The 144,179-nt window shown below is 44.7% G+C and overlaps 1 protein-coding gene across 1 annotated transcript; it reads left to right on the top strand.

The window, feature by feature from the left end:
* Positions 1-36,257: 36,257 nt before the first annotated feature.
* Positions 36,258-125,631, top strand: LOC138527977 (zinc finger protein 154-like). Its single transcript, XM_069639384.1, has 2 exons — positions 36,258-36,329; positions 123,851-125,631. Exon 2 carries the CDS (start codon positions 123,872-123,874, stop codon positions 125,513-125,515), a length of 1,644 nt encoding a protein of 547 aa, XP_069495485.1. The 5' UTR covers positions 36,258-36,329; positions 123,851-123,871; the 3' UTR covers positions 125,516-125,631.
* The last annotated feature ends 18,548 nt before the right edge of the window (positions 125,632-144,179 follow it).

Here is a 144,179-nt window from a genome sequence, read left to right as displayed (position 1 = left end):
TCATAAACCTCAGTTAAACCAAGAGATGCGCTACAGCGTGTTATGTCTGATACGTATGTCAACACTGCACAAACACACGTCCACGCGAAGTCTTTCTTAACTTAGGTGTGTTTATTCTTTCATGGAGAGTTCCCTCCGTGTGTCAGTCCCCATGCCGCCTTCCAGCTGTGTCTCCTAGAATGTGGAATCTCACAGCCAGAAGAACATCATCGGGAACAGAGGGTTATGAAGGTTCTAATAACCTTCAACATTATAACATCTCCCTCCCTTAATATTACATATGCACAATAACTATATACAGTAAAATTAAGAAGAAAAGAAAACAAAAAAAAAACACAAGAACAGGAAACTCAAAAAAAACATAAAACACATCAGGTTTAGTTCAGGCAAAGGATCCGCGTTGTAACTTCTTCTTTAGACTCATAATGAATCTAATGCCATGCTGATTGTTCACTAATAATAATATATGAAATCCTTTTTCACACGTGGCACCCTTTTCCTGGGTTCCAACACAGAAGCATCATTGTTCATCATGTTTTCATGGCACGTAGATTTATGTGATGTGGACACATCCTTCTTAGGCATATCTCTCCACTCCATCCCATTGGGGTCATCAATTATCTGCTTGACTTTTCCATCAGCCATAACAATGTCATCACATGACCACCTGCTTCCATCCTCTAATGTCACAGATTTATTTGAACAGCTCACAACCTTTTGTGGAGAGCGATATCTGGACTCTCCTTTCGTGACTCTTCTGGGCTCCTTCACTCTGATCCAATCTCCTACCTTTGCTTTGCTTTCTTTCACATGTTTCTGGCTATCATAATATGGTTTATATTTCTCTTGTTTATCCTTTACTCTCCTTATAACTGCTTTCATGGCTACAGTCTTGTTCTTCGTCAGCATTAACCAAGCTGGCCTCAGTCTATTAGTGGCTATTCTTCCCCTCATTAACATGAATGGTTCTTCTTCCGTTGTAGAATGTGGTGTGACTTTATAAGTGATCAATGCCTCCTTGAGAGTCTCTCTCCAGGGTAAATTGTTTGCCACAGCTAATTGAATGGTATCCTTTATAAAGCGATTCATTCTTTCCACCAATCCATTGCCCATGGGATGATATAAAGCTGTGGTCCTGTGTTTAATAGCTCTCTCTTTGAGAAACCTTTGCACATCTATTGACATAAATTGTGCTCCATTATCTGATATTAACTCTTGAGGCTCACCTTCCCTATTAAAGATTTCTTCCAGAAATTTCTTTACTTTCATGGCCGACACTGACTCCTCCATAATGCCACATTCTACCCACTTTGAGGTATAATCAACCAACACAATGATGTAAACTTTGTGGGGTTCCAGTATCTCATATGGACCTGATATGTCAATGGCCAACTTTGTCCAAACAGAATCCGGTATCATTATGGGTTGTAATGGTGTGGCTCTGGTGATTTTTCCTTTGTCACTTACTGCACACGCTGAGCATCCTCTTACAATGTTTTCCAGCTCACTCCACATATTCGGCCACCAAAATGTCTCTCTTACTCTCCTTTTTGTTAGGTTTCTCCCAATATGCCCCTCATGTGCTATCTCCATAATCTTCTCCCTTAAACTTGAGGGCGGGACAATGCGATCACCACGGTATATACAGACTTCATCACAAGACATTTCATCCTTCTTACTCTCCCAAGATGAAACTACTTCAGCAACATCTTTCCAAGCACTCCTTATTGCTTTCCTTAGCTGTTCCTGTTCTATATCCGTCTCCATAGCTTCAACCCAATCTTCCTTGGTGAAACCAGGATGTATTTGTGCTATCACACTGTCCATTTCTACTTCCTCTTCATTGGTCTCTTCCTTCATTGAGGAACATGGCAAGCGAGAAAAGCAATCAGCAACTCTGTTTGTTCTGCCTGGTGTAAAACTAACGGTAAGATTGTATTGCATTATAATTAAAATCCACCTTCTGATTCGAGGAGACATTAAATGGGAATTCTTTGGATTCAAGATATGTATAAGAGGTTTATGATCTTGATTTCAATGGGGCTTCCCCATATCAACCCTTTGAAATGTTCCAAAATCCACATCACCGCCAAAGCTTCTTTTACTATCGTGGAATAATTTTTCTCTGCATCCTTTAGTGTCCTAGAAGCAAAGGCAATCGTAACCACAATTCCATTTTGAATCTGTTCTAATACACCTGCCAGTTCCACGTTGCTTGCATCAACCGATATAATAGACCTAGCTCTGCAGTCAAACATCTTCAAAACAGGAGCTTTGTTTATCAGAATTTTGATTGCTTCTAACTCATTTCTGCATTCAGCTGACCATTCAAACATTACACCTTTCTTCATTAAACTTCTCATGTGGTTTGTTCTGTCAGCATAGTGATCAATAAACTTGAAGTAATACTCAGTTAAACCTAACAAGCTCCTCAATTGATCTTTGTTGGACGGTTCAGGCAGTTTGAGTATCGTGTCCACCAAGACTTCTTTAGGCTTTATTCCATTGGCGTCAATACAGTGGCCCAGGTATGTTACCTCACTTTTTTTTATTTGACATTTTTCAATTTTTAAAGTAAGTCCTTTTTGTTGTAAAATCTGTAAAACTCCAAGAAGTTTGGCATCATGATCTTCTTCTGACATAGCTGATATTAAAATATCATCTTGGAAAAAATATACTCTGCGTAAACCTTCAAAAAGATGTTGCATCAGTCTTTGAAAAACTGCAGCTGCCGATGCCAATCCGAATGGCATTTTCTTGAAACGGAAAGCACCCAATGGCGTTATAAACAATGTGAGATGCTTAGATTCTTCCTCCAAAACAACTTGATGATATGCAGAGGATAAATCGAGTGTGGTAAAGTATTTAGCAGGTTCCATGGTGGTGAGCATCTCTCCTATGTTTGGCAGGGGATGGCGATCCACCCATATGTTGTTGTTTAGATCTCTTAAGTCGACACACATTCGGATTTCTCCCTCTGGTTTTCTCACTATCACAATGGGGGACAACCATTCAGAGCTTTCTATAGGCTCGATAATGTCTTGAGAACACCATTTTTCCAATTCCTTCTTTAAAGGCTCCCGGGTGCCAACCGGTATATTTCTCAATTTATGTACAATCGGTTTCGCTCCCTTTTTCAGAATAATACGATGCTTAAAACCTCTGAGCATGCCTATTTTGTTGTTGAATATCTCTGGAAAACATCGTACCAAACTGGCAGCTGAATCACAACACTTGTCCATGACACTCAAAATGGGAATACTTTCTCCTGGATGAATTCTGATCTTCAAGGCTGCTTGCTCCCACCAGCCAACTATGGCAAACCCTTCACGTGCCACATACAACTTGCAATAAGTTTGCCTCCCTTCAAAAGTCAACTGGACCCAAACGTAACCCACAATATCAATAGGAGATTTGCCATATCCTGTCGCTCTGACTTTGGTCAGGTGTAAATCCTCAAGTTTTTGCAGCATACAGTCTTTCAAGTTTTTATAACTATATTAACCTTTTTTTGGGCCTCATTACACGGTAGGCGGTAGGAGTTTACCGGTACCGTTAAGGGCACCGGTACCAGTAAACCCCTACCGCCTTACTACGAGTTCCCTTTGCGGGACCCGACTTTAACGGCTGGTTTTACCAGTCGGGACTTTTTAAAGTCGGGTGCCGCAAAGGGACCTCGGAGCTAATTAACACCTTCCCCATTCCCATTATGCCCTATGGGGGCAAAAATGGGAATGGGGAAGAGCCTTGGTGAATGGGGAATTACCGCCCCCGCTCACCTTGGAGTAGGGCGGTAATTCCGCCATCCACCAAGGCGGACATGGTAAAATACCGGCAGCAACCATAGCGCTAATAGCGCCATGGTTACCGCCTTTGACTCCAACAGCTCACGGAGTACAGTTAATCTCATTCTCTGTTTCTCTAATACGCCCACTCGAACCAGACGTTATTTTCCTCCTCAGCTGATTCCTGTCAAAACAATTCAAGGCATTAGAATAAAGCACCTTTTCCACAGAACTCAGCTTTTCTATTTGTCATATTAGCTGTCCATCATTCACCTAGAACCACCTTCCTGAGCTCAGCCGTTTACCCTGTTTATGACGTGATGCCTGGTATTGCAGGATACCCTCTCCTGGTGCAGCTTCCTCTCATTAACCCTTTCACAGGGTCTCAATACAAGTATGAAGGTATCCCGCCAGTAATTCCAGCCCAGCGGGATACCACCAGACGGTACCACCGTTATCGACACCTGATCTGCCTGAATTACTGGCAGAGTACATGTGCCAGTAGGGGCAAGTAAATCCCCATTCCATGGAGTCTCATAGGACTCCATGGAGGAATTGCTGATATTATTGGCACCGGTGATACTGGTGCTGGTAATGCCGGTTGTTTTTTGCCGGTGGAGTGCCTGACTTACCTCTAGCTCTTGGCTGGAGGTAAAGCAGGCCAGTCAGGAAACATGCTGGTAAACAGAATTACTAGCACGTTACTTCCAGGCCGGTGAATTTATAATGACCCCCAAGGTCTTGAAGAGAAGATTGGTTTGCAACCTCTATATGACCGAACTCAAATCCTCAATTACAAGTAGCTCTTGCAAACTCACATCTGTGCTTGACAGCTGGGTTCTTGTTATCAGTTCTGTGTATTTGTCTAGGTATCCCGGCCTACAAGAATAGACTTGGCCCTTATAGATATTCCACAGAATTAATGCCACGGAAAATCCACCCTTCCAAGTCTCTTTTCATTCCGTTATCCAATATATCCTTCTGTTGAGCTAGACAGACGAAGCTCCTGCAGAACAGTTTGGAAAGCAAGACTTTATGTAGAAATGTGCAAATGTACACAATGCCTAAAGTGGCATTCAACAGCATCCACCTGTCTGGCAAAGTCTTTTCTTCAGATAACAATGAATACCAGAGCTTTTGTTGCGCAATAATTGTGGGATTCCTCAAATGATCAGTTCTTGGGCTGTGGCAAAGCTCATGTTAAAGTAATGAACAGAGTGCATAGGCGATTGGGGACAGTTCCAAGCAAGAAAGATTTGGAGTTTCCTTACACATCTTTTCCACTGTGCTTTAATTCTGTATTAAAGTGTGAGTCTTTAGCACGCATCCCCGTGCTTTTCATCCTCAGAAACAAACAACCTTATTTCAATCATGGTTTATATTTCTTTCCAAATGAAACACGACACCTTTTGTGGTAACCTCATCATATATATCTGTTGTTGTCATTCTTGCAGTTCTATTAGATGCCTACTAAATTATTCATTGACGTAGCTTTCTTCGTTTTGTAAAATACAGTTGAGTTGGACTATAAGTGGACAGCTCTGGTGTGAAGGACTATGCCACACATATCCTTTTATCTGGGGAGTGGCAGGAGGGGCAGTAGTTGGGGCTGGAGCCAATTTTCTAGAAGCTTCTGATGCTTTTGGTCTTCGTTTAGAAAGAGTGCTGTGAGAGGTCAGATATGAGAGGCAGACCCAACAGTTGTAATGTTTTCAACATTAGCCATTTTTATTAAAGTAAAAAGGGGTTGGGCTAAAGGCCTATATGTCCCTATCCTAACAAGAGTGTCCCAGCTTGTGAAAGTAAAACTAAAGCAAGCTGACCTTGTGTCCAAAAGATATCTGAGCCTCACACAAACATATAGGTATGAGCACTGTGCACTCCACTTTGACAGACACCTTAAATCAGTCTGTATTTCACATAAAGCAGATCGCCAATTTAACAGTAAAAAACTATTTTATTTGTCATCATATTACTAAAAAAAACTATTTTCAGGCTCAACACTATAACATGAACAACATTTGTTATACGTATTCGGTTGTTTTATCTGGGCTGTTGTATAAACAACATATTAATAATCATATGATGCTCAACAGTAGACATTTGAACCATGCCGTGACGTTGCGAGGGGTTAGTGAACAGGGAATTTATGTGTTGTTGTTTTTTTCAATACATATTACAAGTCGACACTGTTAGTGTTTCCAGCATAAGATGAGAGTGAACAGCTGTTGGTGTGGCTCTTCTTATGCTTTCCTCAGGACTGGATTTTATTAGGGTGGGGGTTGTCTTACTATTCAGATTTGAAAGAAGGACCCCTAGATGTGTTTATGCTACAAATTATAAAAAATGAAGACATTCAATAAAACACAGTGCACTGCTCCCATTTCTTAGGTAGCCAGTTCGCTTGACACTCAAGGGCACCTGGCTATTTGTACAAGGAGCCACCTCCTGAAACAGTCCCTAATATCCAGTACATCATTCCAAGAGGCAGTTCCACAGGTGCCCCTTCGCCAAAAATCGCAATTGTCCTGAGCCTCCACCAAGAAAAATGTTTAATCTCTGTGGTGTTAACAGTTTTCAGTTCCCTACATTTCTTATCAAAATATCCCTTATAATCTACATTCACAGTCTCTTGTAAAAGGCTTGCTTCATCTGAGCACATGACAGTCAATAGTACAATGAACCCACTAACTTAAAAGAAAAGATATGGCATCCTCATCCTGGTGGTTCTACTTCCTTACAATGGCTGATTTGAGTCCACACTGGCACATCTCAGTATTTGGCAGCAATGTCCCCAATCCCATCAAGACATCTCAGGCCTGTTGGAGTCTATAATGTGCCTTTTCCTGGGTGCGAGGGGCCATATATATACTAGTTGATATTGCAACTCACAGGGATTAATGCACCCCAGTGTAGAGTACATGGAGAAGTACACCTTCCCTCATTCCTCTCCTGTGGCTTCCCTTCCCTGCTCCTTTGACCATTTGCTTTCATGTGTGCAGCACCTTGAGCGATCACCCATTACCAGGATTCTATAAATGGCAGAGATCAATCCTTTTGATGAGATTGTGTTAGAAACGTCAAGTCTCTTTATCCCCTGTGAGGTACCTGAGGGTGTCCTCACTTCTTGTCCCATGGTATCCTCTTCTCAGGTGACAAGGGAAAGGCCATCTCTTTTGAATCCCGATCCTGTGGGTGGATATGCGAGGGAGGATCACCTGGATAAAGGAGACTTGGGGAGTGGGGAGATGACATTAGGTGAGACATGGGATCCCCCATTTCCCTTTCACCACAAACCTTCCATCCCTCAAGACTTCATAGGCTTTTGTCAGGCCTTTCCCTGTGATTCCCCTAAAGTATTCCCAAAATTGCATCGATATGGTCCTGGGACGAAGAAGAGGAGAACTAGATCAACACATCCTCATTTTGTGAAAGCGAACAATTATCAGCCCCAACCAAGTACTGGAACGAGGAGGAGAAGGACAACAAAGCAAAGCAGGACTAACGCTTTTCTGGTGAGCGGGCTAGTACTTTTTGTAATGAAAATGTAGTCGGGAGCTTTAAAAACTGGAAGCTCCCAACAAATGCAGTTAGCTGTGGGAGAACAGTCAGCTGTGGGCAGGAAGATCTCTCCGATGTGGCGGCATGGCAGCAGGAGCGCTGGAGACCCGTGAAGCAGTGCAGAGTGTATGCAGCCATAAGCAGAGACACAAGAGCTGGAGACTGGTGGCAAGCCATGAGACGGAGACCGGCAGGACTGAGGAAAGCGGTCGTATGTATTCTGCTTTGCCGTGGAAGCACTGCTGGGTGTGCACGAGCCGCAAGAAGACCGCTGGGAGAAGACACAAGCGAAGGCAGTAGAAGGGTTTGCGAGTAGCCGTAAGACCGACCGCTGAGTGAAACCAGAAAGGGGTAACACCGGGCTGGCAGGCAGTGACAGAAATGAACTGAAAGCAAGGCAACCTGAATACCGAACACAAGTTAAAGCAGATAACAAGTATTTTGAATACCGAATGAAACGGAAGAAAGGCATTTTGAATACCAAACGCAAGTTAAAGCAGATGACAAGTATTTTGAATATAATGAAAGCAAGTTGGAAACACTCTGGCATTTTGAAAGGAGTGAAAGAAAAGATTGTGATTTTTACTCGAAGGAAAGTTGTGAACTACATTGAAATGATGTACTGCATTAATTGAAACAAGTGCTAGCAAAGCCAAACACCTATACATAAGCTTGTGTTATGCAAAGACCTTGTTATGATATGGAATTCAAGTGTTGTTTGAATGCAGAACTCTTGGGGGAAGGGAACCCCTATATTTGATGAACTACTTTGAAATTAGAATTGGACTCAGCGGAAATAAACCCCCTCTATTTTTTCTGTATGAAGGCTTGAAGATTTGAACTCTTGTGCTCACCTTAATACACCGGGCATTGTGCTTCCAGGAAGAAAAAAGGAGCATTGACCCATAGGGTCGCTTTGTGATTGTATGGGGGAGGCTCTGAGGCACAATAGTGGTATTGGTTAGCACATACGGGCCAAATATAGATGACCCTGGATTCTATGAGGACCTGGCCGAGATACTTACAGAAAGGGACAGCCACCTCAATAATATAGGGAGGGGACTTCAACATGGTTCTGGACAGCGTACTGGACCAATCTAGAACCGCTCAGCAAGGTCTGACCGGGGCAGCATGCATGGTCACCCAGCTTATGTCTTAGATTGAGCTAGTATATGTCTGGAGAGACCGAAATCCAGGGGTGGCTGAGTACACTTATTGCTTGGTCCATGACGCGCAGTCCAGGATAGACTATTGGTTATTGTCCACTACATGGGCGACACGGGTGCGTGATTGTAATTGTAATTGTTTATTTGTACAGTGCTTATACACAAGTGAAGTGCTTCAAAGTGCTTCAAGGCGTGAAGGAAGCAAGGGAATACAGCAGTCATTCTTAGGCCTTGAAGTTTCCGAATGATCTAACCAAAAAGTAGATAATCTTTGTTATACACCCAAGATCCCTCTTTGATCATTCACCAGTTGAGCTATCGATAATGTGGGAGGGTTTCACAGTGCCTCGACCGTTGTGGAGTATAGCCACCGCAATAATGCTGGATGCCAATCTGCGGCTCTCATTGCAAGACAAAATTGAGGGTTTCGTTGGGAGGAACGAGGGATTTGTACTCCACTATGCCACGGTGTGGGAAGCATTTAAGGTATGGTTGCGGGGGGAAATGATGTCCATGACAACCGGGGTACTAAGGGAGGTCCGGTGGGAATTTCCATGAGGTTGAAACATGCTTGAGACAACTGGAGAATGAATATGGCACCACAAACGATAGGACACTGTTGGGTCTGATCAAAGGAAATGTATTGAAGTTCCGGGATCTGGCAGACAAGGAGGTCCGGTGAATGGCTAGACCCTCACAGGCATGCAGATATGAGGAAGCCAACAGGCCAGGACGTTTCCTGGCTGGTGTGGTCTGGGGCGAGAAGGGGACACAGCATATTACTGGGATCAAGGGATGGATGGGGAACATGCTGACTACAGACGAGGGAATCAATGGGGAATTCTGAGACTGTTACGAGACCTTGTATGCTACCACAGACAGGTGTCCGGAGGACGAGCTTACTGAGAATATCGAGGATGTTGTTCTACCGAGTCTATCCGCTGAGCCACATGCTGTCCTAGATTTGCCAGTCAAGCTGGATGAGGCGGCAGGGGAAAGCCCCAGGTTCCGACTGCCTGGGCATTAAACTGTATTAAACTGTATAAAAGATTTTGGTTGATACTTGGACCAAGATTGCTAAATCTGTGGACGGAATCCCCAGAATCAGGCAGACTCCCACCAACGCTTTCCGAGGCTATCATTTCAGTATTTTTGAAGCCGAATAGACCACTGCAGGACATGGCCTCATATAGGCCACTGTTGTTGATGAATACAGATGCAAAGATATTTGTGAGGGTCCTGGCCACTCGGCTGTTGCCTTACATGTCAATGCTAGTGCATCCAGACCAGTTGGGATTTATTCCGGACCGTTCGACCACGCTTAACCTTGGAAGCTCTTTGGCATCATATCACAGATCACGGGCCAGGACAGTTGCTGCTTCCCTGGACGAGGAAAAAGCCTTCAACTCAGTGTCTTGGATTTTTCTGTTGGGGGTCCTGCGACACATGGGGATAGGTGAATACTTTATTGGCTGTGTGAGGCTTTTGTATGCTGACCCTGTAGCTAGGGTCTGGACCAATGGCAGATTGTCAACAGCCTTTCAGCTGGGGTACAGGATATGACAGGAGTGCCCTCTGTGCCTGTTATTATTTGCGCTAACAATAGAGCCCCTTGCACGACTGATGCAGGAACGGCATGGCCACAGAGGGATCCAAATAGCAGGTCCATCACAAATCATATCATTGTACGCTGACAATACCCTACTATATATCCATGATTCGGAGCAGAATATGGGACAAATGATGGAGGAGGTCAATACATTTACATAATGCTCAGCAGAAGTGGGAGACCAACATAAACATTGAAATGCAGGATGATCAATGGCAGAGATGGTGTCAGGTGACGAGGGATGTCTTGCTTAATGTAAGGTTCTGTCTGATACAATTCAAGGTGTTGAACCAGCTACACCAGTGCGTATTTCCGAATTCGCCTCAAATGTCAGTGATGAATGTGTAGTGTGGAAGGGCACAGGCAGACTCTTTTCACGTGTACTGGGGCTGCCCACTGGTTGCACAGTTTTGGCAGGAAATGCCTACATAGTGCAGATAACCCCTGTGCTTTCTCCTCCTAAGTACCTCCTGGGGGACATTGGGAAGGTCTCTGTACTGGTATGCAGATTCTTCAATTTGAGCTATGCAATAGCCAAAAAAATGTATATTGAAATATTGGAATCCCAAGTTAGCTCCGACGGAGGCAGAATGGCTTGAGGCACTAACCTTTGTCAATGATAGGGTGGAGGGATATATCGCAATCTGGTATGAGATGCAGGCCAACAGACATATGGGGACCCTTCCAGGACTATCTGGCACAGACAAAGTGGGGTGCGGGGAGAGGCGATTAAGTAGATCACTAATTTACTACAATATTTATGTGTACAGGTCACTCAGATCAGATATACTATGTTGGGCACTGATAGGCAATGTCAATCTCATGTGTGTTTTATCAAGAACCTGATGTGGCCTAATTGCTGTGCGATGTAACCTGTCTGCCTACTGTTAAATAAAAATGTCCTCTGCAGTCACTGAAGATTCTATCCTCTCCCTTGTTAAAGAGCGTAATAGCCAGGGTCAGCGACGCTCCCCCTTGGTGACTTCATCGCACATTATGATGATATGTGTGGTCAGAAGATTATGTTTTAAGGTTAAGCCCTCATTCCCCTGATTTAGCAAGGGTTGTTTACATAGTTGTGCACCTGCCACTGCTTCCTCAATACCCACCCATTGTTTCTCACTGTCAGGGGATTTCCACTGCCAATACTCTATTCTGCGCCGCCTGTAGAATCTTGAGATGTTTGGGCATCCTAACCCTCCCAATTCATAGTGCTGTATTTGTATTTTCTTAGAGATTCAGGAATCACCACCACCCCCCGAAGAAATCCTGAAGTCATAGAAATGACAGCTTCCGCCCGAGAGCACAGCACATCGAATCTCTCTCCCAAGCTGCAAACAATAAGCAACATATTAGAGAGAGAGCACCAAGGAGACCACTTTCAAAACACCTCACATTTATTGCTCCTACCTCAACCTGTATACGTAGAGTCAATGAATGCTTCCAGCAAACTCTGAGGGGTCAGAAGAGACAGTCATGAGAGGAGGCAATGGCTGTTGCGGAAATGGGCAGGAAGAGGAAGAGTGACGAGAGGAAAATAAGTTGTCCTGAGCGGCACAAGGGCATAACTAAGGAAAAGAGAGGAAAGGCACAAAAAGGAGACTAAAGGTGGGCGCTATCCCAGGTGGCATTAGGATGAAGCTAAGGGGAGCAGAGCACAAGTTAATCCAGGGACAGGTATCCACAAGGTTCGCAGCAGAAGGCATAGGTCTTAATGTAGAGTACAACAGAACTCAGTACATCAAGGAATCGTCCATAGTTCCATACAAACAATTCAAAAGGAAATTCCAAATAGCCAGCCAAGAGACAGGCCAGGGGAACAGATACCAAATGAGCAAGGAAGCAGTCCAACTAAGCCAATCAGCAAGAAACAGGCAAAAAGGAATCCTGGTACACAGGTCAGCGCACAAGAAAACAGACAGAAACAAACCAGTATCAAATACACTACTCATGGTCGACATTCAGGATCGTCGGTTTGTCTGATGTCATGTCCTGTTTCACATGATGTGGATGCCTATCACCATACTTTTGTGGCATCCACCAGGTGCAGAGACACTGTACGTGTCCATGACATGAGGGTAACCTTATACTGGGTCTGTCTAAGGACCTTTCTGGGTACTGGAATTGGGAGAGCTTGGAAAGGCAAAGTAACCTCAGCAAAATATTTGTTTTTATGATAGCCACCTATCACCCTCAAGATGTATAGAGAGCTTCCGCTTCCGTCTACACAGATCCTTCTCTATTTGGTCTAATAGCTTGAGGTACTTGGAGTAATAGAGCTGCCCAATTGTTGATGTGATATTAATCCCAAGGTATTTAAATGACTTGGTTGCCCACTGGTAGGGGAACTGACCCTTAATCATTCTAACCATTGTTGCTAGAACTGTTAAAGGCATAGAAAGACCAAGAGACTTTCAAGTATTTGTGTAGCTCAGTCATTATATTTTCCAGGGAGTGGAGTGGCTCGGTGACTATAATAATCATGTCATCTGCAAAAAGGGATACCTTGTGTTGGTCCTTAGCCCAAATAAATATTTTGGACAAGTGGTTGCCTCTGACCATTCCTGCAAATGGCTCCATGAATAGCTCAAAGAGCAATGGGTACAATGGGCACACCTGCTTGGTAGCTCTTTGAATTTTGAAGCAAACCATTAGAGTCCCATTCACCTTGCCCTTGCCTTGAGCTCAACATAGTTCACTCCAATCCTCCTCATTACCATTAGTCCAAATCACAATTTCTGAAGACCGTAAAACAGAAGGGACCAGTTGACCCAGTCAAATGCCTTTTTTCGGCATTGAGTGTAAGAATCAGGGGAGGCTTGCAAGTTTTTGATGGCTTAGCTAATATATGAAGGGTTCTCCCAATGTTGTCAAATACATTTAATGCTTGATAATTCTGATTGATCGGGGTTCACCAAACCAGGCAGTACTCCATCAATCGTAGAAGCCAGGAATTTAGTGTATAACTTTGCATCTGCTTTAATCAGGGCTATGGGATTGTAGGAGGAGCTAACATTTGGGTCCTTCAGTTGTTTGTAAATTAGTGGTATTTAGGGATGTCTATGGATTTTGCCTCCCTCCCTGTGGTTCCAATGGTATTAAATAACTTGGTTTGTACAGGTGAAAATAACCCAGCAAGGGTTTTGCAGAATGTAGTTGTGTACTCATCAGGACCCAGATTGCCATTTGGTTTCAAGTTGGCTATGGCTTTCTCAACCTCTTTGATTGAAATGCAATAAGACCTCGCTCTGCCTACTCTACTATAGGCACAGGACCATCCCATTCTTCAAACAATCTATTCTGAGCCTCTCTGCCCCATCCCTCTTCTTTATAGAGGTTTTTGAAAATCTATAAATGAGACTTCTTTTACTTTTATCCTTTTCTGAAGTTGCCAATTACTTACCATGTAGCTCCCTCAACTTCTCAATGAACACTTTTTCTCTCTCACTTTCAGCTATCAGCCAGCAGCAAAAAAGAGTTGCTGCTGTGCTTGTACAAAAAGTACAGTTTATTCTCTGCATTTTTTTTTAGGATCGTCAGATCCCTTGCACTCACCAGTTTATTCATAATCGCGTTGTGACCTTGATACCTTATGCTGTTTCATCAGGATAGCCATTTCCCTAGTCACTTCGTGCTCTACCAACCTATTCAAGATAGATTTTTAAATTATTCTGCCAATCCCAGTCCTTCATCATGCCCGTCTGCTGCCAGGTTATCGAGAATCTTAGATGCAATCATTTCTACATTTCGCTTTGCTCTCAGGATATAATTTTCCAAACGCTGCTCTCCCCTTCTCTGAGTTTCCTGTCCACGTGAGCCACGTTCATTGACTTCACTACTCTTGCAGAGGCAAATATTAAATTAATTTGGGAGTATGATTTATGTACATGGGAGTAGAAAGAGAAGTCTCGGTCAGGTGTCACTGTCTTCTGTGTCATTCAATCCACCCTCCTCAATAATTTTCCACATGCAACTGGATATAACCACCCAGCGTTAACCGATCTCTGGTGAGATCCATCTTTCTCAGGACCGTAAACTAAATTGAAGTGCCATTCATAAGAATCTCTCCCTCACCAATACTGTCTAGTTCACCTAAGACTGCCATTAAATGATCTCTCCTGATCCTGTTTAGAGGCATAAATGGAGGCTGTTGCCAACACCGGTTAACAAAAATGTATCTGCCTCCTGTATCTTTTTTTTATGTGTACCTCCCTGAGGTCCATCCCTTTTGGTTCTCTGCATGTTCATTAGAGTAAGTGGCAATGCATCGGGCCAGTTTTAGAACAGATTTATTAAATGTTATTCCTAAGGACCTGTGATGAGCCAGGAATGAGACATAGACACAGAGGACTCGTGGGTCTGGCTAGAAACTTGTATTTGAAATAATAAAATGGGTAGAAAATGTCTCACTATCCCTAATCTAGGAGGCATTTCCCTGCCTCAACCAAAACTAATGGGTCTGTCCTTCGTCAAGATGTCCAAAGCAAAAACACATCCTGTGACCGAAATCCTGTTCTGGCCTAACATTCTAAAACAAACTCTAAGGTGATGAGGATACTGTTTCTGGATCTCAAGGTGCACAAATGTTCAAATTCAACACAAAGATGTAAATATAAACAAAAAGTTCCAAGTGGACAAATGTTCATAGTTCCAGGGAAATGCTCCCTTCCCCAGATACCACAACAACAAAAGTTCCGACAAAGAATAATAAAGCTCCTTCTCCATTCTGGGGAATTACTCCCTTTCCCAGGTTTTTTCTTCAGGTTTCAGTTAGTGTAAAATCCTAAGGTCTCTCTTCTTTACTATATCACAATTTGGGTGCAGGTCTCAGGCTCACAGGTTGCCTGATATACTCTCCTGCCAGGCTCTCTTTCACTCTTATAGCACTTCACAATCTCAAAGGCATGTGTCTTCTCTGAGATTCTCTTTCCTTCTGTACACACTTCACACTTTAGCCCTTACACACACTTGACTCTGCCTGGTATACTTTCCTGCCAGGACTTTCACAAATGTGCTTGTTAACACTTATCTTTTCCTGCTATACTCTCCTGCCAGGGCGTTCACACAATTACTTTTAAACACTGCTCTTCACCTAGTGCACTCTCCTGCCAGGACTTTCACACCATTATTTTTCTCTTTTATCCTTGAAACGATATTAGCCCAATGCTGCTGTATCGTTACTTACTTAACAATGTTTGTTTCAATAATTACACCTTTTTTCATACAATGGGCTTTTGCCCATCTGTCAAGTCCATTAGTTTTTATTTGACTTCCTTTCTCAATCTGTCCCTTTTGGGATATGGGCTCAGTGACCGTTCCTGGCACGGCTACAGGTATGTAAAACTCATCATGCTGTTCGCATGTTGTTTCTATGAACCTGTGCACACATTTAGGCAACCCAGCAACAATTCCACCTTCCTTGGGCTTAGCGGGTGCTTGTAGTGTGCCTCGTGCTTCTCAGCTTCATTTTGCTAGCTTGGAGTGCGCCTGTCAGCTGCTATATCTTCGCTGTGTCCTTTTCTGCTATATGCGGTTCCCGCTGCCTTGCACTCTCGGGTGGGGAGCCGACTGCATTCCGGTTTCATCTTCTGCTGTTTGGTTCAGCCTCAACACCATTTCCCACGGCATCCTCTTCCCCAGCGTACTGGTCGGTATCCATGCAAGTCGCTGTGCAACCCAGCATCTGCAGGTCTCTCTGCTTGCTGTCAGCTGCACTGGCTTTATTCTTCCCGGCATGAATGAAAAATCTCCAAAGACTAGACCACTGTGTGGGTCCACTGGTTTTAGGGATCTTTATCATTCTGTCCCTCTTCCTCATCTCAGTGGTTACCATTTCATTCTTTATATGATGTTGAGGAAGCTGGCATGAGATCTCATTGGGAGTGATCCGTACTGCTCCCTGCCTCTTCCTCATCTCAGTAATTGATATACTGGCCGTTGTGTCAGGTTGGGGAATACTAAGAGTGGTCTGGTAAGTGATTGATGGAGAGTGATACAGTATGCCATTAAGGCATGAGGAATGGAGGAAACACCTGACCAAGGGAATGGGGGCATGTGATGTCATTCCCCCGATGATCGCCTCCTCCAGGTGGTCCTCCCTCATATAGCTGCCCCCAGGGTCAGGATCAGGTAGCGGCTGCCGTCCCCTGGCCACATAGAGAGAGACTACCTCAGGTAAAGGAGTGATGATACCATCTGATTAATCAGAGACCCCATTTTGTCTCTCCACCAAACTACCCCACTGAATATAGGTGATAGGGACAATGGAGTATCTTCTGAATCGGCAGAATGATGCAGAGGTCCTAAACAGAACTGACACTCTAGGCATCTGGGCAAAGTCTGTTTGGCTATTTACAAACTAGCCCCATAGTAGCACATGCACACTCTGACTCGCTTAAGCAATTTTGCCACTGCTGTTTTTCTGGCACACCAAACACTGTCTGCAATGCTGTTCAACCACCATGTGGAAATTGGGTGCAAACCTATCATGCTGAACTGCACCATGATCCCCCTCACTCATGAATGCAATGCTGTGGTGCATGTGGGCAAAATAGTGCAGTTATAATCAGGGCCCTACCAATCAATCAGTTGCTGCGTACCACAATGTTTCACTATAAAAAAAGCATAAAAGTGCAACACCTTGCAAAAGTTTGCAGGCCCTTGTTAATGCAATTATTTCAGCAACTTGAGCTTATAAAACTTCACAAATACCACTTCTGTTGTACAAACCACATACCCAGCAGTCAGCTTACCTTGCTCATCTCTCAAACATGAACTATCAATAAAATAAAAAGGATGAACATTTTGAAGAGGTACATCAAAAAGATAAATTTGGTGATTGTAAGGACAATTGTGTCTTTCGCCATTTGCTGGGCTCATTATGTGGGAAACTGGATTAAGAACAGGGCAATTGGTCTGCAGGCTCTTGTTACCTAATTAATTCACGAGTGGCAGGGATCTTGAAAATACCAAAGCCTACCATCATTGAATAAATTAGATTTACTAGGCTCTGCAGGGTACTGTCTTAAAGGTAACATTGGAAGAGTTTAACAGTATATACTTTGTGATACGAAAAGTAGATAAAAGATGGGTTTTGGTTTTTTAACAGTAAGACCATTACATCATGAGGCATTTGCACAACATGGGGTGATCTTTGGACTAGGCTTCCACAAGATTGGACTGCCAATGCAGCAGCTGGGACAGACCATCAGCAAAGCATCAAACCAGCTGAAATAGGATCAAGCTATGATAGGCTATTGGGCAGTACATTTTGGTATGTTTTTGTGTGAGTCCTTTTTCATGGCAAAACAGAGTAAATTGTTTTAAATTCATTAAGACACGTCGCATGTGCATTAGCAAGGGCATGTTTAACATTGGTGAATGCCTGCTCCGCTTCACTGGACAACTGCAATGGCTCATATGTACCCACATGTGATATTCCATGTAACGGTCTTACTAAGGCAACCTATCCCAGAATCTATTGAAGACTGTACTCTGAAGCATCTACAAAATATCTCATTTATTTAATGATGGTAGGCTTTGGTATTTTCAAGATCACTGCCACTCTTGAATTAGTTGGGTAACAATGGCCAGCAGAAATGTAATGTCCTAAGCAATTGACTCTTTGTTGACACAATTGCAGCTTGAGCAGAACAAAAGTATCCGGTTTGCATGTTTTGTAAGAGGAATATGCAACAAAGAAGCCATCAACATAGTGAACTAGCAAAGAATTGCTTGGAAACACAATATCCTTTGGGACAAAATCTGAGAAAAGAGTGTCAGGCTTTCAGTGTACACCTGTGGAAGCGTAGTCCATCTTTACTATAAACAAGATATGTAAAGGCAAATAAATACTGGGGATCATGATGTATAAGGATTGAGAAGAAAGTGGAACATAAATCATCAACAGTGAAACATGGAGAAGTAGAAGGAATGCAAGAGAAGATTGGTGCAGTGTTTGGAACCACTGGGAAGGTGGCTAAAACCACTCAATTCACAGCTTCAAAGTCCTGAACAAAGTGATATGTGTTCCTATCTGGTTTCATGACTGGAATAATTGTTGTGTTACATAGACTAGTCATCTAGACAATTATAAGTTGTTTCAACAGTGACTTAGTGACAACACCAATATCTTTTACTGCTTCAATTCGTAAAGGATACCTTTCCTTGTGAGTGGTTTGGAAGTATCAACATGAATACAAACAGGTTCAATGTTTCTATTCAGCCTACTTCATTTACATGTCATGGCTATAAACATTCAGGGTTCTTAGATTGCAGTTCAAAAATATCCTTTTGGCAGGCGTTCCACTGGCACCTCTTGTAACATGGGCAATAAAACATGTGCGTTTACATGGGGAATATCTGGGGAACAGGATAAGGAACACTTCAATTTCCACGATAAATCTCACCCTAGTAAATGAATGGAAAAAGATGGACTTGTTAAGTACAGGTGCTGGTCTCATAGAGGGCCACTGGTCAGAAAGAGAGGTGCAGTAACATGGTGTAACCAGTAATTAGAACTACCAACAGCTTTCACAGCAGTAGTAGTGAGAGGCAAACTTGGAAAATCTTGGCATTGAAGAGCTGAGTGATATGCTCCAGTATCCTCTAAGCAAGATATATTTTCCCCTTCAATCATACATTCACCATATGGACCCCTTTGGTCAACATTTATTTTTATTATTATTATTTAATTTCTTAGTAGGTGCTACATGCCCATGGGCCTCAGAGTGCATGGAAGAGACAAGAAGGAAACAGAAGAAGAATACAGAGAGGTTAAAGAGAGGGAGGCAAAAGGAAGGAGCCATTCAGCTCAGTCAGTGGAATTAAAAAGGTCAGTTTTGATAGTCCTCTTAAAGATTGTTAGAGTCGGTAAAGATCTGACAGTAGCTGGCAAAGCATTCCATTCCTGTGGGGCATGTATATCAAAACTTGTAACGCCAAATTTCTTCAACCGAAAACAAGGTTGGTTCAGAAGATGCGTTTCAGTGGACCGCAGCATCCGACCAGGCTGTCTTAACCTAAGCCTTTTAAGAAGTTATTGGGGAGCAGCTGCATTCTGACATTTGTAAGCTAGAGATAGGATCTTGTGCCTAATTCTTTGTTTTATAGGCAGCCAGTGTACCTTTTGCCTGTAGGCCGAAATCTGATCACACTTGGAGAGTTCAAAAACAGCCCTTACAGCTCCATTCTCAGTGATCTGAAGGCAATGGAGATTTGCCTCTAATGTACCCGTAACAAGGGTATTGCAATAGTTCAGCCATGACATTACCAATGCAGTGGCTAACATTGATCTGTTCTTTAAGGAGAGATAAAGCCTGATCTGATGGAGTAATTTAACAACATGTCCACATGAAGAACGAACCTGTGAGACGTCTAGTTTCATGGAGAGTGCAGCATCAAAAATGACACCCAATGTTTCACTGATTTGCTCACGGGGGTCAGGTTACCAGAGATCAGCAGCTTGGCATACTGAGTATCAAGTTTCTTTAAAGGTGGGCCAGAGGCCACGATAAGCAGCTCTGTCTTCTCATTATTAAGGGCCAACAAATTTAGTGCCATCCACATTCATTTTGTTGAAGACTTTGTTGACCACCAGCACATCATCCAAATATATACCAGTCAACTCGAATAGGACCTGGGCGTCATCAGCATAATTTGCGTATTGGACACCCAGTTCACCCAGGAGATCGAGCAAAGGCTTGGATAAATACTGAAGAGCAGGGGGAACAAACATTAGCCCTGTGGGACTCCAAAGCTCAGGGAGATGGATGAGGCTTCAGTGTTCTCTGTGGCCACTGTGGTGGTTCTAGGGCTCAAGCATGATGTGATCCATAAAGAGGCCTTCTCGGAGCAGTTGGTGATGGATTTTAGTCTCTCACAGGACAGATTATGATCCACAAGATTACACGCTGAGGAGAGGTCCAGCAGCATAAGTAATGAGGGATGACCATTCTCGATTACCCCTGCGATGTAGGATTTAAGGTCCAGAAGGGCCGTCTCTGTTCCGTGATTTGTTCTAAAGCCCGATTGACAGGTTTGAGAATGTGATTTTCTTCCACACATTTCTGTAACTGTAAATATGCTACTCTATCTTTAATCTTTAGCAGGTAAGGCACATTGGTGATTGGTTGACAGTTCTTTGCTACTGCTGGATAAAGGGTGATATTGTCACGCTCACCTGGTCTCCACGGGGGCGTGCTCGTGTGCGTAGGGTGTTGTCTGTCCTGATGCTGCTCTGCTTGGCTGGTGATGCTAGCTTGCATCTCCCCTTAGTCCTTGCTTCAGGAGATATAGGCCTGCAAGTCGAAACAAGATATTAGCTACCGAAGGGAGCTGGTCAGTGGTTTCACCTCCTTCCGGTCTATGCTTCACTTCTTCTGGCTCACCTCTGTTTTTTAGTGGGCGAGCTCTCCGTCCTGCACACACTGGCAGGGGCGCGGTTCACAGTCTTTCCTGGATCGAGTTACGTCACTGATCCGAAGAAAGTTGCTGAAGTAGAAGGCCCGGGAGTAAGCAGGTAAGTCTCTATTCCAATAACTGCTTGGAAAGACTTCCTTTAAGTCTTTCTGTTCAAGATAACTAATGTCTGTTATTGCCTTACAGGTGCAGCGTTAAGCGACCTTCGGATGATGGATGACCCTCCTGAAAATGATGCTCAGGATTCCTGCCGGTAAGTATAGCGCAGTGCAGGGCGCGCAAATGTTCACCTCTGTAGCTTTCCTTTGCTACGTGCGACTGACCTGTTTGTCCTTTTCTGTTCATCAGGTACGGCGCAAGTCCAGGAAGAAGAATAGAAGATCCGTGTGGCGGTGTCGAGCTGCGGCGCGCTGCTGAGTGAAGAACTGTCCGATGAAGTTCCTGGAGTGGGCCGATCAGGTGAGTAGCTACCCGATGCTTAAATAACTCCTGTTATTCTCTGTTCGCAGGTGCCGATGGATGGAGACTCTGAACGGGCGTGGCAAAAGGAAGCAAGAACTGATCTGACACGGTGAGTGTTACGCTGAAGGAGTGCAGAATAACACAAGAGGTGCCAGTGGAACGCCTGCCAAAAGGATATTTTTGAACTGCAATCTAAGAACCCTGAATGTTTATAGCCATGACATGTAAATGAAGTAGGCTGAATAGAAAACATTGAACCTGTTTGTATTCATGTTGATACTTCCAAACCACTCACAAGGAAAGGTATCCTTTACGAATTGAAGCAGTAAAAGATATTGGTGTTGTCACTAAGTCACTGTTGAAACAACTTATAATTGTCTAGATGACTAGTCTATGTAACACAACAATTATTCCAGTCATGAAACCAGATAGGGACACATATCACTTTGTTCAGGACTTTGAAGCTGTGAATTGAGTGGTTTTAGCCACCTTCCCAGTGGTTCCAAACACTGCACCAATCTTCTCTTGCATTCCTTCTACTTCTCCATGTTTCACTGTTGTTGATTTATGTTCCACTTTCTTCTCAATCCTTATACATCATGATCCCCAATATTTATTTGCCTTTACATATCTTGTTTATAGTAAAGATGGACTACGCTTCCACAGGTGTACACTGAAAGCCTGACACTCTTTTCTCAGATTTTGTCCCAAAGGATATTGTGTTTTCAAGCAATTCTTTGCTAGTTCACTATGTTGATGGCTTCTTTGTTGCATCTTCCTCTTACAAAACATGCAAACCGGATACTTTTGTTCTGCTCAAGCTGCAATTGTGTCAACAAAGAGTCAATTGCTTAGGACATTACATTTCTGCCGGCCATTGTTACCCAACTAATTCAAGAGTGGCAGTGATCTTGAAAATACCAAAGCCTACCATCATTAAATAAATGAGATATTTTGTAGATGCTTCAGAGTACAGTCTTCAATAGATTCTGGGATAGGTTGCCTTAGTAAGACCGTTACATGGAATATCACATGTGGGTACATATGAGCCATTGCAGTTGTCCAGTGAAGCGGAGCAGGCATTCACCGATGTTAAACATGCCCTTGCTAATGCACATGCGACGTGTCTTAATGAATTTAAAACAATTTACTCTGTTTTGCCATGAAAAAGGACTCACATAAAAACATACAAAAGTGTTCAGATTATTGGGTGCGGTTTAAATAGCCTTGCAAGTAGTTCCAAGAAAATAGTCCTCTTCCCCGTATCCCTTCTCTCAGGTAAAGTAGTTCCAGGCCACACCCTGAACTGAATGGCTCAGCCTCTCTGAGCCAAGTTAATGGACCATGTCACTAACACCTCCATGAGCCTGGCGCCAGCGGTGCCAGGACTGAGTCCAGGTGAGCCTGGCTGGGGCCTGATAAGCCCCCAAGGGGGCCAAAGTTCAGGATGGCCCCACCAGTTTCAGGGTTTTGGGTGCCTGCACCATGACAGCACTCCCCCCCAACCCTCCCCTAATGGCTGATCCACTCATTGGTCCTGGTTTGTTTGGGTTATTACAGTGGAACCTTTTCAATAACTGTGGATCATGTACATTCTCGCTAGGTTCCCATGATCTTTCATGCAGTCCGTAACCTTTCCAGTCTATCAAGTAAAAGAGTTTTGATTTGGTGATTTTTGAGTCCAGAATCTCTTTAACCTCGAACTCGGGTTCTCCGTTCACTGTCAACGGTTTCGGTGGTTTCACAACTCGTGTTCCAGGTTGCACCAGTTTCAAAAGTGAGACGTGGAACACTGGATGAATTTTCAGGTGCGGGGGTAAGTCCAATTTCATAGCCACTGGATTGATTATGGCCTTGATGGTATACAGACCCAAATATCTGGAATTGAAGGTACGAGGCCCTTTAACGGGTATGTGTTTTGACGCCAACCAGAGTTCATCCGAAACCAGATAACTTGGAGCTTCACTTCTATGTGCGTCAGCTGATTTCTTGTACCTTTCCTTAGACTGCCGTAGATGCTCTGTTGCTTGTTTGAAGGCTTGGGAGATGGTAGAGTGCAAACATTTCACAGCCGGCCTTTCCAGAAGTTGTGGCGGGTCAAGGTTGGAAGTACGTGGATGTAACCCGTAGATTGTATAGGAGGGACGTTGACCTGTGCTAGAATGGAGTGAGTTTTTATAGGCATACTCAGTGATCCATAAAACATCCTTCCAGCTGCCTTCAGTTTGATGTAACATCCACCTGATATATTGCTCCAAGGTCTGGTTTGTTCTCTCTGTTTGACCATCAGTTTGGGAATGGTGACTGGTGGAACGTCTTATGTCGATTTGAGCTAACTCGCAACACTTCTTCCAGAAGCGTGAGATAAACTGGCTGCCACGGTCTGAGATCAGAATGGAAGGGAATCCATGAATTCGGACAATCTGTTCCAGAAATTCTTTAGGCAGAATTGAAGCTGAGGGTAGTCCTTTTAACGGGATGAAGTGGGCCATTTTTTAAAACAAATCCACCACTACTAAAATTGTGTTGAATCCGTTACTCGGAGAAAGGTCTGTTATAAAATCAAGAGATAGTGTATGCCAAGGCGTTGGTGGAATGTCTAATGGCTGAAGCAGGCCTGGTGATTTTTTCTTTTGGGCCTTGTTTTGAGCGAAAACTCCACAGGATAGCACAAACTGCTTGATGTCCTTACGCCATGTTGGCCACCAAAATTGTCGTTTGACCTTGGCCTCAGTTTTTGTAATTCCAGGACGACCTTCTACTAATGAGTCATGGTAATGTGAGATTACTTTTTCCTGAAGTTCTCTGCTGGGTAGATAGAAACGTCCTCGAAAATAGGGTAGTTGGTTAGTGACCGAATGGTGAGGACTTTTGGTTGGCCAATCCTTTAGGGTGTTGGAATCCATGAGATGAGAGATACTCTCTTGAACGTCTTCTAATGTTAGAGATGTAGTAATCCCAAGAATCTTCTCACCAGGAATGATAGGCACTGGGTCAGGATTGGCGTTTTCCTTGTCTACTCCTATACAGGACAGTGCGTCTGCCTTGCCATTTTGACAGCCAGGTCGGTAGGTAATTACAAAGTCAAACTCCGCAAAAAATAATGCCCATCAGAGTTGACGAGATAATTGGGCCTTTGCCACCTTCAAGTACTGTAAATTGCGATGATCGGTAATTACTGTGATGGTGTGTCTAGCTCCGAGGAGATAATGTCGCCAGGTTTTGAAGGCCGCCTTGATGGCTAACAGTTCCTTGTCCATAATCACATATTTCAGCTCGGGAGCAGTACATTTCTGTGACCAAAAGGCTACCGGGGGCAGTTGACCTGTTTCGGGATCCCTTTTTGAAAGGACTGCGCCCATTGCCAAACTGGAAGCATCCGTTTCGACCACGTACGGTAGATCTGGACGAGGGTGTTTCAAGATCGGGGCTGAGATGAATCTTTGTTTTAGTTCCTGGAAGGCTTTCTCAGCTTCTTCGGACCATTGAAAACGCTTGTTTTTGCGCAACAGAGTGGTTATGGGGTGCACTAGTTGCGAGAATCCTGGAATGAAGCGCCGATAGAAGTTTGCAAATCCGAGCATACTCTGAACTCCTTTAATCGAGGTTGGCGACGGCCAGTTGAGAATGGCATCCACCTTTCGCGAATCCATGCACACACCATGAGGGGTTAGAACAAATCCGAGGAACTCAACCTCAGTAACATGGAAAAAACATTTCTCCAACTTTGCATATAGCTTGTGTTGTCGAAGTTTGTCCAACACTGCTCAGACATGTTTCACATGTTCTTGCTCTGAACGGGAGTATATCAGAATGTCGTCGATGCATACTACGACATACACATCAATCATTTCTCGCAAAACATCATTCATGAAATATTGGAACGCCTCTGTGGCGTTGCAAAGTCCAAAAGGCATCACCTGATATTCAAATAGCCCGTATTTGGTGCGGAAAGCGGTCTTCCATTCGTCCCCTTTCCTGATCCGCACCAGGTGGTAAGCTCCGCGGAGGTCTAACTTGTTGTAAATCCGGGCATCTTTAACTTGATCCAATAAGTCAGGAATCAGAGGCAACGGGTAACGGTTTTTAACAGCGACCTGATTCAATGCGCGGTAGTCGATGCAAGTCCTAAGGTCATCTTCCTTTTTAGGCACGAAGAACAACGGTGAAGCTGCCGGGGACTTGGATGGGCGGATGAAACCGTTAGCCAGATACTGGTCTAATTATTTTCTCAAATGCAGGTTCTCGGGTTCTGTGAGAGCATAGATTCGACCGCATGGAATCGGTGCTCCTGGTACTAGGTCGATCTGGCAGTCATACGACCTGTGAGGGGGCAGTGTGTTGGCTTGATCCTTTTGGAATACATCCTGATAGTCTTGATATACCAGACGTAGCGAGTTGGTTGGTTTCATGATTGTTGTCGCTCCAGTGACCAAAGGTCCTTTAGTTGGATAACAAGTCTGAACACAGTCGACTAAGAAGGTCAGCCTCTTGGCACGCCAGTCTATGCAAGGATTGTGTGATTCCAACCATGGCATACCCAGAATTATCTGAAATTGTGGGGCCTTGATTATATCAAACACTATGGTTTCCCGATGAGCGTCTTGGCACAAAAGAGTCATCTCAGCCGTAGAGTGTGTTACCGGACCTGAAGCTATTTCAGTTCCGTCGACTGTGGTGACTAAGTCTGTTGTTGCCTTTTCGCAAAGGGAAAGGTTCATCCTTGAAGCCAATTCTTGATCCATATAATTTCCAATGGCTCCACTGTCGATGTATGCTCTGACTGCATGCATTCGAGACGGATGCTGGTGGTTTATAAGGACCATAGGCAAAACTAGGTGTGAGGTCTGGGAGTCCTTCTTTTCGCTCGGCAAGCGGACCTCTACGGCTGCCGGGCGGAGAAGTTTTCCGGCTCAGACTCTGTTTAAACCTTACCAGCGACTCCTACTGCCTTTTTGGGTGGCTTCACTGAGCATTCTCTGAGAAAAGAGTGCGTGGCTGTGAGCAGGGACGTCATTTCACCAAAATGCCAGGGGTAGCGGAAGTGACATCACACGACCCTTGACCTCCTGATGACATCACAGGAAGTCACAGGAAGTGATGTCATTTGACCCCACCCTGAAGTGATATCGCGAGAAGCGATGGAACACGACCTTTCACCCGTTGACAAAACAGGAAGTGACATCACATAGCATTGTATACTACAAAAAATTAGGTTACGATATCACTATAATGTGATGTACATTTCATGCAAGAATGGATCGCCATATGTAGCGTTAAGATCAGTGTGTATAAGCTCATATTATCAAATTACTGTGAATGCAAGCAGACGTCCATGACCAAATGATAATGATGTGTTATTATATAGCACGTACACATAAGAGCTTTATATAAAAAAAAATATACACCCGATATCATCCAACCTTTGTCGGTACTCATTTATCAACCTCAGAAGGATGAAAGCTGAGTTGAGGCGTTTAAGAACAGACTAAATCAGTGACTCACCCCCTGAAGTGTGCCTGAAATAAACCTTTAATGAGTCTAGCAATTATTGTACAGAATTCCAGAAAGACACATTATTTCGTTTCCTATTCTTTCTTATTTAGGTTCAGTGCTGAAAGTGTTAGACTTGTGGCACTCCTGTTCTTATTTTTCTTTTTTTTTTTAAAGGGCCTGAACATGGAAGCCAGCCACTCCAGGATCTTGCATTACAAAAAATGAAGAAAAAAAATAGAAACCTTTTTTTCTGTTTTTTTGTTTGTTTTTTTTTAGTTTTTTTTTTTACAGAGGTTGCAAGGGAGACCACAGAGGTCGCAAGGGAGACCTCAGAGGTCGCGGTTGCGACCTCTGGTGACCCCCAAAGGACCTCCCTGGCTGTGAGTCATTGCGTCTCTCTACCTTCAAAGTATTTGCTCTGTAATTGCATTGGTGATTTATGTTTGTTCCGTGCACTTTGGGGAGAGCAATACAATATCCAATTGGAATCTTTGGAAGTCTCGCAAAATGGGATCATCCCGACTGACCAGCGGTACAGACCAATCAGCAGCACTGCCGCTAAGATATGAAAGTACAAAAGCCACTTTGGACTGGTCGTTTGGAAAGGCTCCTGGCCTGCATAGAAAATGTAGACGGCACTAGTTCATAAACACTGCATACCTTTTCGGATCCCCAGCGAATCGTTCTGGGGGTGCCAAGGGTACGGCTCCTGGAAGGACCACCTGAACCGGATTGCTTGATGCGGGGGGTACCGCTGACCCCACCCCAGGTAGTGGCGTCTGCCCCGCCTGTGACTGGAGCAGCTGTCTGGCGAGATCATCAGTACGCTCCTTGGCTACAATCAGTTCTCTTCGTAAGGCATTGGTTTCCTGTCTAGCTGAATGGACCTTGGCCCTTAGTTCCCCCAAAATCTGAACTAGCTGATCAGTTTCCGAGGTTTCCATGATGCCCAGGTAGAGAATTTTGTGTAGGCTTCGCATTCTGTCACGCTCACCTGGTCTCCACGGGGGCGTGCTCGTGTGCGTAGGGTGTTGTCTGTCCTGATGCTGCTCTGCTTGGCTGGTGATGCTAGCTTGCGTCTCCCCTTAGTCCTTGCTTCAGGAGATTTTGGCCTGCAAGTCGAAACAAGATACTAGCTACCGAAGGGAGCTGGTCAGTGGTTTCACCTCCTTCCGGTCTATCCTTCACTTCTTCTGGCTCACCTCTGTTTTTTAGTGGGCGAGCTCTCCGTCCTGCACACACTGGCAGGGGCGCGGTTCACAGTCTTTCCTGGATCGAGTTACGTCACTGATCCGAAGGAAGTTGCTGAAGTAGAAGGCCCGGGAGTAAGCAGGTAAGTTTCTATTCCAATAACTGCTTGGAATGACTGCCTTTAAGTCTTTCTGTTCAAGATAACTAATGCCGTTATTGCCTTACAGGTGCGGCGTTAAGCGACCTTCGGATGATGGATGACCCTCCTGACAATGACGCTCAGGATTCCTGCCGGTAAGTATAGCGCTGTGCAGGGCGCGCAAATGTTCGCCTCTGTAGCTTTCCTTTGCTACGTGCGACTGACCTGTTTGTCCTTTTCTGTTCAGCAGGTACGGCGCAAGTCCAGGAAGAAGAATAGAAGATCCGTGTGGCGGTGTCGAGCTTCTGAGTGAAGAACTGTCCGATGAAGTTCCTGGAGCGGGCCGATCAGGTGAGTAGCTACCCGAGAGGGTGCTTTTCGTTCTGTTCGGCAGATGCGGCGGTTCGTGGGAAAGCAGGAGATGAGATCTGGATGCACTGCAGGTAAGGCCTTCGATGCTTAAATAACTCCTGTTATTCTCTGTTCGCAGGTGCCGATGGATGGAAGACTCTGGACGGGCGTGGCAGAAGGAAGCAAGAACTGATCTGACACAGTGAGCGTTACGCTGCAGGAGTGCAGAATAATGCGAAGCGTGTTCAGATTGTTGGGTGCGGTTTAAATAGCCTTGCAAGTAGTTCCAAGAAAATAGTCCTCTTCTCCGTATCCCTTCTCTCAGGTAAAGTAGTTCCAGGCCAAACCCTGAACTGAATGGCTCAGCCTCTCTGAGCCAAGTTAATGGACCATGTCACTAACACCTCCATGAGCCTGGCGCCGGCGGCACCAGGACTGAGTCCAGGTGAGCCTGGCTGAGGCCTGTTAAGCCCCCAAGGGGGACAAAGTTCGGGATGGCCCCACCAGTTTCAGGGTTTTGGGTGCCTGCACCATGACAGATATTTTTTTAAGAGCGGAGTTGCCCAAACATCCTTCAAGGAGGTGGGAACAATGCCTTCCTCAAAGGAGGCATTGACCAATTTAGTGATCCAAGGGATCAGAGTAGCCAGAGAGCCTTTCAGAATGTCAGCAGGACATGAATCTCCTAAACAGGAAGTGGACTTTAGTTTCATAACAATCTCGAGAACCTCTTTTTCTGCGCAGCTGAGAAAATCGAACTTGGGGTGTGTCGCACGATTATCCAGGATAGTGGTGTTAGGATTATCTTGACCTGAATTAGTAGCATGGCGGGCTTGATGGTTTGCATTGGTCATCTGGTGCCCAATGATTGTGTTCTGGAATTCATCTTGTATAGACTGATACCACAAAGAGTCTTTAATAATAGGTGCAAATGGTGATGTGTGGCTCTCAAAGTCTTCGAGAATTTTGAAGAGTTCATTGGAACTAGATTTGGCGTTCTCAATGCGTGAGTTATATGTTTTTGTTTTTGCTTCAGTAATTGCATGTTTGTAGGCATGCACAGATTGTTTTTATATTTCTCTAAAGTGAGAGGACAGGGGTTCTTTCGCCAATCTCGTTCCAAGGCTCTGTTTACTTTCCTAGCTTCCAGGATATTAACATCAAACTATAATTTATTGACGGTTTCAGATTTAACTTTCTTGTGCTTCTCGGGGGCTAGGGTGTCGATAGTGGCCTTGATGGCTGACGAAAGATGAGATGCTAAATCAGAGGTCTTCTTCAAAATATCTATAGTGCCCAACTTATTTGAGAATAGAGTGGAGAAAACATCTGATTAGATATTCTTGGTGTTACTGCATATATTCAGTTCTTATATTGCTGTCCAATCTAGCATGGGGAATATGTAGCAGGACAACAAGTTTGACCAAGTAGTGATCGGACAAGGGACAGGCATGAATATCTATTGCTTTGCTTTGCAGATTATGGGATAGAATCCAGTCTAGAATGTGCCCACTTTTATGTGTTTGACCCTTTACTAACTGGGAGTAACCTACAGGAAGAGAGCAAGTTTGCTGCCTGTAAATCGGCAGGGTCATCAGCCCATAGGTTAAAGTCTCCCAGAACCAGTATGGGCGAATTGGGCTTAGTAATGCTATTTAGCAGCTCCAGAGGTTGTTTCTCAAAAGTGTGTAGGCTTTGAGGCGGTTTATATAGAGTAAGAATTGTGAGTGAAACATTTGAGTTTAGTTTCATTTTTACAAGCAAGTGTTCAAAGCCATCTAGGTTTATGATATCAAAGGTATGACAATCATATTGTTTTTTCACTATCAGGGCTACCCCCCCACTTGCTGTTCCTTTTGGTCTGTTCTAAACATTTTGTACCCCACTGGCACAGCCTCATCTGCAGCAAATTGAGGGGTATCGTGCAGCCATGTCTCGGTAACTGCCAGTATATCTGGGCTATACATGGATCTGTAATCAGCAACTTGTGCCCCATGTTTAACCAGTGAGCGAATGTTAAGCAAGGATATGTTTAACACACTGTCAGGGCGTGTTATCTTCTTATCTACTTTAGTGCCTTTGATAACATTAGGTGGCTGGGTACAATCCCCAGGATGTTCCTCTTGGCTGAGTGAGGGGGTCTGTTTTCTGGCTGATAGCGAGGTTTGTAACCTCTCCTTTTTGTTTAATTTCAGATACCATAGCACTAGTCTGATTCCCATATAACGGGAGTGGGTCAGCTAAGGAGGCGGTATTAGCGTTCACTACATTTTTAGTGACACATATCGTAGGGGACGGAAGGCAGATCGATTTGGCTTTTGTCGTCCAGTTACAGTGTCTCCAACTGGCAGTAGTGCTAGCACTAGATATTTCTCCAGGATTTCATCTCTCTTAGTTTGGGAACGAGTTGTCATGGAGGATGTCATGATGGATGTGAAATAAGATTATGCTGCAAATAGGGCGTCTTACCTAATATTTTCTATGGTTGCAGGAGATGAAGTAGGCAGTAAGATTTGCAGTGGATCCTACACCAGCCCTTCCACCAACCTTAACCGGCACTAACCGGCTCCTTGCTGGTGCTGTCACTTGCCGGCTAAGAAAAGGACTGGCAAACTACAATACTGCTGGGAATTGTAGTTCAGCAGGAAGTCAGAGCATGCAGAGTCCTAACAAACAACTACTGTTTTAAAGCGCTCATCACAAAATACACAATTCTAGACACAGGTTTAAACACAGGCAAGGTCACAAGGGAGCAATTTAACATAAGAATTTGCCAATTATATAAAAATAGTTCAAATAACAGCATGCTCGTGCACAAAGTAGTTCAATGCAATGTAGCTCAGTTCAATCTGCTAAAAGGGAAAAGAGGCTATTGTTTCCCTTTATATCAGCACTAACCAGAAAAGGACCGGCAAACTACAATCCTGCTGGGAACTGTAGTTCAACAGGAAGTCACAGCGTGCAGAGCTCTAACAAAGAACTACTGCTTTAAAGCACTCGACATAAAATACACAGTACTAGACACAGGTTTAAACACGGGCAGGGTGATGAGTTTACCTTTACACAGGCTGTCCTATCTTTCAATTTGTGCTACTGCTACTGATGCCGCTTACGGTTGAAATACCTGCGAGTTTGCATATGGGAAAGGGGGTGCTACATAGGAAAAGGGTTAATCACCTATTTTGGTCAAAATAAAGTAAATACATATAAAAGGTTAATTGTGGTCTATTCAGGCAATCAAATTTCCGATGCCCTACCCGTTTCAGTAATGGCAAGCTATATATACATCTCCCTGCGGGCACATTTTGAAACCCATCGGTAATACCATGTCCACTGCCCTAGCTCGTTCAGCAGCAGGTTCCCCAAGTTGTGCTTTTGCAGATACGCCTATGGCACTTCCTTGGATACTCTGCAATTGGAAAGTCATCAATTTAGATTCATTTATTTCACACTTTTGTTCATGGCATGACACACAATGATTTGCCACCATCACTAATTTCACTAAAAGGCTTTGTTTGCCATCCAACACATATCACCTTTAATCGTTGTTGCAACTTGGGCAAACGCCCCTGAATAAACGCTGCAGCCATGGTCTCGGCAGGCTTGCTAATGCCTGAATTCTGAGCAAATACGATCTTCAACTGATTCAATTAATGAGTTGGAGAGTCAATCTTATTCTGTTTAAAATTGTAAATGTTAGCCCAATAATTATTTCTCTGGAATGACACAAGTATACTTGTTGTCACATTTTCCCTCACCTGCAGCAATTTAGAATCCCTTCCTGGATTTTGAGAAGGCTAACCACTTTCTTGAATCAGGTACTGGCATGACACTGCTGGCATGATCACACGCATTAATTCCTGTCTGCCTATAATGGATTCTAACATTGTACAACTGCGCATGATTCTTCAATGCACTTTTACGTTTAGTCCCTTAGATTTGGGAAGGCTTTTGACACATTTCTAAGATCCCCTGGTGTCCACGGATCGTGTACTGTTACCAAATTACCTGCTACATGATAGTTGAATTGGAAGTGCTTGCTTGGCCACTAACGGCACATGCTGAAAAACTGTGCTTCTGCCGAGATGCTAGTGTGGTCCGGAATTTGGAGGTGGGGCTTGTAAGCATGCTACTAATGTTGCAAGGGTTTGTGCTAGAGACTAGATAGAAATTGATATGCTACTAAAGAAATCAATTTCATCTATCTCCTGTTCTTGATTATCATGTTTTAGTTAATTGAGGAAAAATTGAGGTGTTACGCAATGGTGGAGTATTAATTAATTGCCTTGAAAAAGACCGGATAAGTCAAAACACGTGTTGGCAACATATGAGGGCTAATAACTACAAATATGCCCATTAAATCAGACTAAAACCACAAATATTTCATGCTCATTGATTTATTTCATGTGACAAGAACTGGATATCTAACCATTAGGGCATGCGCATTGGTACCGGCACAACTCAAGATCTATCTTCTCTATGATTGGTTGTACTTGTGATGACCTCATTTGCTTTAACTAGCTCTCTACTGATTGGCTCTTGGTGTTCCAGAATGGGTGTATTAATATACTCCCCTGATCCTGCAACTGAGAGGTTTCTGAGGCACCTGCCGCCATCTTGAAAGTCCCTGGACAGTGCTTGGCAGCTATGCGTGTTAGGGAGAATTCTCCAAAATTACTAATTTCCCTTACCTACTGAGTCTCTCAGCAGCTTTGCTGGATTACTGGGATTTATTTTTTTCACCTGGTAAGAGTGTGAGCCTTTTTTCCCACTCTTACTTGTGTTTTGCTGTGTGTGTTTAACATTTTTGTGTTCATAGACTGTGGAACCTCACCTACTCCATAGGCATCATCTTTTTACTGTGTGTTACACAGCACCTTCAGTGCAGTGACACAGGGTTGTCTTTTTAGACTTCCCAACTCAGACTCCATTTTCTGGGACTGACTACTGTCTCCCAGAACATGTAAAGTTACCATTGACTTTATTAGTCTATTTAAAACCACAGACCCAGTACAAACTATCTTACATAGAGTACTGGAAAGGGTTAATAGTTATCCCTTTTTGTCTGTCTCTCATGGAACATTGTTTCTTTCCCTTTTCATTAAGATTTGGCTGGTGGCAGTGGAATCTACCCTATTTTTCCTACCGCGGTTATTTTAAATAGCCTTGGTATTGTTTTAGGCTACCATAGTGGCCTCGGACTTAAACCCGCTGGACCATATTTACTTTTATTTGGTTCCGGCTGGGTTAATTCACCATTTCTTTTTGTAAAGGTATTTCTCGTGTTTTACTCTGCGCGCCAAACCAGGTTTGGTTCCTTTGTTCGCCGACCTTTGGAAGCTTCTACACAGAAGCCCTCCTTAGGCGTATGAAAGTCTGGGCAGGCAGGAGGTGAGGGAGGGGTTTTAGGACCCCTTCATGGGTTCCCTTGGTAACCCAAGTCGCACTCCTGTTTGATTGGCTAGGTGACTGTCCCAACAGGACAGCCACCCTGCTGTGTGATTGACTGCCTGGCTGTGTGAATGGGGGAAAACTGCATAAAAAGCAGGTCTCTGGGACTGAGAAGGCAGAGTTGCCACCGGATCGAGAGAACCGAAGAGAAGCTGACAGAAGAGGACCTCTACCACGACTGAACCTCCCGGTGAAGCCCTGGTGCGGGTCCGAATCTCCAAACTTCGACGACAGGAAGATCTGCAAGGAATCTTCTCCCCTTGAGCTGGTGGAAACAACTAGTTTGCCAAACTGCAAGCCACGCCTCCCTGCTCTGGTCGAATTTGCTGAGCACAGCTACAGTGAACCGGATAGCCAGGAGGATCAGACCCTGCTTGGGTTTTAAAGAGCGCTTGTCCTTCTCTATTCTTTAAAGTAACTTTTCATCTGACGAACTTCGTTCTGAACTCTTGGCAAAGACTTAACCGTGAACTACCCTGAACTGTGTGATCCTCTGCAAACACTTTAGTCCATTGACTTTGGGCCAGGCCCCTTGATTTGATTTCCTCACTGTAGTTCCTTTTTTTAGATTGCCCTGCTTAGTTACTTGTTGGTGCTGGTCAGCTTTTGTCTAACTTTGTCTTTTCCTCCCTTTTAAATTACTGGAGTGCCATTTTGCTCACACTTCATTTTGAGCTTAACTTGGCCAGAATCTATTGGGTGTATTAAGATTGTGATTTTTCAACTGCTTGATAATAGTGACATGTTTTATAACTGATGTGTAAATAAATGTATATACTTTTACTCAGAAACCTTCAGTCACTGTTAGTTTGAATCATAGTCATTGCTGTCCTTTGTGTAACTATTGATACTGCTCACTTTACTCTTGAGATAAGTCTGGCTGCTCAGCCCTCACTACCACTTTACTATGTAGTACAGGCTTGTACCAAAGGTAAATTTGTACTGTCACTTGTAGTCTTAATTGTGTGTGGTGTTCCCAAAGGGTACTGCATATAATTATGCCTAACAATGCGGCATTCTGATGTCTTCCTATCATAGGGGGTCTGCTGTTTTGGTCAATGGCACACTTTGTTCCCATAGGAGGTGTTCTGGGAATTAATGTCCTGCTGTTGAGTGGCTAGCTGGTTTACCCTATGAAGAAAGTTAGTGCCTCTCTCGCTGGGATCTGTGTTGTATGTACACTATCCTTAACCATAAGTGTGAGGCGAGCATACCTCTTCGCCCCAGTCAGTGGGGATTGTAGTTCACCGTAGCAGCAGCTGCTGAATGCAGCAACACTAATGTAGGCTCAGGCAACTAATCAAGCATCCACTCCCCCAGCAGGGAGCTTGGCTCCTGCAAGGCCCTCTCCAATCACTCCCTGCGCTCCTACCCGGCAGTGGTCGGGTCAACTCCATCCTCTGTATCCCACTCGCCTCATGCTGGAGTTTGGGGAGTACTGCTAACTCACCACAGTGGACAATATACACTATACATTCTATAGGCATCCATTTTACTAGGTGAATACAGTGATTACTATGTTAGATGCATGTAAGGGTTATCAACTTTATCTAAACTGAAGCTGTGGGGAAAAAAGGGAGAGTGAGTCTTCTAACATCAGAATAATGGCTCATCTTCACCGCTGGTTAGTTCACAACTATCAGATTTTTATAGGATTCAAGTCGGTGGTCTAGATCGCCCTCTGGTTAGAGTGGGGAGAGGGATCCATGTCATAATGGCTTTTCCTGGCAACATTATGTATGGGGACATTATGAATGGGGACATTATGTATGGGGACATTATGAATGGGGACATTATGTATGGGGACATTATGTATGGGGACATTTTTACCTGATACCGGGGAGAGCAGGACTAGGTGTGCACACTCCTGCTACCTTGGGTGCCACCTGCCTAACTGCCTCCCACTGTCTTCAAACTGCTTTCCTGCATTCCTACCCTCTTACTTCACCCTAGGGCATGTCATTCTGTCAGTGGAATTTCATCTGGTGATCTCAGGTGGGGTCACAATGCACCATGATAACGATTTGATGCTTTCAAAGTAGTATAGTGGGGATTTGGCACAGTACAAAAGAATAGTAACACACCACAGCACAAATGAAGTTAGCACAATGTAGGTAAACACTTGTATAGTGTGGGTGACTTGCAGTCATGAACAAAATCCAGAATCCAAATTTCCCAACCCCATTCTGATGACTTTCCGCACTGAATGGAAAGTTCAGTAAAGGGGGTGAGACGAGGGTGGAAGGTGTAAAGGAAGGGGGAACGGAGGTTGAGGCCTGGGTAGGGAGAGGGGAAAATGGGGCATAGGGGAAGGACCACCCAATGTGAAAATACGAAACAGTTTGGCAAAAAGAAATATTAATGCATTGTGCTGACTTTTCAGGGAGTAGCAAAAATGAACAATTTGCACTAGACAACCACAGTGTGGTTGTCTAGAAACCCTATACTTTATTACGAGACCCCAAACCTATTACAAGTGGTTATCATATTTCTATTACTTTGCTCAGAGGGGAAACGCTATACCCAAGCAATTCAAACATAATGGGCCAGGCAGTGAAGCCATGGTAACTAAGTGGATTAGGGCAACAATGTTCTGACTGTTGCCTAGAAACAAGAATCTTTATGATGGAGAATTCTGATCTCCCACAAGGGAGAGCACCTGTGGAGCATCAAGCATGGTGACAAGATAGCAGTTGCAGGTAAGGGATTCTGCAATGTTGGATGTGGGCCTGATGTAGTCTGAGGAAATGACTTAACTGGACTGCAATGCTCTCACAGGCCTCAGGAGAGGGAACCTTGAGCTGCACACACAGACCCTGACCAGCCACAGACTGCTGTGACTGTGTAGAGAGATCTGCAAAGAATTGCTCTCACAAACCAGGCGGGGAGAATTGCTAGGGACCACTTTCACACACCATACGGAGAACTCACCAAAGAATACTCTCTTTCACATACCTGTAGGCAGACTCAACAAGGACTGCTGTCACAGACCTTGAGAGACATTCTTGAAGGATGTTCACAAAGACCTCTGATAGAGAACTTCCAAGATCTGCTCAGATGGATCTCATATCATTCCTGAGGAAAGTTCTTCCAAGGCCTACCCAGACAGTCCGTGGGGCATGGTCATACAATGATTTCTCTGATGGTCCCTGAGGGAGGCACTACCAAGGATCAGTGAAAGCGTCCCTGAGGGATGATCATTCAGTTATTGCTCATATGGTCCCTGAGGGATGTTCTTCCAAGGATTACTCACACTGATACTGAGTTAGATCTGCTACGCATGTGCGCCTACCAACTCTGAGGTGAACTCTTCTAAGCTCTGCTCAAACTAATCCTGAGAGAAGATCATTAAGAACTGCTCAGGCTGAAAATGAGTGCAGATATGCAGAGAACGTCACCCACAGACCCTTGCTGAGCTCAGCCCAAACCTATTCTGAATAATCCGTGAATTGCTCTGTCAAAGACGTCCCTTACTGACTATGAGGGTTTTAACACAGATAGACCTACTAACACCAATAAGGTTCCCCCCGTTACATGACCGCTCTGTCTAAGGAGGTTACAACACTGAAAGGGCATGTTTTCTGACTGTAACTATGCAAAGAATGTGTTCATTTGTGAGTAAGCTTTATTGGTTTGACCTTATTCTTAAAACAAGGAGATGCTACAGAAACAGTGGAAATAAATTATGAAGAAGAAGAAAATAAAATGAATAATTCTACCTAGTAGCTGTAACACCAAATATTTTCTTTTGCAAAGGGAGGAGAGGAAGGTCCTCCAAACTGGTGGTTCTCCCCGCCAAGCCTGTACCATAGCACAGTGAAATGGAGATACACAATAACACAAATAGATCCCCAGTTTAAAAAAGAGGATACTTTTTGACTTGGCTTATAAATAGCCACAATGAGTCAATGTATTTGAGGGTTGATTTCTGGGGTAAAAGATTGGTAGATCCTGCATTTCCTGGTCACCAAACTAGTAAAAGACTCAAAGGAGGGCTGGAGTTTACTTGTTTGAAGTCTTCTTGCTCCTGTACCTGGTTGTGTAACGATCTCACATGACACCAAATTATCTGCAGGTGCTAGCTGATCTGGTCCTCCTAAATCTCACCAAGATTTCTTGTGGGGATTGTATGCGTGCATGCTGAGGGTAGCTGTGTAGAATTGTGTAGAATTGACATTCTTACATTGCATTTTTGCTGTGACATTTGTAAACCGCCTTCTGCTTCCCATCAGACACACTAGTTAATTGCAGAATCAGGGCGATAGAACTTAGTCCCCTCCCTTCCTTCTGCTCATCTTTTACAACGTTAACGTTGTAACTGGTTTATTTGGTTATATGTGATTTTACCAACCACTATTACAGAGTGGTACCATTTCCTTGCAGGCAAAACACAGAAAAACACTTTTAAGAAAACAGGCGTCAGTTTGTGCCGGCATAAATACAGTACTTTTGCCTGGCCACATTCAGCCCAGTATTAATTTTTTTGTGGGGATTGTATGCGTGCATGCTGAGAGTAAATGTGTACAATTGTTCAGAATTGACATTCTTAAATTGAAAATTTGAAAATTGTCCTTACATTTTTGCTGTGACATTTGTAAACGGCCTTCTGCTTCCCATCAGGCACGTTAGTTCATTGAAGAAGCAGGGAGATAGAAAGAACTTAGTCCCTCCCTTCATTCTGATTATCTTTTACAACTTTCACGCTGTAACTGTTTTTTCTTGTTCACCCGTGCTGTAGTTCTTTTGAACTACTGCTACCAACAGTCTCCAGGGCATTAAAGGCCCTCAGTGACATGTCAGCATGTTGGTTGAGGCGCCGGTTTGTGCCAGAGGGTGTCCGTAGAGTGTAGGGGTTTGGGGTATATATTGACCCACTCTGCTGTGCTTTACCACATCCCTAAGCTGCATTTGCACAAGAAACAGCAAAATGGCTGTGCTGGCTCCTGTGCGCGCCAGTACCTCAAAACTGCGATTTTGCAACAACCAAAAAGATGGCTGCATCATCCTGCCACACACACTTCAGGCAGGATGAAACAGGGGACACAGTGCAGGAGTGTGCCAGTGTGCCCTGAAACACACAAAGAGAATTAAGTCAAGAGGCAGCATTGCTTTGCTGAAAACCCAATATTCCCCTTCAAAATGAAACCTTTTTCACCCTTTAAAATGCTGTTTGATGCCAATTCCATCCATTCACCTGAATCTACTGTGACTGAAAAGACCCTGCCGTGCCCAGGAGAATTCATTGTGCCTCAGCAAAACCGGGCATAATTCCTGAATGAAAGGCCCAGTTAAATTAGCTTTGAAAAAAATCAACAAGGATCTTAATTTTCACTTGCACGGGAACACGCGTTTATTTTCTTCACAATGTAGCAAACACCAGCTGTTTTCAAAGGCACTCCACTATCTGAGCCTGGTCAGTTTCATATACCAGTGTTCAGATAAAACTCAGGCTTAAAGAAAAATGACTTTAGCTGAAAAGAAATAGTGGAAATCTGAGGCAAAACCAAAATTAAAGAAAGAAATGCTAGCAGTTTTAACACATGTGGAAAAATGGGCTCTTGCTGACTGAAGAAAACTTGGCGTGTTTAAAAATAAATTGCTGCATAAAAAACTGCTTACTTAGCAATGTAAAGGGTTTATGTTAGTGGTGATAATAGACACATAGGCTATCTTCTTTCACAGGTTTATTTAATTCAAGACCTAAAATAAGAAATTAAAGAGTTTCAAACACATGGGCTGGATTTGCAAGCTCTCAGAAAAACCAGTCATTCCAGTTGCCAGCCATGAAACCTCCCCCAAGGGAAAGGGGACTATCATAAAAACTCTCAGCAGATACTGACAACCTCCTGCTAATTACAGGGTTGAACAGACTTTTGTCTCTGCTGGGACCCAGGACAATGACTTTCCCAGGAAAGGAATCTGGAGATGTGAGAGCCAATAATAAAACTTCAATCAGGCTGAGGAACCCCCATCCTGCTTGGAAGGAACTGCCAGTTGGTGTCAGCAGGAAAGAAAATAAAATTATCCAGTTACGCCCATTTGTTTCTAAAATCTATTTCATTAGGAAACTTTGTATCTCTGCAGCAAGAATTAGTCAAATGTAAAACGTTTGCAATTTCAAATCTAATTTTATGGGCTTTATTTTAAAACTTGGTAGGCTGTATTGACACCTTGTGGACAGAAATGATGCTATATGTTGGATTACAAGAAAAGCATCTGCGTTGCAAATGTAAAATTTTGTATATACATCCCTAATGATAATCCCCACCTCTGTATAAAGTTGAAGAATTTTGAGTGATAAAAATCCAATTGAAAAGCGTGAAAAACTGGTAGAGGAGCGAAACCAGGCCTCACGGAATGGAGGTTTGTACTGAAAGGTGATGCACAAAATATATAACCTGTGTATCTGATTTGCTAAGAGGTTGTAATTGGGTAAATATATGTTTGTGGCAAAATTAGATTTTAGTTCCAGTAACTATGGGAGGTTTCTGGACACTGTAACACTCACCCCATAAACCTGACATCATTTTTCTAAAATCCAACCAGCAAAAAGCTAGGCGGAGACAATACCCCTGCCCAATCCGGTTGATAGAGGTGGGTGTAGTAAAGCCTGTCCCAGTCATACACTGTTATGATGTCACTAGGCATTATAAATAAGAGCCCCTGACAACACACAGGTAAGACGCTGATTCCTGATTTCCTACGCCGGCATCCTGTTCCTGTCTGTTCCTGTCTTCATCTTGCATTTATCCATCTAAACTCCAGATCCCAACCACAAGGCCAAGCATTGCTAATCCTGCTTCAGCTAGGCCTCAATTCTAAAATAATCCCAATAACCAAAGGAAACGCTGTGTGGGAAGCATCCTGAATTAACCTGGCTTGCTGCTCACTAAATGCATGCCTGCTGCAAACCTGCCATCCAGCTGATCTGTAGTATCTGGTGACCAGTCCAGTGCCAGTCCAGTGCCATCCGGTGACCAGTCCATACCCAGCTGCTCCTGTCCACGTGATTTTGTCCGCCTGTCCTTTCTTTGACCAGATCCGTGTTTTGACCAGAACGCTGACTGTCCAAAATCCTAACTAAAGTGGACTGTGAGGATCAGTAGGAACCATAGAAAACCATAGTATACCTTGCCTCGCCTTGTCCTTAGTTCACCTCTCTAAGGCATCCCATCCTTACCCTGATAACTTGTAATACTGTCAGAATCATTCTTGCAACCCTGTCTTTGATTCCTAGTGTTAGTGCTGATTTTCTCTTCATGTTTGTTTTGCTAGAACATAAGCCATTAGCGATTTTGATTAAATAAATTAATTTTCAGTAAAGGAAACGGGGGACACCACTTGAAGAGTTACAATGGCCGCGTAACTGTGGAGATTCACTGGTGACATTCTCTTTTCCTTAGTCGTTAAATCCAGTTCAAGTCAAGTTTGCAATCCATTTTAAAGCCGCTTTTCTGTTTTTCACTACCCGTTTTTCCAAAAACAAACCTCATTAGATCTTCACTTCCAGATCTATAGCTACACCCCAACTAAAAAAACGCACTCCAAACCAGTGAATTTTACCCGTTTTTATCAAAACCGTTCGGTCAATTCCATGCGGGAATCAAAATACTCACAAAAGTTCTCACGTGTCATTTTGATTATAAACTGTTTTAATCTTCCAATCAATTTCGAATTGTATGCTTTTGCTCAGTCAGTTGCTGCTGATTGCTAGTATCTTTCCAGTGTTGCTCCAGTAAAGAATTGTTTTAGTTTCAAGATTTTTATATACATTCATTGTTTTATTCAGCCATTCCAGAGTGTCATTTTTAGCATTTCAACGGTTTCAAACGTGTTTTTCACTCTCATTTGAGGAGGGAAAGTTAGATTTGAATTCCGTTTCCAGATTCATATTCCTAACTGCGCGCTGCTTCCTTATATCCATTCTGAAGTGATTATTTGTGGGTTGAGGGAACATTGCAGGGGGAAATCCTAACTTGAATGCTATCTTTCCAAAAATCCAAAAGTGCTTCTATTCCCTGGTGTTTTCTATCTGTGTTACTAAAGGGTTGAATTAAGTGCATTGCCTACATTCCTATTGTTATCATCACATTGGTGATTGCTGCCCCAGTTATTAAAACATGTATGATTTCTTTTGAATTTTTAAATAAATATTACCTTTACCCACCAGCCTGGTTCCTGGTCCATCGTGACCCGGGGTATTTGAAAACAGGGTGTGATATGAGTTGTGTATCTCTCAAATATTGAATCTATATATAAAGAAATAAGCATTTCAGTTGTGCGCTGCATACTAGGCTGAGACCAGGGTGTGTCGCCTGATTGAAATCCTTAACAGGGAGTGAGGCTCCTCTGGGCACCGTGAAACCCCACACATTTCAGGTATTGGATTCAAATTATCTTAAACCATTCCAGCTAGTCATTTACTATGCCACATCTCCATAGTTTGTTTGAGGAATTACGCAGGCAAACGAGGGGCACTACCCCACATGACATTGAGCCATATCACGCAAAACAACTAGATATTGTAGCAGGCTATCACTCTCTATCATACTTGCCTACATTCCCAAAAGGAAAACTCGGAGAATGACGTCACCAATGCCCCACCCTCTTCCCGAAAACCTTGCACACCCGACTCGACTACTTAAAAAAACATTTAAAAAAAGAAAAACGAGAGACACGACCACAAAAACAAAAGAAAAAGAGCAGTCTTTTTTTTTTGCAGATGCAAGGGTGTTATTTCTCTTCACATTAGTGGAGGAGATGCTGCTAACTGGGCAGCCGCCTTCATATCTGTCGCAGATCCTTAGTTTCCGCCCACACCTCGATGCGATTGTCCACAAATGGTGTGTGTGTAGTTAATCATATTAAAGCATGGGTGGATTTCCTTAGATTGCAGGGAACCCCGGATACTCTACGCTCTTGCCTGGAGACCAAGAGAAGAGCTTGAAAACCTGGAGTCGGCAGGTATGCTCTCTATCCAATGCCCCTCCCAATATGTTAGCACCATCACGTGTACGTTCCAAGGAAACAGAACCTGTTGTCATTAATAACATGTGCATACAGGCAGAGAATTCAGGGGCCGTTGAAAATATGATCCCCTTGACACTCAGAAGACCCAAATTGGTAGAAACTCCTGAAATTGTTATCAAAACACATGTTTTCTACTTTCACCGACACAGGCACTAATACTATACCTTCTCAAGCGCCATCCCTCAACATGTCGGTCCTGAACACATGCTCCCTCGTACAACATGGAGCGGAGGTTGAGGACTATCTTATCACATCCAACTTGGATATACTGGCTATCACGGAGACATGGCTGAATGAAACCACACAGATGGCAGCATCACTAGCCCTCCCACGGGATTACAAAATCCTTAGAGTGGACTGTACTAACCAAAGGGGGGCAAGGGGTCGCCCTCATGGTCAGGGAAATCTGGACTGCCATATAGTTAATCATCCCAGTCTAGAGGGCTGGAAGCCTACTAATAAAACTTAAAGTAAATCCTAATATCAAAGTATAAGTATCCTGTGATTGTCCAAGGTGATTTTAACTACCTGGTTGAAACTAGCCTCATTATTACTAGCAGCTCTTGATGCCACCGGCTATATCTAAAGGATTAACGAACACAACCATGGAGATGGGCACACTCTGGACTGCGTTCTTACACACCAATTACGTATCACAAATATTTCCACATCCAAATGCCCCTGGTTTTACCACCTGCTGGTTAACTCCACAGCCTGTCTCCCAGCGCTGACAGCTCACCTAGACAAACAGCTCAGAATTCTTAAAAAGAGCAGAATTTTAGGAATATCACACCAATTCTCAGCACTCCTGCATTCTAAAGTTCGCCCCCCTGACTCTCTAGAGAATGTCACTGACCTGACATCTCATCTTTCTTTCATCATATGCACCTCCATACAGGTCCTGGCACCAGAAGAAATCAAAAAAATAAAGCTCAAGAACCTAAAGAACGCTTGGTTTGATGACAATTGCCCTCATTATAAGTATGGAAGTCCGGAAATAAGGGTGCCAGTAGTAACGTACTTTACGGACCACCATACTACAACAAGGCCTGGCCTGCCGAAAATTGGATTCAGCTTATGAAAGCTATAACATTACAGGTAGCACGATCAATGTGACTAGAAGTATTAAGACCCTGGGTGTACACCTGGACGCAGAATTGACCATGAAGGTCCAGGTGGCCCATACACAATCATCTTGTGGCTGTATTTAATTAAGCTCTTAAGTCAAATTAGGCCCTACATCTCCCTCAGCAACAGGCTTCCGGCTACGCCCTTAGTAAATTCTTGACTCCGTTACTGCAAGTCTTCTAACCGGGACGTCTAAGGCTAATCTCTACTCCCTTCCAACCACTCAGAACAGTGCTGTAAGAGTGGTCTTTGGCCTATCAAAACCGTTCTAGGTGAAAAGACCTTTTTATAAAAAACGATTTAGAAAGACTGCTCTGACAACAATCAGAGCGGTCTTCCTAAATTGGAACTGTCATGCCCCTGCTGCACACGAGTGCACGCATGGGCTGACAGGTGGATCGAGATGGGCAGGGGTAGACGGGTTACAGGTAAGAATGTGTTTGTGTGAGTATGAAAGGGGACAGTGTTCGTGGTGGGCAGGGGGGGAAAGAGTGTGTCTGCGTGTGTCTGTTTCTGAGAGTTTTGGTATGGCAGGGGGTGCAGGGAAAAAAGGTGTGTGTGAGTATGAGGCAGGGTTGGGGTGGGGTAAAGGTTTGTAGGGGGGGCTGTAAAAAACAGTCTTTTATTTGCGCTGCATTTAATATTTGAAATAAAGACATAGAACTATCAAAACGTGACTGTACAACAAACTCCCGAAGGCACAGGACTTCCCACAAGCTCCTAGCTCTCTCCTATAAATGCTGGACCTCCACTGCCCCCCAATATCTCTTGGACCGTCGGACCATAAATCCTTCAGCTCTGCATTTGCGTTCTAATGACAGCTATAGACTAAAGCAACTGCATTTCAGGCTGGCTAAATATGGAGGATCCCGTTTAGATGTGCAGAGAACCCTAAGAATTGAATGTGCTTACCTTAGCGCTGAGAGCCTCTCAATCCCTGGCAGAATTTAAGAAAGCAGTGAAAATCCACTTGTTTGACCCCAAACCAGGTTAATGCCAATTGGACCCCACAGCTTCCCCCATTGACACACTGATTCTGATTTTCATGTTGTGTCTGTCTTTTTACAGTTAATTGTGCACCCTGAGGCCCATGGCCATACAGCACTATATAATATATATATCAGAGGTCTGCTCTGCCCACTCGTTCCCTCCAGTCTTGAGGACCACACTCAAGTCTACTCAAATTTAGATACAGTGCAGCAAGGTACACTAGACCCCCTCCACTCCTGCATCCGCAGTCTATCATGATCTTTCTATCCTGGCCTGGAAATATTTTAACTTCTTTTTCACCTCCTCCCTTTTGAGACCTTTCTGCTAGGGTGATTACAGGAGAACACATCTAAATAATAATAATAATACGAGGTACAAGTATTGGGGCAATGTCCCATCTTGGATCTGGTTAGTGCTGCATCAGGCAGAACTGGGGAGGTTTAGTGTTTGTGATGTACCCTTGTTGAAATATAGATACATAAGCATTAAAATCAAACCTACATTGGTTAATGTCACACAGGTTATGATTATGATGGAATGGGAAGTTTGTATTAAGTGTGCATTTCAAAGCATGTATTTTAAATATGTTGGCATTAAAATGATATTAGTTGCACAATGGTTCGAGAATGTTCATCAGGAAGGGAACAGCTTAAGCTTTGAGCTCCTGTTCATCCCCAGGATTCAGATCTGAAAACAGATGTGTTAAATAACAACAAAATCATAAGGAGAAAAGAGAGGTGATGGATGAAACCATCCCCAAAAAGGGTAGACATGTGCCCCCCCCAAACCTGAGGTAGAGAGGCAGAGAGGCAGAAAGGAATCCCTAACTAGAGATGCGAGTGAGATGAAGGTCTCCACAGCAGACGCCCATGTTAAAGTGTCCCACCTGGAGGAAAATAGGATGAGGTGAAGAGGAGGACTTAGTGCCTCTCAGAGGCAGAGGCGTAGACACGGTAGGGCCTGAGTGGGCAAGGCCCACCCAAAATCTGTAAATGCCCACTCAGCAGCACTGTGTGGGCATTTAAAGATGTTAATGTCACTGTGATGGGTCCAACTACATTAGCTACAAGCCCTACTTGTTAGACAATCCTGGCAGGCGTCTGCTCAGAGGAGAAGGCAGGCAGATTCAGGGCATACAATTTAATGCAAGTGGAAGTCTCAAAGTTATTGAGATGCAACTCTAATCTGGAAGATAAAGCAAGGCATGTAAAATAAGGATCATAGGGTTGACAAAATTAAACGAATGGGAAACAGAAGGATGCAGCAGAGGCAGGATATAGGAGGGACAGGTATGTTTATTCACAAATGTAGGTCTCCTTCAGCCCACCGGCACAGACACACCCTGCAGGTCCTTTCTACTCTCTTTCTCATCTCTCTCTCTGCCTTCTCATTCCAGAACCCTCGCTCAAACACACGTATGCCACCACGGGAACAAGCCCAAGCACACTACACACCTTCCCTTCTTCAAACACAGCAAAAGAAAAACAAACAAAATAACCCAACAAACACAATGTAGTGTGAACAGTTTCACACATCTTCTAAAGGTTTCACACATCTTCCACACAAAGATTAGCAAAAAAGTCCTTGAGCCTCTCTGGTCCCTAGCTTGCCTGACAGGTCTCCTACTAGACAGCTCACAACCACCCTCCTTTACTATTTCGGAATCAGGGAGAACCTCACGGTCACAACCACTTTATCTCACTTTAGCATTCTATTCAAGTTCCAGGTTTTGCCATCATCCACCATACCAGAATTGTGAAAACGCGTTTGAACCTTGCCAGGTGCCGACCATATCAGTGGTCCCTGCTTCAAAGGCACTGACAGTTTGACCCTCACAAAATCCCCGTTGTGCACACTGCACTCTTTCACAGCTTTCCTCTCATCAGACCTGGCTTTATTATCTGCAATGTGCCTCTCCCGGACATGTGTCCTGGCTTGTTCCACACCTTGCCACGTCCATCCTTAACTCCTCATCCAGGGAGGACACAACTTGCATTTGGGCTTTCTACCCCTGCTCAATTCAAAGGGAGAAATCCCTCTTGACACATGCAGAGAGAATCTATGGGCCTCAATCCTGATCATCACAACACTCTCACAGTATTCGCCATTGCTCCACCCCCACTTTATACAGTCCTTCATCACTTTGGTAAACTTTTCAACAACCCCATTGGCCTGTGGATAATATATTGCCGTAAACTAGTGATCGATTCCATTTTGAGATATGTACTCACACATTTCCTTGGACCTAAACTGCACTCCGTTGTCCGTTTCACACAGATACCCTTCTCGCTTGAATACTTGTTTCATGAAAGCAATCCCATTCCTTGTAGTAATGCTCTGAGTGATCCTCACCTCTACCCATTTTGACAAAATATCCACCAAAACAATGCAGTACTTGTGCACTCCCTTATTCATAATTAGCCCCACGATGTCCATGGCCACCTTCTCCCAAGGCATCTGTGGCATGGGCACCAAAGTCAATGGCTTTCTTTCTATGCTAGGCTCTTCTCACTCAGAAGACATGACACACAATTTCGTACCACTCTTTCTACTTTCCAAGTCACATCCTGGCCACCAATGCTCTGCACACACTGCCTGTTTAGTCTTGGCAATGCCCTGATGCCCTTCATGAGATAATTCCACAACCCTTTTCCTCACCCCCATCACATATTCTCCATTCACCTATAACTCATCCCTCACTAACCACAACCCTTTTAATTCTGTTCCAACAACACTCTTCCTAATTATTGTCCCATTCTCCCTCAACGCATTTCTCACTCCTCTGAGCACAATATCCAAGCTCATGCTGTCAAGCCATTCTTCTTTCTAAACAATTTTTTGTTTGATTTTCTGTTCGATAACAAGTACATATTCCTCCTCTTTCTCTTCATCCTCCTCCTCATCACATGTGACTAATCGTGAAAGTCGATCGGCAGAAATATTCCTCTTCCCAGGCACGTATTCCACATCAAAACGATACTCTTGAAGTGCCATCGCCCATCTTCCTATCTTTGATGAAACACCATCTAAACCCTTCTTTTGCAAAGTTTCTTTGAGCACTTATGATCCGTTCATATAATGAAACACGAACCCCAAAAGAAAATCCTACATTTTCCCACAGACCATTTGATGGCTAATAACTCTTTTTTAATAGTGGAATAGTAAAGCACTGCCTCCTTAGTCAGTCGAGATGCAAATGCTACCACATGTTCCTCATTCTCTTCTATCTGAGCGAAAACAGCTCCTAGTCCAGTGTTACTGGCATCTGTGGAAATGATGGTCCTCCTGCCCACTTTAAAGTTCTTTAGAGATGGTGTAAATTCCACCCTTAACTAGCAGCCTCAGGTTCACTGTTTTGTCGGCAGAATTTGGTATGAATTTCAAGTAGTACTCGCCCATAACGAGAACGTTTTTCTTTGTCACATGGTCCCATTACACTTCTGATGTTGTCTACCAATCTCTCCTTCACGTTTACTCCTTTTTCAGACACTGCCTGTCCTTAGTACTCAATCACCTTTTTATCAAATTTACATTCATCCTTACTCAGTGCAAGTTTCTTTTCAGAAGCATACTCATCACTCTATTTAATCTCTGATCATTTGTTTGTTGATCAGGACCAAAGACCAGTATGTCGTCCTGGAAACATATCATCCCTTCTTCATCTCTTTGAAGCAATTTTGTGCATGAACCTCTGAAAAACAGATGCCGCGGACACCAGCCCAAATGGCATTCTCACAAACTGGAATAAACCTTTTGGTGATATAAGGGCTGATGGTTGTTTCGACTCTTGATGGAACTTTATCTGGTAATACGCTGATGTGAGATCAAGTGATGAAAACACACACACATCCCCTACGGTGGACACCTTTTCTGTTATATTAGGAACGGGATGACGATCTGGTATGACACATGTATAGAGAGCACGAAGGTCCACACAGAGTCAAAGTTGGCCATTTGGCTTAGCCACTATAAAAATGTGTGTAGCTCCTCCTTCACCTGGTTCCCTATGGCCATGGGGACTGATCTCACTTTATGCACAACTGATCTCGATCCTCGCACCAGAAGACATATTTTGTGCACAAAGCCATTTTCCATTGAACAATTACGACTGGATCTTGCTCCCATCACAAAGGAGCACACATTCTTCAACATTAGGATTCAACCTAATCTTTAACCTTTTCTACTGTAGCCAATTTAGCAAAGGAACTGATCCCTTCGCTGAAACACAGACTTTGCCTGTGTCTTTCCGACTTTTGAACTGGAACTCTCCCTCAAACCAGTTCAAGACATTGATGTTAGCGCAACCATATGCATGTGGTTTTATATCAGCTTCCATTAACATTAACTTTCCAATATGATGCTGAGTTTGGTCTCCTAATGTTTGTCTAATTTGGCAAAAATGTTTCCATATTCATTAAGATTAAATGCCTCCTCGTTCAGTAGTTCAAGTAAGTCATTGAATTTCTCCTGATTGGGAGTGCCCAGGCAGTGCATAAGAAGTGATATCTTTCTTTCTGCACCGAAATGTACTCGACAGACTGTCAGAAAGATTTCTTACATTGCTTCTGTGGCACTGGAGGTTCCCCTGGACTGCGAAGGAAAGTAACTGGAGGGCATATATTTTGCTTCATGTTCGTCTCACAGTGGTCACCAGAAGCAATTCTGAGTTTTATTACAGTTTTCATTTTCTTTAATTAAACTGGATAAAGTATTTTACAAGGCTGTACTCTTTGGCGGTAGAAATGTTAATTTCCCATTTCTTTTATGTTAATCTTTCTGTAATGGTCTCATATGGTTGCACAGAGACCGCACATATCGTAGCAGTGGGCCCTAACACAGACCTCCTTGTTTATTGATGGTTGCCAGGCAACCCTGAGAGCATGGGGAGGGAGCATCCAACGTTACAAGGTTATTTCCTCTAAAGCGTTCTTGAGCGCTGAGAACACAAAGGGTCAGCTTTCTGCTTAATTGGATTCCTCTTTCTTTGAAAAGTGTGATCTGCAGCAGTATGCAATATCCACACACCATGTCATGACCAGACTTCCAATCGACGCAGGAGCTGCCTAGCCCACATATCCACCAAGGTATAGCGCACTCAACTAACCAATATTCCAGCTGAGCTTGTGACACCCCAGGGGCAAAGGGGAAGTGGACAAAATAACAAACTCAGACACTGGACCTCCAACCTCCTTCTGGTATCTCCATGGATGAGAGATTCATTCAAAATTAATTAAGTTCTTAACTTCTCTTTCATGGGGAAAAACTATAGTCACCCATACAAGTTACACAATGCAACTTTACCTGAAATCTCCTCAGCAAAAGCCTAGAGGATTATATTCCTGAATAACCTAGACTCCCTCATGACACCTTTCATTTCCTGCTGAATTATTGAGATGAACTAGTGCTAAACCAAACTTTACTCTTCCGCTAAATTCAGGAAAAAATATGCTCCCTTAAATGTTTTCAGCAGAGGAAGAAGTACTGGTCATCAATTGAAGCAAAGATATTAATTGAATTGTTTCCTAAGGAAAGAGTCTCTTTCTTTTCACTTCAGGCACACTGTCGATTTTGACTGCACAAGGAAATTGTGCTCAATGAGGACAGAGGTAACACATCAAAACACTGCTGTTAAGAAAGTTGAACTCTCCAAATGTACACAAATGATTCAGCTGGCACTAGAAAGAAGTGTCCCAGTTTATCTCTGGCAGATACACGTTAGTTCTCAGGTTGCCACAGCTTTGAGAGTCTCACTTATTCTAACGTTCTGTGAAATAGTGAGCACTAGAAGCAATGTCCTCACTTCCACGTGTGGTTTTAGAAGTACTAAATGTTCTTTTAAAAAGTAAACCTTTTGTAGTTCTGGTTGGGGTGGTGCGCACTTTGCGCTATAAAAGGAAATGAATATCAAAATTTACACAATGAAGCAACAGCAACTGACTGCTGCTCCTCTCAGTCGCCGCGCTTACCGCGCCTTCAATATAAACTTAACTTTAATTTAAAACAACTGCAGAGTCAGTCTCTTAACGCTGTTGCAGCGCAACATGAAATCCACATGTCAGCGCCGAGCCAAGAGTACGAAAAAAATAAACGCTTCCCTTGCCGAAGGGAAGAGGCCCAAGGAAATCTCACCCTCACCTCGGATAAGACGCAGCCTTGGAGTATACACGATCAGGGATCCTCATCTCTGTAGTTCTTGAAAGAACGCGCCACAGCAGCAGCTACAGCAGCTGGCTCCCCATGTGACCGGAGCATCTGGCAAGGTATACAAACAAACATTAGAGAACATTGAGCGATTCTCTTTAACTCACACAACGCGCGCACAGAAAGGTCGATAATATTAACTCATTAGGTACCAGGAAACCACTTTAGTAGATTTCACCCGGACTGAAGAAAGCCTGTTACATAACAGATCAGATTGAGTTTCCGACTGAAAAGTACTTTTCTTGCAACAAATGTTCATAGGAAAACAGTTGATCTTCCCATCTTCATGGAGGACTCCTCTTTCCAGGATACAGCTTGAATATTCTCTTGTCTCTTCTAGTTTCTGATGATTCTTCTTGAGAAACTAGGGCCTAACTCAAGAGCAAATAAAAAACATGACCTGCTAACACAAATTCTCAAAGGTAATTTAGAATGTTTGCCCCAGTCCTTTGTTTTCCCTTACATCAATCATGACTCCTGTTCCTTTCCTCCATTTTGGCTTGGGATCCCACCAGCATTCTGAAAACTAAAGTTAAGGCCCAAACACCTCCAAGGAAACTTATTCATAATTGCAAGTAATGAAACAATGTTAACTCACTAAAAAAGAAAGTAAAGCACCATGCAAATAGGAATGTATTAATACATGTTGTTAATTCCCTGAGAACCTGAGTTAAAACTGGTTATTTTGCCAGGGGCCTGACAGTACCCCCTCTTCAAGAAGTCTCCCCGGGGGCAGGTTTGAAAGTATTTTTCCTGTGAAACTTGGACACCAAAACAGGAGCATGTTCATCACTAGCAACCTCCCAGGAACGTTCTTCGGGTCCAAAGCCCTTCCAATTGATTAAGTTTTGTAACCTCCCACTACTCCTCCTAGAATCTAGAATTGCTCTAACCTCAAACTCCTCAAATCGGCCTTCAATAATTACTGGACCGGAAGGAATACTTAATCTTGTCCCCGCAGGTAAAGGTTTCAATTGACTAACATGAAAGGTAGGATGTACCTTAAGGTTTGTGGGTAACTTTAGCCTAACAGCAACTAGATTTATCACAGTTTCCACCTCAAAAGGACCAGCAAAACGTGGGCTAAACTTGTTCTTTCCCTTAATTCTCAGGTTTTTAGCGGACAACCAGACCCTATCCCCAACTTGGAAGGTGGGACCCCTCCTACGCTTCAAATCAGCAAATCGCTTGTAATTAGCCTTATTCACTTGAAGCGCCTTAACAGCCCTTTCCAGATTTTCTTTCATATCTTGTAATCCAATCTCAACCGTTGGACTGTCAACTTCTTAACCAAGCTGTTCTCTTAGAAAACGAGGATGAAACCCTCATCTGCAAAAGAATGGAGACATGGAGATAGAATCCTTCATAGAACTGTTATAAGCAAACTCTGCTACCCAAGTGAGATCAACCCAACAGTCCCCAGCCTGCAGATAGCACCTCAAATACTTTTCCAGCTCTTGGTTTACTCGTTCTACCTGAACATTAGTCTCAGGATGATATCCAGATGTTAACCTCACCTCCACTCCCAAACTCTTGCAGAAAGCCCTCCAAAATCTGGACACCAACTGGGAACCTCTATCGGAAATCACCTGACTAGTTAAACCATGCAAGCAGACAATACCTTGGGAGAAACCTTGTGGCAACTTTTCAGCTGATACCTCCCCATTGATCGGAATGAAATGTCCCTCTTTTGTAAGTAAATCCACTACCACTAGGATAGCAGAACACCCCTGGTCCTTTGGAAGGTCTACAATAAAGTCCATGGAAATCGTATGCCAGGGACGTGGTGGAATGGGGAGAGGCTCCAAAAGATCTAACGGTTTACCCGCTTAACCCAAGCACAGACCTCGCAAGTCTTTACAAAATTCAACATATCTACCCTCATGGTATCCCACCAAAAATCCCTCCTAACCAATTGTAGAGTCTTCCTAAAACCTGGATGCCCAGACAACACTGAATCATGACAGTCTTTTAATACTCTTCACAAAGCTTCTCTAAGCGTAGGTAAAGTCTGTTGTCCAAAAAGGGCAATCCATTCTTAATCCTCCTAACAGGATACTGTCACATCCACCCATCCATTTGTTATGGAGTCATGTAATCTTGTATCTCCTTTGAAAGGTTCCCTTCATTGAAGGCTCCAGCCACAATGAAACGCTCAGAAGGAATCAAAGGCTGTTGATCAATCTCCTTATCTTGTTCACTACTGGGAAATTGCTGAGATAAGGCATCAGCCTTGCCGTTCAATCTTCCAGGGTTAAAAGTTACCACAAAATCAAAGTCGGCAAAAAAATTAGACCATCTCAACTGTCTTGGTGTTAATGTTTTTACCGACTTCAAAAAGAGAAGATTGCGATGGTCCGTCAAGACTGTCACTGTGTGTCTCGCTCATTTAAGGTAATGGCGCCATTCCTCAAAAGCAGACTTAATAGCCAAGAGTTCCCGGTCCATGATAGTATAATTTACTGAGGCCGAAGAATTTTTGTTGGAGAAAAATGCAACCGGATGCAATTGTCCGGTGGTCTCCTGTCTTTGCGATAACACTGCTCGCATGGCTAGACTTGAAGCATCAGCCTCTACAAAAAATGGCTTGGAAGGATCTGGATGAAGCAATACAGGTCCAGAAGTGAAACGATCCTTGAGAGATTGAAATGCACCTTCAGCCTCTGTACTTCAAATGAATCTTTCACCTTTCCTGAGAAGTTTAGTAATCAGAGTTATGATCTGTGAGAACCCATCAATACATCTTCTATAGAAATTGGCAAAGCCAAGACAACTCTGCACCTCCTTCACCCTGCTTGATGATGGCCAATCCTTAACTGCCTGAATCATCTTTGAATCCATCTCCAAACCCCTAGGTGAAATTACAAATCCAAGAAACTCCACTGTCCTTGTATGGAACTGGCTCTTTTCCAATTTAGTGAACAAATGATTCTCCCTCAACTTCGTGAGTACTAACCTTACAGGATTCTGATGTTGCTCCAAGTTCTGGAAATAAATCAGACTGTCATCAATGTAGACAACAACAAAGATGTCTAAAGATTCACGGATAACTTCATTTATAAAATACTGGAACGCTGTTGGGGCGTTACAAAGGCCAAAGGGCAATGCCAGATATTCATACAATCTGTATCGAGTCTTGAAGACAGTCTTCCATTCATCACCTTCCCTTACTCGAACAAGATGATACGCCCCATGGAGATCCAATTTGGAGAAGATTTCTGCCCCCTGTATTTGGTCCAACATAACTGAAATTAATAGGAGTGGGTATCGATTCTTGATGGTCACGTTATTGAGAGCGCGGTAGTCTATACAGGTTCTGAGAGTGCCCTCTTTCTTACGGATGAAGAATAAGGGGGATCTTACCGGGGATTGTGAATTCCTAATAAATCCCTTAGCTAGATTTTCAGATAGATACTCCTTTAAATAATCATTTTATTTTTAAGTAAGAGTGTAAACCCTACCACAGGGTAAATAAGAACCTGGTTACAACTCGATCTTGCAATCAAAAGGGCTATGCGGAGGAAGCCCTCAAGCCACTGATTCGTCAAAAACATCACTCAATTCCTTATAGAACTCAGGCAACTCCCCCACTAGTGCCCCAATAGTGTGTGACTAAAAAAGAGCACCTACCTCCCCTAACCTTTTAACTACAGAATCTTCTTGAATCCGAAGGCTGTCCACAGGTTCAGATTTTGAACAATGTTATTTACAAAATTCTGAATTTAAATCAATCACTCGTCTTCCCCAATCAATCAACTGATTATGAAAGGTGAGGCAAGGCACACCCAGGATAATCTTTAATTGTGGTGGTCTACTTAAAAAATGTTATTCACATTGAGTGAAAAATGTCTGAAAACTTCTTGACTCCCCAGAAAAGCGTTCTGGAGGGGCTACAGGCACTGGCATAATAAAAAATCCCAATCCTGCTCCCAAGACTCGATACGGATTGTATGAATATCTAGTGAAGCCCTTTGGCCTTTAAGGGGTGAGGACAGGTGCAATGAAGGCAAACTTACCCGTGTATACCAGTCGTGAAGCTGTTGCTCTGCTGGATGATCGATTAATAGATTCAGACCTGTGGGCGGTCGCCGCCACAATTGAAGGATGCAGCAGTGGGAGGGAATAGGAGGGACAGGCACATTTATTCACAACTTATGTCTCCTTCAGCACACAAGCACAGACACTGCTTCCAGGTCAATCCTACTCTCTTTCTCACTGCTCTCTCTGCCTCCTCATTCCAGAACCCTCACTCAAACACACACACAAACACATGCCACCATGGCAACAAGCACGAGCACACTACAGAAACCCAGATGAATAACGTTATCTCTCTGAGACACTAGGAAGCTACATCATTAGCATGACTTACAATATAAGGGAGAGTGCGGGGGCACACAGCATTTAAGGGAGATGAATGTTCAACTACATGACTATTATTTACATGTGCCTCGATGCATGTATGATCGTAGCACATTAGTTTGTGCACCATCATATGGAGCCATAATGTATAATGTCAACACTTCACTCAAGCTAGTCGAGATAGTCCAATGCTAGGGATATTCTCTACATGTTGCACACTCTTAACTGCCTTGTTATTTACCTTAACATGGATTTATTTACACTATATTGCTGTGGTGCATTCACCACATTATTGCATAGGGATCCTGGTTTGAAGGGGTATGATTTGAAAAGAGGTTCAGTCTCTGGTCACTGGCTGGCCACATAAGATGACTCGGAAGTGAAGGAGATGGGCATTGGGTTGCTAATGAGTGAAGTTTCGGGGAATCATACGAGCCATCACAATTCAATTGATCATAGCTAACCTTACCGAGTATGGATGATGAAGCCTTTGAAACATTCTGCATTGCAAATGTCTACTAAAAAAGGCACCCAGGTGGAACGGCGGTGAGAACGATGTTATTTTAGCAGGTGAAGGCCAAGCGGGTTCCAAGACATATGCCCAGTCTCATCATCAATTTGTTTGACTGCTTGTTGGGAGGCAGGGCCAAACAGGGCCTGCCTGAATTGGTGGGGGTCTAATGGTGTGCTGACTTTAGTAGAGGAACCCACTGTGGTTCAATACAGCATATGTGGGGGTCAGCGGAAGACCCTTATGGCCTAGATCCGAGCAGTATACAGTGCTCACATCTGTTGTAGTGTGGGAAGTGGTCCACTGGGTGTTGGAGAGAGGAAGAAATAATGCAAGTGGCAGGTTACTGTTTTGAGGCCGTGCATCTGAAAGGAGCTGAGACATTCACCAGGTGAGTCTCTTTCTTTATGTTCTCTCTCCCTCGTGAGCCTGAGGCCTTGGTCGCTCACCAGCAGTCCTCCCGGACCAACAGTCACTCTTGACCTTCCACATTCTAAATTCCACCATAGAACCCTTACAGTAACCAAACGATAACACATACTCTTCCATAACGAGCAAACAACAAAACTAACATAAAAAAACTACAAAGTAAACCAACATTTGGAAAACAAAACATTTTTAGGATACTCAGCATAAAAACATTTAACCATTCCTCCACTGAAGAACACACTAATAACCAACTGTTTTCTCTACTCCTAACCCATCACAGAATCCTTGGACTACGCAGGTGCTTTTCTAATTCTCTTTGCTGAACCCCATCCTTCACACATTCTTTCAGCACCACCTCTAAACACACCCATCAGCCTGACCAAATCCCCTTTCCAACCAGCCCTTCCTCTTCGTCCAACCATCATACTTCCATTTACTCAACCTATCAAAATTCCATATTGAACCATTTTCAACTCTGAACGAATTAGTGAACACCTCCCTGACCATCACAGGATCAGAATATTTCCTTGTGGAGCCTGATTACTTTCTTAGTCCTCACATAATCTCTCAGGCTAAATACTAGTTATCCACATGCCTTACCTGGCTCTTTAGGTATAGAATATCTTGCTTGACTCTCTTTAATATGTTGTCTAATTTGTTTCATTAAGCTAGAGCCAGTTTTCTTTAAAGTGTTTAACCACGCCTGGTTCAACAATGTACAGGGATTTCTACCTCTCATGAACTTAAATGGCGATTCTCCAGTAGAACAGTTTACTGATGTCCTCATGCTCCATACCCTCTCAGCCACTGCTTCAATCACTTTCAAACCAAACCATTCCTAATTGCTTGTTCAATCGTTTGGGCAATGACCCTGTTATACCTTCGCACTAATCCATTAGTTTGTGGATTATAATACACCGAAAAACTTCCAGTCTATTCCCACCTTCCTAGCATACTCCATCATCTGTTTCCACCTAAATTGTACTCAATTGTTGCTTATCATTACCTTTGGAAAGTCTTCACTAGTGCGCACATTCTTCACAAAATTAGCTTCTATCCATTTTCAAATAAAAGTCAATCATGACTATTACAAATCTCATACAAGATCTCAGCACATGATATGTTCCACAATATCAATTCCAATTTGTTCCCACTCTTCAGCCGGAGATGAAATTCAGAACAATCTCTTGTTTTTGTACCTTACAACTTTTATTAGAATTCTGACAGGGCCAACAACTTCTTACAAACTTCTCAATGTTCACATACAATCTCTCTCTCCGACTTTCTGTTTAGTTCTGTCACAACAGGATGCCATTGATGTGTCATCTTCACCAACTCACCTTTCAAAGTCTTTTCAAAGTCTCGGGAGATATCAACTTCTCCCCCGACCAATGATTCGAACTATATTGAAAGTTGTTCCTTGACTTCCCAATATAGCAACAATGCGACAACTCTTGCCCTATTTCTGACTTCGTGGGACCAACCCAAATTTGTATTTTACATCACCTGTTGCAAAATATTATCCCAATTCAACTAATCGTTCTCGCAACACCACATCCAACAGTACTGCGACTACTTCTTCTTCCTCACTACCCTTAATTAAGTTTCCACTTCCTGACACTGGCAAACGTGACAGAAAATCTGCTAATCTATTATTAGCCTCTAGCACATACTTGACTACATGATCATAATCCTGTAATTTTAAACTCAATCTAGACAACCTTTGTGTTGCCCTACACTTTTCACTGTCAACAGCTCTACTAATGGTTTGTGATCTGTATGAATTAAAAATCTGCTACTTGTGGAAAGTAGTTCACACCCCAGACACATGCTAACAATTCCAACACAATCACAGAGTAACTTTCATCAGTTTCTGAACCCGCTCTGGATGCGTGGTACACTATTTTGTTTCCACGAGTTTTCACCACAACCACTTTATGCATTCGCATTTTAAATGTGCAATTTTCACCAGTGTCGTTTTTGCTGATTTGTTTTTTAAATGGGGAGTCATCCCCAACTTCACTTCTAACCCAACCACCACCTCACCCTGCCACCTACCATCCCCTATCCTCTTCCCCAAACACACAACACATATATATTTTTTAAAAGAAATTGGCAAAAATGACTGCGGTGAAAGCTGCATGTTTAAAATGTAAACATGTAAAGTGGCCACAGTGAAAACACGGCATACAACTTTCTTCTCTATTCCATACTTGATTTAAGAGATCACTGCCCCCAATTCAGTTCCGCTAGCATCTACAGAACATTCATCATTCTTAATGAATTTATTATCATACTCAGCCAGTCCCCAAAGGATCGGACTGTATCTTTATTTGACGGCGTTGGTGCATCTCTTACTGTTGCCATTGCATCTTCATTTGGTCTATATCCTTTTCTACTCATAAAATGGCTGAGGTACTTAACCTCTCTTTCTCGGAATTTGCAATTCAACCCTTTTCCTTTCAATTTTTCCAAAACTGCCTTCAGTCTACATTCATGTTCCTTTTTTCCTCTACCAAAATAATAATATCATCTTGATAAACCATCATGCCAAATACACCCTTCTAAACTGATGTCATAACTCAATGAAAAAAACAGTTGCCGCTGATGCTAAGCCAGAAGGCATCCTGTGATAACGATACATTCCAAACAGTGGAAGGCTGGGGATCTCTACAATCGTCTGTTAACATAATTTGATGATAAGCAGCTGATAAATCCAAAGTTGTATATAAGTCAGCCAATTGAATATAATTTACCATTTCCAAAATTATCGGCAATGGAATCTTGCCAACTTGTATGTTCTTGTTGACATCTCTCGGGTCCACACAAATCTTCTTCACTGCCACCACAATGGTACTCGCCCATTCTGCAGACTCAACTTATTTGATTATTTCCTCCCGTTCTTGTCTCTCCAATTCATCTTGCACTTATTTCCTCAAGGCAATGGGTGCTACCTTCGACTGAACCACTGGCATTGCATCAGGTTTCAATATTATCCTGCAGGCATATCCCCTCAAAAGTCCCATTCCAGAACAAAATACTTCCATGTATTCCTCACATTCTGATCACCACAGAAGGTTATGCATATCACAGGTTCTGTCTTACGAGGGTCCAGACTTATTTTCAAGGCTGCTTGATCCTTCCATCTCAGCACATGTATTCCCTTCCTTGACGCGTATATTTGTGCACCTGCTATTCTGTCTCTGAATTTGACAGCAAATTAAACCAACCCATTATCTCAATTCCGAGCCTTCAAAACCTCCTGGATTGCATATGTCTGATTCATGCAATCTTGTTTTGAGACCATCACTCTTCAATACTTCCTACTTATTCTTCGTTATGTTATTTTATATGGCATTTGTATAGTGATAATACATACCTCAAAGTGCTGTGGGGTCAGCGCCTTTGGTGGACCGAGGTCAGAGATGTGAGATGTGAAGGAGGATTCTAGAATGAGTGTGAGAATTTTATGCCAGCACAAAGGTAGGTAGGGATGGCCAAGTCCCTGATAGTGACCCATGGAGATCCTGATAGTGGATGGGTGCTTTGATAGACTATGCTAGGATGCAAATGAGTATATCCCAACCCCTAACGCACTTTAAGGTGGGGCGAATCCCCTATGAAATAGTGTAGTGTACAAGGGGGGAGCGAACCGCAATATCAAACCCGCTGCGGATATTATATAGCACAAACAGAAAATGCATAACCTTAGAAGACACATAGAAAAGAATGCCATTTTGTAATAATGGCAGAGGCACAAGCTTCCATGGCCGTGCTGCAGCAGTCGAGCTCCATGGAAAGATTTGACTAGGCCCAAAATCATTAAGGCAGAATGAGTTCGCACCACCAGTTGTCACGGATGTTCACTTCCCTCTTGTACCTTCACTGTTGCAAACATTTAGTATCATTAGGAGGAATGCATCCTGCAAGGCTGTGAGACAACTCCAGGCTCCTCGTCGTGCCCATTCTTCACACCCAAGATGTGCCCCGTGGACATCAGCGAGGACACTGTACAATGTTTCACCCTAAGGACACCAAAACCTCTCTCTGCTGATTGGTTACACGTCCCGTAACACCGAGCCCCAATCCCAATGCTCTTAACCCACAGCTGCCTTCTCACACCCTGCTGCCAAGTGTGGTCTGAAAAGACTATACCACACTGTGGCTGGAGTTTAATTAACAGTATTTTATTTCTATTTCTCTGCCAATTCTCCTCGTGCATCCCGGCGCCTAGCTTGGTAGCCTCAAAAGTATATTTTAACCTAGCTTCGCTGTGGCTGCGTTCTCCTGGGAACCTTCAGCCGGCCAACATTTCAGCACACTGTTTCTGCTGAATGTTAAAGAAAATACATTCTGCTTGTCACACACGGGCATGCAGCTCTATTATTTTGAGCTGTCTGCAAGAACTGCTTTCTTAACGTGGGCCTAAAACCAAAATGGATTCTCTACTGTTCAAAGATTGCTCAAAGAAGATCCCCATACTATAAGCCCCAACAACCTCTTAGCCCCCACCCTGTGCCTGCTCTGTGCAACTACGCACAATGCCCCAAAGCACCCGTCCCTCCCTAAATTCCACCCTGGGACCACTCGATTTGCGCCTGCTTCACAAATGTGTATGTAGACAGCGCAGCGTACAATGATGTACTCACCCCTGATGTCACCCACCATGTTATTCATGACATCACCACGTTACTTGCGCAGTTGGTACATGTGTCCCCCCTTGTCAGTGTTCGACCTGGACCTTTACAACATTCCCTCCTTCGATTGATCTATCCATTGGTACATTTTGGGCTAGCAGTTCTTTGCTCCTTTCCTTCGGTATCCACATCCTGGTCACACTCCGCAAATGTTCCACTTGAGCCTCGTACTCTTCTGGTGAACAACCCATTATTTCACACGCTTCCTCATCAGTTAAACAGTCTACACAAAAGGCTTCATAGTTGTCTTTATCCAGCGGTGGCAGTGTAAGCATTCCCGGTGGACCATAGTCAGGCATTTATGTTTATGTTTGTGTGTGGTGTATGCAGTGTGTACTTTTTCTCACCCGTCAAGATTCATGGGCATCATATATTTACCCCATCCCCGTTAAAGTTCAATTAGCTGCATCATTTGCAGGTATGAATGTATAGCTGCTGCTTCTGATTTTCTTGCAGATTCCCCCCTCCATTGCTGGTAATGGGTCCAAGACATACCTATTCTTGAGGGCAAATAACCTGACTGCCCTCAGTTCTTCCCACAAACCGTTGAAACGTTTCTCTATCAAGTTTCCAATTGTAGTACCTCATACCTTGTGATCTGCAGCCATTTTGCATTGGCTGCAATTTGAACACCTAGCAGCAATAGAGATGCAAAGAACGTTGATGCTTTTGAAAACAATCTAAACTCCAGTGCAATAGCAGCCAGCCTGTCCGATGACTTTTCTGACCAGTAATTACTGTCCCTGCAATTTCTCTTCAAGTTCAAGGATTGGGCTGGTCATGTGTGCGCCCACTGCTCAATACTTTATTAATTTATACATCTTTATTCAATAGTGCAGGATGATTGTTGAACAGAATGAGTTCTGAGCAGGGCACCACCAGGGCAGTGCAGTGCAGGGTGATGAGCGAACACGTGCGTCCCCAATGCGGAGGGAGCTGGGGCGAATGCCTGGGTTTCCGCAGGTCCATCATTGGTCCATGATAACTGCAGTCCCGCTTCTCAGCACCCCGATGCTCATCACCTTAGTACATCCTGTATTTGTCCCCAAATATATCGACCCTCTGGATCTAAAACACAAAGACAAGCGTGTGAATTCCTTTATGTGCAAAGGTTGTTTTTTCTCATCTATCCAGGTTAAAGAGTGAACATGTTTGCGCCAAACTGTACGACAACTAGTATTCATTTTGCTTACTATATCTTCTTCGAACCCTACTAGCCCTTCCACCCTACATAGTAATATTCTCCTCTCCCATGACCCCTCATGGAAGACCGACAAGGCTGCAGTGTTGTGCGATACAGGACCGCAGGAGACGCTGCCTGTTGTTCCACGCATCTGATCCTTTAAGAACCGAGGATCGGACCCTCTGCTGCAAAGGTACATTTTTTGGCCTCCTAAGCTAGGTGAATGTATTGGCCCCTATCATTGTTCTCTGAATTTCTCCTGCATTCTTTGCATTTCTCATCTTGTCAAGTGTTCCTGGGTGTGCTTACACATGGCTTTCTGTGTCCACTAGGCCTTTCTCCTCTTTGCTAGGTTCCCACTTACTCTGTGATCAAAACTGTTGCACTGGCTTGCTGTGTCCACTAGGCCTTTCTCCCCTCTCTAGGTTCCCGCTTCTCTGTGATCACTTCTGTTGCCCTCCAGGCCTTTTTCCTTTTAGGTTGATCTGAGCCTGGTCAGCTCCACCGCTGTTCCGCTCACTGCCTGTGCTGCCCTTATTTATTTATTTATTTTATTTATTTATTTGTTTATAAAGTGCTGAAAGCCCGCGGGCATCAGGGCGCTAATAAAGAGACAGGACAACAAGTAGTGAGAACAGGACACAAGTGAATTGACCGATTTCCTCAGGAGAGACTAACCTGTTTCGCAAATTTAGTTGAAAAGAAATGTGTACTTGTCTCCGTCTGCGCTCTGTTGTTGCCTCTGTATACCTCCCCTTTTCCCAATCCCCTCTTTGTGCACCCTATGTGGCGTGGCTCTGTGCAGTGTTTCCTGCTCTTCTCCTCTCGCCTGCCCTTGTTCTTTCCCCTATTACACCCACTATGGTACTCTCAATTTCCCATTCCCAATACTCCTCTTCTCTAACTGCTTTTCTATCTTCTATCCTACCCTTCTCATGAAGAATGGAAAGAAGAAGCTCAAGCAGGACACCCTGGTCTCCAATCCAGGCCTTCCCGTTGCCGACACATGTCAGTGCCTCCTCCAGACAGACTCCCACCGTCATCCTCTTTGTCATTCGTTCTCCGGACCAATGGGCCATTCATATGGTCGCACTTCACTCTCCTTCCTGCTCTTCTCCTATTAATGGTGGCATCAGGTGGGAGGTCCTCTTGGCCTCCTTTGAGTCCTCCAGAGTCATCATTAATGTCTATCTAAACAGCCCCGTAATGGTCCAGCGTCATTAGCCCAATATTCTACTATTTGATAGGCGCCGCCCTTGCCTCATCAACTTCCTTCCTCCTCCTGCTACTCCTTCTATCACTTCTCTGGATTCTCGGCCACATCCATCCTTCACCTCTCCGGCTGCCTTGCTAGCTACCAATCCACTGGCTCCATTGATACCTCCCTCCTCCACCTCTCTGACTCCCTTGCCATCCACTACCTCTCTGGCCCCTCTCCCACCTCCTCCTACCACCTGTCTGGCTCCACTTTCAATGAGTACTCCTCTCTCCTTTGCCCCTCCCTGGAAGTCTTTCAAAAGTGGCAACCTGCTCCACGTGGCTACTCTCAGCTCTTGATCTGCTGTCAAACACTCCTCTGACATCTGACACCTCCTTGAACTCCTGGACCCGGATATTTTCGCTCTTAGTGAGCTATGGTTCAAGACCAGCTCTGTCATGAGGTTTGACACACTCCTACCTGAGGGATAAAAGACCCTCTCCGAGCCTAGGCCCAGACCCAAAAAGCCCGGGGGCAGAGTGGCCCTGATCTTTCCTGAGTGGATCCCTGCTTCCAACATCCCCAGTCAGACCTATTCCACCTTTGAATGCTTGGTCTACAGGCTCTCTATCTCTCCTTGCCTCTCTCTGACCTTGGCCACCATCTACAGAGCACCTGGCCAGGTCACCCTCTTCCTCTATGAATGGGTTGACCTCACTTCCTCTCTCATTTCCTCTACCTCCCAACTTCTCCTCCTTGGGGATCTCAACATCCACCTAGACTCCAGAGACTCTTCTGGCCTTTTCCGCAACATATGCGACTCTCTTTCCCTCTCCATTCTACCCTCACTCCCGACTCACTCTGCTGGACTCACCTTGGATGTTCTCATCTCTTCAGACATCCCCTTCTCTAATCCTCTCACTACTCCTCTATCCTGGACTGACTGTTTTCTTCTTCCTTCTTACTTGCAGCTTCCTATCCCCTTGGCAAAGGCCCACCCAGCACTGGTTTGTCTCTGATCTGGCCGCTCTGATATGCAAGTGCAGAGTAGCTGAACGGAAGTGGGGAGTTTTGGGTGCGCCCTCTGACAAATTGACCTGCCGCCTGCTTCAAAGGCAATACAGACTCTCCATCTTCTCCAAGAAGAGGGTCCACATTCAAGCCTGCATCTCTGCGGCCTCTAACAACACGGCCAAACTGTTCAAAATCTGCAAGGAGCTGGCCAATCCTACTACAGTATCTACTTTTTCTACTCCTTCCCAGGCCCTCTGCATGGCTCTGGCTTCTCATTTCACCAATAAAACCCAGGACATCCTGTCCGCACTCTGCTCCTCTTTTCTTCTCTTCTCTCTCCCTCTACCTCTCTCAGGACCTCTTGGGCCACCCCACCTCCTCTTCTTCTCTCCTCCCTCTCTCCTGTAGCACTTGATGATGTTTCTAAACAAGTCCAGTCTATGAAAGTCTCATCCAAACAGGTGACCCCCTGGTCCTCCAGAACCATTAAGGACATCATTTGTTTTTCTTCTCTCCAGCCTTGGCCAATTTCTGTAATCACTCGTTCGCCACCAGATCTTTTCCCTCTCTTCTCAAGCACTCCCTGGTGCACCCCCTACTAAAAAAGCCTTCTGCTGACCCCTCCATTCTTTCATACTTTCACCTGATCTTCATCACTCCTTTCCTGAGCAAACACCTGGAAAAGTTGGCTATCGCCCAGCTAGCCCTCCACACTGAATCTGTTGGTTGTATCCATGAACATCAGTCTGGCTTCAGATCAGCCAGAGGCACGGAAACTGCACTCTTGGACACACATGAAGATCTGCTCTCTAATCATGACTCTAAGATTAGCATCTGGCACGGTCAACCACAACATCCTGATTCCTCATCTCTGCGAGACCCTGGGCATCATGGATCAGGCTCTGGCGTGGCTGATCTCCATCCTCCTGGACCGACCTTCCCAGGTTCAGCTTGGGTCCTTTCTCTCCACCAACTCTCTCTCCACATGTGGTGTTCCCCCAGGCTCTATCCTGTCCCCCTGGCTCTTCAATGTCTATCTGGCCCCTTTGGCCCTCCTGATCGCTATCTTTTCCTCTAACTGTCAGTGTTATGCTGATGACACGCAGATCTCCTTCAGGATTCCCTCTGCCTCCTCGCTCATCCCTGACTGTCTTTCCGCTATTCAGGCATGGTGCACCTCAAACGCTCTCTGCCTTAATGCCAGAAAGACTGAAATCCTTCTCTTTGGGACCCCTGTTTCCGCTTTTCCGTTCTCACTCTGGCTACCCTCCTTGGACACTCTGCCCTCACCCTCTTGTGAGGCAAAAAACCTTGTGGTCATCTTCAACTCCACTCTCTCCTTCTCTCTACACGTCACAGACCTTGCAAGAAGGCCTATTTCCAGTTGCACCTCCTTAGAGGTATTCTCCCTTTTCTCACCTTCCCCCAGAAGCTCACTGTCTCCAGAGTCCTGGTTCTCTCTAGGCTAGACTACTGCAACAGCCTCTTTCTCAACCTGCCTAACTCTACTCTTCACCCCATCCAGAACAGGACCCCAAGACTTATCCTTGGCCTCAAACCCAGGGACTGCATCACTCCGGCCCTGAAATCCCTCCACTGGTTCCCTGTGGCTGCAATGATCAAGTTTAAGGCCCTCCGCATCATCCACAGGGCTTTCAGGGGTCGTGGCCCTTACTACCTTCAACTCTTTCTTCCAAAGTACCTTCCTCTTAGAGACCTCCGCTCATCTACTTCTAATTCTCTGTGGGTGAATCGCTTCTCTAAGCAGAGAATGGGTGTAGATCTCTCTCCTCTGCAGGTGCCTCCTGTCAGGTCAAGGTTTTCAAACGATGTCCTCAGGAGCTGTTGAACCCCACAGTCCATCCAAGGTGTTGAGGCCTCAACCTGTATTTGAACAGCTGAGCCATGAACACCGCCAAGGAAAAGGGGAAGTGGATAAAATAAAAAATGCTTCAGTATCCTGGTCTTGGCTCTGAATGATATCTACAGGGGGCATGGGGCGAGAAAGTATACCAAATTAAATCTTACATGCTAAAGTATCTAACCCTCTCTCCTCTTCCCCTTGTTTAAGCACTAGTACCTACAGCTTAGCTACAGCTAAGAGGGATTTTGGTTGAGAAGTTGCTTCTTGGAAGAATCTCTGCTTTCAATGATCCTCCGGAATCACTTGTTGCTGAACGAAGTCTTCCTGAAATTTACCTTCACTCTGACTGAAATTAACTTTCTGTTTTAGTTTATTTTGAATCACGTTCTGAAAGTGCTGCTGTTCTTCCTGTAGTCTCTGTCTAGTCGCTGTCTACTTGTATCTTTACTTGGCTTCCTTAAAAACTCAGCATCTGAGTCCATGAACAGGATCTGTCTTGTTTTCTTTACCACAGCGACTGTCCAACAAATGCTTATTTAAAATGTCAAGAAACTAAAAGATCTTTCTTCTGCTGAATGCAGTTTGTAATGCCCCTGCTAAAGGGCCCTATTGTCTCATTTGTTTCCAGAGGAAACTCTGTCACCACGAAATGATATCTTATTTAATCATTACACAGAGCTGAATCACAGCATTTGTGTACTGTCTCCGGGCCTACTAAGAACAACTATTTACTAATATAAACATATGCAAAAGAACTCCTGGCTCGGAGTGGATTGCAGCACAGGTATTGAACTGCAATCCTCACGCGTTCCCTCTCTGATGAATGCGTCATGCTGATCATTGCTTGCTGGATTTCAACTTCACTCGCACCTGCTCATAAACATTGCCACATTTTAACTGTAAAAACAGTATTAACTTTTCCCAGCCCACTTGCAAAAAAATGTTTTAGCATTTCTGTTATCAGATAAAAAAATGTAGCTGTCATCAGTAGCTGCAGTCTTTCTTTTCTTCAGACTCCTGATTCTCACTCTCTGATTCTTCCTGACACCTAACTGCCAAAACGTGTTGATGATGTACATGGGCCTAAATTTAGAGAGTTTCTAAAAACATGTGATAGTGACAAATGAAAGGCAGTTTAGAATGTTGGACAAGAACCTTTGTTGATGTTGAAGCCAAATAATGCGCAGGGTCTCGTCCTCCATCTTGGCAAGGGATACTCTACTTACTACTCTAGACACAAAAGTTAAGGCCCAGACCAAAGTGACAAAGGAAAAATAGAAAAAGAAAGGCATTTCCCCTCCAAGAAGCCCCGCAAACCCAAAGGAGGTCTATGTCCTTCTGACCCTGGACCTGACACGTCCCTCTGGAATGGCCTCCATGCCTCTCTCCGCCTTCAGCCGGATCTCTTTTTCTCCTCTTCCTTCTCGCTCCCTCTTCCCTACTAACCTACCTTTGCTCCTGCTCCATCTGTTGACTGGCTGACTGACTGCTCTGTGTCCTCTGAGTGTTACAGGTCACCAGGACGCCCCTGACCAGTCCCCCTGCACTTGCTGCCTGGCCCACCTTGCACTGCCACCTGGTTTAGTTTGCACTACTGGGCTGGGATTGCCCCCTTTAGTCCCAGCCTTCCTTGCACTTAACTCAGGAATCTGCTGCTCTGGGTGCACTTCTCCCTGTTCCCTCTCCCCTCCACTTCTTGTTGCGTACTTGCACCATCTAATTGATACTAGGCCTAGTAAGATCGTTTGTCTTGTCCTCCCTTTGTTTTCCCCTCTCTGCCTGGTTGCACCTTGATAGGCGCATAAATAACAAATCAATCAATCAGCATTAATGGTCTTGTATGGCACCACAAGATGCTGTGCCTTGTTTCATTGTGATACTTCAATCTACTATGGGTTGTGAACAATTGCTCCCCCCTTCTCTCACATATTCTAATATAATGTGTTTGGTGGCTTCTTTTTTCACGATTCTCGTAAGTTGCATATAATTGTGGACACATACCTCCTCCCCCTCAAGTACCCATTGGAAAGTAACTGATTTCCCCTGAAACAAGGCCCTAGTCTAACACAATGCATGTGCATCAGACACCCTCCTTGATTGTGACACTTTTTTGGGGAGTAGGGGGGGAGCTTGAGCGCCCCTGTAATATGTGGAATGAGAGAGCAGACATTACATGTGTCATTGACCCTCTCATGCTGATTCCATGTGTTAATATCCCCACAAAAATAAGGCGATCCAAAAATACTACCATATTTTTGTGGCGATATTGACCCATGGACCCTGTGGGGGACACCCCTGCAACCCTTGCATTATTATTTAAACAAGTGCGGGGGACACCCCCGCAACCCCAGCTCCCACAAATTATCCCCCCCAAAAATATTGCCTATGGCTAGACAAACTGCCATATGCACGGCAATATTTTTGGTGGGGATAGTTTGTAGGGATACCCTCTTGCCCCACCTGTTTCATTTCATCATACCATATATTGCCACACACAGTACTGTGACTGCTTTTGATGGCATCTTCAAGCATTTTGGAATTAAATACATTTCGTTTAGTGCATACTCCTTCATTATTACTCCTAACAGGGGCAAACAGCCCCCTTTGTGCTAAAACACTACACTACAACAACATAACTCATCCTCCTCCCGCCACCTCTGTCTGCTTCAACTGCCTCGGCCCACTCACAGCTTTTCTATATAGATGAAAGTAAGAGAACCAAGTCATAAACAACTGCCAAATATTTTCCATCAGTTGGCCCCCCTCTCTTCTGTGACGGGAGCAGCGGTCTTGTTCCGGTGGACATGTGAGAGGTGGATCCAGAGGTGCCTCTCAGCTACTTCCAGCACTCTAAGGGTGCATTAGGTGACAGTGAAGGGGCTGGTGAAACGTGGTTCTTTCCAAGATCTTGTAAAGTTCCTGATGAGGACTTTGTCGCCTGGATAGAGGGGTGGCTCGGCTGCGAATGTCTCTTCTTCTTGTGCTGATACAGTGTATGTGTTTGATGCATAATTCAAACAAAGCGAACGGAAGACTGTGTAGCCAATTCTTGCCAAGTGTCGCTGACAGCTTGGCGGTGTGCTCTTTAAGCAGGCCATTGTGGTGCTCAACAAGTTTGTTGGCTTGAGGATGGTACACTGAGCACAGCTTGTTCATAATGCTGAGGAAGGATGTTACCTCCGTAAATAGATCATTGGCAAAGTGTTGTCCATTGTCGGACCTCAACACATCACATACCAGCCACCGTGGGAATACTTCACGGACCAAATATTTGGCAGCAGATTTTGTATCATTGTGAGCGCATGGGCCAGCCTCACGCCAACATGAAAATGGACATGCAATGACAATCATGTACCTATAAGAGCTACATCAATCATGCATATTGACATTGTCAATATGCAAATGCCGTAAGGACCCCTCTGGACATGATAAAGTTGCCTTAACAGCTTTAAGGGTGTGCAATGCTATTAATTGTTGGCATGTGACACAGTTGTTTACAAACTCAGTTACCAATTCTTGTAAGCTGGGCACATACCACATTTTGTTAATCTCTGCAGCTACAGGCTCTTTTGACATGTGCTGGGTAATGCAACTGATCCAGGGCTGTGTGGAGCTGCCTCTGGGGCATTACTGGTTTCCCTGTATTGTTCTGCCTCCACACCTGGTCTTTAAGTGACAGTGAGCAGTCCCTCTTTTTCCATAACTCCTGTTCTTGTTGACGTGCACCTCCCTGCAACTCCATCACTTGGACAATGGGCTGTGCCTTGAATGGTTCCATGTCGGGTGCTGCCGCTACAGAAATGCAATCAAAGGCAAGTTATTTCTTTTACACAGCATGAACCGTGTTTAATGGTAAATTTGGTGCTTCTTGGGCTGCAGAGTCGCCCCCATCATTGACTTGTGAAATTAAATCTGTGCTGCTAGTATGGGTGGCACATTATATTACTGCCAGTTCCGCTGGGAGGGGCAGTACCTCTATTAATTGAAGCAATAACTCTGCATGTTGTACAGGGGAGGCATCGCTCCTCCTGTACCCCCTCCTTTCCCAGCGGGCCAATCCCGTATGCACCATGGATGTGATGTAGGCTGAATCTGAATAAATGTTTACTGCATGCCCCTCTGACATGGTTGGCACAGACTAACCGTTCTCACCCATGTGACTGTTCAATTGACAGCTAGTATTGCAACTTCTATTTGAAAGCATGTTACCCATTGCGTTCGCTTCTCATGATGTGTCTGCATGACTTCATGGGGCGTTCTTCTTGGCCTCTTGCTCTGGGACCATGTGCACATCTAAATAGTGTATTTGTATATGCATGAAGGTGAATGGCCCTATTACTTATGAATACCTATAATTCAGGGGTTGGCTGGAATCAATATGACATCTTTAATATATTCCCTACTATGTACAAAGACCTCTTGGCTTCTCTTGGTTCTGAATACTGATATCTTTCTTGGTTGGGGTGCTCACGTTGTTCTGTATTTGTAATTCCACGCCTAGGTAGGATGACTAACTACAGGGGGCAGCATGTGTCTTCTCCCTGATCAGCTTGTCTTGTGCAACCTTCTGCTCACTTTCTTATTTTCTGCAGCTGTAACCTTTGTCTTGTTAGTTTCTAAAGCACTGATTAGGCATATTACTTGTTACAGGTTTCATTTACTTCAGGCCTGGGAACCTGCTGCCCTTCTGATCCGAGCCGATCCCCTGTGAATCTCTAACAACTTTGCTAAGGGCACATGAGAAAGGGTGTAACACCTAATTGAGTCACTGCTCCTTATCCAGAGCCTGGGAATGAGCTTTGCCTCTCTGTTCTGACCAATCGCAGCGAGACTTTACACCCTGTCCGTGGCTGCTGACCTTGTGTATGCGTCTCTCTAGTGTAAGCTGAAACTGGATGCATTTTACTATGTGGAATAATCCAGATATTTTGAAGGCCTATTAAACCTAAACGCCTTATGAAACTACCTTTATTCTGAGGCCTACTCTATGGGGCTCATTACGAGTGTGTCAGTCTGGTAAAAATGGCAGAAAGAATTCAGGTTATACTGGCTCCGGCATTTTTATCAGACAGGCACCAACCGAGTTTGCTGATGGGGGTTTTGATTTGGGGCCTGACCTCCCCGTAGTTCAGGCCGCTAACAGCAAAGAATTGTAGCACTGTTGCTAGTGATTGCAGCAAACTCATTCCATGGAGTCATATTGGACTCCATGGAATGGGAACGTACCACCATTGCCAGCTCCCGTAATATCCTGGTAATGCTGTGATATCAGGCACTGGTACCGATAATGCAGTTTTGCCGGTAACCCGCCAGAATTGCCAGCGTGTTACCAGCAAACCCATAGTAAGCCCCTATGTGTTGTACACCTAAAGGATTTTGGATATGTTTATGTAGTGTTTTATATTTGCTACCTTTTAGTGTTTCGAAGGGGTGCTTATATTGCTGCCTGAAGTACTCCTTGTGTCTTTGTCCTGCTCACTTGTGTGTGTGTGTGGGTGGGTGTGTGTGTCTGGTTAAACGTAATGTTTGCTCACACATCATCTGTCTTTGCCATCATCCTACATGAACTAAATTCCAAGTGTGTGCATGTGAGTATTGCTGGCTACTGTCTATCTTACGTCAAGGAGGGGGTCTCAGAAATGAGTCTATTCCCTTGCCGACTTGACCTAAGGCTTGTGCGTTATGCATTTTCTTTGGGCCTCTGGCCTACAGTGTTGATTCAGCCCTGTGTTTTACAGGCTTCCTTAGTTTGTATTTTCTCCCGTATTGTGGACGTTGGACCTCATCCCAACAAGATGGTAGTCTCAACTTGACATTTTGAAGCAACAACTGTTCAGTATGCCTGTGTATCAAGTAGAAGTGTATTAGAGGAAGGAGATACTTGAGATATAAAGACTACACACCACACCATCTGTTGCTTGTGACACTCACGGATTATGCTGAATATGAAACTTACTATGAAAACCAAAATGGAAGGAAAGCTCTAGGCCGGATGTAGATTATGCCACGCTCACTACTGAGATCTCTGTCAGAGACCAAAGAAGAGTCAGATGAAAGTGACTTCCTACTAAATGTGCAACAAGAAGATGATGCTGTGGTGAACACTTTCAGGGAGAAAGCAAACTTGGAAACCGATTTTGGAGTAAGCTTAGTCTGTGACCATTCTTTAATACACAGCTTTGCAGGAAACGAAAACAAAAACACGGAGAGGAACCCCGTGTAGTTGAGACCAACAATCACGATTTGGAGTGCAATGTTCCAGACAGTGGAATATTACCATGAAGTCACAGCCTCTCCAATTAACACAATACTTTACACAGTGAAGCGAGACAGTCCCAGGTGCCTCGAGGTCACAACAAGGAAGATATACTTGCAGCTGCGAACAGTGAACACAATTCAGCGCTGACATTTATTTGGCAATGGTAGCAACGATGGAACTTATCAGTGTGCAATCAATATCATTTGCCAGTGAAAACATTTTCTAAACTCATTGTGCTGGCATAGTAGGGTTCAGATGTGCGAAGACATTTATCTTCACTTTCCTTTTTGCCATGTTAAACGTGCACCAGTCAAGATGGGTTCCATTTTCTGTTCATTTTGTGTCTAGCGTCCCAACAACAACAGTTTTTCTCTTATATTCTCTTCCCAGGTTACATTATTTTTTTCTCTTTTCAGGTTACATTCTAGTCATCATTTTTCCGCCACAATGCTGACACCCGTAAACAGGAGGACATCCCTCCTCTGACAGATGTTGAAGAAATCTCAAAGCTTAGCTGAAATGTCCCTACAGTCCAGTGTGAGGTGGCCCTAGCCACGAAGCCACAAACTTTAACCCTAAAGGTTTAATCTCTGAACAGTGTTGCATGTCACCCCTCCTGGGAGCATGGTAGCTCCCAGGACTTGTGCAGGGTCACATGGTGCTAACCATGTGACCTAGTCAACAAAATAGACAAACCGGTTCCGGCTTGTCAGTCGACCACGAACTCCTGCATGCTTATTGCCAGCACCATGCTGGTTCCACGCAGCATGCAGAGGGCCTACTAGCATGGCCCTGCACCCGGGCGGTGCCCCTGCTGGGGAACACCGCCCGACTATCACTGTTTTGCTGTGTGATCACGGTTATGGTTGCAGCCCCGGCCTGGGTGTCCTTAGGACCGAGGCTGCTGTGTTCTGGGTACCCCCAGCCACAATGTCCTATTCTGGTGATCTGGAATACGCAGGGAGCTGTTGTCTGCCTGGTGACCTAGGCACTCGGTGCGGCCTGCCCAGAAGCCAATGGACAGACCGCCATAAACGTGTCACAACCTTGATGGGGGAAGCCTGAGCTAATATTGGAAGAGTGAAAGGTAGTTTCACCAACTGCAGACAGCTTTGGTGCGACCTCGAGGGCAAGAGTTCCCCTGAAGGGGCAGGACGAAACACTGCACAGAAAGGTAGGAAGTGTCAGTATTGAGGAGACATCCCCATTCACTGAATACAAATCCATTCCAGATCTAGTTAAAAATCAACTGAAAAAGCTGGGAAGTTATAACGTTTTAGAGGTACCGCGTTTGAAATATAGATGGATACAAGAATTAAAACTTGATCTACACTCATTAAATGTCTAGAAGATTTTTTTTGTGTGCAAAATCTATGATTGAGCAATTAAAGCAACACACAGAGTTAAAAACGTCAATGTAGTGCCTCTAACAATGTGTGTGTTCACCTAGTTTTAGCTGGTTTCCCATTTCTTTTTCATTATGCACACATCACAACATTAATAACAAACTCCAAGTAACATACAAACACAAGACGCCTGTCGAGCCAGTGGTAGTCAATGGGTCCAGAATATGGAATCAAGTGAAAAACAGCCCCTATAGAGTAACTACAACATAAAACTCCCCCCCTCACTTCCAAACCAACCCTCATTGGTACAGGAATTCCTGTAATTGGCATCAACAATCCAATATCAATAAGCGACAGCATATTAAACTAATTCCATCAGCCCACCTCATTTGTTTACCTAGATATCTCAGAATGTAGACTTTCAGGAAAATACTGTACTGCTGTCACTTGCTTATATAGCCCTACTTTCCCCTCCTGCACCACCCTCAGTTTAGCTGGGTATCACAATGCTACTTCTAATCCCAATTGCTTAAAATGTCATTTAATGAAGGACATTTATTTTGGCTTAGACTGGGACTCCCTAGATAAATCATAAAGCAACAAGAGCTTGGGCCCTCCAAATGTCACCATTTTGTGTTCATGTCACCACGCCAAGAACCAGTTCTCTCTAGCATAGGTGCTGCTGGTCTACCCGGATACTGCCCATTTCTGTCTTCCCATCCTGGCCTCTGGTTGGAAGGCACACGCCTTATCCGCTGCCTGTGTGGGGGGTCAGAAATGAGAGGCAGACACAAAGTTGCCATCTTTTCATTATCAGACATCTTTATTAAAATAAAATGGCGGAATAAAGGCCTCTGTGTCCCTATCCTAAAGAGAGTTTCCCTACCTAGGAAACCTAAAATGAAAGATAAGTCTGTGTCTTGTCGCCAAAATGGTATAAAATGTCCTTGTGTCCAAAACATACTAATCTGACCCTCACACTAGAAATGAACAACTAAGGGTGTAAGGTAAATGTCTCTGACTTAGGTTTGGAAAAACGTCTTCACAATTAAAGCAAGTAGATAACTCAAACAAAAAATAATAGTCTTTTCCAAGGAGAAATCCTTGGATCCAGAGGGTGGTTCCTTTCCCCTGGATTTCTCAGGTAGCATGACAAAACGTGTCTTTTTCAAATAACAGTTCCTTAAGGGTGGCAAAAAGTGTCTTTTTCAAATAACAGTTTCTTAAGGATGACCTGGTATACTCCCCTGCCAGGAATCCTTTAGTAGGTTCTTTAGATTCCCTGGTATACTCTCCTGCCAGGTATGTTCATACAATGTCTTATTCTTTTGTATATTTCGAATGGATTGCCTGGTGCACTCCCTTACCAGCAATCCCCTTCTGGGGTCTTGCAGATCCCCTGGTATGCTTCTCTGTCAGGTATCTTTGCCCGAAAATGCTCACTGCCTGATGTGCTTCTTTCACCAGGACTTCTTCTCTAAGTTCACTGTATTTTTGTACAGAACAGTTGTAATCCTTCACTGTGTCTATATTTCATTAGCTTGAGGTCCTACTTGTTCCAACTTTCCCCACACTGATATCTGTTATGTTATGTTACTTTGCATTTATGTAGCGCATTATATACCATTGGTATGGTCTGAAGGCGCTGGTAGGTTGAACGCCCTTGGGAACCGAAGTTCAAGTCAGTAGACAGAGTCAAAGGTGCGTGTGAGCACCGGATATGTGCGCAGCTGGTGTGGAACTCGTGTAATAGCTGCTTCTTAGCAGTAGGTGTGGTGGTTGAGAGATCAAGAGTATGTGTTCGTTCTGGCAGGATTTATCCAGACCTATTGCGGCTGCGTTAGGCCTGAGGAGAACGCCTGGCTGGGGGGTGTGCAACCAGCAGTCTTTAGTTACAGTGATGGGGAGTATGAGGCAGATGTTGGTATGAGAACAGTTATACCGAATGGTGTCATACTCTCTTCTTTACACCACCATTCAACTAGAACACAGATACTAAGCGTGGTGATGTGATATGGTGGGTTACATGCTCTTAAAACGTTCCATGCATTCCAACCATTCCATGTAAATCTCGCAATTCTATGCGCTCCAGTCCGCTTCATGCAGTCCGTTCCACTTCATGCAGTCCGGTCCGCTCCATGCAGTCCGGTCCGCTCCACGCACTCCAATCCGTTCCATGCACTCCGATCCGTTCCACACACTCCGATCCGATCAGTGTACTTCTAAGTTGTTTTACGCACTTAATCCACGTATTTCAACCGTACCATCCACTTACTTCCCGGTACTTTTCACATATTACACCAGTACCTTCCACATAATTCATCCGTTTCATCCACATATTTCACCCATTCCATCCACATATTTCACCCGTTTCATCCACATACGTCATCCGTTCCATCCGCATAAGTCACCCGTTCCATGCACATACATCACCCATTCCATCAACATACGTCACCCGTTCCATCAACATACGTCACCCGTTCCATCAACATACGTCACCCGTTCCATCAACATACGTCACCCGTTCCATCCACATCCATCACTCATTCTATCTACATACGTCACCCATTCCATCCACATACTTCACCCGTTCCATGTAGCGAATCCTGTTCAAGTTCTGTCTTAACTTTTTCCTTAGTATTCATTTGCTTGTGGTAATACTTGCTCCAACTTCCACCATATTGACATCTCATACATGAGGATTCGGGCAAGCCCTGTTTTTGCATTTTACTTGTTGGTATTTAAAACAGTTTCTAAATTGCTTACATGCCTGTCAGTATGCCCCGGGTTCGCCAATATCTCTGGGCAGACTCACCAGTGTCTGGTAGCGTTTCCAACCCATGACACGTTTTTGCGGTGAAGCTTCCTCTGGCACAGTGTTTCTCACACTGCAGACCATCTCCCAGCTCTGCATTCACCCGCCGGTAAGACTGCCGCTTCTTGGCACGACCGCGTCCCCGGTAGCTCTGCTGTTGCTGTCGGCCCCTTGACGGTTCTCCCAAAGTGCCTGCTGTGTCTCTTTTGGCCTCACGCCATGATGGTAGGTACTGCTTGCGAGCAGCAGTTTGAAAGTGCTTGCCTTCTGCAGAATGGTTCATCCCCATGCTGCTGCCTTCTCCCTTGGTTCTGCTTCCTTCTGCGTTGCTGCTTCTCTCTTCTCTGGTTCTCTTAGTGCAGACACCATTTTAAAATGTCCTGCGCAGTCTCTATCTCTACTGGTACCCCTGGACACAGGTAATTGCCACATGCTCCATGAGTGAGTCTTGGTAAGTCCCACCCACCATGCAGACAGCATCATCTTGGGCACTCTCTGATGCAAGAGAGACAAGGAGTTCTTTCTCAATGACAGGTGGCAGCGAACACTGCAATAGGTGCTTCAAGGTGAGGAGCTCCACTATCCTCAATCTCCAGAATACCCACTGAGTAAACAATGGCAGCCCCAAGAATAGAGCCAATCAGCAGAATTCTCTCAGAACACATCCAGAATGATCTCCATCTGGCTGCATCCCCCTAAAGTCTCTGTCTGACACTAGCAAAGACAGGCGTATATATTTACAAAATGCGTCATAAGAACCTACACACTATAGGGGGCACATGTTCGTGGGGGTTGGGTGGCGACGACTAACTATAGGTGCAGCTGTGATGTGGTGCGCCGTGGTTGGTGGACGTCACTGGTTGCCAACGTGGGCCGGGCAGGTCAGCTGGGCTCATCCGGGCGGTGCTGTTGTGCCAGGCGTGGCCAGTGTCATTGATGAACGTCTTCCTTGGCTTTCTGCCCTAAGGCCGCACACACCGCATTCATTCAATACCGCAATATTATCTTTCCCTGTAAATCCTACAATAGGTTATTCTACAGGTTAATGCAACACAGGAGGAATGCACCTAGAGTGGGATCCTTTGGTAATACATCAATATATGGTTACCATCATTCTGTTGGCCGGGTATCATAGGTCACGAGGTCGGGTCTCGGGGCAAGGGGTGAGCTGTCCAAGTTATCATGTCTCGTTAGAAGTCATTATGAATGTGTTCCTATAATATTGGGTGTCCTAATTTTACAGGGGCCATTAACCTGGGGTGAGCTGGTGGGTCGTGGACCCTAAGAAGGGGCACCTTTTGGCCTGCATTTATGGCCGGGGTTTACTGCTGGGTTGTAAATAATTCAGGTGGCTGGTCGTGGCCATGGGAGCTGCGGGGGAACGTGAATGCTTGAAACGGCTCCAGCCGAATTGGGGGAGGTGAGGCAGAGCAGCCTGGGCCTCTGCCTTTCATCTGGCAGGCCTCACTGGGGAAGGAGGGGAAGTGGCCTTGGATATGCCCACAATGGTATTTTCCTCGTGTGTTTGCAGGTTATACAAAAAGACATAATAATTCATATACATTACAATACTCATTGAGCTTTTTCTTCAAAGCTTACATGTCTACTTTGTTAGTGCCTTTACATGGCCATTTCAAAATGTGTTACCTATACCAATGTTGCTATTGTTAACTATATGTTAAGTGTTTAACAACCACAACATTTTGTTACATTCTATGCATGTACGATAAAACGAGGTAGTATTAAGGTTGGTGGAGCACGGAGGAACAACTGACCAATGGGACTGATGGTAGTGACACATGGTGAGCTTGAACATTCAAATACATTCTATTCGTTTTCTTACACAAGTTACATGAGCTCCCAATGCAGTTGCACTTGTTTTCCGTTGCACTCTAGCAGCATTAGTTCAGTTATGGCAGAGGGCCCTGGAGTACATCCTTCTCGTAGAAACATATAACATAAAACCCGGGACACTTCTACCATTTGCGCATAGCTACGGGGATATGGGTATTTCAACCAGAATTCCACATTAACACACATTCTGCCATCTTCATGGAGTTTACATGTTTTATCAAAAGGTCGTGGAGAAAAGGGTTTTATCACAGGCAGTTTACATATTGGTATTTAGGGTCTCTACTTTTGTCAGGGGACCATTTTACAGTTCTTATCCACCCCAGCCCTGCTGGCCGGGTCATACTGTGGACAGTGATACACTGCGGAAGGTGAATGTTACGGTGTTTGTTTCTAGCACTAGCTCATGTCCGCCTGTTCGTGGGAACGGGCTCTCAGCGGATCTGCCAGGGAGCTGCGGCCGCAGGGACAAGTGAGAACTCTCCAAGGGTGGGGGCCGCGCTGCGGCGCACAGGGGCTCGTGTCATTCTGGTTTCACAAAATGGTTTCCAGGGCCTAGCTTAATAAAGCACGTTTGGTCAATGTTTCAGCAAGTGGTTCACCCGCCACCTGGGCCCTGGTGGCAGGGGGGACCCCCGACGAGCCATGGACTCCACAAGGGGGGTCTGCAGGGGAGGGGGTCTCTTGGACCTATCCTCCCATACATTTCCCCCCTTTCATTACTTAAGTAACGAATACTGTAACTCTCTCAAACTCTTGCGTTCCTATTCTTCAGCTACTGCCTCATCCCATGCGGGGGTGCCTTTTATGGGCATCCATGCCCTACATACCCCTCGCAGGCTTTCCCCCCTTCCAGCATACTCGTCTGGTGTACAAGTCATATATATACAATCCCTGTCTCCTTTCAGATCCACCCACACCTCCTTATACCACTCAAGCTCATGGGGCTCTTTAATTGTAGTGTGCCATAGTCTGTCTACTACATCCCCACTGTGGTATATGGGCAACAACTGGAATCTTGGTGTGTTTTCTTCTCCTGTTTGTACCTCCATCTCCTGCATATTTTGTATTATATCGCGAGCGTTGCCCATTGTCACCATCATCATCGCACCATTTGGTACTGCGTTTGCACAACATCGAAGACCCACCTGGCACATACAAAAAATAAAAAGGAGGAGCACCACCGTGGGCATCAGCAATTTGACAGCCATTCCCAACCATGACGGGACCCAGGAGAAGAGGTTGTCGAACCATGTGCTTGCTGCGGCCCCACCTTCCATTTTCATTCTTTCTCTTAGGTTATGTACAGCTTCGATCACGTGGGATAAGGTACCATTATCTGCATCTTCAGAAGGTACGAAAGTGCAGCAGGCACTTCCAATTTTTCGGCAAACACCTCCGTCTATCGCAGTTAAGACATACCAATTTTGCATGGTCATTAGCCGCAGTGCTCTCAGTTCCACTTTTATTACGTTAAATCCTTCTTCAGTGTCATTTGCCAGCTGGATCAGCTCCCAGCGTGTGATTTGGAGCCATTTTGCATTTGCCCGTGCCTGGATGCTGGGGAGGAGTGAGGCGAAGAAAGTCTCTGCAGAGCTGAATAATCGATATCTGTCTGGGATCTGTGCCAGTAGTTCTGAGGATGCTTTGGATATGTAGTTTGACAATCGTCTGCTCCGAGACAGCATCTCCCCCTTATTGCCAGAAGACAGGACATATAATTGCGATTCTGCTGTTGGTTGGGCTTCATTCTTCTGAGGAGTCTCTCGCATTTTCTTGCTCCCATCAATGTGGCTCTCTGGTATCACCATTAGTGCAGAATGTAGGGTGGCCAATGAGCAGCTGCCGCTCGAGGATTGTGGGAGGTGCAGGTATGCCTTGTTGCCACATACCCAATAAGTGTCCATGATGGCCACTGTCCCTTTTTTCATATCCGGGATTGTGAGGGTCTTGTTGCAGTTTTTGTTTACCCCCATGATAGTTTTCCTGTCTCCCTTGAAACACAGTTCATAGTTTATTTCTTTCTGTAGTTTGAAGGGCTTTTTAAATGGCAGTCACCCAGGTCAATTTTGAGATGTGCTCCTTCCATACTGGTGTGCATGTTTTGTCTATCCACTGCAGTTTTTCCAGGGTCACACCTCGCAGCGCCTCAGCTTTGCACGTTATTTCTTCATCTTTCTGTTAAGACGGATTTCTGAACTCTGTCCTGGTGGCGCAATAGTTCAGAAGGCCAACCTAATTACTTGGAACAGGGTAACCTCTGGACGAGCCAGACCAATCAAGGTAGCGAACGCGGCGGTCAAGACTAGGTCTCAAGAGGGGTGAGGGTGACTGAAAGCCCGCAATGAGCACACAAAGCAAGGACACTTACAAACTACTCCAAACAGGTGTTATATTAAAAATATATACACATTTATTCCAAGGCCTTTAAAACAATGACCGTAGCGAGAAAATCACAATACAACTCTAGTAAACCAACACATACCATACCAATACAATATATATACAAATACAACAAGTCTCAAGCGTTAGATGCACGAAATGTGTAGTCCACCTAAAAGGGAGGGAAACAGGCAGTGCGAAATAATGCTTAGACCCAGTCCGCCTTCAGAGGCACCTAACTAAGAGGAAGTCCGAGCCCTGGGAAGAGTGGAGCCTTGTGCTCAAAAGTACCTGCACACGCTGGTGCCAACGGGCAAAAGGGGAGTCTCTTCGAGGGAAATCAGGCAGTTCAGTTTAGTGCACAAATGAATAAGAACAAGTTCCGTAACTCAAGCGCAGCCTCCACTGTGGGCAGAAGCAGAGCGTGAGTACGGAAAAGGGTGCTGTTTTGACACAGCGGGGAAAAGCTATGGGCTCCTGCAGGCGGGCGACCAGTTCCTAGCTATGCTACTCACCAGTCCCCGATGCAAGCAGACCAGGCTTCTCTGTGTCAGTTTCAGTCGCTGGCAGGTTCAGAAGAGCAGGGAACGTCTCGTCGTCGTGTTGAGTCTGCAGCAGCAGAGTTGAGTAAAAGACGTCCCAAACGAAGAAACCGGCACAGTTTGTTACCACAGCAGGGCAACAGAGCGGCCGTGTGTATCTGAGCCAAATGTACACTACTCACTTCAGACCTGGGAACGCCAAGTGTACGAAGCGTGTGAGAGTGACAAGGACTCGAAATACAACACAACCTGGCAGCGGTTACAGAGCAAGACTCCTGTGTAAACTGGTCAGTCTACTGGATGGCCCAGAGACGCTTCCGAAGGCTTACTAGCAGGAGATGGTGAAGATGCCGAGAATAGCTGTTCCCGCTATTCCAAGGGTCGAAGTACCAGTACAGGCCTTCTGGTTCGATCAAAGGTAAAAAGGGTTTCACAAGGCGACAGCAGTGCAGAGGAGCAGTCCTTCAGCGGGTCACCAGCGATTCCTCGGTTCAGCCTATTGGTTGCAGGATACTTGGCTCCTGTATTCCTTTGTTCGTGAGAACTCAGGAGATCGACATGGTAGTGGTGTTTCCAGCCCCCTCTTATCCACGGTTCCCTTCGCGCCAAAACGGAGGGGACCCAATGGGAGATCCGCTCATCAACACTCACACCATTCGTGGACCAATCACGGACCACGGTGGTCCCAGGCATTCACACCACCCTAGACTCTCTGGCACCCAGGATGTGTATTGGGACCAGACATCCCAGCCCACATCCTGGAGGCACACATACAACATGTAGAAGCCCGCAAAAGCATCCGTGTTTTGCGGGAAAGTACATGCCCAAATTAGGAAGGCCCCGGGTCGGCTCGACCTGGGGAAGGTGAAGGGAGCAAGACGGTCAGCGGACAGGACAAAGGAGCCTCGTGGTCTGGCCATTTTGGGAGCCAGGCTACCATTTTGGGTTAAGCGCGAGAAACGCGCTTAGAACGCCAAAAGGAGCTCAAAACACAAGAAACGATCGCTGCCACCATTCCCGTCCTTGAATCACTTGCACCGATCAGTTACAATCCTAAACGAGTATCTAGGGCCTGTAGAAGGCTAGAGACCCAAGAGAGCTGTAACTTAGCTTACAGTGCCCTCTTGTGTCATGTTGCACGAAAGCCGCAACATGATAAAAGAAACTACGGAAAACAGCGTTTCCCGGTACTGACTGTCTTAAGGGCATGTCAGTTTCCCCGTAAGAAAGGAGCGAAAGCCCAGAGGAGTGCGGCAGAAGGCTGCACTTCTCTGGCAAAGTCAAGAACAAGGTGAAAAACAACAGCAAAAAGTTTAGGGGTTGCCACATGGAAGGAAAATTACCTACAATTACGAAATCTTTCCTAACACTTTCCACTTATTTTCTGAAAATAATGTCCCTTGTATTATAAAAAATGGTTCTTCCAAGCATATCACTCCTTCCGCTTTCGGGTAACAGGTCTTCTCATTCTGCAGCATTTTAAAAGTTACCTTGTGTGCCTGGAAGGTGTTCTTACTTCTGCACAACGTGAGATGAAGGAGATATTGGGCATCCACAATAGGCAACTCTTTTGGCAGCAATACTTTGGGTGTACCTGAAGCATGGGAAATGAGGGAGCAGACATAGCAACTCTCATTTGTTGTTTGTTTTGCAGTTGCACTCATGTCTGCATACCATTTATTTGTCTGGTGGGGGTGTCGTGGGTCTTCCATCTTGTCCAGTCCCAACCCGTAATACTCGTATTTTCTCCTCCCCGTCTCCCTTTTCCTCCTATTATTTCTAAGATATCCCCCCGCTTCACGGGCGAGGAACAGTCTAGACCTTGCTTTCTTCCCTCCGCCCCCCTTTTCCCATTCATCATATAATGCTGTGTATCTCACTGCCTTCTCGTCATTCTCTTTCTTTATTCTATCAGGTAGTGTATTCTCTATTGTGGGGGTGGTTACATGTGTGGGCACGCTGATGGGAGTGTTGTACAGCCATGATATAACAGAAGGGTTGCGATCATTTAAACTGTGGGCATTGTAATCGGGGACATTTGGCGGGGAAGTTGTACTATCCTGCATTTTATCCTGTAGTCTTTCATTTGGCGAGGTAGCTGCATTGGGCGGTTTCGTGTTATATCCCCATACGAGTTTAGATCCGTCCCACACCAAAAAATCACCTTCTTTAGTATTCGCAGTTGTAGTTTGATTTGTTACATTATTCCCGTTATTCCCTCCCCCCTCGTTCATCTCGATAGAGATGAATGCTATAAACCAATAGGTAGCCAAGCCAAACAGTATTGCAAAAAATAAAGTAATGCATACAGACAATCCACACTCATACGAATATCTACACCTTTCAGATAAATTATTTCTACATCTAATCAATCTATTTGTTGCGGGCTCCTCGTTTGTTGCCATGGTAGTTCCTGTTTGAAATATAAAAGTGCATTAAGTACGTGCATGTAAACATTTTTTGTCGGTACTGTATGTACCAGGAAGTCATAGAAAGGTAGATGGTTGGGGAGGGGGGACAAGGGTGCACAGGGAAGGGTACAGAAAATACATATATTTTACACCGTTATTTTCAATTAAACATTTTTTTTTAATCATTAATTTTTCTCATTTATCTCGATCAATAACCTGTAATACACTTGTTTCTTTAACAACTTAATTTACCAGTTACATTCCTCCATTCAACTGTTCATGCTTACTCATCATTTCTATTATTTTGGTTTGCTGTTGTCTGTGCCTCCCCATCCACTTCTTCCCGCACACTATTATATGCCTTCCGCACGTCTGTCAAATGTATCCAGTACCTGAGTCCCTTTACCTTGACAGCTGTGGGTGTGCAAAACACGACTTGGTATGGCCCATGGAACCTTGGGGTATTCCACCGGCGCACAAAGCTCCGGACATAAATGAACTCTCCTGGCATTAATTGTCCTTGTGTGTCCGGTTCCATAAAGGACACCGTTGTGTTCCCTTCTTCCTTTTAAATGGTGGTGAGAGCTACCTTGAAATTGCACGCGCTGCCCTAGTTAGCTTCTTCAGATAGTCTGTGAATACATCTCCTAATATTGTGGCGCTTCTGTGTGCATTTGAGTGTTGGCGCAGTGGGGAATGTGCTGTGTGCATCCGTCTCCCTGTCACGATTTCGTGCGGGGACAGATGGTGATCCTTGCTCGGCTGATTCCTCAGCTCAAACAGTGCAAGGGGTAGGCAGTAGATCCAGTTTTTCTTTAACGAAAAACATAATTTAGACAATCTTCCTTTTAGCAGGCCGTTCATCTCCTCGACAACGCTGTTACTTTGAGGATGATAAATCGAGCAGAGTTTATGCTTCATTCCCAATAACGCAGTCACTTCCTTGAAGAGTTCGTTCACAAAATGAGTGCCGCTGTCTGAGGGAATTACGTCACAAATTCCCCAGCTTGGGAACACTTCCCTCACTAAGAACTTTGCAGCGCTCTTAGCATCAGGACGCGTACATGGACCCGCTTCCACCCACCTGGAAAATGGACACACAACCACTATCATGTAGCATGCCCCGTTACACCTCTCCCCCATGTCCGCATAATCAATATGCAGTTCTCTGAAGGGCCCTGTTGGTTTTGGAATTGTCCCCCTGAGTGTCTGTAGGGTCATTCCGGAGTTATATATTTGACAAGTCGTGCACTCCATTGTCAACCTGGATATGTGTTCCTGGAGACATGGCACAAACCAATCTTCCTGTATCTCTGCCGCAATGTGTTGTTTAGTAGTGTGCGCTGGAAAGTGTAATTGCTGGAATGCTATCTCTAACAGTTTGATGGGCATTATTACTTTTCCTGAATTATTTTGACGCCACAATATATCTGTTGCCGATTGGCTGCACCCCCTTTTTTTCCCACAACACTTTTACTTCACTACTTGCGCCTTCCTGCAGCTCTAGTATTTGCGATATGGGCATGGCATTGTATCCTTCTGGAAGTTCTTCGCTCGTCTGGTGCTGCAATAGGTACTCACCTGCTCCATGTCTTTCAAAATATGAAGCCTCCTTGGCAGCGGCGTCTGCTGCTGCGTTCCCCAAAGACACAACGTCGGTGTTAGACGTATGGGCTTGGAATTTCACTATTGCTACCATTGTTGGGCCTTTCAGGGCCTCACTCAATTCCTTCAATAGCTCGGCATGTTGCACTGGGGTCCCATCCGCCCTTCGAAACCCTCTCCGCCCCCACCGGGCTAGACCTCCGTGTACGGTGGTCGTCATGTAAGCTGAATCTGTGTATATCGTCACTGCACATCCCTTAGCTGCTTCTGTTAGGGCGATGAGTTCTGCTGCTTGGGCCGAGAAGTGGGACGGAAGGCGATATTGTACTAACACTTCATACTCACCTTCTTCTAGCCTCACTACTGCTAGTCCCACATGTTTCTCTCCTGTGTCCATGTCCATGTCAATTGATGCTTACCCATCTACAAAGTACACCTCTCCCTCGCTCAGGGCATTTTCACACACCACCGTACCCTCCCCCTTTTCTCCTGTGTATGTTGCACAATTGTGTTCTTACATGTCCTCTAGTGTGCACGTTTCTGTGATGAATGTTGCTGGGTTTACTGTCCTGCACCTCACTACGTGAATATTTGTGCTAGACAATATTATCTCATAAGCAGTTGCTCGCTGTATAGTCAGTGTACTTTTTGATCTTTACAGTATTGCAAATAATGAGTGTTCCACGAACAACGTGACAGGGCACCCCATTACTATTGTGGCACTTTTCTCAATGGCGAACGCGGCAGCAGCGAGAGACTGCTCACACGCGAAGTGGCCTTGCATCACTGCATCTAATGTGCCACTATAGTAAGCCAATGGTTTGTGTCCTAGGGAAGTCTTTTGTGTCAGCACAGCTGTCATAAGGGTCCCCTTGCAATGTGAGAACAGGTAAAATTTGCGCTCATAATCAGGACTGGCGAGTACTGGAGCACTCGATATTAGCGCTTTTAACGACCCAAACGAGTCACTCATTTCTTTTGACCACTCTATTTTTCTGTTCTCTTGCTGGGCCTCTTTGAGTGCTTGTAGCAAATGTCTGGTGTAGGCTGCATAATCTAGTATCCATGCTCTGCAATAGTTACACATACCTAGGAATTTTTGCATCTCCTTCACTGTGGTTGGTTCTCTCACTGACCTTATTGCTTCCACTCTGTCAGGTATTATTCTTTTCCCATCCTTTGATATCAGCTGCCCCAGGTACAGCACCTCTGATTGGCAGTATTGTAATTTCCCTTTTGTCTACTTTGTACCCTTTATTAGCCAGCAGTGTTAAGAGAGTGACCGAGTCTCTCCTGCACATTTCCTCACTCTGTGCACAGACGAGCAAATCGTCTACGTACTGAATGATCGTGCTTTCAACTGTTAAATTACCCAGGTCTTCGTGCAGTATGCGGTTGAATATGCTTGGACTCTCACAGTACCCCTGGGGTAGCCTGCAATGCTCGTATCTCTTCCCCCCTAGTGTGAATGCTGTCAAGTATCTGCTTTCTTCTGCCAAGGGGATGGAGAAGAATGCATTTTTGAAATCAACCACTGTGAAATGTGATGCCGTTTTCGGGATACTGCACAGTATGGATGCAGGATTCGGGACCAAAGGAAATTCTTTTTGTATGACGTCATTTAGGGGGCGTAAATCTTGGATCATCCTCCAGGCCCCTCCCTTTGCTTTTTTGATCGGATAGATACAAGTGCTACATGGGGAGTTTGAGGGCACTATTATTCCCTGCGCTAGCAATGCACTTACTGTCTCTTTTATCCCTTCCTCAGCTTTGCGGGACAATGGGTATTGCTTCACTCGGGGCACAATTGCCCCTGGTTTGAGTTTTATTACTACTGGTGTCACTCCATGCAACAAGCCTACATCATGGGGGCCTGTTGTCCACAAATTGTTTGGCACCAGTCGCATGTCATCATCAAAAGATGATGGTGGTGCTCCCACCACTGCCATCAACTGGACGGGCACTTGTCTTGTTTGAATTAAAATGTCACAGGGTATTGCTATTTCCATTATTATATCGCCATCACTCTCCGAATCAGAAAAGAGATCCTCATCAGATAAGTCACATAGGGCGATATCAGCGTTGATGCATAGTACAGTGCACCATTCACACCCATCTATGTCCATTCCAATCACTGCAATCCTTTTGGCTGATACTTGTACAGCATGCAGGTTTAAGGATACCACTGAACCTGGTGCTAAGTCTGGGCGTACTATTGGGCGGAAGATGAATTCTGCTGGTATCCTCCACTCTAACTTTTTTAGCTCGGGTACTACTTGGGCCAGTGTTTTTAATCCTTCGATAAACATTCTCTCGTCCACTGGCATGCCGCGTATTTCTGGTGCTGTTGCTCGGGCATGTACCACCAGCATTACGCGTAATGGGCATATTCCTGGGGTTGAGCACACTATCCCTCTTTCTGTAAATGATATTGTCATGTTAAGCTTGCTAAGAAGGTCCCTTCCAAGCAGGTTTATTGGCGATTGTTCATAATAAAGTAAGGGTGTCTTTACTGTTTTACCCCCCACTGTCACATCCAAATCTTCTGTGTAAGGAACTTCAATTACAGCCCCAGAGAACCCCTGCGTCTCTAACTTCCGGTTAGATAGCGGAAACCGGCCTTCACGGATACATGGTTTCTCGGCTCCCGAATCCACCATAAATATGAACTGCTTGTCTCCTATCTGCACCCCTACCACTGGTTCCTCCGCTGCAACGTAGGTGGTAGATAGAACAGGACACGCAAGTGTTCTCTGTGGGCTGTCCTATGCTGGTTGTCTCATTGTCCCCCCCCTGGCTAAAAACATTTCCTGAAACTACTGACACACCACTATAGGGGGCCGGGGCTGGTGCTCCATTGGCACTCCTTGCGAAAGGGTTGCCTGGCGTTTATTGCATATTGTCGTTGTTTTGTGGGTGATTCTGTATCCTATAATGGTGCGCTTGTCTTTGCTCTGCGTACCCCTGTTCTTGTTCTCTCAGTTGTCGTCCCATTGGAAGACCATATGGGCTTCCCGGGTGGGGGTTACCATATTGTTCCATCCCTTGAAATCCGTTGTTCGGTCTATTCCTGCACTCTCGAGAAAAGTGTCCCCACCTCCCGCAGTTCCAACAGCTTCCCTGCGCCACTCTGGGACCTTGCCATCCATTCCCTCCGTTTCCCCCGTACCCTTGTCCACCCCCTCTGCGAACCCTGTACCCACCTCGTCCCCCTCGAGGGGCCCAGTCTTGCCACTGCGGACCTCTGTTCTGCTCCTGCTCGTTCCACTGTGCTTGCCCTGTTCCTGTCCAATTCATTGCCATCCTCCCCTGTATGGCTACCAGCCCCTCCTCCTCCTCTTCTCCATCCCTGCTGTGTGGGAGCGCGGCTACGGCTGCAGCGACCTTCACCAGTTTTGTTTGTACTAACTTTGCCTCGTCTGCCAATCTTCTTTGAGCTATTTCCTTTTCCCTCTCCTTTATTCTTTTACAGTGGTGAACTATTGTGCTCTGTATTTGGGGCACCCTTTCGCTTCAATACCTGCAATTTTGTCAAGTGCTTTTTTTACCTCTTTAGGGAGCCCTCTCTTTATTATGAAGTAAAATAATGAGGTTGACTGATACCAGGGCGTGCCTGTTTCCGCTCTCCACATCTCCTGGACCAGAACAATGTAATCCATAGCATCTTCTCCATCATTCATCGTACATTGCATGACTGACTGCAAATCTGGGGTATCTGGAAATGTCTCTCTTAATGCGCCCCACACCCTTGCACGTACTGTGTTAAAACAGGCACCATCATGACAATCGCAGTCTAACGTTGCCCCGGGAAGCCAGCCTTTACCCATACTCTGTCAGCTTGATCCCCAACTGCCAATACTAGCAGACTTTTCACATCACCTATTGCCAGTGGTACCCCGGCTGTGTGTTTCTCAAATGCATATATCCACTTGCTTGCCCCTCCTGATAGTGGTGGCAATAGCTTTAACAAATTGGCCTTGTCCATTTGAGCCCAGGGTATGTAATTCGGCCTCCCTCCTCCCCTGTGTATTAGTGGGAGTTGTAACTTCCCCTTTGTTGCCTTACCTGTACTCACCTTCACTCCTTTCTTTCCTAGTGGCGCCATTTTCCCCAACCTATTCCTTAGTCGTCCTGCACATTCTTCTTCCATTGTTCTTCCCGAGCATGCACCATCCATCCCCTCATTTCCCCCTCCCATCCCCATACTTAATCTTTCACTTTCCTCTAAGTCCTCTTCTATATCGCACAATAGTTCCTCTCTACCTCCTGTGGTCATAATCTCATCATCAGTATGCTCCTCCCTTTCCTCTAGTTCAATTATTCGAGTTGGTTCTTCTTGTATTCTGAACAGTATCTCCCCCTTCTTCCACCCTTCCTCAATTGTTTTATCATGACTCTGTGCTCTTGATGTCAGCTCTGACCGAGCAGTGTTAGCCCCACTCTGTTCACATATGCTTTTTATCCTCGAGAGTTCATCCTTTGCTATGGAGAGCCTAGACTCTAAGTCTTCTGTTAGTTTATCTATATTTACTGTGGGTGTACTTACCTGGTTGCGCTGTCTATGGCTCTCATACGGTGGGGGTGCCGTTGGCCCTCGAGTCGTGGTGACTGTTGTTCGGGGCACATATGTGGGGTCACTGTATCCTTCTGCAGGCACTGGCTTATTTAATATTGGGTACAATCTAGTTACCTCTACTAGTGGCCCCTCTTCTTGCAACACCTTGTCGTCTTCAGGTATCAGCAATGGATTATCAGTGGTAGATGGCAAATCAGTACCTAGCTCTCTTTTTTTGGGAGGGGGCACTTCTTCAAACAATCTCCATGGATCTAATATTTCTCTCCTATTATGGAACTGCTTCCCCTTGTATTTTAGGTAAATGCATGTTGCTACCATGTCCAGGACACTCTTGTCACACGATCCTTCTTCTGGCCATATTTGGGGTAACCCTTCCCCCATTAGTTCTGTAATCCACTGATCGTGATATTTCTTAATACGTTCAGCGTACCCAGGTAGGTTCTTACAAATATGGGCCAGGGGTGTTTCTGCCCCCATGGTGTGCAGTTGCCCTATATATCACTAGATATATCTATATATGTATATATCTCTGCGTGTAAGGACCTGTGTGTTTCCACCACCTGGGCAATATGGGAGTGGGTGTGCGCAGCTTATATTTGGTAAAATTTAGGGGGCCATACAAAGGCAGACCACTTTTTGTACACTACTGATATCTTCAGCACACTTACTCAAGAAATAGTCAGTTTACTGCATCGGACTCATCCCCGTAAACATTTCTTCTGGTCACACTTACCATGACCACACCATAATCATGCAAGTTTTACCATTTTTACATATTCATCTTGACAAAATATGTTCTGACAGACATGATGCATACACACCAATAAGCAACACTCTATTCACAGTTCAACTCGTAAACCTTTTCTTCCCTCCCTAGTTGTCTCTTTCCTTCTCAGTTTGATATACACTCGTCTTTTTAGTTTGATGTAAACTCCTTCTTTTACTTAGGTTATCTTTTTTTTTTTCTCTCAATACTAACCCTGTTTTTTCCCCATAACCCCAGAGAGAAGAATAGAAAGAATAGCAGTTTCCAATGTATTCACTTTGTCTCCCTTTTTTTTTTTTTCAGACACCTTTATCTTATTTTTCACTTCTTCATATATTCCCAGTACTAGTCAAGATAGCACTATGCGGCGCCGCCTTCTACCCCCTTGCGGAGCTAGTTTCCCGTCTCTTTATCTCTTTTCACCTCTTGATCCTAATGGCCATATGCAAAGAAAAAGTAAAGAAAGTCTAGAGCAGTTCTTAGTATTCCCAAAGTGTCCCTTTTTAAATTACCTTGTTCCCTGTCCTGTTTTCCTCCCCTGCTCCCTTTATGGTCGCTCGCACTTAATACTCACGTGCCCGTCTTGAACCGAGAGTCTCCGAACTGGGTCCGTCCAGGCAGTGTTGCCGTACGCTCAACAGTCAGCCCCGGCTCCGGCGAGCGGTAATCAAAGGGGATTTTTCAACCGGGATCCCGTATCCTCTCTCTGTTGAGTGCGCACTTCTAAGCGTACCGGTTGCCGTTGGCGGGCAACCTACCGGAGCCGGCGCACCGTGCGTATCCCTTTTCGACCGGAGATTTTCGTGCCAAAGGGGACGGTAGGGATATATTTAAGGAAAAATAATCACGCTGTCGGGGTCACCACTGAAGGCGAGCGTCCCCTGAAAGCACGATCCTCCCCACAATGAGAGACAATAATGGACTCTCCCAAGATGGGAATAAGGCTAAGACAAAGTGCGGGTGAGCTTAATGGGAGTTTATATAAGTCAAAATAGGGCATGCAAAGGACTCTGCAAACTCCGAGAGCGCTCTGTCTGACACTAGTAAAGACAGGCGTATATATTTACAAAATGCGTCATAAGAACCTACACACTATAGAGGGCACATGTTCGTGGGGATTGGGTGGCGATGACTAACTATAGGTGCAGCTGTGATGTGGTGCGCCGTGGTTGGTGGACGTCACTGGTTGCCAACGTGGGCCAGCAGGTCAGCTGGGCTCATCCGGGTGGTGCTGTTGTGCCAGGCGTGGCCAGTGTCATTGATGAACGTCTTCCTTGGCTTTCTGCCCTAAGGGCCACGCACACCCCATTCATTCAATACTGCAATATTATCTTTCCCTGTAAATCCTACGATAGGTTATTCTACAGGTTAATGCAACACAGGAGGAATGCACCTAGAGTGGGGTCCTTTGGTAATACATCAATACATGGTTACCATCATCCTGTTGGCCGGGTATCATAGGTCACGAGGTTGGGTCTCGGGGCAAGGGGTGAGCTGTCCAAGTTATCATGTCTCGTTAGAAGTCATTATGAATGTGTTCCTACAGTGTTGCTATAATATTGGGTGTCCTAATTTTACAGGGGCCATTAACCTGGGGTGAGCTGGTGGGTCGTGGATCCTAAGAAGGGACACCTTTTGGCCGGCGTTTATGGCCGGGGTTTACTGCTGGGTTGTAAATAATTCAGGCGGCTGGTCGTGGCCATGGGAGCTGCGGGGGAACGTGAATGCTTGAAGCGGCTCCAGCCGAATTGGGGGAGGTGAGGCAGAGCAGCCCAGGCCTCTGCCTTTCATCTGGCACGCCTCACTGGGGATGGAGGGGAAGTGGCCTTGGATATGCCCACAATGGTATTTTCCTTGTGTGTTTGCAGGTTATACAAAAAGACATAATAATTCATATACATTACAATACTCATTGAGCTTTTTCTTCAAAGCTTACATGTCTACTTTGTTAGTGCCTTTACATGGCCATTTCAAAATGTGTTACCTATACCAATGTTGCTATTGTTAACTATATGTTAAGTGTTTAACAACCACGACATTTTGTTACATTCTATGCATGTACGATAAAACGAGGTAGTATTAAGGTTGGTGGAGCACGCAGGAACAACTGACCAATGGGACTGATGGTAGTGACACATGGTGAGCTTGAACATTCGAATACATTCTATTCGTTTTCTTACACAAGTTACATGAGCTCCCAATGCAGTTGCACTTGTTTTCCGTTGCACTCAAGCAGCATTAGTTCAGTTATGGCAGAGGGCCCTGGGGTACATCCTTCTCGGAGAAACATATAACATAAAACCCGGGACACTTCTACCATTTGCGCATAGCTACAGGGATATGGGTATTTCAACCAGAATTCCACATTAACACACATTCTGCCATCTTCATGGAGTTTATACATGTTTTATCAAAAGGTCGTGGAGAAAAGGGTTTTATCACAGGCAGTTTACATATTGGTATTTAGGGTCTCTACTTTTGTCGGGGGACCATTTTACAGTTCTTTTCCACCCCGGCCCTGCTGGCCGGGTCATACTGTGGACAGTGATACACTGCGGAAGGTGAATGTTACAGTGTTTGTTTCTAGCACTAGCTCATGTCCGCCTGTTCTTGAGAACGGGCTCTCAGCGGATCTGCCAGGGAGCTGCGGCCACAGGGACAAGTGAGAACTCTCCAAGGGTGGGGGCCGCGCTGCGGCGCACAGGGGCTCGTGTCATTCTGGTTTCACAAAATGGTTTCCAGGGCCTAGCTTAATACAGCACATTTGGTCAATGTTTCAGCCAGTGGTTCACCCGCCACCTGGGCCCTGGTGGCAGGGGGGACCCCCGACAAGCCATGGACTCCACAAGGGGGGTCTGCAGGGGAGAGGGGTCTCTTGTACCTATCCTCCCATACAACCCTCACTCTCTCCATCTCTCCATCTCTACCCTCCTATTCCATGTACTTCTATCAGACTCAAGAAGTTGGAAGGTGGGGCGTGGTCAACTGCGAGGCGATGCAGACGTGAGTCCCTTCGGCTCCCGGTAGCCGTGTAATTAAGGGACCATACGAAAGATGAACGTCCGCGGCACAACTGGATGAAAATGGAGTACCAAGGGCGTCTGCTAGGCTGAACCCCAGCGGTTTGAAAACCGGAGCTACGAGCAGAGCCTCCGAAACAAGATGGCCGCCGTCAGATCTTCGCAGCTACGACCGGGCTTGTGAGACCCTGCTGGTGGGAGTTGGAGATGTGACTGTGGCTGAGCCGGAGATTCGGCGGGGCTGCCGGGGAGGCGACAACCTCCGGTGATCTGTAATCTGCACCGAACTGGAACTGCCTGAACCAGACGGGAGTGCCCGGGCACAGCCGCGGGGATTTGGAATAAGCAGTCCCACACGCGCCAACGGGGAGCCGTGGCACCGGCCACGGCGGACGTGGGGTGGCACGACCCTTGCACAGCCTGAAACGCCGGCGAGTCGACCGTCCCTGCTGCGACTGCCCTGCTATACAGCCACCGGCGCCAGTGACAGCTGTCGCCGTCTGGGGCCAATGGAGGGACTGTCCGCGGTCCCGGACGACCGTATGTCCAAAAGAGACATAGACGGTGAAGAGCCTCGGGAGAGGTGGGAGCGGTGCCCCGCTCTGGGAAACACATCCGGAGACGGACGGGGCAAGCTCTGCGTCTTGGGACCGGGTCCCAGGGCCCTGTCGGTGCCGGGGGCAGGCCACTCCTGCATGCGCTTCCTGAGGGCGGCGGCCGGCGAGAACATAACACTGTGTGCGGGCAGCGGGCTTGGGGCGGACTGCCCGCGGCGTCCCGGCCCCTACCAGGGGGCGGGAGGGATGACTAAATACAGACACGCAGGCCACTACAGGGCTACCCCGAAGAGGACTGGCAGGACCTCCACTGACCGGAGCGAACAGTGCCCAAAAGCGAGGCAGGACAAAGCGGACCACCAGCCACATGGAATGGAGCAACATAACCAGCTCCCCCTAGGTCCCTGGGCGACGGGGAAGTGAAGTCCGCTGAGTCAATCAAGTCCACCCGGAGAGACTGCGTGAGGCGCATGCCAGGCTGACCTGGAACTGACCAAAACAAGTAAGAGGCATCCCCATATACATCAAGGGGGATCATCCCCATACACCACCGGTGAGTGTGCTGTGCTGAGTGGGGTGCCAGGATTGACCGGGCGCCGAGCCGCTCTGGCGCAATACTTAACTGTACGCTACATGGCACCACGACAGGCGACAGTGGGAGTAAGACCAAAATACTGAACTTGACCGCAGGATGCGTTGGTCATTGTCACTATCAAAGGGACCCCCCTCGACCAATACCGCATGGGGGGGGAATAAAACCACCAATTAAACAGACATCCTGGGAGGCTGACAAATTTGGGACAGTGGAAACACTTGCCAGCATAGCAGCGAGCGGTGGCTTGGCACCGGAGCCCGCAAACGTACACGAACTGACAACAGGTCGCAAACCCGGTTTGTCACTACACTACTGAGTTGAGATCAACCTGGGCAGTACTCTATGAGACCGAGAGACAGGAACTCCGCTATAAGACTACACCTGCCAGACCGGGTGGCAACCATGGGCAAAGAAAAAACAAAAAAGCCTGTTATGCAGAATAGGATTGAACAATATACAGTTCCCTCTTCACAAACTGCCGACCTTAAGCCGCAGCACTCTGGAGAAACGGAACCCGCACACACGCTCTCCCTTAGACGTTATGGCTGCCATAGCTAACTCGCGCTCGTCCATGGAGCGAGCGAACAGTGCCCAAAAGCGAGGCAGGACAAAGCGGACCACCAGCCACATGGAATGGAGCAACATAACCAGCTCCCCCTAGGTCCCTGGGCGACGGGAAAGAAGTCCGTTGAGTCAATCAAGTCCACCCGGAGGGACTGCGTGAGGCGCATGCCAGGCTGACCTGGAACTGCCCAAAACAAGTAAGAGGCATCCCCATATACATCGAGGGGGATCATCCCCCATACACCACCGGTGAGTGTGCTGTGCTGAGTGGGGTGCCAGGATTGACAGGGCACCGAGCCGCTCTGGCGCAATACTTAACTGTACGCTACATGGCACCACGACAGGCGACAGTGGGAGTAAGACCAATATACTGAACTTGACCGCAGGATGCATTGGTCATTGTCACTATCAAAGGGACCCCCCTCGACCAATACCCCATGGGGGGGAATAAAACCACCAATTAAACAGACATCCTGGGAGGCTGACAAATTTGGGACAGTGGAAACACTTGCCAGCATAGCAGCGAGCGGTGGCTTGGCACCGGAGCCCGCAAACGTACACGAACTGACAACAGGTCGCAAACCCGGTTTGTCACTACACTACTGAGTTGAGATCAACCTGGGCAGTACTCTATGAGACCGAGAGACAGGAACTCCGCTATAAGACTACACCTGCCAGACCGGGTGGCAACCATGGGCAAAGAAAAAACAAAAAAGCCTGTTATGCAGAATAGGATTGAACAATATACAGTTCCCTCTTCACAAACTGCCGACCTTCAGCCGCAGCACTCTGGAGAAACGGAACCCGCACACACGCTCTCCCTTAGACGTTATGGCTGCCATAGCTAACTCGCACTCGTCCATGGAGCAGAAGATAGATCGAATAAGTCTGGATGTATCCCTCCTCAGACATGACCTGCAGAAATTGTCCGCGCGCACTGGAGAAGCAGAGCAGCGCATCTCAAATACAGAGGATTGGTTACACAATGTGCAACAACTCCAGGGAGTCTCGGCCACACTCAAGACCCTGGAGGCTAGGATTGAGGAATGCGAAGGGAGGTCCAGGGGTAACAACATTTGCATACTCGGCATTCCCGAAAAAAGAGGAAGGACCATGCATGGAACTTTTCCTGGAACAACTACTAACAGACCTCTTTGACTTACACTCCTTCTCTAAATTTTTCTCCATAGAGAGCACACCGTATGCCCGCGGGAAGGCCGCTGCCCGGCGCTCCTCCGCGCACTGTGATAGCGAGGTTCTTGAACTATCGAGACAGGGATGCACTCTTACAACTGGCAAGGACCAAGGGCACGGTTACCTTCAATGGGTCCAGGCTGGCCTTCTTTCCCGATTGCACAAAGGAAGTACGGAAGGCGAGGCAATCCTTTGGAAAGCTTAAGAGACAATTGCACATACTAGGAGTCAAGTAGGGCCTGCTCTTCCCTGCACAATTGAAAATGTATCACAAGGGCACAACGGTCCACTTCGACAACCCCGGTGAGGCGTGGCGCTGGGCGGAGCAGCACATTGAAGGGGACTGGTCGATGCCCCGAGGAAATAGGCACAGAAACCCTAGACCACTGCCGGAGCAACGCCCTATATCAGACCAGCCACCACTGCCGGACCCCCGGGCGGTCAGAGGAGACGGGGCTCCGCCCTGACTCCCCTCGAGGGCTCAACCTCCTGCCACCAGGCAACCAAACTAAGCACAATGGGCCCTCGGAGGGATACCAAAGGCGTGTCACATACTTACAATGCAGTAAGAGGAGGATTGCTACCCTCGCACCCGGGGTATCTTATCCCCCCCCCCCAACTTTTCTAGTTGAACTTCCATAGGGGCAGTTACAAGCTGACACTCTACCTTTTTTGATTGTCAGCAAATGTTTGGGTGACAGGTTCTTCGTGTTGGGGTGGAGTATGGGGAGGGGGAAGGGGAGGGAAGGGTTATTTGGGAGGAGTTTCTTGTTATCCCAAGACCATCTTACCCCTGTAAGTCTCAGGGGATATTATTGTTCCTGATCCATTTGGGACCATAGCACGCCCAGGCAGCCATTCAGCCATCAATCTTTGTTTGTTTCACACTACACCGCCACACACCAGGATTGTATGCCCGAAAACCATTCGCCTACCCCTAAAGTAATCTTGCTAGATGACACCTGATCAATCTCAATCGCCACTTACTGCACGTCCCAAGTCCCTCAAGATCCACACCTGGAATGTGAATGGAATGGGCTCCGCGATCAAGAGACGCTTGATTAGGCACCTATTCTCTAGACACTCCCCCGACGTGGCCCTGCTCACTGAAACGCACTTAACAGGAACACACTGTAATTTTTTTCAGCGGACCAACTATAGGATAGCCTTCCATTCGGGATATACCACGGGATCCAGGTGCACCCTTATCCTTATACATAAACGCGTCCCCTTCACATTGCAGGAACTAGAGCAGGATCCCCAGGGTCGCTACGAGTTGGTCCTGGTGACACTCTGGGGGGAAACATATAGGTTTGTCTCAATCTACTCCCCACCGGGACTGGGGCAGGAACTCCTGGACGAGCTGACCACTCTTATGGGCAAACATCAACCCGATAACTGGTTCCTGGGAGGCAACTTTAATGACATCATGTATAACACCATGGACCGCTCCCATCTTAGACAACGTAACCCGAATGTCTCCACGAGGCTCTCCAGCTTTGTATACACCCTGGGCCTCTGTGACGTATGGCGGGAACTGCACTTGGAAACCAGGGGCTATTCATTCCATTCAGGAGCCCATAGCTCCCTCTCTAGGCTTGACTATCTACTCATCCCGTACACAGATCTTTTCAGAATACTTTCGGCAGATTTACTTCCCCGGGGAATCTCAGACCATTCACCTCTGATGGTGGAGTCACGGCTACAGGGTACAGCCCCCCCTAGAACGTGGCGGCTGAATAACTACTATCTGGGCTCCTCATGAAGTCTCAACCGAGTACTTCGAGATTAACGATACTGGCGAAAATGACCCGATAGTGATCTGGGAGGCCTATAAGACCGTGTTGCGAGGAGAAATTATCTCCAGGACGGCGAATAGGAGGAGGGAGAGGCTCCGGAAGATAAGTGAGGCGGAGGTAACCCATCAGGAAAATGAACATACCCTCGACCCAATGAGAGAAGAATGGGTTTGCTCTCAAACTGCGCTCACACATGAAGTAACAAGCATATTGCAGATTAATTAAGTATTTTTAATCAGTGCCGTTGCAGCCTGACACGTGCTCCAGTTCCCCGCATAGCAGTGAACGCGCTGCAATATAATAATTTACAGATACGTTTTTCGTGCAACTGCAAAGTAATGGGAGCCCACGGTTAATTAACCCAAACATTTAGCCTCACCTCTGTAACTAGATTTAACATAAGCCAAGATCAAGCCTCAGTAGAAGAGCTGGAAACTCGAAACACGTGTCAGGCTGCAACGGCACTGATTAAAAATACTTAATTAATCTGCAATATGCTTGTTACTTCATGTGTGAGCGCAGTTTGAGAGCAAACCCATTCTTCTCTCATTTTCCATTTCCAGTGGGCTATTGGCAGGTTCCCACTCTTGCTCTCAGCCGCAGCCCGTCCACAGTCATTAAAGTTGCCATCTATGCGCTGTACCCTGCTGGCCCTTTCTGCCACTTTTCCCCTTTTACCCTCGACCCAACCCCTCAGACCCACACATCCCTTAAACGTGCCACTGAACACCTCTGCAATCTTATGTTGGATAATGCCAAGCAAGCCCATTGGGAATCCAGAGCTAGGATATATGAGTTGGGGGACAAATCAGGGGAAATGCTGACTTGGTTGGAAAAAAGAGACGAGGGACAGCGTTGTGTTCGGGGATCATCACCCCGCAGGGAGAGAGATGCCGATCGGACGCTGAGATAGCGGAAGCGTTTGCCCAATTTTATGCCGCACCATATCAGGCCCCAACTGTGTCGTTAGACCCAACTCTTCTCAACGACATAGTTATCCCTACCCTCTCGGAACAACAGAGGGCGATGCTGGACTCCGACCTCTCTGAAGTTGAAATAGTAGAAGCGCTGGCACAATTGTAACCGGGGAAAACTTCGGGCCCCAATGGGTTCCCGGTCGAAATCTGGCAGAAACTAGGGGGTAATAACACAGCTGCTCCCCTGCATCAGATGCTTCTGACCGCCCGGGAACAGGGCTCCCTCCCACAAGACCTATGCAAGGCCACCTTTGTAGTTATCCCTAAACCTGATAAACCCCAGGAGAAATGTGCCTCTTACAGGCCAATCTCATTAATCAACGCCAAGGTCCTGGCCAAACTCTTGGCCAATCGGCTCCAACTGGTAGTCAACACTTTGATACACCCGGACCAATGTGACTTCATGCCACACAAATCAACCCATCTGGCGCTAGAACGGGCCCCTATTCTCGATACCCCATTAGCCCCTTTAGCAATTGATTTTGAAAAGGCGTTTGATTCAATCCGATGGGATAGCCTCTGGGAAATCATGGCCCGTATGGGGTTTGGCGAAGGTTTTTCTGGGACAGGTAAAAGTGCTGTACACAAATATCCAGGCAGAGGTCAAGGTGAACGGGTGGACCTCCCGATCCTTTTCCCTTAGGCAGGGGCACAAGACAGGCGTGCCCCCTTTCCCCCTTCCTCTTCGCCCTCGCGATTGAACAGCTGGCCTTGTGGCTTCGCCAGAGCGGGGCCTGGACTGGTTTCAGATGGCCTGAGGGACACGAAGATCGTACTTCTCTGTACGCCGATGACCTCCTGCTATACCTGGCCGATCCGGTTTGGAACTGTCCCATAGTGACCCAGATGCTCGTTAGCTACGGGGAATTTAGCGGACTGAGAATTAACTGGAAAAAATCAGTACTCTTCCCGGTGAAGGGGGGGAGTGAGCAGGCCAGCCCACCGGGCTGCCTGTACCGGATGGAGAGGCAGGGTTTCAAGTACTTGGGAATCTGGATAACAACTGATCTTACCAAATATGCAATGCACAATCTCCAACCGATTATAGAAAGGTTTGTTAATGACGTCCGTCACTGGAAACTCCTCCCTCTGACTCTCATGGGGAGAGCTGCGCTTTTTAAAATGATGGCACTTCCAAGATTCCTCTATGTCCTGCAGAACGCCCCACTCACGATCCCCACCTCTGAATTCACCCGTACAGAATCTCTCCTCAGGGAACTCATCTGGGGGAGGCCAATCACGTATAGCATTGAGCACTTTGCAGAGGTCGATCTGGGAGGGTGGGATAGGGGTACCCCACCTCCAGACCTATTACTGGGCCTCACAACTCGCGGTGGTCAATGACCTGCTTCACGGAGACCGGGCACTGCCTCACATCAGGGCCGAATTGGATGCCATGCAGGGTATAGACCCATTACAGATATTATACCAGTCCCCACAACGGCCTCCTCTGCTGACAACTACGACCCACATCGCCACCACTTGGAGACAGGCACACGTGTTTGTTGGGTGGGGAAATAAAATAACCGCAGCGCAACCCCTATGGCAAAATTGTAACCTAAAGGAAATTGAGAAGCTTGAACCGTGGCCGCGCTGGGTGAGAGCGGTAATTCTGAAAGTAGAAGATATCCTGAGGGACGAGAAACTAACCTTGTTCGAGGACATGCAGTGCAAATTTCAACTGCCTACCACCGAACAATATCACTTTATGCAACTGTCCCATGCCCTGAGAGCCCACATACCTCCAGAGGGCACAGTCCCCGACTACACACCGATAGAACGTAATATACTCCCTGCATACATCCTGTTAGGCAGAATCCCATGCAGTTCCCTCTGGGACCACTACACAAGATTAGGACTACAGGTGAGAGCAATAAATCCCCTTTGGTATCAGTCTGTACCACAAAGATTTAGTTGGTAGCTGTGGCTAAGCAGTCAGACTTATCTCAAGAGGGAGATGAGCAGTATTCAGGGTTTACACAATAGGTAGTACAGCACTATGGAGCAAGGAAACACTGACCAAAGCTTTGTATCAAAAAGAGAATATATATTTATTTTATACACATCTAAGTCAACACATTAATCACAATGGTAAAGTAGTTAAAATTCAGTCAAGGAAAAGTATATACAACTCCCTATTCAATTGTAGACAAGTTTGCGGTGAAGTGAAAACTGAGCAAAATGGCACAGTGAAAACCAACTACAAATGGCACTCTAACAATTTAACGAAAGGGAGGGAAAGCACAAGTTAAACCGAAATATCTTCAGACACCCCCTAGCAACACTTCCCTGAAGTTTTGTGAACAAGTAATGCACGGTAACACTTTAGCAGAAAGATAAGTGAATGAAAACTGAGCAAAATGGCACTCCATAAATTAAAACAGTAGGAAGGAAGAGGGGTTTAGAAGATTTAGGTGCATCAACACATTTCTCATTGAAAACCAGAGAGAGCAGATCTAACAAATCAGCCAGAGTCAATAGGCCTGAGCCAGAGTCAGTGGTACAGGACCAAGAGCTTAGGAGCAAAAATGTTCTTGTAGCTGCAGTCAAGTCTTTAGTAGAAAAATATTGAAGAGGTAGATTCAAGGTGAAAGACAATGTTAAGAGGGAGGGCGGCCGACCCCACAAGTAGATAAAGGATTTAAAACACCTTTAGGGCTACCACGGAGAAAGGGCGGCCTGGCGGAACAATGTACCTTAAATGTGAAGAAGTGGCTCCTGCAGTGGCGGTTGTTCCTGGTAGTTCCTGCAGGTCGAGGGTTCCAGCAGAGGAAGAGAGGCTCTCGTCGTGGAGGAAGGTTCGAGTTGCTGCACTACCCAGGGATGAAACCAGCCGCGGTGCTGCCAAACAAAGTTTAAAAGGTACGCTCCTTTTAATCGCGGTCTGGGTCGATAGCTGCCTGGCTATTCGGTCTCCAAGTGCGGGGCACTGTCGATTCGACCAAGGCAGGTCCGAGGAAGCGATAGGTGAACTGATTGACCCCACCAGCTGAAGGGAAGGAGGCACTTTCGCTGAAAATCTCCTCTCGTCGTGTGGAAGAAAAGTGGTGAGACGATCCGGCAGGGCTTCACCGGTGGTGTAGATGCTGAAGATGTCTGTGGCTTCTCTCCCCTTCGGCTCCGTAGTTCCAGTGGCAACGTCTTTCTCTTCCAGTACTCAGGACCCTGCTTTTATGCAGAAAGAGACCATTCATACAGCCTAGCTGTCACTCACACAGTGGAGTGGTCTTCTTGGCGGGAGACCCTCAAGCCTATCAGGTTAGAGTGCGACCTGAGTTGCTGCGGCAACTCTGTCCAGGGGTTCTACTCCCCCTCCCAAACAACAGACCCACCCCAGACTCTGAGGGGCCGAAAGGAGGGCTTCTTGGCAGAAGCCCGCCAAAAGAGCGAACAAAGGATCCCTGACCTGGGTTAGGAGTTTAGAGTAAGACACGAGAAAGAATTTATATCAAGGTTCTGGCAAATAAAATCTACCGGAGTAAAGTTAATAATAAAATAAACCGGCGGTATGTTAGAGGCTGTCAGTAAAAGTGGTAGCCTCGAACAATGGGAAAATCCCAAAGGGAAATATTTGCGGTCGAATATAACAGGTAGTAACCACTGCCACAAGCCAGAAACTTTGCAGAGGGGGACTTTAAGGTACCCTCTCGAAAAAGAACATAGGGGAAAAACTATTAACCCCTTCCAGTACGTCCATATTAAGATGGTTTGTACTGGTTCAGTTCATAAGATTTGACTAGTAAAGTCAATGGGGACTTAACATGCCCTGGGAGATAGTAGTCAGTCCCAGGGTATGGAGTCTATGTTTGGGGGTCGCTACGACATCCCTGTGTCACTGCACGGAGGGTGCTGTGTAACACATGTGCATAAAGATGGTTCCTATGGGTGAGAGAAAAGATCCCATAGGCATTAAACACAAAAATAGCCTAGAACACACATAGCAAAAATGCCTTAGAGTGGGAAAAAAAAGTCTCACTCTTAGCAGGTTAAAAAGAAATAAACCCTTCAAATCCAGCAAAGCTGCTGGGAGACTTTATAGGTAAGAGAAATTAGCCATAAGTGAGAATTCTCCCTAACACATCCCCAGCAAATGCACATCCATCCTCTACTACGCCATCACATCCTTTGCTACCCCCGAGCTATCGAGATTAAAGGCTAAATGGGAAAGAGATGTAGGTGAGATAGACCCAGAGGACTGGATCCAGGTTCTAATGCATCCACTGGAAGTGGCTATCCCCTCTAGGCTCAGACTAGTGCAACTTAAAATCCTGCACAGAATGTACTACCCTAGAACTACTTTATATGGCTGGAAGAGGGCAACAAACTCGAATTGTCTCTGTTGTGGTGAGGGGGAAGGAACCTTCTTTCATATGCTGTGGTCATGCCCCCCAGATCCGTATTTTTTGGAACACTTGTTGTACAGAACTGTCCAGAGTACTCACTCGTTCTATTAAACTGGACCCGCGGGTCCTGATCCTTGGTGTGCCGGATGAGTCTGACTCTAATAAATCGGACAAACAGCTATTAAATACAGCGACGGCCCTAATAAAGCGTAAAATCGCACAAAAATGGGGAGTGCCAGACCCCCCCAACACTAACAGTGGATTTTGGACATGGACTCATGTGCTATGATGGAACACCGGAACTATGGCGCAAGAGGCTGCCCAACCAAACCAGCTAAAATATGGGGGAAATGGGAAGAGACAGGGCCTTGAGGACCAGGGAAAGCAGTGTTTACTGCATGATAGATTGGAGAGAGGGCGGGGGTCAGGAGGCTCTTGGTGATCGGTGATGCGAAAAATAATCTGCTGACTTAAGATGGTGGATGCTGTCCTGGAGTGCTTTTGTTTTTCATTCTGTTTTTGCTCTTTTGTTCTGTGGCTGCTTTCTTTATGTCATGAAAAGCAATAAAATGTTTTATTAAAAAAAGAAGAAGTTGGAAGGACTAAGATGAGGAAGAATAAAGGTATCTATCATGAATATCCAAGCCAAGAAACTGATGAGGAAGAGGTGCGGTTCTGCAGGGATCAATCAGATGAACTTCCATGAATGGTCTAGTCTCCAACTACAGACCTTACTGGATGCCGACATAAAAACTGACAACGGCTCACCCAAGAGGCAGTTCCTCCCTGGAAGAACCGAGAGCATGGCAGACGCACATCGTGGAGATGGCTGGCGAGAGGGCCGCAGTGCAGTACTGCGGCACCACATGGTCGGGCATAGAAAGACAATCTTAACATGGTCAGGAGCTGTGGAGCTGCTGCAATACGCTAGAGAGCACCCCACAGCACTGGTGAGACAAAGAGAGACACGCTGTAGCACGCGACCGATCAGAAGGCTGCAGCCAAGAACCTAAAGGTATTTGGGTGGCTGAGCCTATGGTTGGGAGTCCCCAAAGGATACCATATACTCTAAAGACAACAGGGCATGTAAAGTGGGAGAAACTTTATCAGGACACGATAACACGGATAATAGGGTCTGAGACCCTTACTGGAGAGGGATATATCATGTAAATTGTAATTAGTTATTTATAACACGCTTACTACCCAGGGGTTTCTAAGCGCAGACCCGGGGATCGAACCTATGTTGCTCTGTGTCGTCTTGCTTCAAAGATGAGGGCGTTACCCCTGAGCTATCCTCCCAAGACAAACGTAACAAGGATACCTAGTCTTCCTCGTGACAGTACTTGGGGGAGGAGGGGGGAAGACAACCCAGGGCTGTCAAATATCAGCAGGGAACAAGAAATAAAGCTGTGAGAGTAAATCCTTTGGGTGCAGAACTTGGCAGGAGAGTAAACCAAGTGTGCTTATGAGATGAAGAGATTGTGACGAGAACTGTGAGAGTAATGCACTTGAACACAGAACTTGGCAGGCAAGTAAACCAAGTCTGAGTTTAAAACTGAGACCTGGGAGAGAAGGGAACCAAACCAGCCAACTAGGGTCAGGGACCCACCACAGAAGAGTGGAGGAACATTCAAACCAGTCTTCTTCGTCGCAGTACCTGGTAGAGAAGAGGACCAGGTCTGCCAACCAGGGTCAGGGCCCCACTACAGTTTGGAGGAGCATCCAAACCACTCTTCTTCATCGCAGTACCGGGGCTAGAGGTGAACCAGGTCTGCCAACCAGGGTCTGGGACCCATATATAGGGACAAGGAAAGAGAGACATTTATCTCACCAGTTGACACTGAACTTTGAAACCCAGGACTACCTTTCTTCCAGGGGAAGGGAATCATTTCTCTGGACTAGAACGATACCCCCCTTTGATTTGGTTTAACATACAGTGTGAGGGATAGAGTTAGATTCTGAGTTAGGATTCTGAGATAGGACTGTGGACCTTTGCGTTTGGAAATCCTGACAGGGATATACGCATTTTGTTGTTGAGGCAAGAAAACCCTTCTTAGAATTAGGGCAAGATAGGGGTTTCTTTTCATTTTCTCACGTTAATAAAGGTTTTTAACAACCAGGATGAGCCCTCTGTGTCCTAGTCTTACTTCTGCACCTTTACACTGCCTACAATTCAGTGTGCAGTTATATTTTCGAATGTAATAATTTCGAAAGTCATAATGTTGAAAATGTTATTTCGAAAATATAAATGTCGAATAAACAATAAGTCAAATTTTTTCGATTTTATTTGGAATAAGTGTCCATACAAGGTAAGTGTTAATATATATTCCATATTTTATTAATCAGTAAAATTGGTATATAGTTAATTATAAATACTTAAAATATAACATTATGAAATACTATAAATATTTTATTAAAGGATACCACAATAAATATGTTATTAAAAGATACATAATTTTATAAATACAAGTGTATTGTTAATTTGCAACTTTGAATAAACAGTATATGTTTTCACTGCTAAATGGTGATATTGGATAACAAATGGTAATATAGATTTTGATGTTATTTGTTAAAATTATTGACGTAGCATAGTCTTACGTTGACGTGGGCGCCATTTTTAAAGTCCAGTTCGTATATGCTTTTGTTGTGTTCGGGTCTCCGTGCTGCATGTTCCTGGATTTTTTGTTTTTGGATGTTTTTTTTCTTGGATTTCTTGGGCCTTATGGATTTTTTCATCATATGGATTGTTCCCGTTGGATCGTGGATTGGAATCGGGTCTCCGTGCTCTGGCTTTTTGGACTTTTACACTTTCTTTTGCTGGATCTACCTTTTTCACCGTGGATTGGGATATGTTTCTTTTTGTTTTTTTCCTTGGCTGGTGTTGACTTTGATTATGGATTTCGACTTTTTCTTCGGTGGATATCATTTTTTTCCCTTCGGACTGCGATATGGATTACTTTTTTACTTTTGGTTACTTTTGGATTCGCTTTGCTGGATCGTGGACTCTTCAAACTGTGATTTTTTTAAACATTTTAAATTGTATGTAACTGAGTCTAAGTAGTTTTATTTGTCTTCTTGGTTAAACTGTTTCACTATTTGTTCAATTTTCTGGTCATAGTCCCGGTATTTTTTTTCTTTTTAAATGGGTGATTGCAAGCAAAATGCTCTGAGACAGTCGAAATTCTTGATGGGATTGTTCACATAATAAGTCTTTTAAAAAGTGCCACAAATTTGGGTTTTTGGTGTTAAAATTCTTGTTAATCCTGTTATGCCATCCTTCCAATGTATTATTTGTTTTTGGCCTCCCTTCCATTACGGCTTTGTAGCAATTCCACCATTTTATATTATATTTAGGTCTTCGTCTAGTGCCATTTCTTGTCAACTGTCCCAACCAAGTGTTTTCCATATAGTCCAATAAGTCCGAATTTTCCTCTTCATTATTTTTGAAATATTCACTGTCTATTAAATGTTCGTAAAATTGCATAAAGTTTTCTTCCTTTACAAATGCTAATGCGAAAAGTTTTTTCACATTGTGTTGATATTCACTGTCCTCTCTGTATTTTGTGTGGAGTTCTAGTTTCTGTAGTTTTTTCCAAACGGCCTGTATGAAATGGAAAAAACACCCCTGTATGCATGTGTCTTTATATACTGATGAGAATGCCTTAATTTGAGCCATTTCAACATCCATGATGATATTTGTAGGTGTTGTTTCTGGTATGGCGTCTAACTTTTTGAAATACAATTTTGTAGGTATCTTCCGTTTTTTTTGGGCATCAAGACGTATACTAGGGGTATGAGATGGCTATTTACGGATCCATGGATAGTAAAAAAACTGTTGGAAAGGCTGGGGGCATGTCTTGAAAGTCGCGTCACTTTGCCACATTTCGCATTCACTAAGTTGTTTTAAATTGCTTGCTGTTGAAAATATAAAAAAAATTAATCTTTTATTTCTAATGTTGCATGATGAAAATGTTCTCCTTTTTCCGTTGTTTTAAATATATCTGGGATGTTTATATCGCTGTAAATTCTTGGTGCTGGCGGAAGATTTTCTTTCTGTTGTTTGGTTACTGTGTGTTGCATGTGCTTTTCTGCAGGCATTTGTGCCGAGATGTGCAATGGCATTTTGTCACAGATTCCAGCAATTACAGACCCGCTGGCCTCATTTGGGTTTTTTACTGCTTTTCTCTTTAGTTCATTCAGAGTTTTTTTAAAATTATTATACTGGTTCTGTCAAGAAGATGGTTGTGTTCTCCTTTTAATTTTACATTGGAAGTCTCAGTTATTCCCCTTGCTGTACATTTTGTTTTCGCATATTCCGTGCACTTCCAATATGTTCTCTCATTTTTGTGCGATTCCTTATTCTAAACGTATCCATCCCGAATTAGTTGTTGTCCTCCCTTCTGCGAGGTTACATACTCCACGTTCTCTGTCATTGTAAATCTAAAATAATGAAAAAAAAGTTTCACTATTTCTGTCACACATTATGTGTAGTATACTTTTCGAATTGCCTATTTAGTTGTATATTTACTATGGTAATATTACCTGTATTTGCCTGAAGTAGTTGCACTGTTCGTCCTTTAGTCTGCTCTGACGTTAGGTTCTGTCAGGTAATGACGGTTTGTCACAACCGTCATCTGTTCCTCAGCGTCTAGGTAAGATTCTTTACTCTTGGCTTTCATTTATCCGTTTAACCCTCACTAATCCTCATTTTGTGCATTTTTCGTTATTCATAATGTGCTATATTGATGGATGGCGACACGGTTCTGTGGGAGGGGGGGTTTGGGGTGGGGGGTTAGGGGAGAACCCCCTCCCATAAAAACAGTACTATTTCTGACACTTTATATTGGTATGTTAGCATTGCCTTTTCGAGTTGTCTTTCGACATTTTTTTTCCAATAAGTGTCTTTTTCTATTGTATGTATATGATTTCCACATATTTACATTCGACATAATTTTTTCGACATTTTTGTTTTTCGGCATTATGTTTTCGACATTACCACTATAAACCCCACAATTCTACTCTCACATCCCACTCCCAATCTTTGGATGACTGGAGAAGGGGAAGAAGAGGGAAGTAAAGCAATCCCTGCATTGGATTTTACCAATCATGGTTTTACAGAATGCACTGTCATTGTTATTTGCCAAGCTTACTCTGCTCCCAGTACTTCTACAATCTCGCTCTCACTTGGGTATACTCAGAACCAAGTACTAGTGTTTGCCCAAGCCACTATATAAGCCATTCCTCCTTTGATGACAACAAACATTTCCTAAATAAGGCACACAAGCGCCAGCTGTAATGGGCTTGGAGAGAAAGTAACCCGAGCTCATATCTTAGCCATGCAATAGGTGTACTTTGGGGCAGATGGAGCACAGAGCGCCAGAATTTAGCTTCCCACTGGTTAAATTTAAATAGGGACTCAGTTTGCAATGACTCAAGCCTGTATAACAATTTTGGGATGATTTTTTTGGTCCAGAAGTGCCAAACCGGCAAGATCGAAAATTTGCCAAATTTATGCATGATGATACGTGCTTGAGATATGGCTGATGTTAGCTTGGTCTCTATCCGTTCCAGCTGTCCTTGCCCTTTCCACTTGCCATCAAAAACCATTCCCAGATAGCAGTAGCTTGGTACTACTTAAATTGGAATGCAGCTGATGGTCCAAACAAAAGAGAGAGGCCCTTGTCTTCTGGGTGAGTATTGTACAATTTGTGTTTTGGAGGAATTAATTGATAATTCATTGACCTTTACATACTCTTGAAAAGCATTAAGTAAGCGTTGTAGGCCAACTTGGGTTCTTGAAATAAGAACCAAATCGTCAGCGTACATTAGCGCTTGTATTTGAACATTGGTTATTTTAGGGGAGTCTGAAATTAACAGAATCAAATGCAGCATTTAAATCTATAAACCCAAAAAAACCTGTTGCTTGCTTTCCTGGCAATGTGCTTTAATGGCATTGAGAGTTAGAAGATTAATGTTCGTTCCCATGCCCGCAATGAACCCTGTCTGGTTAGGGTCACAATGATCACTGATCCATGTCCAGCTGTTGAATTCACGGAGTACTAGCCTAGTAAATATCTTGCCTGAAGCATCTAACAACGCTATTGGGCGATAGTTAGCTGGAGCAGTTCGATCGCCTTTTTTGAAGATTGGAATGATAATAGAAGATTTCCATGAAGCAGGTATATTATGTGTTTTTAGTATGTCTGTGAAAATTGTGAACAATATATTTGTCCAGAGATTGGTCTATAGGGGAGACTGGCATATTGAGAGTCATCATATAAGTTAAAAAAATGGTTTATCCATACTTGCTCAGAAACACTGTTTAGTTGCGCATCAGCTTGAAGATGGCAGGTGTGATTGTTTAACAAAAACCACATGCCAGAGGAGTTTTTATTATGCATTGTGTGGGCCATGGCTTTGCTGTCTTGTTGGAATATAATCGACTTTCTACCACAAAGCCAATTTTTATATTTGCATTTCGCAGTTTTCAGCTCTTGCCACTTAGAGGTTGACATAGAAGTGAGTACTTGCCTTTTGAGCAACCTGAACTCAGCTCTTTTTTTTGCAATAATGGAGTTAAAGGCATGGGGATGTCTAATAATATTGCCTTTCGGAATTGCTATTGTTCGAGCAAATGGATGTAGCAATTCAGTATACTGATTTCTATCTGGGACATTCACATCGTCATTGACTAGATGCTCAAACTGACTCAAAGTGCCATAATTCCATTCCAGGCGTGTATGTGAGGTGTTCACTCCTAAAGACGCATGATAGTAAGCCCCATTTCGTTTCAGCATTTGTGGCAATTTTAGCGTAAGGATCCGTAAACTGTGATCACTCATTGGATAGTGGCTTCACTGAGCGTTGGTGTTCTCCTGAAGTCCTGCTGTTAAACGTGGCTGCGACGAGCCGCGAAGGGCTGAGGACTGCTTCAGTTTAATTGACAGTTTGTATTTGCCCACCCCCAGTGGCTACTGATAGGCCTGTTTTCTGGCTCTACTATTGGATTTTGTATTTGAACTGAAACACGGGCAAGTACTCGAGATAAGTACCGCTTTGCCGCGTAGACACAGAGTCGCGGCTAAGCTAAGGCTAAACTTGGGATTGTTCTTTTGAATTATTCTTGTGTTTTTTTTTGTTTTTTGTTTTTAAAATTTTCCATTTACAAGGCCATAAATGCTTGGGTGAAGCGCTCTGCTGTCATTCAGATTGGCCCTCTTGATTTCTTTAATATTGTGGATCTGTGTTTTTTATGTTTTTTTTTCTCCCTCCCTCCCTCCCTGCCTCGATTCGTCCCTCTCTCCCTCCCTCCCATTCTCTTTTGTCCTTTGTTGATTTCTTTTTGGACATCAGCCTGCTTTAATTCTTCCGTATTGTGTTGTGCTGTAACATTGTGATCTCAAGATCCTACATAATGAAGCCCATTTTACCACTAACAACTGATTCTCAACCCAAATTGACATTACAAGGCCCCCCTGATTCTGCTCTGTTTCCACAAACTTTTTTTTCTGCCACATCGATCACACCTCGGTCTGGCGGTATGCAAACAAGATTCCCTTTTCACTTCCCAAACTCTAGATTAGACATATATGTATCTCCAGTCTCGAGTTCAGCAAGTGAGACTCACAATCCTTCCCCCTTAACCATTGGCAAAGTCAATGAAGCGGAACGCACTCCATCTAGGCCCATTAACACGCAGCCTATCTCGGATTTGACAATGATGGAATCCACTAAAAATTGCCAAGGGGGCCACAACTCGAGGCTTTTTCCCCAATAGTTTTTCCCCAACTTTTATCCGATTCCATGGCACTCTCAATTCATGCTAGCCCGCATGAGTCTGATCACTCTATTTGGGGGATTCAATGTATATCCAGCGCCACTTCTGCGTCCTATGACGCGCTGCATGCGAATGCCTCACCAATGCTTAAATCCTTTGCACTACCAACTCCACGTCCCAACTCAGCATACCCTACTGATAATAGTGCACAATCTTTGTTATTGATACAACCTGCTCTTGTAGCAATTAATACAGCTGTGTTCAGTTTGTTCAAACTTTTTGAATCTTTAGATTCTAAAGTCATGCGACAAACTTTACAATTTGAGGAATTGATGAAATGGTTGTCTGTGTAACAGCTGACCAAAGCCTCCCCAAGTAGGGAAGGCTCGGATGAGTCTGTTATAATGATCCCCAGACATGTGGACATAGGAACTTTAAATCCTACCACAGCGCACTCCCCGGCAACAACAGCGCCGGTGGTGGCTCTGGCTGCTTTGGCCCCCTGCCCTCTTCCACCAATCTCTGGTATTATTGGTCTCGAGACACCTCACGAGGAGGAAATTGGTTTGCCTGTCCCAAATCCAATTGCTAGTGCCAAAGTGCCTCTCGGTCAAGTGGAGATCCCGAAGGCGCAATCCGCTTGCACAGATGGTCAAAGTCATTTACAACAATCGAAATCCAAAAATCCTAAATATAAAAGCAACAACAAAAAAATCAACCATCCCAATTAAGAAAACAAAAAACATGATTGGAACAAAAAATTATAAAAGTACTTTGAATTCTTTCTTTAAAGCACTTGGCAAATCATCTGCTGTGCCTATGGTGCATCACCCTTCTGCTCCAGCTTCACACACTCCTGACCAACCCAAAGCAGCCGAAGTCACCAACCAGGCAATACCTCCAACATCAGATAACAATGCCAAAAGCACTTCCAATCTTCTCTCTAAACCACTTAGTATATCAACTACTTTGTCTGAAGGACATCGTCCTCCTGAGTCTGATCTAAACGCTATTAATCGAGCCAAAATGGCCGAGGCAATTAACCCGGCACCATTTCCAAGTACAGATACTAATGCCAAAATAAGATCAGCTGTGATACATTCTCATTTAACACAGTTGATTTATGCCCTTTGTGACGCTCAGAAAGTGCCCACTACCTCAACATGTGGCAATCCAATGCTAACGTCTAATGGTCGAATGGCAGTGGACTCTGACTCATTGGGTCTACTTGTGCCCTCACAGTTGGCCGTGGCCCCCCCTAGGGCCACACAAAACAGTATCCTTTGCACCACTACCGCAACAACCATGCTCGCTGGATTCCACTCTATCTCAGCAACTAATTGAACAACTGAAAAAAAGTGTGGACGAATATCTATCCATTAATCTTGCGATGGCAGTCTCACAAGTAGCTGCCCCTCCCTCTTGTCCAAATATGGTGTCCCGAGGAGATAACAATATGGCTGATTCCTCTAATCAAGTCAACTCAGGCAAATCAAGACCAACTCAGAGGCAAAGGAATGATTGACAAAATAAAACAGCTGGTACTGTGGCGCCTTCAAAATGGACGCCTAGCAAAAATGACATTCGATTGTCCTCACGGCATTTACATCCGCAGCGTGCTAAGTTTCACACGCTGATCTTAAAATGTAGAGAGGGCAACTTTCCAGTTTATGATCTCAATCGCCAAAGTGTACTCAATATATTTGGTGAAATTGATGATTTGTCCAACATATCTACATTTTTACATAGACCAGATTGAATTCCTAACAGACACTCCGCTCTCTGTGGTGAGACTCTGGATTCCATCTGGAGTTGTTTGGAACTCAATTTGGCATAGCAAAATGCTTTTGTTTAATATGGGTTTTTTACTAGCGGAGGACCCTCGCAATGGCCCAACTAAAACCAAAACAAACATCATCGCACCTAACATTTACCAACGTTCTAGGCGCGATTCTAGTGAAAATTGGGCAACTGAAAGGTCTGAACAATAACCATTACAACCTGCATCTTGTTAGAATAGGCATTCCTCTTTGTATTACACATTTACATGCTGCCCTTGATATCTACATGTTATGCCTGTCAGCCTTTGAAGTGTTTAGTGTATACATCATATTGCTTTCTGTCACCATTATTGACATTAGAACTTCATTGCATGGTGAGGGTTCTAGGGTGCTCAGTGGAGATGAGAAGGTTGACAAGAGGAGGACGGTTGTAAGCCTCCTGCTGGGGGTCATCTTATGTATGCAGCTGTACCTTCAATAAAAGGTCTTGGATATACAGTACTACGTGTTAGCAGTCTATTTGGCGACAAGGTCTGAGAGGAGCGGACTCCTGGAGACGACCCCCGGCGCGCTTGGAGGACCCAGCTCTTCGCCTAGTGAGGATTTTTTAGCGTGGCAGCCGAACGGAATCCCAGCAGTGTGGTTCGCAAGGCGGAGGGAGCAGGATCCTCGGAGATCAAGAGGTACACTACCTCTATAGTCATACACCTCCCAAAAAACTGTGTAGTTGGGGTGTTTGGACAGCGGCAGTTGGCCCACTAGCGCCATTACAATTTGATTTACATTTGAATAGTACTTGCGTTCGCTTACCGGGTGCGGGGGAACGCCGTCATCTCCTCATGTCACCGCCGAGGACTCTGTGCGACCCCTGTGTCTCCCGAGTGACGTCCTCACGTCCTAGAGGAAAGGACCCGAGGACGTGGTGGCCATTTTGGTTTGGGGCCGTTTCCATGGTGTTTGGAGCCGCAGTCGGGAGTCGGGAATCAGCTGTTTTCGGATTCGGTAGGGCGAAGAGGAGACACAATCTAACTGCGCGCTCTTCGGGATAGAGGAGTGGCGGGCCACGAGCAGGTCTATGTTGGTCCACTGGCACTACATCCCACCACTCACACTGAGGAGACTGATGGTGAGTGTTTAGGAGACATTACTGGGCACTCGAATATACATATTGCACTTCTGCAACATTACATATTTTGAGTGAGACATGGCGAATGTGCCTGCGCCTGTGTTTTTCCTTCCTGCGCCAGGTGAGCCCAGGGTGCGATGGGTGGACTGGAAGGAGGATTTCAACAAGTATGTGTTAGCAGTATTTGGTGCCAACTACTCCAATGAGCGTAAGGAGGCTTTGTTGTTTCATTGCTTAGGAACTGCAGGGCAGGAAGTTTTAAAGAAGTTGCCAGAGCCCATTGATATACTGGATGGAGGTCCTTATGAGAAAACGTTAGCAAAATTGGACAGGCACTATAGGGTGGAGGAGAATATCATTCTGGAAAGATATAAGTTTGCCACAAGGGAACAGAAGAGTGGTGAAAGTATTGAGGATTTTGTTACGGCTTTGAGGGGTTTGACAGTGAAATGCAGGTTTACTCACTGTCAGGATGAGCACTTAAGAGATCAACTGATGATCAAATGTTCCAATGACAGTATCAGGAAAGAACTATGGAAGGAGAGGAACCCCACCTTAGATCGAGCGATCAAAATAGCGAAAATGGTAGAACATACTGACAAGTGCATTAAAGTGCTTCAAACAGATACTGTTAACAATGGAAGACCCAAGTTGGAAGAGAGCGAAGGGACAGTACAAAAGGTGTCAAAAGTTGTTCAGAGGCAAAATGCAGGGAACCCATGGCATTCCACGCAGTATGGGAAGAGGTGTGAGGAATGCCAAGATAATAAGCCGGCAACTGGCAGAGGTTGGAATCGACAGTGGGTTCCAACAAAAGACAGTAGAGGAATGTCGAGAGAATTGAATTCCTTTAAGGCTGTTAAGGATTCTGGGACTCCAAGGGGTTTCCCTGGGAGCCGGTGTTTCAGATGCGGGAGTTTATCGCATATAGTGTCTGATAAGGAATGTTTTGCCATTCATATCATATGTAATGAGTGTGGTGTAAGAGGGCACATTGCCCGATGTTCTAAAAATTTTAATCCTGGGTCAAATCAAGTGCATGAAATAAATGGGAGCTATGAAGATGAATTCTACTGTGAGGATGGTAGAGAAGTTGTGTTTACGGTGAATGCTATCGATGGCAGGGTGAAGAAGCAGAAGCCTTATGCTGATATTGTAATTCGAGGAGTACCCATACGCATGCTTATGGACAGTGGAGCGGATTACACATTAATAAGTGTGCCGGTGTGGAAAGATAAGTTCAATTGTTGTACTTTGTGGGAGAACACTGTCAGAGCAAATGCATACGGTGATGTGCCCATAGACATTATAGGATGCTTTGATGCTGAATTACAATTTAAGGATAGGAAGTCCACAGGGTTTGTATATGTCACCAACAAAGGTGGAGAGTTACTGTCATGGAGCGATCAGGCTGAATTGAAAATAAGGCTTGAGGCAAGCCATCCTGAGCAGGTACTGTCTGTGGTGGGTGGAGACGGTACAGAGGTGCAAGCAAATTCATCTGGGAAATTGGGGTGTTTGAAAGGGTTTGTTCATGTGAATCGCCAGAAGAGGGGCGCGGTACCAAAAATTGCAAAACTGCGAACTATTCCTCTTGCTCTTAGACAGGATGTAGATGAAGAACTCAAGAGAATGGAAAGTGATGGAGTTATCGAAAGGATAGATGCATCAGAGTGGGTTAGCCCCATAGTGGTTGTCAGGAAGAATAATGGGTCGTTGAGACTTTGCATTGATCTTCGACATTTGAACAGTATGGTTGTAGCAGACAGGTTCCCCCTGCCCAGAATAGATGATCTGATGGTGGGGGTATCTGGCTCTAAGATATTTTCTATATTAGAATTAAAGTCGGCCTACCATCAGGTTGAGTTACACCGTAATTCCAGGGCCCTTACTGCTTTTATCACGCCAATTGGTTTATTCAGGTGTGTGCGTATGCCGTTTGGGCTAGTCTCAGCGGCAAGTGTGTTTCAAAGCATAATGCACAGATTACTTGGGGGAGAGAAAGGGGTGATGTGTTATCAGGATAATGTTCATGTGTGTGGGAGTGACGAGAGGGAGCATGATCATCGCTTGAAGAGAGTGTTAGACATATTGAAGGAAGCAGGACTTACCATTGCCATGGAAAAGTGTACCTTTAAGGCTAACAAAGTGGTTTACTTGGGCCACGAGATTACAGGTGAGGGGGTCAAGCCCAAAGAGGAAGCCATTGAGGCTATAAAGAGAATGTAGGAGCCCAAGTCTAAGGGGGACATAATGTCATTTTTGGGACTAGTTGAGTTCTACGGTAAATTTGTCAGAGGATTATCAGAAATGTCAAGGAACATGAGATTGCTTACCCGTAAGGGAGTGACGTTTAGGTGGGATGACCATTGTAAGAAAGAATTTAAGATGATAAAAGAGGCCATTGTCAATGCACCCATTTTGAAGATATTTGAAGAAGGTAAGCCTATGTTGCTTTTTGTTGATGCCAGTGATTATGGTGTTGGGACGGTTGTGATGCATGAGGACCAATTTGGCTTACATACAGTGACATTTGCATCCAGGTCTTTAAAGGGACCGGAGTCTAGATACTCTGTTTTTGAGAAGGAGGCCCTTGCATGTGTTTGGGGAGTTGAGAAGTTTAAAAGGTATTTGTGGGGGAGGAAATTTACCATTTGCACGGACCATAAACCTCTTGTTGGGATTTTCACAAAAGGTGGTTTGGAGGGAGTGTCAAGGCGCATTATGAAATGGGTCACGGCATTACAAGGTTTGCAATATACCATGCTCCATGTCAAGGGGGAGGTCAATGTAGTTGCAGACGCATTATATAGATCGGTTCAGAGAGATTTGTCGAATGGTGAGGGTGATGATTACTCAGGTCCAGGGGAGAGTGCAGAGATATTCCAAGTATATGAAACATTAAGGAAAAATGATTGGGATATTGCCTGCAGTGAAGACGATGTTTATCAAAGTTTACTGACATTGGTCGTGGAAGGTAACATAAGGGATTACAAAGGCGAGATGAGTGGTTTTGCCAAGGTAAAGGAAGAGCTATGGGCCCAGAATGGTTATTTGTACAAAGGACATCAGATGGTTGTTCCAGTTGGAATGAGGAAACTAGTTTTAGATTTGGCTCATGTTGGGCATTTAGGTCTTGCCAGAACAAAGGGCTTGGTAAGATCTGAGTTCTGGTGGCCTGGGATTGACAAAGACACTGAGGAACGAGTCAAAGACTGTGTGGAATGTGTTGAAGGGAACAAAGGGCTGAAAGTACAGAAGGTTCCCATGGTTGTGAGGGATTGTCCGCGTGTCCCTTGGGATGAAATTGCTTTGGACCTACTAGGCCCATTTAACATTGGTGGGGGAAGGGATAGCTACCTGTTGGTGGTTATGGATTTATTGTCGAAATGGCCAGAGGTTTGTGTGCTCAAGGACATTTCCAGCAGTAGCATAATTAAATTTATGGAACAGCTATTCTGGAGAGAAGGGTTTCCAAGGAAGTGCTTGTCTGACAACGGATCTCAACTTGTTTCTAGAGAATTCAGAGAATTTTTGGATAGGCATGGAATAGAACGAGTGAATACATCCTTATATCATCCCCAGAGCAATGGATGTGTAGAACGATTTAACAGGACCTTAATGGAAGCCATCAGAATTGCGGTAGCTACCGGAGGGGATTGGGTAAGGACGGTGATGGAACAAACTTTCCCATAGGTTAACTCCCCACAGGTTAACTCCCCACAGTGTCACAGGTGTGACTCCATTTGAGATGTTGAGGGGGAGAAAGCCAAATTTACACTTGTGTCCAGGGTGGATGGGTAAATCCAAAATGGTTGGTGTGGATTTAGAGAGTGTGAAAAGGAGGATTCTTGATTCTGGGGTTAAATCCAAGGAGAGATATGATCAGAAAAATTGTTGTAGGGAACTTAAAGTTGAAGAGGGTGACTGGATTAAAGTTAAGCTTCCTACCAAAGTTCGCAAGGGAGCTTCTTTATTTTCTGATCCTAAACAAGTTATGAAGTATTTGGGTTTGTCAGTATTAGTCAACGGTGGAGGTATTTGGAATAAAGAAAGGGTGGCCATTTTCAGTCAACCAAGGAGAGGCGAGAGGAGGATCACAGGATGAGGTGAAGCGTTTTACCTTCAGCCCACCAATAATATTCCTCACATTTTTCTCACAGCCAATGGTATTTATTGATTTTGCATCAAGTTATTGTTGGTTGCATTTATCTGTTCGTTTCAATTTATTGTACAGTTAACCACAACAGTTACTTGTTTATGTTTAAGGAGAAGAGGTGTTAGGATAGGCATTCCTCTTTGTATTACACATTTACATGCGGCCCTTGATATCTACATGTTATGCCTGTCAGCCTTTGAAGTGTTTAGTGTATACATCATATTGCTTTCTGTCACCCTTAGTGACATTAGAACTTCATTGCATGGTGAGGGTTTTAGGGTGCTGAGTGGAGATGAGAAGGTTGACCGAAGGAAGACGGTTGTAAGCCTCCTGCTGGGGGTCGTCTTATGTATGCAGCTGTACCTTCAATAAAAGGTCTTGGATATACAGTACTACGTGTTAGCAGTCGATTTGGCAACTTAATACATCTCCACAATGTATTTCGTTTGACAATGTGAGTATTGTTAGCTGGAATTCCCAAGGGCATAATCATCTATTTAGTGCATTCAGAGAGATGCCTGATTCTTTTCACATTATAGCGTTGCAGGAGACATGGCTTATTAAACCTCCAGTGTGGGACAATTATGAATTGTCACTTATTCCTGCAATTTCGACTGGATGTCGTCCTTCATCTGGCCTCCTTATCGCAGTAAATATGAAAGCAGGTTTTTCAATTGTTCCATGGGCCTCTGTGGAAATACATCTACAGCTAGTTAAAATCCTCCATGGCCAACAAGTACTTGCTTTAATCAATATTTACAGAAACATTGCTAGCATGGCTGATGATACGTTGTTTGCTGGTTTAGATGAATTGTTTCATCTTATTTCATTGGATAGTTCAATCACTCACACAATCATATTAGGTGACTTAAACCTAAATTGTTGGAAAGACAGTCCCCAGAATCAAGCAGTTTCCAAGTGGAAATCACTCATGCATGATCGAAATTACCATATGGTAAATGGCGCAGTGCAAGGCGATACGCCTCCCCATCACACATGGCACCGCGGTCCCTTTACCACCATAATCGATTGCATGTACGTTGACACTGCTGTTTCAAAGGATTGAAACTCTAATCATCAAAGAACATCCAATGAGTGACCACAGTTTACTGATCCTTATGCTAACATTGCCACAAATGCTGAAACTAAATGGGGCTTACTATCATGCGTCTTTAGGAGTGAACACCTCACGTACACGCCTGAAGTGGAATTATGGCACTTTGAGTCAGTTTGAGCATCTAGTCAATGACAATGTGAATGTCCCAGATAGAAATCATTATACTGAATTGCTACATCCATTTGCTCGAACAATAGCAATTCCGAAAGGCAATAATATTAGACATGCCCATGCCTTTGACTCCATTATTGTAAGAAAAAGAGCTGAATTCAGGTTGCTCAAAAGACAAATACTCACTTCTATGTCAACCTCTAAGTGGCAAGAGCTGAAAACTGCGAAATGCAAATATAAAAATTGGCTTTGTGGTAGAAAGTCGATTATATTCCAACAAGACAGCGAAGCCATGGCCCACGCAATGCATAATAAAAACTCCTCTGGCATGTGGTTTTTGTTAAACAATCACACCTGCCATCTTCAAGCTGATGCTCAACTAAATGGTGTTTCTGAGCTAGTATGGATAAACCATTTTTTTAACTTATATGCTGACTCTCAATATGCCAGTCTCCCCAATAGACCAATCTCTACATTAACTTGGCAGGTTGACGTAGCACATGAAACAATACACAATATTATACAGAAAATCAGCTCTTCACGAGCGGAAGGCCCTGACAGGCTATCTAACCAGATGTTTAAAACTCACCTGCAAATCTGGACAAATATATTGTTCACAATTTTCACAGACATACTAAAAACACGTAATATACCTGCTTCATGGAAATCTTCTATTATCATTCCCATCTTCAAAAAAGGCGATCGAACTGCTCCAGCTAACTATCGCCCAATAGCGTTGTTAGATGCTCCAGGCAAGATATTTACTAGGCTAGTACACCGTGAATTCAACAGCTGGACACGGATCAGTGATCATCGTGACCCTAACCAGACAGGGTTCATTGCGGGCATGGGAACGAACATTAATCTTCTAACTCTCAATGCCATTAAAGCACATTGCCAGGAAAGCAAGCAGCAGGTCTTTTTTGGGTTTATAGATTTAAATGCTGCATTTGATTCTGTTAGTCGTCGACTCTTATTGGGAAAGCTACTCAGAGATAATTGTCCGTCCGCCCTATATGACATTATCTTTCCACTACACCATGAGACTTCAGTTCGTATTAGAATTAGCGTGGATGGACAACTAACAGAAAAAATGTCCACTTACCGAGGTCTAAAGCAAGGGTGCTCATTGGCCTCCGCAGTCTTTAATTACTATATTCATGATGTGAAAGACTTCCTAGCAAAAATCATTTCAGACTCCCCTAAAATAAACAATGTTCAAATACAAGCGCTAATGTACGCTGACGATTTGCTTCTTATTTCAAGAACCCAAGTTGGCCTACAACGCTTACTTAATGCTTTTCAAGAGTATGTAAAGGTCAATGAATTATCAATTAACTCCTCCAAAACACAAATTGTACAATACTCACCCAGAAGACAAGGGCCTCTCTCTTTTGTTTGGACCATCGGCTGCATTCCAATTCAAGTAGTACCAAGCTACTGCTATCTGGGAACGGTTTTTGATGGCAAGTGGAAAGGGCAAGGACAGCTGGAACGGATAGAGACCAAGATAACATCAGCCATATCTCAGGCACGTATCATCATGCATAAATTTGGCACATTTTTGATCTTGCCGGTTTGGCACTTCTGGACCAAACAAATTGTCCCAATATTGTTATACGGGCTTGAGTCATTGCAAACTGAGTCCCTATTTAAATTTAACCAATGGGAAGCTAAATTCTGGCGCTCTGTGCTCCATCTGCCCCAAAGTACACTTATTGCATAGCTAAGATATGAGCTTGGGTTACTTTCTCTCCAAGCCCATTACAGCTTGCGCTTGTGTGCCTTATTTAGGAAATGTTTGCTGTCATCAAAGGAGAAGGTACTACTAAAAAAACTTTCACTCCATCTGTTTTCTGCCAAACATGTTTTTGTAAGCAATTGGTTAGATACAACTTATCACATCCTGGCTAAAGCTGACATAACGATTGATCTGTTATTGAACAATCCGGACAAAGCAAAATTTAAGATACATCAATTGGATTGGATCAACACCTGTGAGCAGTGTTTTACCTTCTGTGATGGCGACTCGATGCGTTTTCCACCAAAAAGGGCAGGTATCTTACCCCCTTATCTGATACGGGGTCCCACTCCAAAATATCGTAGTGACATTTTACGACCGCCTCAACTTGTGGATCACAAACGCCATAAAAACAAGACGACGCATTGTGAGTCTAGACCAAAATTTCTAATTTCTGTCGTTTTTGTAAAATCGCCACCATCCCTGAAACGCTCACTCATCTGATTACTGAGTGTACAATACTTAGGTCTAAGCGTGAAATTGTTTTCTCAAGACATTGTGAATATTTGGGGAATTTATCACAAATTGAATGTTGGGCGGCAGTGCTGGGCAGTCATAATATGGCAATACAGATTGAAGCAGTCAATTTTTTGCACAGCCTAAATTTGGAGGCAGACGAAACTGAAACTGAAAACAGGGAAAGTGTAACTGAAAAAAACGATTAGAGTGCTATTTTCTGCTAATGATTGCTTTCTGTTGTTCTTTCTTTACCGTTTTCTTTCTTCTTTTTTTATTATTGTTTTTAGCTTATTTTTTCTTTTTAATGATATATTTGATTTGGTATTGTATAAGATATGAGTGCTACTTTCTTGCCCTGGTTAACAATAAATTTTGGGAAATCTATTATACTTTGTGCAAATAATTAATTACTGCTCGATTATTCTGTTAGTTTGATAATAACGAATGAATGAGTCAATTGGAATGAATTTGTATTGTAATCAATTTTTAACATAAGCTTGTAATTGCTTTGTGAATGTTCTCTTTGTATTTCAATTTGTTTTAAATGAAATTTTGAAAGGTTGATTAAATTCAGCCAAATCAAATAAAAAAATAATAAATAAAATAATTAATTGTTCACAATAGCAGCTAACTGGACATTTGCATTACAACCCAAAATTTTGTTCAATTAACGGGACAACTGCCCTATCGCCTAAGATGGGGCCCATCACACCGGGATACAATACTAAATAGAGGTAGGCTTTAAAAGGCACACACCCTAGGAAAGCCGACATTTAGTCAGTGGGAATGGAGTTAAATTATGCAGGATACACAGTAGCCCATCTCCTGAGCCAGACAGGTTTGTGCCATCTATAGCTCACCTCAATCCAGTAACAGGCTAAACAATTCCTACTGACGTTAGTGCCAACAAATGCCCCAAATGGTACCAATGTACTCTACAACTAGCCTGTTTTGTTGCAAATAATACAGCCGCAGCTGGACCGTGGCTCTTGTTGACCAGTACCTAGGGACCCTCAGGTGGGATTGGGTGAGTATCCTACGAGCTGCTAAGCCAAATGTTGCCCAAAAAAAAGGGCTGATTGGCAGGCGGATTCATAATGCCATCTCTAATTATATCACTAAATATGCATGATGAAATCATTGTTTATGCGCTTACACAGGGTGAGACACAAACAGTCCTACGATGAGTGGTGGCTTGGCCGGTGGCCCTTGTAGATGCTGCCTTTTTACTTCTACTGCCCCTGCAAATACCCTTTGGGTTAGATGCCCATTCTAGCGGGGCAGTGGGGAGAATGACATCCACATTTCCTTGGCAGTTTTCCTAAGTTTTGTGGCCAAAGTGAGGGAATATTTGTGGGCCTTCCTAGTAGTCAAAAGGGTCTACTCTATAAATAGGAGGGTGTGGGGGTCCTAATGATATAATGTTATTTGCTGAAGGCTTCATTAAAGGGTGGGATTTTCTTCAGTTTACAGAATTGATGTTGCATTGGTTGCTACTGAGTTTTTTGTTGTTTCTCCAATTTTCAATCAATCCTGATAATGCACAAATATTGAATGAGGCACTGTTGTATGAATGCTACCTTTGGCCTTTACCTATTTTTTCCAAATCTGCGTACAAGGGCCACACTACTAGCATGCTTACCCTTCTGTTTTCTATACAGTGACCAGTTTCTCTCTTATTAGTTCTTAGCAGGTAGAAGGCTGATGGAGAGCAAAGTGGAAGTGAAGCGACCTGAAAAATGCCCTGTGAAACAAGAACCACTGGAGACCTGGCCAGATGAAACCATATTCAGCGTGCCACTGGGTACGGAGGGGGAAGAAAACGAAGAATGTGGGGAAAATTCAAAATGGAGTCAGGGATTTCCGGCAGCGAACAGGCAGGGAAAACCTAGTGGAATCCACTTCCAATGTCATGACTGTGGAAGACGTTTCAAGAAGGAATTCCTATTCAAGATGCACAGGTGCCTCCACACTATCAAAAAGCCATATCCCTGCTCTGACTGTGGGAAGAGATTTACCCTACGGGCGTACCTCATTGTACACCGGAGGATCCACTGTGCAGAGAGTCCTTGCTCTAACGTGATGTGTGACAGACACCTCAGCTGTCGGTCAGGTCTTGGTGCACACCAGAGTGTCCATTCAGTGGAGCAGCTTTACCCTTGCCTGAAATGTGGGAAAAACTTTAATAAGGAACGGCTTCTGAAACGACACATGACAGCCCACACAAAAGAGAAACAGTTCCTCTGCCTAGTGTGTGGGAAGAACTTTGGGCGTCGCTCGTCATTAAATTTACATCAGAGGGTCCACTCGGGTGAGCGTCCATACTCCTGTGTAGAGTGCGGCAAAACCTTCAGCTGGCTCTCCTCTCTAAGTGTGCATCAGAAGGCCCACTCTGGGAGCCGCTCCTATCCCTGTTCAGAGTGTGGGAAGCGATTCCATCAAGAATCCCATTTTAAACAGCACATGATCACGCACACAAAGGAGAAACCCTTCATTTGCCATGTGTGTGGTAAGAGCTTTAGCCGGGGCTGGTCTCTCACTGTGCACCAAAGTATCCACTCTGGGGAGCGTCGCTTCCATTGCCTGGCGTGCGGCAGAAAATTCAGGCAAAACTCTCACCTAAAAAGGCACGAGGGAAGGATTCATGGTGGGGGAGCCCCGCCTCCACGTGCAGAGTTCTGGAAAACATGTGATGGAGACTCAGATTTTCAGAAGCATCAAGAGGCTCATCTTGAAAAGAGACAACCTCGATGCATCCACAGTAAGAAAAGAGCCAAGCAGGGATCAGAATCTGAGAGCAGTCCGATGGCTCTCAGAGAACAGCAACCTTTCCCATCTGTCAAATGTGGGAATAATATCAATACCCTTTACTCATCTGCATGCCAGAGGACCTGCCTTTCTGGACAGTCTGGTGCATGTTCTAAGCATGAGTTGATGCTGCGACTAACGTCTAGAATTGCCAGCTACCTGACGATGCACAAGGATGAAAGGTTATGCTGTGGGGACCTTAGCGACCCCGGTGGAAAGAAGGTAATTGGCATGCATCGAGCGTGGCAAGAAACCCCAACAGCAATTCCCACTCAGGAGTCACCCAAACTTTTACACCGTGGAGAAACCACTACTGCACCTCTCATGCAGGAAAGTTCAAAGTTGCAAGCCGTCCATCATGTACCTTGGGAATATGCACACAGGCGAGGGGTTACTCAGGCATGCAAAGTGGCAGAAAAGGAAGCAGGAAGAAGTCCCACCGCCACAAGTTCAGGAAAGCCCATGCATGAGTATTCATGTCCTTCTGTGCAATTCCACAGTGCAAAAGAAACAGCAAAGCAGGCGCTCTCACCTGTTTAATCAACCAGTTTGTGGTTTCTTTTCTTGGTTTGACTTTTGCTCACATGAACTAGTCCTACAGCAATTAGAACAAAGTAGTGTTTTTAAAAATACAAATAAACAGTATTCTATTTTTAAATATGCCTTGTATAAATTTGGAACTAAAATGCTTATTGCATAACACATTCTACTTCAAAATGTAATTCTACTAACAATCTGCTGATGTAGTGTTTTTTTCTTGGCTAATTCAAAATCTGTTTATTTCTTTGTGTTTTTGGATCTGTTTGACATTATACTGATGAGTTCACAATGTATATGCATACTTGCAGAATGAAGCATAATCGCATAAAGCCAGTGCAAAAGACAGCAACATGCTGCACAATTGTGCACTGATCACATAAAATAACCTACTGTACGCTCTCTGGAACATCAGCTCAACTAAAAGGCTTGCCTTGGAGGATTCAAGAATCCTGGTGGGATGCAAATAGGTACTTTGGCAATATCAACAAGGAACATGGACCTTAAAGGCACTTTTTACTTGTTGGGTGCAGGGAGAAGGCCCAGGAGGTGACAGAGGTGTGATCTCTCTTACTGACTCTGGTGAGGCTATGAGCAACCCCATACTGAATCCTATGCAGGCCTTCCAGAAACCCAGCTTATACTTATGTTCTGGCTGATTCCATAGTCACATTTCAAAACACTTATCCTTTTTGCTCTAGACCTCACCACTGGGAAGTTATGCATCCAATAATGCCATTAGAATTGTCAGCTGTATTTCTGTTGAACTTTGCAAATGAATACCTCATGTTAATGCTTGCTTTCAGTTAATGATTAATATGAGTAGTTGACAGTTCCATTTGTGAAGCCTCTCATTAGCTCACAGATGGTGAACGTTATGGGCAGGCAGAGTTCAGGGTCGAAATTGTAAGTCATTGATTTCCTTTGAAGCTTCAGTTGCAAAATCCAGAGCTGCCTACCACTTGACTGACCCAGACGTTTTATCAGCTTGGATGACCACTTTGGGATGTACTGGAATATATTTAAATGTACTTGTACAAATATGTCTCTTACAGTGAGCCCAAGTGGGTGGGTGCAGCCCATTAATCAGAGGCCTTATGCATGGGATTAGTGCTGCACCAAAGTATTTCTTTTCTGAAAGATAAAGAGGTCTGTTGTGTTTCTCCAAATGGCCAAGCTAATCTCCTGAGGTCATGGACATCCCCCTTTTTGATGCTTTCCACAGGAGTTGAACCAAAGTTTAGCTTGTATTAGACTCACTGACAAACCAGCAAAAACAGGTTTGGCAAAGCCCAACATTGGGATACTGTTATTTGCCATCTAATACGCCTAATTCCTAATATGTTGAATACACCCATTTTTTTCTGGTGTGATTTGACATGTGGGTCTTCATTTTATAATTACATCAAAGCAATTTCTCTACCACACTTTGCTCAGAAAATCACAGTGCACTAGGCACTTGTACCACTGTCAGGGGAAGAACACGTTTTACCCTACACATTATTTCACATTCTTTGAATGAAATACTTTACAGAATAAAAACAAACATTATCAATTCTGAAACACATTGGTAGCAAGAAAATGATGAATTGAGGAAAAAGGCATTTTTTTCCATGCAGAAAAATGAAGCTGTGCGCCATATTAAACACATGGCATGTCAGGTTCTGAAATTAAGGTGAAATGCTTTTCTTGTGTGGTTTTTAAAATAACCAGAGTGAAACAAGCTGGGTTTTCTATATATAGTTGTCAACATTTCACACCTTATATGTAGAAACAAGTATCGGTTCTGTTGGATTGCTAGCTGGTTTTCACAAATGCAAATTCAATAACGGGTCTACTAAAAAGTAGTTTTCAGCATTTCCTCTGTTAATTGAAAATTTTAAAGTATCTATATGCGCACACCAATGTAAGATATAGTAACAATTGTCTCAGGTAAAGTAAAGTACAAAATCAGTTCGGGTGCAGGGGAGGAATACAGACTCTGAAACACTGTCTAAAATCATACAGTAAAGAGAAAGTGTCTAACACTTGAGACACTCCCGTGCCCTGCACACCACATAAACTGAATAAGACAGTCAAAGTGTGTGTAACAAGTATTACATGTTTACCTGTATTTTTCTCAAATATAGCATGGTCACAAAGTGATGATGATACAATACAATTTCATTGAAGTATAAATAAAATAAGTGGAAAATGCACAACACAATGTAACCTCTACAACTCTCGGGGTGAAGCTTGATTGTGCAGTTATTTGAGGCTCAACGCGTTTTGCGGTGTGGTCCCCTTCTTCATTCTGTAATGATATATACAGAATGAAGATATATATAAAGAATTCTGTAAAGATATATACAAGAAAAATCAATCAGGGTTCTATTTACTGTTAGGGTTAACACAGTTTAACAAAAGGTGACAGTGGTATATGTACAACATTGCTACACTAGACAGGTATCTAGACAGAGTAAATGACTGTGCTGATTGAAAGACCTTCAAACATTGAACGTAACAAATTATGTTTGTGCCTCAGAGATATATGCACATGATTGCTGCATTACTCTTGTCAGTGAAAAAGGACTGTAATACTTAAAACACCTTCAATCCGCAGTAAGCAACACTGGCACGAATACGCTACACATCGGCTCCCCGGAGTGTATACCTTTTTTCGGTAGGTAAACCTAAAGGACATGAGTAGATGGAAATGGGACTTTCCCTCCCTGAATGTGGTTGATATGTAGGAAGCAAGGTGTTTGCCTCACTCGTATTTAACTAACTCAACTAAACCGAACTCGTACCCGGAAGAGAGTTCTTACGTTTAACTAACATTAGAAATGTCATCATCCCGACTCAGATATTGTGCCTTAGAATTCTAGTAACTTGGAGATCAGTTCTCCATATTGTCTACTTATTAGGGTTCCATGTAATAATGTTGCCACAAAAATTTTTGTGGCGACATTATTGCATGGAACATGCGGGGGACACCCCCGCAACCCCTAAAACTCTCCAACCCTTGGACGTTGTCCTGACTTCCACCGAAAACCCATTATCTAATTTGGCTGTACATTCACATCTGTAGGTGAGTGTGCCCGATCTACACCCGTCAGTACTGGACTCTTTTTTATATTTATGTCCCTAATAATGGAATCCTAGCGTTTCATCATAGGCATGCTTAAACCCGTCTGAAACTCCTGAAAGGTATTGAACCATACACTGGAGGGAGCGCCCCGGGGAAGCGCCCCTGATGAGCACACATTGCTAAGACAGCCATTCTGCAGGTCATCACGACATGTACAGCGAACAGTCTGTTATCTTGTAAGGTCAGATAGCTAGAATGTACAAGCATGAAATCACTGATGAATGTATGTATGTTTTCACAGAAAACCCTATACATAGCAGGGGGCTGTAAACTATCTATGCCATCGCACTCGCAGCAGAACTCATGTAAACGGGGGGTGCATAAAAGGACGTGATTTGCTTTCTGTAGATTGCTCACTACTGCACAGCTATTGTTGTGTAAGAAACTGGGTCCGCTTGAAACTAATAAACTCTGTTTATACTCATCTCCATGTCTGCTGGTCTTATCTTGTTTACAGTACAGTTACCATATTTTGGTTTTACATGCCCAGTACTATAACTATGACACACAGTGCAATTGAAAATAAACACATTCAGTAGTTCTTGCAGATTGGGGACAAGCCAGTCCTCCTGTAAATCTGCAACAATATTTTGTTTGGAATCATGAGAAGCATGGTGAAACTGCTCAAATGCAACAACCATCAACTCATATGGCATTACCACCTTCCCTGTTATACCTTGCCTCCAAACTAAATCTGTTGGGGATTTTGAACACCCTGTCTTTTGCCGCAACAGTTTCTCATCTTGTGGTGCCTGTCACAGTTACTCAATTACTTCACTGGTTGGTAAAGACGTATATGGTAGTGGTAACTGCACTTGCATGTTTACAACCTCAGGATATTCCGCTAGGCTCAGGTCTGGGGAGGTATTCTGCATTATTGGCCGCTGCGCCCACTGCAGCATTTCCAAGAGAGATTTTGTCTGTGTTATTAGTGTGGGCGGCGCACCTCACATCGCCACTGCTACTAACGTAGAACGGGATACATCATATATGAGCCTGTTTGGCAAGGTGGCATGTTGCACTGGGTACTCATCTGCTCTTCTGAATCTCATCCTTTTCCATTGGGCCGAGCCAGAATGTACTGTAGTAATGACATGTGCCGAATCAGAATAAATCGTTACTCTGCACCCCTGAGATGCTTCAAGTGCAATCAATTCAGCTGTGTGGGCCGAATAATGCATGGGCATCCTTTTCTGCACTAGTGTTTCATTCTCTCCATTTACTAGGCGCACAGCAGCTGCACCCGTATGCCTTCTCCTTGTTCCTTGGCCAATTGTTGCCGAACCATCAATAAAAAAACACTTTTCCCTCGACCCGGGCATACTCACATGCTTTTGGGGCGTCATCGTCTGGTCCCTCACAGGTAGCACAGTTATGTACTTCGTCATTTTTACACACAGGTTCAATCAGAAACGTTACCGGTTTCACAGTTTTACATTGTATCATATGAATATTGAGGATAGGGAAAAACTTTACAGAAGGGAATTTCTTCTGTTCTTGAATACAGTAGCAATTTGTTGAAAGAGAAGATAGACTTCTTTCGACTTACACGCAAGAGGCGTTTGAAACTTTTCTTTGCAACTACGGATTGGTCAGAATCCACGGTAACACAGTAGTCAGAGATGTTTACGAAAAGTGTTTTTTTTTCTCCAATTCAAAACAAGGTACTAGAAGTATTTCAGAAAAAGGTTGTAACTGAAATGGGTAAACTATCATTCAGGAAGAGGAAAACAGGTAATTTCACTAAATATGAACAAGAAGCACTAATTCGACTGTGCAATAATCCAGAGATTATTTTGAAACCAGGAAATAAGGGAGGAGCATTGGTGATTATGAACCGAGTGAAATATAGAACCAAAGTCGAATCTTTCATGAAAGAGAGCTGGGTGTCATCCGTATAACACTCACAATTGGAGAAGAATGTAGCGTTGCAGTGGGCAAGAGGTGCCAGGTAGTGGTTGAAAAGCCTGGGAGAAAGGTTAGACCCCTGGGGAACACCACTGGTAGAGAGAGAGATAGAAGAGAGGAAACACACAGTTGGACCTGGGAGGATCAGTCAGTGAGAAAGGAGGTCAACCAGTACCGGGTCTGACCAGTGATACCCAGGTTGTCACTGAGGCAATTGAGCAGGAATGCATGGTTGACTGTGTCAAAAGCAGAGAAGAGATCGAGGAGAATGAGGACAGAAGAAAGATTAGAGTCAAAATTCGAGGCAGCTCTTCGCAGGTGTTCAGGAGAGCAGTGTCTGCGCTTCTGGCAGCTCTGAAGCCAGATTGGTGGTTGTGGAAACAACCAACAGATTCAGTATGCAGATTAAGCTGGGAGATGGCCAGTTGTCCCAGGAGTTTTCCCAGGAAAGGAGTGACGGAAATCGGGTGATAGTTAGCCAGAGAGGAAGGATCGGCAGAGGGCATCTTTAGAAGGAGGTGCACAAGGGAGTGTTTGAGGGGGAGGGGAAGGTTTCAGTGGCAAAAGAGTGATTGCAGAAATCAGCCAAGGCTGGAGCAAGGGTGTTGATGTGGTCCTTGATAGTTCTGGGTGAGCAGGGGAGGACCTGCTTTGATGAGACTTTCATAGATTGAACTTGCCTCGAAACAGGGGAAATGTAGAGAAACGGCCAAAGAAGGACCAAGGGTGGTAGAGGTGGAGGAAGAGGATGTAGAGGAAGAGAGAGTGGACAGGATGTCCTGAGTTTTAGTGGTGAAATGAGAAGCAAAGGCCATGCAGAGGGCCTGGGAGGGAACAGGAGAGGTAGAAACTGCAACAGGATTGGGCAGCTCCTTGCAGATTCTGAAAAGTTTGGCCAGTTGTTAGATGCTGCAGAGACACAGGCTTGGATGTAGGCTCTCTTCTTAGAGAGGACAGAGAGTCTGTACTGCCTTTGGAGCTGGCGGCAGGCCAATTTGTCAGAGGGTGTGCCTGATGCCCTCCACTTCCTCTCAGCCGCCCTACACTTGCGTTTTAGGGTGGCGAGGTCGGAATCGTACCAAGAGTTGCACTTGGATGTGGGCTTCAAATGGATCCTCATGACAGGGGCAAGAAAGTCCAGAGTGTTCGAGAGATGAAGGTAAGAGAGGGCTGTGTCAGAGTGTGAGTCAGCCAAAGGCGTAGGAGGAGTGGAGAAAGTAGCGACAAAAGACTCAACTGACACACGCTTCATGGGTCGGATGACTGAAAAGGTAGGTGGCAGTGCCAGGGTTTGCTTGACCTGAGGGGTAGAGAGAGAAAGGTGAGAGGAAAGCAGTCGCTCCAAGAGAGAGGAGTGGTGAGAGGGTTAGAGAGGGGGACGTCTGAGGAGATCAGAACATCCAGGGGGTGCCCTGCAGAGTAAGTCAGGCCAGGGGGAAGAACAGAGAGAGAGAGTCACAGAGAGTCACAGAGATTGTGAAAGAACCCCGAAGAGGAGCTAGTTTCCTCCAGGTGGATGTTGAGGAGAAGTTGAGAGGTAGAGGCAAGGAGGGAGAAGGAGAGGTCAGCCCATTCAGGGAGGAAGAGGGCGACCTGGCCAGCCGGCCTGTAGCTAGTGGCCACAGTGAGAGAGAGGCCAGGAGAGGTAGAGAGCCTGCAGACCAGGCATTCAAAGGAGGAGTAGTCCTGCGTTGGAATGACAGAAGCAGGGATCCACTTTGGGAAAATCATGGCTACACCCCCGTGGGGACTGTTCAGTCTGGGTTCGGAGAGGATCTTGTAGCCATTGGGAAGGAGAGTGTCAAAATTCATGACAGAGCAAGCTGTGAACCAAGTCTCGGTGAGACCGAGTACATGTAAATCAAGCTCTTCCAGGAGATGTCAGATGTCAGAGGAATGTTTGACAGCGGAGCAAGAGTTGAGAGTAGCGATGTGGAAAAGGTTGCCAACTTTGAAGGACTTCCATGGAGGGGTACAGGCCAGACGTATGCCCTATGGAAATGTTGGAGGTGCCCGAGGATGGGCAGTCAAAGATGAAGAGGAGAGTGCCAGAGAGGTGGCAGAGTAAGAAGGCAATAAGGGTGGCCAAAGAAGCAGCAGAGGGTGCCGGAGAGGTGACAGAGGAAGGAGGTTGCAGAGGAGCCAGAGAGGGGTAAGTAGGGATAGCAGAAGAAAGGAAGTTGATAAGGAGCAGGAACATCTATCAAAAAAGAGAAGATTGGCCTGCGGGCCCAAGACCAAGATGGTGACATTTTAGTAGACATTAATGATGGTCTTAGAGGAGTGGAAACGGTCAAGGAGGGCCTCCCATTGGGTGCTACTATTAATGGGAGAAGAGGGAAAAGGATAGGGGACAGAGGCCATATGGGGGTCCATAGGCCTGGAGAGGGAACGACAAAGAGGATGTCGTGAGGGTCTGTCTGACGGAAAACACTGGTGTAGGTATCAGAGATAGGGAGCCCTGGGTTGGAGACCAGGCTGTCCCTTTTGAGTTTCTTCCTATCAGACTTAGTGAGAAGGATAGGATAGTTGATATGTTTATTGATGATATTTTTGGGGTTTGGAGAGGTACACTTGAAGATCTAAAACAATTTCATGAGTTCATGAATCAGCGGGCATCAAGAATCCAATTTACAACTCAACACAGTATGACCAGAATTCAATTTATAAATGTGGAACTCTACGTAAAATGAGGAAGATTGTAAACCATGATTTGCAATAAATTAACTGACAGGAACAGTCTATTGTTAGCTTCAAGTTTTCATCCTAAAGAAACGATGGAAGCATTCCATATACTCAATTTCTATGGAAGATCAGGAGTTTGTTAACAAATCATCGAATTTACAAATAAAATTCTCAGAAAGAGGTTATGCCACAGAAATGATATTAGCGGCTAAAGGTAAAGCAACATCAACGACAAGGGATGCAGCCTTGAAACCTGGACGAAAACCACAAGCAGAGAAATTGGTATACATAACGACATATTCTCAACAGTCAGAAAATCAAGACGATAATCAAAAACAATTGGGATGTCTTGAAAATAAACTCTACACTTACCCAACTACTTGACGGCCCACCTACCTTTGCATACAGGAAGAGCAAGTCAGTGAAAGATTATTTGATTCGAACTGAAGACAGACAACAAAGAACATCTATCAAAGAAACGCTGACATGTAACAACTGTCAGCATTGTCAAAACATGATAAAAGGCAATTATATTACACTGGCAAACCAATTGAATTATGACATGCGATTCCTCGAATCTTATTTATGGCATTAGATGCCCATGCAGTATGTTTTACATGGGTCTCACTACAAGAAAGGCTAAATTGAGGTGGACAGAACATAAATCTAATCAATTACATTCACCAGCAGCGCACCATTGTAAGACTGCACATCATACTATAGCACAGAAGGGATAGCTATTTTACAACAAGTGAAATGCCCAAGGCGCTGTGGCGACTTGAACACCTTGCTTCATCAAAAAGAAATATTTGGATAGAGCGCTTGGAGGCCTTAAGTCCAAAAGGGAAGAACCTTGAATTTTATTTGACATGTTTTGTGTGAAGGACAGTTACAGATGTAATTTATGAGTAAACATCATGGTGGGCACTTTTCATGTATTGTCCATCTGTTATGATCGTATTACGTTGCATAAAATTGTAAGCAAATATACATCAGCAAAATATGAGGATTTTGATATATACATAATGAGAGAGGCTACTGAGGCTTGAGTGATGTATGGAAATCATGACTGGCTCATTTTGAAGTATCACAATAGATCAATTTAAGATGCAACCCAGAGTGATTATGAGGGCGGTATCATAGTGGTACAGGGAGAGGAATTTGAATGAGCCGTGTGAACTCTGTACAAGTGTTCTTAATGAGAAGGATATCAGCTTGCAATGAAGATAGCGTCTTACTAATGAATAAGAGGAGTTACAATCAGTAATATACTTTATTTTGATATTGATGCTTAGGTTGAAATGCTCAGTATACATTTGTAAACTAGCCATGTTGTTAGCAGTTCTGGATTGCTTACGAGTGTATAATCAGACTGTGATGTTAATACGCCATGTAGAAACAGACTAGATGTACCCCTTGTAAGATGGCCATGGGTGACACACAGAGTTTCACAAGCAATTTCTAAAGTGAAATTGGATGTCAAACGTTGCGCGGCAGTCATATGACATTTCTCATTCATTATATAATGACGGTACAGTGCGGGAGGCTGTTCTTGCATCAGACATATGCAAATAGAGTTAAGGTAAGATGTGGGCCTTACAGCCTCAGTGTGTTTAACAGGAGTGGATTGCTATGCTGTTCAGTCGTAGAATAATAAGAGGGTATATCAGGCAACGTGAACCCCTCTTTCTCTTTGGGACCTTTGCTGACCACACCAACAAAGGACAGAACCGGGAAAACAGTTATGCCCCTGGGGCTGCATACAGTAGCGCTAGAGCAGTTGCATTACCCAGCACACATAACAAGGGGATGTCTTGCAGTAGTTATTTAGAAAGAATGGTTCATCCCTAACTTGAGTAAGCATGTTGCAAATTTTTTTATTAATTATTTGATCTGTCAGAAATGTGTTGCTGGCCACACCCTGAGAATGGCAAGAGGAGCAATACTCGGTCCCATGGGACCATTTCAGCATTTGCATATCGACTATGTGCATATGTCCAACTTTGTAATGGCTATAGGTATATGCTAGTAGTCATATATCCCTTTTCAAGATGGATCACAGCTGGTCCATGCGCACATCCAGATGCCACATGTGCATCAAAGTTCCTCATACGTGAGGTATTTACAAGGTGAGGCTTTTGCAGCACACATCCAGATGCCACATGTGCATCAAAGTTCCTCATACGTGAGGTATTTACAAGGTGAGGCGTGTGCAATGTGTTACATTTTGACAAGAGACTGCATTTCGTAAATCAAATATTTGAGCCCATCACTATTCTCTTGGGTATAAGGCATACATTCTCATTCGCCTATCGCCGCAAGCAAAAAGCGTTTGTGAGCCCCTCAACGGCCTCTTAAAATATCAAATTCCCAAACTAAAAGGAACTTTGAAAACAAATTGGTTACATTGCCTTCCTCTAGTCTTATTTGCCTTACATAATCAACCGGGCTTTGACCATCACCTGACTCCAAATGACCTGGTGACAGGATGCCAAATGCATACTCCTGTTGCTCCTCCCACACAGGCTCATAGTGATGCTGAAAGTGCTGCTGTGGTGTTAGGGAAGGAAATGCATGATTATTTGACAGCTATGACTGAATCTCTTAAATGTATGTCTTGACAGGTGCAGAAGTGGCAGCAGGGCTAAAAAAAAACACAGATGAAAACCATAAAGAAACTGACCCAGAAAAGTTGTTAAAGCCTCTTTTAGTGTATCCTGATGACAAAATGCTGTGCCGAAATTTTATTAAGAAGTGGCACAAGCCACGATTCCAAGGACCTTATGTTGTGGGAGCTGTTGCCCCATCAGCAATCAAGGTTCAGGGACAGCACGTGTGGATCTACCTCGGAGAAGAAGTTCAGCGACCCAAGACAAAATCAATGACAAGAGCCAATCACCAACAAGAAGAATAAGAAAAGCATCAAGTTTTGACATACAAGAACAGTTGGTCCAACATCCTTTAATGCCACTCATCTAAAATTAAAGTGTGGCTCGTTCGAGGTAAAAAAAGAAATACCACATGTTCCACATAACCATCATGTTCTTCTTGGTCTTATTGCTTTTCGTAAAAATGTATCCTTTTCTAGGACTCTGGAACATTTGCCTCACAGTATTGTTATTCATTCTGAAAATGTACATTATTCTAGATTTCGTTTAACTTTTAACAAGGATTTCTGTAAACATTTGCCTTTTAAAAGAAACAAAAGAGATTTCCGCGGAAGGGAAAAATGTGGGTGTTGAATGAAATAAAATACTCCCTTTGAACATGTAGGGGGAATAATGCCCTTAGTTATCTTCAAAAGATAGACACACTGGCTATTATGATCATATTTACATTTTGTGGCCTCTAATTATTTTCGTTGCAGTAAGGAAAACGGTCATTTATAATGTAGCTAAACCAGTAAACATGAGCATAACTACTGCGACAATGACAAATGAAATGGCACCAGGACAATTCCCTGTGGTGAGCACACAGATTAAAATATTAAAAAGAAGTGTGCCAGATGACTCAAGGTACTTCAGCAAATATATTGATAATTCTGCCCCTGTCACCAATAAGCTGTGGTACAAACACATGACCAAAGTGGGGAGAGAGACATCTGATGAGAGCTGTTTTGTATGTTCCCTCATCCCCTAAGCCATGAGTGCCTCCAGAATATGTGTACCCCCAGAAATACCTGCACATAGAGCACACTGTCTGAAACATTTACCACTCTGTACTACAAGAGGGCAGTTACAGTGGAGGTGGGCCACCTTGCGATGGATGACAAAAAGAATGTTCCCTTATGAGGATAGCTGCATAAAGCAAAAGTCCATCATGGATGACACTAAAACAAAAAAATAAGGTGATGAAATAGACACTGGAAGGCCTGAATAAAAGAGAGGTTACAATAATGGAGCATAAGTTGTTACAATGCATCAATGCAGCAGGGAAAGAAAAACCTGGTTGCTGGGAAAGACCCCAGGTACTAATATATGGGGAGGTATTTACCTCAGAAGGTTGGATTGAAGGGATGATGGGTTGTAAGGCACAAGCACTTCTATCTGTGTCAGTAGAGGTTATGCAAAATGCAAACAATATATGCCTCAAGGAATGGACTGAATATTCCAAATTGCTCACGTTGGTGCCAGATGAAGCAGGTTCCCTACCTACAGTACCCATGATGAATGCCACCTTATGCTTCAGAAATATGGGCACAGTAAATGTTGGTCGAAATAAAGTGTACAAACACATTTTTGATGGGTCTGGCATTACAATTGACATAGCTGTATTAATGGACCACCATTGGCCTGTGGTTCAAAAGTCTACATGCAGCACCCTCCAAATTGGGGAGGTCTGTGCTCCCTGGGGTGATAAGGGCACCAGCTTTAGTAGTGCCCCAAAGAGGTGCAGATTGGTGATTTCCCCAGGATAAATGCACACATAAGGCATAAGAGGTCCCTCATGCTTGAACGCACAAAAAGGGATAACTATAACTGGGCAAAGATGGCAAAGGTGTATGACATACCAGATGAGCATAAATTGTTCATTTGGACAAAGATGTTCTTTACTTCCCTCTTTATACCTGGATTGCAGGTAAATACGAATGCTGAATGGTTGCACATAACTGTTGCAGACCATAAATACGACTGTAAAAGGCTTTAATGCCATAAGGGAACAGCTGAGAGCAATAAAGCTCATGACCCTGCAGAACAGATATGTTCTCGATCTGAAAACAGCTATGGAGGGGGGCGTGTGCGCAAACATTGGGCCTTCTTGCTGCACATATATATGCCCACCCACAATGAGGAAAATGGAACCCTCACACAGGCAATAGCTACCTTGGCAGAATGGCAACAAAAATGGTGGAAGAAGTGGAAGACATTGCAGCTGATAGCTGGTTAAACTACCTGTTCTAATGGATATGACCTGGTTAGCTAACATATTCAAAATAGTAGTGGCCATACTGGTACTAGTACTATTAGCTTTCTGTGTTTTAAGAATAGCAATAAGCCAATGAAAAAAGACTGCTAAAAAGGTAATAGGAATGAAAATAGTAATAAACTTAGATGCTCACGTGCATTAGTATACACAAACAGATGACTTTCCCCTTCCAGACAATGGAAAGCCCCATTGCACCTCCCAGGTAAGAGATCATATATCCTCAGGACCCTCACAATTACACCAAGCACTGGGTATATTTTGAGTCCAATGAGGAGAGCTGCTACATGCGCTGGAGTCAGTTGAGCATGTGAGACATGGAGGTAGCTTGAGGGGGTGACTAAAATATGGATACTGTGAGAAGCCTGAGGGTATTCTCCCTCCTAGAGCGCTTGGATTCTCTGCGCTGGTAGCCAGGGAAAGGCCATCGCTATTGGATCCTGACCCTGGGGGCAAAGAAGTGAGGGAGGATCACCTGAGTGGAGGGTCGTTGGACTGGGGTACCCTTGAGCGAGACATGGTATCCCCATTATCCTATTGACAACCAAGCAAATACTTCCCCAACCCGCCTGGGCTGTTATAAGCCAGTTCAGCTTGTTTCTCCACATATGACAATTGACAGTACTGGGACGAAAAAGGGCCAATTACCGGGCATTCTGCAAGGCACTCAAAACATGGCTGTTTGAATAACCTAAGCATTTTTGTCACTAATGCTACTATCTTATATTGCACAAACTACCCATTGTACTCTGCTTTACATGATCTTCATCATGGCACGTTCCTGAACATATGTAACTGGTTTCTGCAACAGTGCCATGTTGCCCCTGAGCTGTTGGCCGCTTTATAAATGAATAAAATAAATAAATAAATAAGCACAATGAAGACTATGCTCTTTTACTACTCTGGTACTGGGAAGAGCAAGATGCCTGCTAGGAGCTGTAAGAGTCAGGTATGTTCTGTTGATTGTGGTCAGGCAGGGCTAATTGGACTTCGACACCTGCAGTGTGTCAAGGGGTTGCAGACGTATAAAAGGAGACCAACCCAACAGCAAAGAGAGCCACTGGAAATCCACTGAACGAGCGGCTGCGTGACCAAATTGTACGAGAACAGCAGGAGAAGCAGCAGGAAGGCTGGCACAAGCATCAGGGAACTATAGGAGTTGAGGCTCACTATAGCAGACTGGAAGTTGTGAAGGGAGCCATGCAGAGAGGCTGTCCCTTTTCCTTGGGTTCAAGATGCTCATTCCCCTGTGTCCCGAGGTCGACACAGGAGTGCCTGAGGGGCAGGGGTTGAACCCCTGAATCAAAAGGCAGAAGTCTGTGTGTTTCACGCTTCTGGGAAAGCTGCAAACGTAACCAGTGAGTTTCTAATGAGCGAGAAAGTCGGTGCGCAAGTGTTTGAACTTTCTAAAGGAATACTTTGTGTCGGAGTGGTCACGTGTTTGAGGAAACACGTTTTTGAAGGTATCTGAATCAAACCCTTGTCACCTATTGAACATTCAGTAATACTTAGTATCAGAGTGGTCATGTGTTGAAGATAAGCACATTTTTGAAAGTCTCCGACTGCTGGGTATTTCGTTTGAAGCCAACTAAAAGAATAATAAACGGCGGGTTGAGGTAAAAGTGTTTTTCAAGTACAACACATGCTTATTGAATGTTGAACTGAATGTATAAATAAGCAAAACTGTTATATATTGAGCTTAAAAGGGAACAGAACTTTAATTTCAAGCAAAAACACTATATGATGAATTCTAAAATGGAACTTTAATGATGAATTTTAAATCCAAGCAAACCCATTATATACTGAACTCTAAAGTGAATGGAACTTTAACATGGAATCAAAGAGAGGCATATTGAATACCAAATAGTTTGAAAACTACCCATAACAGAAAAATATTTTGAAAGCAGAATTAATGGGAACCCTGAAGTTTAATCGAACACGGTCAAGATATTTACACGAAAGCCAACCATACAAAGAGGGCACAACTGTGGTAAAGGGCCTTAAGAAGACAAAGGACATTTTGTGGTATTGGAACTAAATCTTGGAGGAAGGGACCCCTGAGACTTGAAACAGTTACTCCTTGAGGATGGAGTCTCAAGGTGCTTTTGTGTTTTGAACTGTGCTTCTTAGAACTTGAGGAATGGAACCCTGAGTATTGGCTAACACTGTATCATCCTGAACTTAAGGTAACTTTGAGACATTTGTTGGAACTGTTTTATATTTGGGGAAGGGAGCTGAAGAGAAGCTGCGAGCTGGAAGAAGTTCAGAACGTTATGTTGGACACTGTTTCTTTTGGTTGCTGACATCCCTACACATTGTATAGATTAGTTGTGAGGGCAAGTATAGGTTTTGGACACAGACAGATTCTTAAGTTGAACTCTGACTCAGACTTTCCTTAGTTTCATTTCGGTAGGGAAATCATATCTTAGCATATGGCAAATTAGGCCTTTTTACATCCTGACATTTAAGATATAAAGTATTTTATTTTAATTCAGAATCTGTTGTCTGTGTCTTGCTTCATGATGCCTTCACAATACCCAAAGAGCCCTATATAGGGGAGGGTAAAAGGAAGAGCATGGTCAAGGACTCACCCAGAGGGGGGAATGTTGGGAAGCAGAAGAATATTTCATCTATGGATTCTGCCCCTCCCCAGGCACAATACTGCACAGGTGAAAAATTTTACTCACTGAGGCAACCATACCACCCTTATCCCAAGCAAGTGCAACAGGACATAGAGACAATTTGAGCTGGAGGTGACAGAAGCAGTCAAATGAATGTTGTAGCAGTAACAATCTCATGCATTAGACATGAAGCACATATGCACTGCACATGAAGAGCACATACAATAGGCACTAAACGCTTTTACACACAAAGAATATTAACCAAGCACCCACAGACATAAAAAACTCTAACAGAACCAATGTATAAGTTGAAATACAACGAACAATATGCAAATATAGCTCACTAACAAAGAGACAAAGTGTAGTTAGGCAGCCATCTTCTTAAAAATGGAAGCCACAGCATGCTCTTAAATAGACAAAGGCCTCAAGACTTTGAGAGAACTCAAAATGCTGAATCCACAGAAATACAAATCCATGCAGAGCCCAGGCAGTAGCTGGCAATTAGTGCCAAGGTTAGAATAAAATTGGCAGGATAGGCACAGCGGTATGAAGGCATGAGATAGCAGTTCCCATGTTCTGATCTTGATGGTGGTGCAGATTATCGTACCTCCGTCCCCAGGTACCGCACAGGCAGGAGAAATAAACTGCCTGTGCAATCTTTGAGGCCACAGGTGTTGTGAGCCGTCAATCAGGAACCAGGAACACCGGAAGAACCCCAGACCACTGTAAGGCAATGGGTGATTATTAAACAGATGCAGTACTAAAGAAATGCAATGTAAACACTAATTGGAATAGGGCTTACCCCAGTGTAGGACAGCAGTGCCTTGAATGTAGTGGGTAGCAGGAGGTCGAGGGCTGGAAGACCAGGCGTTCCGCACGGCTAGTAGGAGGATAACACCTGGGTCAGATGGCAAAGACCTGAAAGCACAAGTTCCAAGATACAGAATTCAAAGATCCAAAGTTCCAGAGAGATTGATCAAAAGCAATCCAGGGGATAGGCAAAAATCAGGTCCGTAGAGCAGTCCGAGGTCGTAAGGGACAGATGTTCCGAATTCTGTGGAGTAGACAAAGATCGAGTCCGTCGTAAGGCAATCCGAGGTCGTACAGGAAACAGTTCCAAAATCCAAGGAGAAGGCAAAAATCAAGTCCGTTGAACAGTCCGAGGTCGTCGTAAACGTGATTTGAATGGAAAAACAAGAAACGCCAAATATCCTCACGAGATCAGCTGTGAAGCACTGCTTCCGTGTTTTCGGATGCTTTTGAACTCGTTTGAGGTAGTCACGTGATGTGGATCATGGAAGCGTGCAGAGTGAGGATTGTCACGTGATCTTGATCACGTGATGCAGGATGATTGAGGTTGCTGTGGAAGTCTCTCTATGTGTCGCAAGGATGATCGAGAAGACCGGGGACGTTGCCAGTTGTGTGAAAGTCTCCATGGCAACTGACAACAAAATGAAGGACGGAAAACACAATTGCATGCTGGTGTTCTCACTCGTTGGGTAGGATGCTGCCGCCTTGATGTGTGCGCCGTGACTGCCTTTGCAGGTAAGTGTGAGGAGGGATGAGCAGCTGTAATGGGGGACATGACAGAGCCCCCCCCCTAAAGGCCCACGACCCCATGGGCTGGAAGGATTATCCCGATGGAACCTGGCAACCAACCGCAGAGCATGGACGTCCCGGGAAGGAACCCAAGAACGCTCCTCAGGACCGTAACCTAGCCAATCCACCAGATATTGGAGACGACCCCTACAGAGGCGGGAACCCAAAATGGCACTAACCTCAAAAACATCCGGAGCGGACACATAGCCAGGGGCAGGAGATGGAACCAACCGGGAGGGGGCAAGACAAGGTTTGAGCAGAGAGGTGTGAAAAACTGGGTGTATGCGCCATGTGGATGGAATAGAGAGACGTAAAGCCACTGGCTTGAGGATCCTGGTCACCCTGTAGGGGCTGACAAAACGGGGAAGTAATTTGCGGCAACCAGGTAACCGCAAATGACGGGCTGACGACCATACCCGGTCACCCACCTGATAAGCGGGGGCAGCAACCTGTTTTCTGTCGGCTTTTGTCTTCATAGAGGTCTGGGCTTCACGTAAATGGACCATAGTCTGGGCGTGAACCGAGACCAGGTCGCGAGCACAGACATTGGCAGCAGGAGTTGAAGAAGAGGCAAAATTAGGGAGAGGAAGAGAACGAGGATGTTGTCCGTAGAGAGAATAAAAAGGAGAGAAACCTGTGGATGAATGCCAGGAGTTGTTATACGCAAACTCAGCAAAGTGGAGTAGGTTTAACCAGGTGTCCTGATATTGGAGAGTCAGGCACCGCAGATATTGCTCAAGGGCCTGGTTAACCCTCTCCGTTTGACCATCGCTTTCCGGGTGGTATGCTGAGGAAAAGTGGGCATCAATACCAAGGATCTTAGTAAGGGCTTGCCAAAAACGAGAGGTGAACTGTGGGCCTCGGTCGGATACAATGACCTGTGGTAAACCAAAAAGACAGTAGACAGACTTGAAAAATAACCGAGCCAGTGTGGGAGCTGAAGGAATGCCTGAACAGGAAATAAAACGAGCCATCTTGGTGTAGGAATCAACGACCACCCAAACGGTGTCATAACCCTGCCTGCGGGGTAGGTCTGTAATTAGGTCCATGGAAACCGTATGCCAAGGCCGGGGAGCAACAGGCAAAGGCTCTAACAGACCCAACGGGAGATCCCTGCGCATTTTGCACTGCGCTCTTATGGAACAAGTGTTTACATAGTTTTCCACATCGCGCCTCATCGATGGCCACCAACACCAACGCTTCAGTAACTCCAAGGTGCGGTATTGTCTGGGGTGTCCATTGATGGCTGCATCGTGGGACCAAGCGAGTGCCTGATTGCGAGTGTCACTAGTGGGAAGAAACAGTTTTCCCTGTATGAATGGCAACCCTTCCTGGAGAACCAAATCCCATTCTGTTAGAGCGTGTGGATGAAGTGAAACCCATTGTCGGATGGCATTTAACATGGAGGGTGAGGGGGTACACAAACATATGACATGACCTTTGCCTAAGAGTGTGTCTGGGTATAAAGACAAGAAATCTCCCCCAGGAGAACGAGAAAGAGCGTCAGCTTTACTGAGAAGCTCCTGGCCTGTGTTTCACCACAAAATCGTATGCGGCAAAAAACAAGTGCCAGCGTACTTGTCTGCTGTTTGAACATTTAAGGGAGGCCAAGTCTTGCAGATTCTTATGGTCAGTGTACACCACGGTCTGGTGTTTGGCCCCGATAAGGTGATGTCTCCATGTCTGTAATGCATCCTTAATGGCCAACAGCTCTTTTTCGGTTACAGTATAATGACATTCGGGTGGTGTGAACTTCCTTGAACGAAATGCCACGGGATGTAATTGGCCCGTGGTCGAGCAA

Source organism: Ambystoma mexicanum, chromosome 7q, assembly GCF_040938575.1.
Source record: "Ambystoma mexicanum isolate Mex_15411 chromosome 7q, UKY_AmexF1_1, whole genome shotgun sequence".
Lineage (NCBI taxonomy): Eukaryota > Metazoa > Chordata > Amphibia > Caudata > Ambystomatidae > Ambystoma > Ambystoma mexicanum.
The sequence above is the reverse complement of the archived record's forward strand: the minus strand, read 5'-3'. Positions and strand labels throughout refer to the sequence as shown.

Coding starts and splice junctions, on each gene's coding strand:
- LOC138527977 (XM_069639384.1), top strand. CDS start 123,872: ATGGAGAGCAAAGTGGAAGTGAAGCGACCTGAAAAATGCCCTGTGAAA.